At 39.5% G+C, this 101,649-nt stretch overlaps 7 protein-coding genes across 10 annotated transcripts; 2 read left to right on the plus strand and 5 right to left on the minus strand.

Moving 5' to 3' along the window:
- Window positions 1-476: 476 nt before the first annotated feature.
- plekhg7 (pleckstrin homology domain containing, family G (with RhoGef domain) member 7) lies at window positions 477-11,335 on the plus strand. Its single transcript, XM_062421423.1, is given in 17 exon segments — window positions 477-560; window positions 563-1,240; window positions 2,059-2,081; window positions 4,437-4,555; window positions 5,194-5,234; window positions 5,547-5,648; window positions 6,107-6,256; window positions 6,505-6,600; window positions 6,840-6,938; window positions 7,291-7,404; window positions 7,899-8,073; window positions 9,082-9,197; window positions 9,534-9,621; window positions 9,713-9,792; window positions 9,899-10,052; window positions 10,277-10,374; window positions 11,071-11,335. Coding segments are annotated over 17 exon segments (2,310 nt in total). The 5' UTR covers window positions 477-494; the 3' UTR covers window positions 11,182-11,335.
- Window positions 11,336-12,185: 850 nt separating this feature from the next.
- On the minus strand, window positions 12,186-32,344 carry eea1 (early endosome antigen 1). Of its 3 annotated transcripts, XM_062420250.1 has the most exons (30): window positions 32,228-32,344; window positions 31,769-31,947; window positions 29,230-29,307; window positions 29,028-29,140; window positions 28,837-28,891; window positions 28,676-28,741; window positions 28,502-28,532; window positions 28,315-28,419; window positions 27,916-28,037; window positions 26,715-26,870; window positions 25,451-25,567; window positions 23,837-24,175; window positions 23,546-23,695; window positions 23,167-23,286; window positions 22,696-22,899; window positions 22,352-22,552; window positions 22,059-22,172; window positions 21,739-21,894; window positions 21,449-21,588; window positions 20,939-21,269; window positions 20,699-20,800; window positions 20,412-20,606; window positions 20,110-20,292; window positions 19,607-19,792; window positions 19,394-19,525; window positions 18,778-18,963; window positions 18,428-18,666; window positions 15,462-15,582; window positions 15,220-15,318; window positions 12,186-15,122 (listed from the first exon to the last, which is right to left on the minus strand). In XM_062420250.1, exons 2-30 carry the CDS (start codon window positions 31,790-31,792, stop codon window positions 15,000-15,002), a joined length of 4,188 nt encoding a protein of 1,395 aa, XP_062276234.1. In that variant the 5' UTR covers window positions 31,793-31,947; window positions 32,228-32,344; the 3' UTR covers window positions 12,186-14,999. The 3 variants fall into 3 exon arrangements, with proteins under 3 accessions (XP_062276234.1, XP_062276235.1, XP_062276236.1); XM_062420251.1 differs by lacking the exons at window positions 31,769-31,947; window positions 32,228-32,344 and having other exon boundaries at window positions 28,837-28,886; window positions 29,230-29,306; XM_062420252.1 differs by lacking the exons at window positions 28,837-28,891; window positions 29,028-29,140; window positions 29,230-29,307; window positions 31,769-31,947; window positions 32,228-32,344 and having other exon boundaries at window positions 28,680-28,709.
- A 1,670-nt stretch (window positions 32,345-34,014) lies between these two features.
- nudt4a (nudix (nucleoside diphosphate linked moiety X)-type motif 4a) lies at window positions 34,015-46,405 on the minus strand. Its single transcript, XM_062420262.1, has 5 exons — window positions 45,961-46,405; window positions 41,210-41,320; window positions 38,492-38,536; window positions 37,910-37,997; window positions 34,015-34,241 (listed from the first exon to the last, which is right to left on the minus strand). The coding sequence occupies exons 1-5, from the start codon at window positions 46,198-46,200 to the stop codon at window positions 34,018-34,020; spliced, it is 708 nt and encodes a 235-aa protein (XP_062276246.1). The 5' UTR covers window positions 46,201-46,405; the 3' UTR covers window positions 34,015-34,017.
- A 12,434-nt stretch (window positions 46,406-58,839) lies between these two features.
- Window positions 58,840-65,127, minus strand: ube2na (ubiquitin-conjugating enzyme E2Na). Its single transcript, XM_062420263.1, has 4 exons — window positions 65,009-65,127; window positions 61,750-61,996; window positions 61,085-61,225; window positions 58,840-60,149 (listed from the first exon to the last, which is right to left on the minus strand). Exons 1-4 carry the CDS (start codon window positions 65,036-65,038, stop codon window positions 60,103-60,105), a joined length of 465 nt encoding a protein of 154 aa, XP_062276247.1. The 5' UTR covers window positions 65,039-65,127; the 3' UTR covers window positions 58,840-60,102.
- Window positions 65,128-66,544: 1,417 nt separating this feature from the next.
- c1qtnf13 (C1q and TNF related 13) lies at window positions 66,545-68,909 on the plus strand. Its single transcript, XM_062421221.1, has 2 exons — window positions 66,545-66,621; window positions 67,840-68,909. The coding sequence occupies exons 1-2, from the start codon at window positions 66,582-66,584 to the stop codon at window positions 68,907-68,909; spliced, it is 1,110 nt and encodes a 369-aa protein (XP_062277205.1). The 5' UTR covers window positions 66,545-66,581.
- Window positions 68,910-71,151: 2,242 nt separating this feature from the next.
- nr1h4 (nuclear receptor subfamily 1, group H, member 4) lies at window positions 71,152-85,177 on the minus strand. 2 transcript variants are annotated; one of them, XM_062420258.1, is made up of 10 exons: window positions 84,990-85,177; window positions 84,035-84,209; window positions 81,462-81,839; window positions 76,984-77,124; window positions 75,677-75,819; window positions 74,759-74,857; window positions 74,565-74,664; window positions 74,288-74,434; window positions 71,734-71,847; window positions 71,152-71,529 (listed from the first exon to the last, which is right to left on the minus strand). In XM_062420258.1, exons 2-10 carry the CDS (start codon window positions 84,129-84,131, stop codon window positions 71,291-71,293), a joined length of 1,458 nt encoding a protein of 485 aa, XP_062276242.1. In that variant the 5' UTR covers window positions 84,132-84,209; window positions 84,990-85,177; the 3' UTR covers window positions 71,152-71,290. The 2 variants fall into 2 exon arrangements, with proteins under 2 accessions (XP_062276242.1, XP_062276243.1); XM_062420259.1 differs by lacking the exon at window positions 84,990-85,177 and adding an exon at window positions 83,175-83,430 and having other exon boundaries at window positions 84,035-84,150.
- A 3,239-nt stretch (window positions 85,178-88,416) lies between these two features.
- On the minus strand, window positions 88,417-98,601 carry slc17a8 (solute carrier family 17 member 8). Its single transcript, XM_062420941.1, has 12 exons — window positions 98,501-98,601; window positions 96,527-96,782; window positions 96,228-96,346; window positions 94,025-94,139; window positions 93,821-93,908; window positions 93,063-93,149; window positions 91,749-91,891; window positions 91,466-91,615; window positions 91,224-91,356; window positions 89,679-89,789; window positions 89,129-89,256; window positions 88,417-88,746 (listed from the first exon to the last, which is right to left on the minus strand). Exons 1-12 carry the CDS (start codon window positions 98,599-98,601, stop codon window positions 88,417-88,419), a joined length of 1,761 nt encoding a protein of 586 aa, XP_062276925.1.
- Window positions 98,602-101,649: the final 3,048 nt, after the last annotated feature.

Consider the following 101,649-nt stretch of genomic DNA (forward strand, 5'->3'; position numbering starts at 1 on the left):
AGTGTAATACTGTATGGTTTTGTTGGCTATGTATTTCATTTAAGTTGATTGCAGCTGAGTATGGAGCTATTGGCCAAGTCAATAAAATATTTATCTGATTTATTTACCTAATCTTACACTGTAATACATAGTAAGTTCCGTAACATCTTTCTCTTGGTTATTATTAGGATCGGAAAGTCCACCTGTTTCCCTCCTACACACACACACACACACACACACACACACACACACACACACACACACACACACACACACACACACACACACACACACACACACACACACGTGTTCAGACTCACAGAATTGGACTATATCTTTGTAAGGCTACTTCACTGCCAACCAGCCATTTTCAACCCTGTTCAAATCCCCTTTTAGAAGATTAGGTGGTAAGTGTGTGCCCAGCCTGCTTCGTTTTGCTTGTGGGTTTTGACGCGTTTTCTACTCTTTTTTTCCCCTCAGAAGCTTGAGAGGTGAATGGTGTGATCAGTGTTGGAATGCAACAGGATTATCATCTGACCTTAACCCAGAAGAAGCAAAGCAACCACACCATTGAACCACACGTTTTCTGATCTTGCACTACAATGACTTTGAGTTTAAAATGTCTACATCACTGAAGCACGTTATTCTGCAGGACAAAGGCCAGGATGTTGAACAGAAGTTGGACTGGAGTTACATTGAATGGGTTGAAAATGAAGTTGTCACCACAGGTGTGGTGAACGCGCAGACACAAACGGATTTGGGGCCCTCTGAGCACAAGGAGTGTCAGACCAGCAACCCAGTCATAATGCACATAGATCTCACACGGACGCACTCTAAGTTGAGACATTCGTCCCTGGTGGACACTCATGGTTTGGTTGCACCTTTGTTCCAGTTTGACCGGCAGGCTCCTGGCCGCATCTCCACATCTCCCACCTTAAGGAGGATGAGGAGCACCCGACGTCCTCTAAATGATTCTGTCAGAATGGGGAGGACAAAGGAGGAGCCTTCCACTGCGAGCACGCCATCCACCATATCCCCCCTGTCCCCAGGACACAGAGTCAAGTCTCCTCTTGCAGCGAGCCCCCTCTCTGATGGAGAGATCTGTCATGATCATCAGTCCATTTCATCCTCTGGCCGACAGAGAACAAGATCACATAGATCAAAGACTTTTGACAACGGTTTTGCTTCCACGAGGCAAGAATGCCGCAGTGCTCATCCTACTCTTATGAAAGAATTTGGATTTCCTGATGGTGAAGTACAGGTGAGCTTTTAAATGTCTGTCAAAGCATTATTTTAACTGACGCATGTCTGCATTGCAAGGGAAACATGCAAACCGCTTCCCACCATCACCTAGAGCCATGTGCTGATTTTTTTTTAATCCAAAGCCTATAAATTAAATTGTTACACATTCTTTCCTTGCGGAAGCCCTCTCTCCCTCATTCCGCCTTGCCTCCTGTGGTGGTCATTCACAATGCAAGCTTTTGACAGCAAATGAATCAGCAGTTACATGCACTGACAGCTCTGACCATCCCACTGCCCGGAGAGCCCTGGGAAGTGTTCTCCTTGGGCCCCTATTCACCGCAGTCAGCAGTCACCCAATAATGGAGGGGTCAGTGAGCGATGGAAAAAGATAATGGGGAGATCTATTCATCAGCTCCTGGTATTCAAGCAGGCACATTCTTAATAAAGTCCCGACATTCTCCTCAGATATCGGAGGCTTTTGAATCCAAGCGACCACTTAAAGGACTGACTCAGATTTGAATGTCTTTGAAAGTGATATAGTGGTGTCGTTAGCAGTCGGAGGTCTGAGCATGTTCTGTTTAATGCACAGCGTACAGTCAGACACTGTTAATATGGCATGTAAATAGTATAATAGAGCATCAAAATCTACTGTATGACCATTCTTTTTTTTAGATTATAAAGTGATTTTACTTGTGGTTTCACCACCCAAAGCCGAAGAAGTTAATCATTTCAATGAATTTATGTTAGGTTATTATATAATTTCAGTGAATAGTGATGTATGAGTATTGAAATGTTAAAGTTTTACATGAACTGATGCAGTGTTTTCCTCTTTTACAGGAGAAAGGGCATTACCATAATAGGTAGGTCCACTTCATGTCTCCTTGCATGTTGTCAGAGTAGTTTGAAGTTTGTATATCAGGAATGTAGTCAAATGTTTTTCCTGTATGATAAGCTGGACTACAGAGCTCACCTTTGTTTTTGGGGGATTTTTTTCATCCCTTTGATTCATCTCTGATTTGCATAATGATCCATTGCTGCTTATGTCTCCTAAATGTCTGTCAAATCATCTCATTAACACAAAAACTTTAGCTTTAACATTTTGCCTTAACATGCAGAGCACCTTGCTGTATGTGCTTACTGGACACCCGTGAGTAAAGATGATTGGACCTTTCATTCAAGGAGCCCCATTGTGCATTCATTGTCAGTCATGTCGTTGTTAATGGAGCATAAGCTTGGTGGGTTAAGTTTTGAGAGTCCCATGGTTATGTATGGGCTAGACAAACCCTCATTAAGGCTGTTTTCTCTTACCGCCACCCACACCCCTCCTAATGGGCTGCTGGGCTCTTCCCCTCACTGGATAATTAGGCAGCTATTGTCCCTGTAATTACACCCTGGCACTGTGCCTCTTACAGTGACCGGGCCCTGCGAGCCATTGGTTGAGACAGTTTTGTTTTTGAGCATCATTATTTCTCTCGTTGTGCATGAACAAAGCGCCCATTTTTACAAGTGCTCTCGGTGGCAGAGAGGCTGACACAGAGAGAGCTTTCGGAGTTGCCACCAAGCAACAGGATGTCATTGTGAGGATGCTGTGAAATGAACTGCACGGAGGCACTGACCTGGTTTACAGCCATAATCGTGCCTTTATTTACTGTCCTATTAGCCACGCATCCTCTGCAGTACTCAGGTACGACTGCTGCGGACTACAATATGTTTTACTGTTGATTCAGCACTGCCCCCCTATACATTGATGTGGAGGGAGGGGGGTTTAAGTTTACCAGGAAGAACACAGTCATCGCCAGCGAGAGCAAGGAACAACTGGTTCTTTCACATTTCAACAAAGTAGTCCTGAAGGAAAACGTACCAGGTTACCACTGTTCAGCTGCAGACTAACTTATCCTCCAAGTGTACAGGTTGGCCTTTATGTGCACTCGAGTTAGTCGTAGTTGGCTGTTTGTCCAACTGAGCAGGCATCAGAAATGCAACTACTTGTATTTGTACTTTGTAGAGGAAGAAAATACAACGCATTACAAAGTTTTAACATACAATAATAGAAAAAAACAGTACCAGCATTGTTCCTCTTGCTTGTACTTCTGCTCGACTTTATTGTATTGTTAACATAAACAGAGACATTAGCCCTCATCCGTAAGCCAGTTTCCTCATGGCCTTTTCCAAACCTTCTTTCAAATGATGTGTAATTATTTCTCCTTCATTGGTTGCTTTTCTATCTACTCTAAACTGTTCTATTAACTCCAAGACCCTGAAAAATTTAGAAGTGAAACCACAGAGCATGGACTCAGATCACTGACCAGCGTCAGTTTGCTGAAAGTGAACCTTACCTTTTGTGAAACCAGCCTGTCTGGTTGCTGTGTACCTTATTTTGCTGACTGCAGCCATGCTAAAACACTAGAAGTCAGCTTGGCATTGTTTGGATTGTGATTATTGTGATTAAACAGCCACCATTCAAGTTTTACTACATTAAGAATCTTTTTATTCTTGTAACGAATGAAAACATTCACCTGATCATGCCTTTTCTAGATATTCAGTCCTAATACTTAATATCAATCTCTCTAAACTCTGTAATATCTTTGAATTACAACAGGCATGGAGTTAAAATTTAGATTTTCACACGTAAATGCTTATTTTTAATTTCAGCAATAATCCTTGAGGTACAACAGCAGAGGATAAGTCAAAACACTTGAGAACAGTAGCAGCTTGAGCTTTGCCTGAGGCTAAAAGGCAGGCCTGTGTTTTTCCAGCTTCAGCTATGGCTTGGTCACCAACTATGAAAGGAGACAAAGAGGATTATCATTGGCACACAATGACAGCTCACCTCCTTCCACACAAATAGGATGATCCATTAATCTGCAGCTATCCACATATAAGCCAGACACATAATACTTGTCCTTCATAAATTCTGCGACTTGTATTAATCGCCAATTTGCTGCACAATGCAGATGGTATTTCAGTGGTATTTCAACCATGTAAAATGACAAGAGGAATTCTGTTATTTCCTGTGACTTGCAGTAAGTCTTTTCTCTTGGCTGTACATTTACAATAGAATAATAACAATTCTTGTTGCACTGGATCTCAGATGCCCAATGGGGCTGTTTTTAAAATGTCAAGCACTGCTACCAGTTTACATTTTAGGGTGTTTCCAAAAGAAAAAGTTTCAAGTGGAGGGTCTCATGACGTTTACCTGCCTGCTGTGTCTTCAGGCTGCAGGAGAGGAGGCGGAGCTCTGTGGTTGTCAGCTTGCCAGGATTGGATGTTTCACCAGGAGACCTTTTTGTATCCAATGGAGTTGCTGACATATTGAACGGGTCCAACTTCTCTGGTAAAATGATGTATTGTGTAATATACTTAAATTATTGTATATGTTGTTTATCAATCGGTGAGCCAAGTCTCTATCAGTTCTGGCAGAACACCAGTGATCCGCCCGCTGTTAAGTGATGCATAAACTGATTTATCTTCCTTCAGTCAACATACCATTTGATGAGCAAAATGACCTATTAACAAAATGGGCCCTTAACAAACAAATCAGAGCAACATGTGCACATTGACGTTTGGTCGTGGCCCGCTCTCTGTAACAGAGGTTCACCAAATAGTAGTAGTAGTAGTTTTGACCCTTGACCCCCAGTCAGGAGAGTTAGTAGCTGCTGCAAGTTTTAGTTTTCATTCATGCTTTCATATTTGGCACTTTTAGAGTTTTAATAAGAAGCACATTGTTGCACAACTTTTTCCAGGCAAACCTAAATTGAATTTATATATAATCCATCATAAATCTTTAACCAGTCGTATGTGCAAAAATAACAGCATATTTCACTTTCTGTAAGTCGTGTTCTCAGGTCCACCACAGTTTTTATCCGAACACACTGTTCTGTTTGTTCGATTCTAATCCCATCTGTTGGACAGAATTCTGCCTTGTACCATTTTTTAGTAATCAGTAGTTTATGGTTGTAATTTTTTTTACAGATACTAAGAAGTTAAAGTGGCCTTTTTCAAGACGTAGTACGGTAGGTGGTTGTCTTTTGGTGGTTGCTGTGTGTGGCTTCATGCCACCAGAGTGCTTGTGGTTAGTTTTTATGTACTTTGTTTTAGGAGTTGGCAGTTGGTTTAGACATTGTTCTCTGACCCACTTCTCAAAGCAGATTAATTTGGTTCCTCTCATCTACAGGGTTTGTAATTGGTAAACACTTGTAATGCAAAACTTGAGCCAAACTTGTTAATTAAGATTTTGAGCATGCAAGACAGTTATGTGGACAAATATTTGAACAAAATCACAACTATGCACGCATATCTAATGTATCTATATTTTCACCTTTCAGACTAAAGGGAAGTCGCACATAGGCACTGTGTCAGATATCGAGAAATATCTCTCAACAGTACAGATTCCAGACTGGAGAAACCCTGACCTTCAGAAGTATAAGGTGAGAACTTAACACTGTCAGTAAAAACCCCTTAAGCATTGTGGTTTTTGTTGTGTCAATTGTGTTTGTTCTGACTGCATGGAATGACTTCTAATCCAAGCAAAGTCACGGCCTGAACAACTAAGAGATCCAGATTTCCAAACCAAACAGGATTCAATGTTTAACTTGTGGCTCAGAAATAACAGAACAGCAGTGAGAGGGAAGCTCCTGCAACGTTTAAATGACACAAGTTATGCAAGAACCAGAATTTCTAGGCAGTAACCTGTCAGCCACTGAACACATGTGCACAAACAAACTTGGCACATGCCTTACTGACATGCCTACAGTCAAAGAATATACAGTTATTATACAATATAAAGGAAGATAAATGTCTCATTCTTCCCCTTTATTCGTCTACCTTAGTAGTTTTTCCTTCCTGCCAATCAATGATTTTTCTGTTTCTATCCCTTTGTATGTAGGACTACTCTCTGTCAGAGTTCCTGCGGGACCAGTCTTCCCAGGTGAACGCCACCTCTGACCCTCAGGGCTTCAAGAGACAAGAGGCTATCTGGGAACTCTTCACTAGCGAGTGTGTTTACTTCCTGGATCAGCTCATGGTTCTCAAAGAGGTGACTCTGCACAATGCCCACGCACAGGCAAATATGCACAAACAAACAAACCACAGGACCACAAATAAAATGACCAAACCCAAATGAAACCCAACACCTGCTGCTTTGTGCTGTTTGTCTTGTCACTGATCCCTCGTGTAAAAGTCTTTTCAAGTTTTCCATTCTTTACAGCCATGGATTAGAAATTGTATGCCAGCACAACAGATTGTCTGAGCCCATTCTCTCTCTGACTTCTTTGTTGCATTCAGGTGTTTTTGGCAGCACTCACAAACCTGCATGAGAGGAACTGCCTGACTGATGTTGACTCGTGGAGGCTGTTTGCAAACCTCAACGAGCTTTGCCTGGTGAGACGTGATGCAAATAAGTAACAATAGGCCTGCTAACTTTGGATGCACTATGTAAATAATATAACAGCAGCCTTCATGCCATTGAAATAAGAGTCCATTGTGCAGCGTCATAAGCAAAATAAGAACATTAGGAATTTTTGTATCTTCATGTAGTATCTATAACACGATTCTGTTCTTATGTAATTATCTTACTGGTGTGGTGATACTTGACACTGATTGTTTTCTGCTTTCTGCAGGTGAGCTTTGGTTTCCTGAACAACCTCCTCCATGTCATCAAGGATGCGTTGGAGATTACCGAGGGTGGCAGGCCCACCCTGCTGGAGCTGCTTGGCAAGGCTAGTATGACTCATGTGCGAAGACACAGTGACGGTGACACACTGATTCTAATCTGCACGCAATTATTCATCCAACAGTTAAACTCAACTAATTAGACATCGGAGACAAAGGAAATCTCTTATTTTCAGTTAGAGACCGGTAAAGGCTGCTGGATATCCAGTATTTGTTAAACTAAAATGTTATTAGTAATCAAAGATTGTGATATTTAGAGTTATTTTATACTTTATTTGTGCACACTAAATATAAATGAATATATAATATTTTCTTCTTGCTTTTTATGATTTGTTTATCTGCAGCTTAGTAGCTGATGTGACCCAGCAGTGTTTGTATAACACTCCTATCTGTTGGCAGGCTTTCCAAGAGAGCATATGCCACTGCCTACAGAAGTACTGCCTCAATTACTCCACCGCTCTGCTTTATCTGGACAGCCTGAAGCCAAGAGAGGACTTTGGATCATATGTGAAGGTACAGTAGGAGAGTCACTGAAAGCAACTAAGTTGTGTGTGTGTGTGTGTGTGTGTGTGTGTGTGTGTGTGTGTGTGTGTGTGTGTGTGTGTGTGTGTGTGTGTGTGTGTGTGTGTGTGTGTGTGTGTGTGTGTGTGTGTGTGTGTGTGTGTGTGTGTGTGTGTGTGTGGGGCAAGGACACCGTGTACCTTGACAACACGGCAGGCAGTGCAGTGCCAAGTATGAGAGAGGACATGTAGCAACATCCCTGCCTAACAGCAAACAACCTGTTCAGTATCACTGAGGCCTGCCAAAGAGAGGAATGTGATCATTTATTCCCTGTGTAACCTTTCCTGTCATCCATGCTTATGAACCTGTTTGGAGTTTTGTTCTGGTTTGGTTTTAGATATCATTTTTCTTCTCACGCTTTTCACTGCCCATCCCCCCTGTCTTCTGTTCTAACAAACCCTGTGTCGACCCCTAACCTCCCTCTTTTTCGTTCCTCTTCTTCCCAGTGGTGTGAGAGGAATGAGCAGTGCAGGAGGCTGCAACTGCGTGACCTGCTGGTGGCACCACTGCAGAGACTCACCCGATATCCGCTCTTGCTGCGGAATATCGCAAAGAGATTTCAGACAGAGGAGGAAACCAGAGGCCTGCAGGCTGTAGCAGAGCAAGTGGACACATCTATATGTGAGCAGCACACACCGCTTTCCCGTTAATTACTTTGATTTAAAAACATTTTCAAACACATAACTTGAAGAGGCCCATATTTCCTCAAAACATGCTGTGATGCCGTAATGCTCTCTACCACCTTCCTCACCAGCAGACTGCTTTCGTTGATTAAGTGCGTATTGTTGCGTGGCGAGTTATGTGACTTAAAGCATTTCACACAGATCTTGTCAGCTGCTGATGACAAGCTTTCTTTTCCGCTTCATGTGACAACAATTCAGCGATGTCATTCAGCGGATCGTTTATTCCTCAGGGCTGTGGAAGTGGTTTACAAACATTTTATGATCTCGAGAACAATGTATACGCAAATGGAAATGAGGTTATCTCTGTCAACACAGAGAGACCCGTTTGTGTGTTTTACGGCAAACAGGTTACATGCCTTTGATGTCAGCCAGGAGCCCTGACCGGTCATTCTTCACTGCGTGTATCAGCCTGTAGACCTGTTGCGGCGGTTTACTCTGTAACTAGATGGACAGGCTGTGGGAAATGTGCTGCAGTTGCACACCATCACTGCCTATTTTTTGTACTGAATAAATAAACTTTCAGAGCCACACAGCGTTGGCTCACAAATCTCTAATTATATACTTTACCATAGCCATTAAACAGGTGCGGCAGAACTGGGGAGTTGGCGTGACAAAAATCGTTTCTCTGCTATGATGAGTAGGCCAATATCTCCTGGGTGTGGGGGATATTTACTGTAAAAGCTGAGTCTGTTGTAATCTCTCACGATACAGTCACACCCATGTTTTGTCAGGCAGCTATCACTACAAGACATGAGCCACGTTGTTACACTATGAAAACTTTTTTACCTGTTATTTGAAATAAAGATCTTACGAATGTGAGCAATTCGATCCCAAAGTTCAGTAATACTTCCTTAACAAATGAGCTTTTTAGCAATGCATTCCACTGAGCGTTTTTTGTCTGTTTTTTGTCCTTCTTGACTGAAACGGCATCTCTGTCTGTCTCCAGGTGATTTAGAGGGAAAGGTCAAATGGCTGGATAACTACCAGAAGGTGAAACAGCTGAGAGATGCCCTGGTTTGGCTGCCTGTTTGGGAGAGAGACAAACGTGCCTTCATCCCTGAGGTCTGTATGATTATGGGTGTTTGTTAATATATTAATAATAAAGCTTTTGCACGTGTGAGTGTTTGCGAGAGCCATGTTGACAAAGCAAAGGATGAAAGTCACAGCAGTGCACACATCTCTATTGTGCAGATGATCCAATCATTTACCTATTTGGGAGTGAAATCAGATATCAAAGTCCTCATGAAAAGAAAAGGATTTCCGATTATTTACATTTTACAAAGCTGTGTGTCATTTGCTGTTACTTTGGTCTCAGAAATGCAAATGTTGAAATATCAGCTTACTTGTCAAAAGGTTGAAAATTCTTCCTCCTCGCCTGATTGACTGCTTCTCTTTCAGAATCTGAAGCATCTTTTGAAGGCTGTCACCCTGGAGAATCTCATTTCTCACAGGAGCCTGCTTCACGAAGGGAAACTGGTGCTCATAGGTTTGTAAAGTTGGAACCGGTACAACAGACTTTACGTTACCGCTTAGTTTTGAGCACAATCTGACACTATCTCTCTTCGGTTCTTTACCAGAGAACACAAAGATGATCGATGTCTATCTGTTCCTGTTTGACGAATTCCTGCTGATCACAAAGATAAAGCGAAACAAGAAGGTATGTGCCTCTCTGGTGGATATTCAATACAGTATGAGGCGTCATCCCCGGAAAAAGGGTGTTGTAACTTCATTACACTCTGTCCCCTCTACCCTGTCTTGAGCAGCGGTCCATCGGCCCAGAACAAAATCCTCTTAGGACGCCGCAGCACCTGGAGCTGGATCAGCTGCTGAAGGAGGGATGCACCTTCACGGTTCTGGACCAGCCTGTCTCTCTGGACCGACTCCAGCTCAAGAACATTGATCAACTTAACGCCTCAAGTATTAAAAACATTAGTACTAGTATTTTATACCTTGTAAACCTTCAGAATGCTTATTTACTGTCAAATTTGACGCTGTGATGATCACCATATGGTTTATTTTTAGCATTTAGCATTTTAGTATCAGAGTGACTACACTGATTAGAATAAGCCAGACAAGGACAACCAGTATTGTTTGTTACAGTCATTTAATGGAAGAATTGTTATTTTCTGCTTCCTTCATAGCATCGGGGCTGCCTCATTCTTTCATAGTCATGCACCAGAACCGCTACCAGCAGTGCATAGGTGCATTCATCCTGCAAGCTGCGTCAGAGGCTGCCAAGGTAGATCACTTCAACTGTCAAGTTTCAGAAGACCTGCTGTCCAATAACAACTGGCCGTGCACCTTCATGAAAATAATGAATACATACCATACAGATGTGCAAAATGATATAGAGATATATTATTTATATATTCAAATTATATTCTGGCTGCACTGTTAACAGAGAATCCCAGCAATAAGGCTTTAGGGTTTTTATTCTCGATTATCTTTTTAAATATATATATCTCTCAATGTAGGTTTGAAAGATTATCAAATAAATCAATTCTTAACTTACACATTAGAGTACTTTGAACGCTCAGTTATTTATAGACATGTGCCTAAAGTTTCCTCTTCCTAAAATTTTCATGGTTTGTATCTGCAAGTAGTAACCTTTTAAAAATGTATGAGCTTTTTCATATTAGGTTAATTATTCTTGAATATAACAATATAATTTCCAGTAGAGTAGCGGTTCTGCCAGTCATTTATTTGAGTCTCTCTGTAAATGGAGGGAAATTGTTAAAAAGTCACTGAACAGGAGTGATTGTGCATATATGATGCTGTTTTTAAGTGCTATAGAAAAGTATTGCTAATGGCTCTTGTCAATACACTTTACAAATGAAGGGCGAAGCAAATTGAATAATCAGTATTGTCTGAGGAAACCATCCTAACAGTAAACCTGATATTTCTCTTTCTGAAAACTTTTGTGTGTGTTTTCTAGCGAGTGTGGATGTCAAAGATAGAGGGCGCCATGACGGCACTGCTGAAGCTGGACTCTCAGCAGCCGCGAGTCAAGGGCTACTCACTGTGGCTGGAGTCTTCACAGATATGACCCATCAGACAGCACTAGAAGCCATCTCAACCGTCCCTACTGTCAATGTGCACTTCACTGTCCCCCTGAAGTCTTTTAAATGACTGTTCTAGCACTAGGATTATTTTGTAAATTCATTGTTAGCCCTGAGAGGCAGCTGCTGCAGTAGTGTACAATAAATATCTGATTGTGTAGCACAAGTTGTTCTTGAGTGTTTTTCATTTTTAACCCTCACATACTGTTCATATTCTAACCCTTCATAGTATCACATAATGATTAAGTCTGAACCACAAATCTATTTTGCATTCATGAATATATCATTAATCACTAATAAATGGCTGATTAATCCATAATTAAGCTTTTAGAGAGCACACAGAGTATTTTTTAGATTTCATGTTATTTCTTTCTAGAGAAAACTGACAATCACTGTCCTAGGTTACCTAAAACAGGACATAATGACCTTTATTGAATGTGAAGAACGTAAACATTTTTGAACAAATCGAATTTAACCTGGAATACTCTTTATAGTAAGTATTAAAATGTGTCTAAGTTGCACTTTAAAAAAAAAAAAACATCTTAACATTTCAGGCTAAGAGAACAATGTTTAGGTTGTTTTAAGTGCTCCCAAATGTAAAAAAAAGTATACACATTGACCTCAACAGTAAGAGTTAATGATAATGATTTTAAAGAATATCACATGGTCCTCTTTAGCAGATAAATTTGCTCATTTGTCTCACAGAAAGTGCTCAGAATAATTAAAATTTGAACATCTGCAATTCCATACCCACTGAAAAAGCGCAGTATGCTAATGATCATGTGATATGATCAAAAGATTTAGAACAGCTACTAAATGGACCTAATAAACTGCTGTTTCCATGGTCAAGACTGAACTTCAAACCTCAAATTCAAAGTCTTACTTGATAAATCTCACAATTAAAATGTATTTATTCCAGAAAGATAAGGGTATTGATGAATGTGGCTGCTATATTTATTAAAACATACAATACAAATTAGGAGGACTTAAATTCATAAACTTTCCTGGGTGAGTCGTTTTTCATGTCTGTAAACAAAAATAACACCAAGAAAATAGAAACATACTGTCGGTTTTATTTAGGTTCGTCATGATGCTGAATTACAAAAAAAAAAATTTAAAAAAATAAAATCAACTGGTGCATGTGAACATAAATGCCATTTTTATGTCGTCCCTTCAGGTGGACTGAGGTCACCCTGACAGTGCATGGTGTGTGTCGCTGCTCGCTGCTAACAGTGAGCAGTGACTTACAAGCAAGACGTTGGCCTAAGGCACACCTTCACAACCACTGAATATGTCGAATGAAGAAAATGTGCAAGCCACATGCCGGTTGAGTCATCATGCACGATAACTGACAGCAACACGAAGCAAGCCACAATTCAGTGTGTACAGGTCTGTGGTGCCATTTTGTAAAAATGAATTAAGACCGATGAATCCACACACAGTTTCACTGTTGTCATGTTTCTACATCCACAAGTGTTATATATTTCCTTTTTCTTTCATTGCAAACATTTACAAAGATAATTATGACAGCCTTAGTATTAATGAGCAGTTTAGTACATCGGGGCTAGAAATGCTGAAGCCTGTATAAAGGTGGTGGTCCTACATTTGTGGCTGGGTTCTCGTATGGACAAGCCCAGAATACAATAAGGTGCAAATCATCTCTCTAGGTTTTAGGGTCTGTACAACTTGATAAATCACAAATCTTTAACCAAATCCAGGCAATGACACAACATATGTGATCTCTAAAGTTTAGAAATAGTGCTTTTCCTGTGCCAATCTGAGGTAGACATAACAAAACCAATGCAACGCAAAAAGAAACAGGTGGTGTCGAGAGCTTTTGCAACTGAGATGGACATTCTTTTGCAATGAGCATACAAGCATAAAGAGCTCATTTTATAAGTCTGAAAAAATAACTTCATGTTGCAAACGTTGTCTCCTGGCTTACAGTGTTATAGCCTGCTCCAGTCTTAAGACAATTGCACAAAAGATCTTTCCGATATCTGGCAACTTGACAGCAATTATAAATTATACAAAGGAGGAATTAAACTTTTACAGTGTTCTCAGCTGCAGACAGGTTGAACAGAGAACTGACAGCACCTGACATCAGCACCGTCATCCCCCAAATAACATGCCAGAGAGATACTGAGGTTCTGAGCAGCCAACATTCGTACAGTGCATCTCGGGCAGACAAACACAGCAGGCCGTACACACACTAAAACACACATTCTTGTTACAGCAACATCACACGCAGCCACAGTTATTGCTTCAAAGCAGAGCACACGCACAGCTCCAGCAGTAGTCAGTGCTGTTGAGTGGAGACAAGCAGCAGGAAAAAAAAATTTTTAAATTTAAAAAATGAACACACAGGCAACTTCAACGACTGCATCGCCAGTCTGCAGAAAGCACCACGATTTTGCAGAAATTAACACGTCAAGAAAAATGAGGCACAGCAAAAAACATCCGACTGTACATTTGAAATAAAAAGCCTCTCAGATCGTCGTACGTGCTGTGTTCAAGATTCAAATGTTGAACCCTGTGGTTTAAAAACTCAAAAGCCTTCCTTTCAAAAGGAGACGCTTCAAAAAACACTGAAATATGAAATAAAGTCGGGGCTTTCTCTCTCGCTTGTATTCCTGCTGCAGACATTCTTTGGTCATGAAATAGGCTGAATACATTAATTTCAACAGATACACAAAAACACTCTGCCGCACGAAGGCAACATGCAGTAACTGATTTGGCATCACACATTAATTTAAGACCTGTACAGAACATGGCTGGTGCACAAAACGGTTGCTGTATTGTTTTCATCAGTGTGATAATATTGGTAATTTATAATCCCCCCAAAAATTACGTCTGACCGTGTAAAATCTCAAGTTGTAGTTACTTCCTTTAGCTTTACACAGGGTCTAGTGCCCTTTTTACTCATGTGAAATTAAAATCTCTATTTTATATATCAACGAAATCCTGCCCACAAACTGAGACTGGCAGCCCAAATGAACTATTAACAGCATGAAATTCAGATTATGCACAGATAATGAGGCCAAGTTCCTCAAAAGTATACCCTAAACACACCTTAGTATTCATATGCAAAGACTGTATAACACTTATTAATCACAGTATGCCAGTTAAATTGATTATTTAAAAAATATGTTTGCATTTGCTGATCACTTGATTTTAACTTCCTTGCTACAAAAAATGTGTTGATTAACATTTACAGATTTTTTTTGAGAAAAGAGTTACTGGCATGTACCTTTGTGGGTCAGTAGTGATTTTCAACATCACTATTACAATATTTACTTCCCTCCCAGTTACTTTTGCAGTGTCACACTGACTTTACACCTCCTGACAACTGATGCCAAACAGTTTACAAACTCACAAAGCAGCCACCTTTGCCGTTGCCAATGATGACGAAACAACAACAACGCGGATGTGAATATGAACTTAAAAAGAGATGGATGGTGTTTAGTTCTCTCTGTCTCGCTCTCTGGCAGTCCACAGGAGTAGCAAAGGCACAAAAACAGATACAGACAATCCCCAACCAAACCCCACTCTATCCCATGACGTGGCTCTGCTGTCTCTTCAATAAAACCCTTTATGTAGCAGGGTGGCAAGCTTCATGTGAAACTCCTCCACGCCAGAGCCACAAGTCACATGCAGGTGGGGTGTCTTTGCACTGGGTCTGTCCTTTATAGTGCACGTTAAATGCGACAAAGACGCGCCTTCTTCTGTCCGCTGGAGTAGATACGGGGAGGGGAAGAGAGGGGTGAGGGGGTGTTAGGAGGGAGGTAAGGGAATGAGAGGGAAATCAGCCTTGGAGCTCCTCAAAGCACGTCTCACACACCCGGACTGGCTTTTTCGAGGACGGCGTGAAGGCGTTCTTCGCCGAACACTCGTTGCAGAAAATGTTTCCGCAATGTCTGCAATGGTGCTGGATATTCACAGAGGAGAAATAGAGACACTACGTTATTAAAAGGCAGACAAATAATGTGACCTGTTGTCTAGAAACATAAAACTTAATTTTTTACCTTCCTGACAGTGACAGTAAAGCCTTTCCCACAAGCCATACAGTTCTGCACCTCGTGATCCTCGGCCCACTTCCTGGTGAGAGACTGTGACTGCTTGATCTGAAAGCCGACAGCAAGAGACATTAGAGCCTTTTTGGCATGTGTGCATGCAAGAAAGGCTGTACTATTTTTTAACCCTCCACTGTTTCCTCATTGTACATTTCCAAAAATACACCCAGTGTATTTTTATTTTCAGGACTGACCTGGAGCGACTGGTTCTCTCTGCCCAGCTCCTGCATGGCTGCCGTCGTGTCATCGTGCTTCCGCCTCAGTTCCACCACCTTGGCCTGCAGTTTCTCTAGCTCACCTTCACCCTTTACACACCTGAAACACAACCACACAACACCGATGACTCTTGTGCACATTAATGAGAGGCTCAGGAGAATTTCTGTACTTGGCTGGCTGCTTAATTGTTTTGTTAATTAATATTTTGAGCGCACAGTGCTCACAGGAATAAAAATGATGTCCTCTGGGTGAATTTATTTATCACCACTCTGTGCTGCCAAAGAGTGCTCTGGTGTTAACAGGTATATTTGTCTCATTTGAATTCAATATTTTTGACTAAACACATTGCACCTCTTCACCTCAAACAACACTTAACTACACTTTCCCATTCCTTTCCTTTGATGTTAAATGAATGTGAGTGGAATCTTTACGCATGTTTTCAAGAGTTAATCATCTGTGGTGCTATTAAAGATTAGAGCACAGAAAGAATGAATACCAAAGCTGCACACACCTGTGCGCTGGCAGCTGTATGTGCAGGGTGTGTCAGTAGCTATCCATTAAAGTGCTCTTCTCCTTCACAGAATTCACTCAGACAAGTAGCTTTATTCAGTGCAGTGCTGCTGTATAATAGTTGTTCTAACTTATTTTCTCCTAAATTCATGTCTGCAGGCAATGTACCAAACATTTAAAAAAATAAATTTACAGATTTAATATTTAATTAAAGCCGCAAGCGGCGATGGCGGGCCCTCACTCACCCATGCCACCACGGGGCCTGAGGCATGGCGGGGCTGTGGCGTGAAGCAGAAAGTGAGAAAAAACCTGGAAGGAGGCCAAAAATGCAATGTTTCGTTCATCCAGTAGGGGGCAGTCACAGGTAGTTACACATATGGTCTGGTGTGGTCTGGTGTGTTCAGGGCGGCCACTCATCAGTCATGTGAAGTTTGGAGTAAATTGGACAAAGCATGAGGGAGTTATGAGCAGTTGATGGTTCATCCACCAGGGGGCAGTAATGGGATGCATGCAGGTGTGTTCAGGGTCAGTCCCTCATCACACATGTGAAGTTTCGTGGAAATCGGACAATGTTGATGCAAAAAATGGCACTTCCTGTTTCCATTAGGGGGCGACATGAGCGACACCCCTATCAGATGGAAGAGGTCTCCACCCTGGACCTGTGTATGAATTTTCATGATGATACGTGTTCAATAAAGCCATCAAAAAGCCAAACGTATTTTCATGGCGAGGAATTGATGGTAGCCACGCCCCCACAGGGACGCCATTACTCGTAGCTTCACAGTGTTCATAATGTAGCTTCACCAACTGGTTCTGCATGTTTTAGAAGTGGAATGAAGTTGATGGGGTCAACTATGTATTTTTCATGAATTTAAGTTCACTTCCTGTTACCACCGGGGGGCGCTATGAGTTACGTGGGAAGTTAATATATCGGGACGTTCAGGGCGGAGCCATCATCATGTCCAGCAAGTTTGAAGCTGATTGGATGAAGTATGTGGGCGTGAGAGCCACTCGAATGTACATGGCGAGCACACCAAAGTTAGTTGAGCCCTGGCAGACACGCCCTTTGACCTACGGATGCGCAGAGCACAACTTAAGCTCAGCTAGGTCTGGAGATGTTGCGTACCTAATTTGAACTTGATCAGGCAAACGCTGTGGGAGGAGTTCATTTTAGGCGGGAAAAATCAAAACCAAAATGGCCAACTTCCTGTTGGGTTGAGTTCATGACGTCAAGAGGCTTTTTTGCATATGTGGGTATAATACATGTGTGTACCGAATTTTGTGAGCATATGACAAAGTTAGCAAAATTCCCTATGGGCATTTTTGGACTTTGTAGGGGGCGCTATTCCGCCATTCTGCGTCGACCATGTGCGACCACCCAAAAATATCGAATTTCGGATGAGGCCGGACGTCCGTGCAAAAGTATAAGCATTTTCGCATTTGGGAAAGGGGCGAAATTGGGGCACGAAATGTCGGAAGAATAATAATAATAATAATAATAATAATAATAATAAACATTACAATTTCAATATAGCATTTTCCCAGGGGGTCTTCCATACCACATGATTACTTGATTACTTGATTACTTTGGGGTCACTTGCACTTTGGGGTCACTTGCACGTTGGGGCATTGACGAATTTCAATAGGGCTTTCGCCAGGCGACTTGCAGTCGCCGCTCGGGCCCTAATAATAATAATAATAATAAACATTACAATTTCAATAGGGCTTTCGCCAGGCGACTTGCAGTCGCCGCTCGGGCCCTAACTATTAATAGTGCAGAGCAGCGGCCTCCCCTACATGTGAAACATCACAGCAGGAATTTAACAAAGAAAATGGAAATTGGCCAAATAACACCCTTAAACCAGCTCACTCATACTGAAGTCAGTCTTTCCTGATGTGCTATTTATATCCTAATGAACGTCTTGTCGCTTATGTATTATCAGCGCATTCACACTCTGCCACTTCCTATTTTCCTTCTCTGTTGTGGTGGTGATTGGGGAAATGCAATAGCCTTTAATAAGCCGAGCATGATATCAGTTTGATATTTAATTTTCATTTGTTATGCATGAGGAAATGAAGTTTGTTAAAAATTAAGACTGTAAATGAGTGAATTTGGAGTTATATGGGCAAAATGTCCCTGAGGCAATGTTACTGACTAATCTGTCTGGAGGTAGACAGATATTCTATTTTCAGCTGTGATAAAGATTCAAGACAACCAAAAATTATAATGTAGTCCTGTTATACATTTCTGACTTGGAACTTAAGGCAAAGGGCTGTTTTAAAAGGATGTGTTAGACACTTTAGTAAAACCTTACTCTTAAAAAGCTCAACACAAGAAACTACTGGTGTTCTTGGAGAAACTGGATGTGGATCATTTCAATAATCTGTCTGTGGGAGGGTGAAATGTTGTCAAAGGGAAACAATATCAAAACACCTTTCCAAAAGAGCCCGTCTCTCGTCCTGGTTGTTCTGGACGGTGGCCTCCAGCACAGCGATCTCTCCTCTTAGCTCATCCGTCTGCTTCTCCAGTTCACTGACCCGCCGCTGGCTGCCCTGCCACTCTCTCTTCAGCGTGGCCACATTTTCATTCAGAGCCGTCACCTGAACGCTCATCTTAGCTTCCGCCTCCTCCCCGTGCTTCACTTGCTCTTCTCTGGCTCTCTTCTCTGCCGCCTTTAGAGGGAAGTATAGATCGTGTCACAAAAAGGATTCAAAAGGGGAGAGAATGATACTTAAAATGAAATTTTAAATAAATCTGGTGGGAATTTTTTTAGGATAGCCTACCAGCTGATCCTGGACATCCTTGGTTTGGGCATGGAGCTGCTCTTCTCTCTGCCTCCTGCTGTCCCTGGTGGCTTGGTGCTCCTTCTGTTCGTGCTCAAGGGCACCCTGGGCTGCCTCCACCTGACCCTGTAGCTCCAGTTTCTGCTGGATCAACAGCTGTTTAGCTTCCCGCAACTCAACCAGCTCCTGAAAATCAACAGATATATGAGGTTACGGATGGGGTTAAACCTTTGAAAAGCATCAGCGGGTTTAAGTTTAAGAAGTTATTGCTCCGTCAACAGCTTTAGATACATTTTATGACGGCTTTGAAGAACTGAAAAATCTAAGCTCATGTCAAATTGTTGACTTGAGCATGCTCAGTTATACCTTTGAAGTATGTGGACCTGCTGACCTGCAGTATCCCTGAACTAAGCTGTTTACATAAGGCACAAGCATGGGAAGCAGGTCATGGCGGGCAGAATGGGACATATAATGGCGGTCATTCTCTACATTATCCCAGACTCTTTACACATGCATGACTTTTATGAGGTACAGTTTGATTGTCAGCATCTCTCTTCCAATTTAAATGAAAAGAAAGACATGATGTATGTTTTGATTATCATGAAAACTAACTGACCTTGTCACTCCTTTCTGTTAGTTCCTTTAACTCAGAAGTCAGTCTGGTGTTGTTCTTTTCCAGGACACTCTTGGCTTTGTTCAGGTCCTCCACACTGGTCCTCTCCTTTTCCAGTTCCTCCTTAACTAGGCCCTGAGGGAGTAGCCACAATTTAGAATATTTGAACCTAATTACATCCAGTTCCGTATACCTGTGTTAATAATTTTATCTGACCTGTTGCTTCTGCAGCTCCTTCAGTGCTTTTTCCTGCTGTTGGAGCCTCTGATCCCGTTTGGTGAGCTCCTGCTCCAGAGAGCCCCGGCCTGCCTTCAGTTCCTGGATCTGAGCTTCCAAACCTGTCTGATGTGTCCGGTTAGCAGCCAGCTCCTCCTGGGTCAAACTTAACTTCTCCTCTGACACCTACAAACAGAGAACGGTCAAAAGGAAGGTCAGAAAGAATGAATTAAAATCTGTCTTATAGAAACTTCTCAAAAGGAGCTTGTGTTACAATTTTGTAGAAACATTAAATTTCAAAGTTAGGTTGTTTGTATACAAATCCAGCAAATACAGAGCAAGATTAGCCTTCATTTGGAGTCACGTTTCTAGCCACACTAAAACGTATCATAGAGATAAGAGGGCCCACATAGTAATGTTATAATTCTTTTCTCTATGCATTCATATAAAATACTGATTAAAGCAGCTTTAAATTAAAGCAGGTCCTCCTGGCATGAACCTACTTTCAGGTCTTGACGCAGGGCAGAGACCTCGGACTCCTTGCCGTAGAAGTCAGATTGTAGCTTGGTGAAGCTTTGCTGACTTTGCTCTAAGGTCTTCTGGAGCTCTGCTGTCCGGCTCCTCTCAGAGTCCATCTCCTGACCGAGCCCTGACACCTGCTCCCTCAGCTTGCTCTCATCCTCTGCCTGGAAATGAGAATCAAATATGAAATTCATATACATGCACATACACATGTGAGGTCTTAAGATGATTATCATTATAAATGTGTCCCCACTGGGGGAAAAAAATTGGGAATGCTGCTTACCTTCTTGACATTGACTTCCTGTAACTCTGCCACTTTGCCCCTCAGTTTCTTCATCTCTTCTTCAAAGGACCCCTGGGCCGTCTTAAGTTGTGCCTGCAGCTTCTCAAAGTCCTTCTCCTTTTCTTTCAGCACCTCTTGAGTCTTTGAATGCTGCTGTACCAGTAAGGCCAGCTGTGCTTTCAACTTTTTCTCTGCCTGACATTTGTAGACAGACAACATTTGTTCAGGTGTTGCATTGAAAACAATCATGCTTCATTGTGCAATCGCCTCTTCTTTAAGAAGCGTACCTCTCTCATCTGCTCCAACTGTTCTTTAGATTCGTTCATTGCCTTGGTGACGCCCTCATTATTCTTCAGAAGCTCCTGTTTGGCCTTTTCGTGTGACTTTTCCTGAGGATTAAAATAAGATTAATATTGTTTACACGACCTATAAAATACAGATTGATGTACTGTTGTTGTAATTAGGGGAGCTATTTGTTATGAAAAATTTCCCAAGGAAAGAAATTAGGTTTGTCGCTGACAACCTACCTTCTCCTCCATGGCTGACTTACGGCTCTTCTTCTCAGTGTCTAGTTGACTCTGACTCTCTTTCAGAGCCTTTCTCGTCTTGCCTAGATTCTCCTGAGTGGAGGCAAGCTCCTTCTTTTGAGTCTCCTTCTCCTGCTGGGCCTTTACTAATTCTGCAGCCAGGCTCTGAGCTTTCTTGTCCAGCTCTGCATGCTGTGCCTTCCCCTCCTGGGTCACCTTGTCGAGGTTCACCTTGAGAGCTGCTTTCTCCTGCTCGCAGCACTCCAGCTGCTGCTGGGTGTCGCTGAAAGCAGTTGCCTTCTGCTTTAATTCTTCTTGTAGTGTTGAAGTCCTAAACAGTGGAAAGACATGTATGCTCTATTAAGGGTACTGTTATATGTTAAAAAGTCATGGAACAAACAAGCAAACAAAATACTGGCATCTTGTGTCACCATTACAGGTGCCAAGTTACAGTTACTTTAAATTCTTAATCATATATTAAGTCCAATACACTAGTGTACTTTATCTCACCCTGCTTTCTCGGTCTCCAGTGAGCGCTGCAGCTCCTTGGCTTTTTGCTTAATCTTTGACCCTTCCTTCTGCAGCTTCTGCACTTCCTGCTGTGCCTGGTCCCGTGTGGCCTGCAACTCCCCTACCTGTGTCTCCAATTTCTGTCAAATTAAAACAGCAACTTCATTTATAAAAAAACCCAATTTATGCATACTCAGTGAACTCAAAAGACCACCCCTACAGATTGCTGTACATCAGTATTTAAACCTACGGTGTGGATTCAGCATTCAGAATAAAGACTAAACACAAACCTTACTGAGCCCCTCCAGCAGCTCTATACGCTGTTCTGAGGCCAGTAGTTTGTCCTTGCATTCCTTCAGACTGGCTTCCAGCTGAGTGCACTGCTCCTGCCTCTCCTTGAGCCTCTGAGCCTTCTCCTCCACTTTCTTCTGAACTTTATTCAGCTCCTACACAAGACAGTCGGAGAGGGTGCAACATAAAAAGAGATGAAATGGGAGAGAACGACACAGACAGGGAGTGAATTGTTGCACTCTTAAGGAATAGGATACATAATAAGACGATACATAATAATAGCCAAATTTCAACATTGTGATTCAAAGAATGAGCTAACCTGCTGCTTGTCCTGCAGTGCATGCTGGGCAGTCTCCAGGTTATTCTCCAGGTTGGCCTTCTGCGCTGCTTTAGCCGCCTCCGTAGACAGCAACATCTCAGTCTTTGCCTTCAGCTAAAGGAAAACAGACAAACAAAGACATTCTCATGATCAAAGAATATAATGTAGTCTGTACGACAAAATATGCTGTATTTAGATCAGTCAATACAAACAGTTGAACTTCATCAAATATCCTATTATGTTTGTCTAAATATACAGTATATAACACAGATATGATTGTGTATAGGCCCTACCTGAGAGTCCAGCTGGGCTACTTTCTCTTTGCTGTCTGCGAGCTGGGCAGTGAGTTCAGTGGCTGAAGTCTCCAGGGTGTGGGCTCGGTCCTGTGCTGAACGCAGCAAGGTTTTCTGCTCCTGGACCTGTTCGTGTAGGTTATCCTGGGCTTGCTTATTGCTCTCTGACTGGTTTTTCAGCTTGTCTGTCAACTGTGTTACCTTTAAATTTCACATAAACAGAAAAATGTTAAGAAAAAAAAAGCTGTCATCAACGCTGTGGTAAACAACTTGCCAGTCTTTAATTCACATTGCAGGTTTTAGCAGGTTGACAGCACTACAACAGTATGTGTGTGTTCATGCACCTGTTCTTGTAGCGCATGGTTTTTCTCTTTTAGCTGCTTGAGCACAGCCGTTTCTCCTTCCCCGGCCTGGATCTTGGCACACAAGTCCTCTCTCTCGGTTTCCAGCTGGCCAACAATGTCCTTGCTCTTCTGCAGCAGAGCCTCAAGGTTCTGGATCTTCTGGTCCTTATCTCCAATCTGACGCAACACCTGCTCCAAGTCGTTCTACAACACGAGGACAAGCCAGCAAAGCAAAAATATACAAGTCTTATGTTGTGTGTGCACATCTGACACATGGGGAATGGGCTAAAAGCAACATGTAGACTTCACCCGTTTATCTACACAAATGTTGTCATTATAATGATGTGTATGATGTGAGTATGCCTCGTCACGTGACAACTCTAGATGACTGTAAAGTCTCTCTTGGTTTTATCTTTACAAATGTCATTATCACTGCCTCAGATGTGAAGGTTTTTTTCTTGTGATCGGTACCTGCGCCTCACGGAGTTTGCCGTTGGTGTTCTGCTGCAGCGCCTGCAGCTCCTGGTGCTGCTGCTTGGCTTTCTCCAGTTGGTGCTGCAGGTCTGTGCTCTTACTGCCGCTCTCCTTCATCTAAAAAGGAACAAAACACAGATGAGTTTCAACTAATGTCTAACCTCTAGTAAATTTGTTATCATAAATGTAAATCAATTTTTCACTTTCTGTTTCCATATGATAAATGTAAATTATACACACATATCTTTAAGGATAAATGATATCTTAAAAAGCACAATTTAGCCTCATACACATTTGCACTGATGTTCTGTCTGTTCTATCACCCTATCAATTTAGTTTCCTTGCAGCAATCATTACATCTTCATCTGATGCCTACCTGTTCTTCAGCACGAGAGAGCTTGAGCTGCAGGTCGGCTGCTTGCTGCTCACGGTCTTTTAGTTTCTCCCCAGACAGTTGCCTCTGTTCTTTCAGACGACCTTGCACCTCGCCCAGCTGCCTCTCTGCCTCCAGCAGTTTGGCATGCAGCTACGAAAGAACGGAGAGAAAAGTGATGATTAAGATGGAGACAACTGCCCTTAATATACATTTCACACTGATAGAAAAAGTAATTACAGTCCATGATAAATGTCTGTATTCTGTATGTAATCTGTTTGGGGTCACACTCACCTGACTGATCTCAGTCTGCTGCTGAGCACCGTGGCTCTCTTTTTCTTCCCTCTGCTGCTCCAGCTGTTTCCTCTCAACCTTCAGCTCTGCATGCTTCACCTCCAGGTCCACAATGTCACTCTTCAGCTTGGCCACCTCCTCAGCCCTCTCTCCAAGCTCTGTCTGGGCCTTCTGCAGGGACACCTCGGCCCCGTTGGCCCGAGCTTGGAGCTCTTGGACCTCCTGCTCCCTCTCCCTCAGGTTGTCTTGGACTCCCTTCTTGGCAGCCTTCTCAGTCCCCAGATGCTCCTCCAGTTCTTGATATTCTTTCTCCTTACGTGCTAGCTTTTCAGACAGGTTCTGGAGAAAGCGGGAAGGACACGTTAACATGGGTCAGATGAACACTGGATACACAGAGGTTTGGGAATTACGAGGGCAGGGTAAAAAAAAAGTTTTTTGAAGATAAAAGGTCTCATGACTTATGCAGATTGACAGTAATTCAAAGGCTCATCAGTGAATGTATGAAGCATAAATTAACCCACACTGGAACGTGTCTTTTCTTAATTGTACAGTTAGAGTGATACGAGCTGCAACTAGGCACGAACACCCCATGTGATATAAGCAATGGTAAAAAGAACAGTTGACCCACTCTAGAGAAACACTCCACAGTAAAGTGTGGCATGGCATTTCTAAGGGAAAGTTTTACGACAGAGGACTTGGAATAACGTGGTATGTGTACAGCACTTGCCCTGGTGTAAGCTCTGGCAGTAAACTTGGCAACGGAGTGATAAAGAACAAAATGTTGTTAATAGCGGAACGTGATGCTAACTAGAGAGTGTGACAGAGTTCCTGGATATCACAGACCTCCAGTAAACCTCTGCTGGCTCCCGGTTCACCGCAGCAGCTGGCCAACAGTAACAACCCTCTCTAGAGACCCCCCCCCCCCCATCCCCCTCTCTGCTGCTCTTCTCTGATTATGAGGTTACAGACCAATGAAACTCTGTGTTGGCCATTCACCTGTCTTGGTCCTCGCTCTATTTATATCACTGTCTGCTCCATCACTTTTGTCTCCAGTCTCATGAGTATCTGTGTCAGGTCTATCAGAGTATCCTATTGCGAGTAGAAGGGTGGGGTGGAGGCTTCACACTGTAGATCCAATTCTGTAATCCTCTTCTTATCCGAAAACCTACTAGGCTTTGGGAGAGTGCCTGATGTGCTAGGATTTAATCACTGGCAGAAATCTTGTGTCCCTCGTCTCCTGTTCCTGTTGCACCAGTGCTACCTGTGATTGTGATTCACATCAACTAGGAGAGCTGGCATTGCAGAGATCCCCCCCTGTTGGTTCAATTATAGAGCTGCGTGTGATTTTTGTCAACATGTCTCGGTTGCCAAAAAAGGCTGGTGACAGCAGGGCATTGTGAACGGACCTGTATCTGATGCCGAGCAACAGAGGAAGGTTTACAGAAACTGAAACGCCGTGCTCTGTACTTGAGGGACAGCTGGCAAGGCTTGTTAACATTACTGAAGTAAACGTCAAACGGTTGAAATCTGTTCAGAATTATAAATCTTTCAAATGAGTATAATAACTGTAGTCGTTTTATTTTAGTGGTGTGTGTGTATGTGTGTGTGTGTTACCTGGCTTTGCTGTTGCAAATTATTCAGATTGCTCTGCAACTGGTGGATCTGTTGCGTATAGACAGCTGCTTCCTGCGGACCCTTCTCCAGCTCCGCTTTCAGTTGGGATATGGTCATCTAGAAAACAGTGTCAACAGACACATTAGGGTCACAGCATCTAGTGTGAAACCAAGAGCTCAAGCACACCATATAACAAAAAGAAAACAACACTGATTAATAACATCCATGCTTCAGTCGCACAAAAACATAAAGAGGTAGCAAATTGTTGAATAAAAGAAAAAAGATTTCTGAAAAAGTTTCAAACTTAAAAAAACTCAAAAAGACGAAACCGAGTTTAAGGCAAACTCAAAACGCGTTTTACCTCCAGTTTACGAATCTTGTAGAAATAGTGAATGTCAGAGAGGGATACAGTAAGTGAGAGGCAGAGGATGAAGAAGGGGAGGGAAAGAGAGAAACAGACAGAAGGTAAGTCACAATAAGACTGGAAGAGGCCAATCTGCATCACAGAGCAAAATGCTGCTGAGAGTATAAATAGTCAGATTTATCACAAATGTACTGCTATTAACACTAAACTTCTTTCTATGGGAGCATTAAACTGAGTATTTTTATACAAAAGATGGGCTGAAGTGGGGCTTTTTTGCTGTGTACATTTGGAAAGGCAGACAACGCACATAATGTTACCTGTTGCCTTATAAACAGGCATGTTCATACTGTGGAAATGAAACCTTAAAATATTATAACTATCTAAGACTTCTTATATCAGACTACCTGCAGACCAATTCAAATCCTGAGCTCCATCATGTAATAAAACACCAGACAATTTTAAAACACATTCATACTGTGGTTTCTCTGTTTATATGAATATGAATGGCCTGGAGCTGCCTGATGGAGCCCTATAAATACTCCTCCTTCTGGGATCCAAAATCCAGGAGATTAGGCTGAATTATTCACCATGCATTAATAGAAACAGGCAGAAATTCATTTGGTCTATGATGACTACAGTAAATAGGAACTAACTCATAAGTTATTTTTAGCAAATTTTGAGTAAGAATTCTGCTGTTCTATGCTGAAAAGTTCAGTGGGTGGCCTAAAAACTAAAATATACTGTATTTCACATTATCTTACAGATAATTCTGTCTTTTTAACAGTTTAAGGATGGGAGAGCTTATGTTAAAGGATGTCCAGAGAAAGTTTTATTGAGAATTAGCAGAGCAATATTTGGCACACGGGACGTAAAGATGTGTGTGCCCCCCCCTCACCTCACCTCTGAGGTAGTGTAATTAGCCTGCAGCTGCTCGTAGTGGTTCTTGAGGCTTTCAGTCTCCGCCTCCCTCTCACGCGTCATCTCGTCCATCAGTGTCTGCACCTGCACCAACTCCTTCTTCAGTACCTCCACATCCTCCACTCCCGGTCGCTGCAGCTAGGGGGCAGAAAAGAGCCATCCTCTCAGTTATGGCTGCAGCCCAATAATAATAATCAGCTTGTTTATCATAATGTAGTTCACCAAGCATCAACAAAAGCCTCACCATGTAGTTCAAGCACCAAACCTACATTTGTGTGAAACTGTACTTAAAAAAAAAAAAAGAAGGACTTATGATGTTCATTTCCAGCTCTATATTTTTATTCTGGGACTCAGCTGAAGTAGCATTGCATGATTCAGTTAAAAAGAACAACTCTTTATCTTATACTGGCTCTTTATGCAGCCCCTCAGTTCAGCCTCCATCTCTTAATAACAGGCTTAGCTCCTTAGCTCTTAGCTCCTGTTTCTTTAAGGCCCCCCATATGGATAAGACCACTCTGTTCCGAATGGCCAGTTTCAGACGGCTTGCCAGCGGGCAGCCGTGTAAAAGTTGTGTTAAGTTACTGCTGATGAAAACCCAACATTTCCTGCTTCACATTAAAGTTTGTTGTGAAGAACTTAAAAGAAAATTAAACTTGTTCATCCTGAATTAGCTAAAAACCGATCAACACAAAATGTGAAGATAGGAGGAATAGAACAAGCAGAAACAACTTAAGTGATGATGCTGATTGTTGAAGAGCTGCAGACGACTAACACCAACAGGTAAACTGCTTACTTTACTTTGCCCTACTGTTTAAAGGAAAAACACTCACAGTGTGCCAGCTCGACTTTAGAAATGGCTTGGGGTGACTACCCCCAAAACAATGGAAAATGCCATAACGTTGGCAGCGCCTAGCACTAAACTGGAGCAAATGATCATATAAAGAAATCCAATATACGTTATTTTGATGGTTCTGTTTCACATTTCTATAACAACAGTGAATGGATTGTCTGATTGGGAGCTGAGTCGATTCTTCCACCGCGCAGCTCAGAGCCAACCTGATTTCATGGTGTCTATTCAATGTTATTCTTTCTGACTCAAAAGCACAACACTGATGAAAGGTCTATAGAAAAAGTGTGTTTCAAGCCTGGTGAGAAGAGAATGGAAACTTAATGTGTGTCGTACAAGTTCTGTTTGGAGTCTCTCGTTCTCTTGCTTCCCTTTCTCCAGTTGTTCAGTCAATTTGGCAAGCCTCTGGTCAGCAGCCTCCTTTAAGCTTTTCTCCTCATCATAGCGGGACTTTAAGTCTGTAAGATTCAGCAAGTCAAAGTGTCCATTTAATAACATTCAAAACATACACAAGTACCTCACTTGTTCATATCAATCTGAATTTACAAAAAACTGACTTGAGGAAAAGACATCATCACAAAAAACTATAAAAAATTAACAATAACCTATGAAAGACTGGATACAACACAATGCATGGACTGAGCTTCACTGTGATCTAGTAAAAGAGTAGTTTAGTGACGCTGCCCCACAGACAGAGGCCTCCCAGTTTCCTGGGCTGCACAGTCCCACACTAACCTACTATCTCTGTGGCCAGCTGGGCAGCCTTCTGCTCAAACAGGTCTTTCATCTGCTTGATGTTGAACTTTTCTGTCTCCGATTCATTCAACTTCCTTTCTAGGGCTGAGAAAAGAGTGCAGCATTTTAGTGATTCATATTTTTGATATCCTTTACATGTGTATTTATAAATGTAATGTAGCCCTACCTGAATCGTCTGAGCTTGGCTGTCCATCGTTCTGTGGAATGGAGGGAAAAAGAGAAGCATGTACAGTAAGAGTAGGCATTACTATCATGTCTTAGCAAACTCTTCCATACATTCTTCCGTAATCAACTAAACTACTGTCACTATAATACATATTAAACATCTTGAAGGAATTACTTGCTTCAGTTGTCCTTGGACTTTATCTAACTCCTTCTTGAGCTCTCCGGAGAACCATCTCTCTTCCTAATGATGACAAAAACAAACAACACACAAGTCTTTGAATGAATTGATCATTTTACACACATCTGTAACAGCCAAAGTTCAAAACATGATCGTACCTTGAGAGAGGCATGCAGGTCCTGAACCTCCTGACGTAACATTGTGAGGTCTTCTCTACAAGGAGGAACGAATGCGTTAACACAAACAAACAATGTAATATTTTATGTGATGAGAGTGTATGTAAGCGTATGATGGGATCAGATTACTCTTTGTCACATTATAACTAATGTCATATTAATATTATTCAGACCTCGTTGGAGCCACATGAGCGGGAAGGTCTCCAGTATCATGGAACAGCTCATAGTGCTTGAAAAGCTCCTCCGCAGAGTTGTGAGACTTCATGCACTGAGGACAAATGAAGCCCTGAAAAGAAGAAGCGCATAATACAACCAAACACGTGGTAATAAACCGATCACACAGTTTCACTTCCACAGTGGGAAAAAAATCCTTACCTCAGAGGTTTGATCATGATTAAGATCTGTGCTGGGCTGCTCTGACTCTGCGTTCTGGGAGCCCCCTTTCCCAGGAGTCTAAGGAAGAGAAAATGGACTTTAGATTTAATAACTTATTTAGCTAAAACACAGCAGTTGTACAATGGTAGTGAAGGACCAGATTGTTAATTTTTTGTTTTGAAAAAAAGCCAAAACTGCACAGTAATTATTAAAAAACAAAAAGTTAATGTAAAAAAGTGGTTGAGTCAGAGTCAAGACCTCAGTCCAATCCAACACAAGATTTGTGGCAGGCCTTGAAAATTCATGTCCACTCACAGTTTCCATGCAACTTAAGAGAGCTTGAGCTGTTTTGTAAAAGCCGAATGAGGAAAAATTGTCCACTTTCCAGATGTGCAAAGCTGATACTGATCTATTCACATACATACATACCATTGCTGCCAGTGTTTTCCTGTTACTCAGTCAATGTCAGTAAAGCTCAGTTACATTAGGTGTGATTTAAAGTTGTGAAACCTTGAAAACATCCAAAGCGTATAAATAGTTTTTAGACAACATACAGGAGCTGGAGGAACTGGTACCACTGCATACTACAGTGGAGTTACTTTATAATACAGCTGTCTTAAATAAATACGCCCAAAAGGAGAACACAACAAAAGAAAAGCAGAAAACTGACAACAATGCGCAGCTATTCATTTACACAAAAATGTGTTTGAGTCTAATAAGTGTCACTCTGCAGTTGTTTTTGTAAGCCAGGATTCTCTTGAAAGCATCAAACTCTTCTCTGGCAAGCCTCACAATTTTTTCTGAAAAGTAATTATTGTTCACTTGATCCAACATTTACTCAGATGTGAGCAAGTAAAGAGCACAATGGTAAAATGTGGTTATATGTCAGGCAACTGGCCAGGTTACAATAAACAACAGACGCCGTAACTTCAGTAGAACAAGACTTTAAATCAGATCAGTTTGTCAGCCTGAAGCAAAAAGGATGGCTCACTCATTTTTAATTTAAAGAGAACCTGCAGCAAACTCTGCGCCACTAATGATCCATTCACTAAAAGGTTTTTTTTGGGCTGGTGATGCATGAATGAATGAGGTCAATATGTGGTTATTTGTGTGTGTGTCTGTGTGTGTGTAGGTACAGGCACTTTGAACAATGTCTATTGGAGGGTTGGATAAACCCCCCTTTGAGGGCGGGTTGAAGATTTGCATCATGAAATGCCCTTTGACCCCACACAAACATTAACCACTACACTGATTTTATCAAAGGAGGAAATAATATTTATATCCACAAAAATAAAAAAGTAAAAATGAATTTAACACAGCTCCATGCACACAAATGAGACGTCAGATCTTTTCTTTTAGAGATGTATTATACCATCATAAAATACATTAACATGCTGGTTAATCTTATTTGAGTCTGTACACAGTGCTGGTCAAAGGTGACGGAGTAGGTCTGGAAAGTAATAAAATACATTTGTAATCATTATCTTGGCAGCGGAGACTACAACAGACAAGACCATGATGAACAAGTCACTGTCAGTGTTTTGTTTTAGGTTTTTTTTACATGGACGACAGATGTTTATTAAATCCAGAGTCCTCTTAAATCCGATTGTTTCCTGAGAAAACCCTCGGCCCGTTGTAATATTGTGATACAATGTTAGCAACATTGGGGTGAATAATTAACACTGTGGTTAGGTGATCGGCGATGGAAAAAGGGCAATAGTTCAATTTCGTTTGTTTTCCAAGAAGTCTGTATATCTTACAGGTCCCACTTTCAATTACCCCTGACCTGAATGCACGGTGTTTAAAGATGGATCTCTGAGTTAATAGGCCGAGACTTCAAAGTGTACACAATGATGCATTCAGCAGTGCCTTGTGGGAAATGTAGTCCTTTATTAAAAGCTAGCTAGGCAGCTAACCTCTGTTGCTCACAATTGTAACTTCTGTGACAAGCTGGTAATTTATCCAAACAACCATGTTACCATTAACAATATGATAAAGCCCGTGTTTATCTGTCATGTTGTGGTCAGCCAGCTCACACGGGACGTCAGCGTTAGCATGTGTGCAGTGGACGATGAATTAACCCCCAGCTATGACATTGATAGCTAACGGAAATCATGGAAATAAAATTATTCAGTGACCAACTATGTTAACTAAGGATGTGTTCCTCACCAACTAAACGTGACAGTGTGGATACGTTTGCGAATTAGTTTGCTACTGCGTTATAAAGATAGGTACTAGCTTGCTACATCCCTGTCTAGAGTAGCATCAGTCAATCGAATCGAGTTAGCACTAACGGCTAGCTGTGTGGAGCGCTTGATATGGCCACTTCGACCTCCCGAAATAGTGGGTTTTTTCCATTCCAGCATTTCCGTCAGCTCGAAACACAAAGCCCCGCCCACCCACAGCACACACGTATTTTAAAACGCGCGTCCCCACCATTAAAAACAGAAAGGATAGGCCTGTGTCTTCCAAGCGAAAAACGGACTCTGTTTGACCAGACAAAGGCGATACGGCACACTTTATTGACCCAGAAGCTTACCATTTGTAGTATCCGTCTGAGCATGGTCTTGATTGTGTTTGTCTGGACACGAAAATCCAATCAGTTCTCCAAAAAGCAAAAGTTGAGGTGGCTGTACCACGAACACCTGACCAGGCTCCGGCAGTAGCAGCGGATGGGCGGGTCATGGAGGGGATGGTAGAGCAGGACAGACAGCCTGGCTATTTCAAGATTATACACATGACATAAAAATAAAAACACTGGCACTGTGGTCAGTAGTGGTCCACATGACATGCAATATTGAAAACAAATAATAATATTATTATTTTTTAATTATTTTTAATAATATTATTTGAGAAAGAAGACATTTTAAAAGTACTAATATTCAATATGATTATATTGGATATTAGTACTTTGTGGGGAATGTGGTTAGACACTGGGTCATATAGCTGAAAGGTATTGAAAAAATACATTGAGAAATTACCAATATCAAATACAAACCGGTGCAGCCTTTGTGGGCAATGTGATTAGACACTTCAGGATATATTTTGAACCATTTGCTCAGATGACATGGAAGCTACTGAAAAACATACTTCAGTTAAAATAGACACAATAATTCCATACCAGTAATTATTCATTCACAAAAAAAACTGTAACTTCCGTGTATATATGTATTTATGTAACTAAACAGAAGAATTTTAACCTAATGGTGTTGGGAAAATAGGCAATATTTCAGTCGGAAAGTAATTTACAGATGGTCTCTTAACTTAACTTAATTTAATTTAATGTGCTGTGTAGGTGAGGTTTTGTTGCCACATTTAGATAAAGAAACTGGATCTTTTGAATTGAATGTCTGTTGAATATTCAATTTCAAACTGATTGCACTGCCATATTTTTTTTGTACCGAAATGTTATATTTATTGTAATACAACATGGTGGTGCACAGCAGAATATTCCAGTCATACATGCACAAATAGAAAGAAAAGAGTTGTTCACTGATCTTTCCAATGCTGCTGAATTACAGGACCCTATGACAGTCAATAATCTGAAATTATCACATTATTTGCACTTCATCTTTCTGGTCTATGCTCACACAACAGACCACGCCTAACCACATGACCATGACTTCCTGTCATAGTTTCCTCTTCATGATGGGAGGGGTTAATTTTTTACTATGAAACATAAATAAATAGAATATGTCGATGAACTCTAAAAGTTGTACATTCAAATGTAATAACAAATCCAAGGTTCTTTATACATTGTATTGTCCAAATCTAACAAGAGCAGAGAAAACAGTATAATACAGTATATCTGTGGTGTGTAAGGCTTGTACTGCTTCCAGTCAATGCTGTTTGGTGTTCGGTGTTCACAGATGAACACAATTTACTTTGTGTTTGTGAAGGCACTTTGAAGAATCAGACTAAAGCACAACACACTGGAACCCTACTACAAAACCCATGGCTGCCTTATTGTCCTTTTACAGGACTTCACATTTGTCAAAAGTACTTAATAGTTTCTTCAGATTATATGCATCTTTTCTTATATGTGTTGCTCAATTAAACAATAAGTGTTGGAGCATTGATTGTCTGGACAAATAAAAATATGTTCGAGGCAGCATCACTGTGGCTCCAAATCCTAAGTAGTGTTTTCAAATACTAGTGAATAGAGATGATACTGTGTGTACTTGTAACTTGGTAATTACATCTAAGTAAACTTTGCCCCAGCTCTCTTCAGCATAAATACTTCACACAACTTGAGTTATGATGAGATGATATTAGTTTTACTCCGCACACCCAGAAAGTGTCACAGCGATTCATAAAAAACTTCATGCTAATAAAATATCCATACATGTGGAGCTCCTCAACACATCTTGCAGGTGGACATTGTTTGGCACTGAGTGACTGTAAGGATGCCAAGACTTCTTAGTACTGGTCTCAAGGACAACCATCCAAACACTGCCAATCACAAAAATACTCAGCATGTAAGACTAGAAAGGACCTTTCCACTGCACAAGCAGCCACTGGGAAAAAATCCATCTAAAGCAAAGCACTTTAAAAGGGACACATTTGCTTTATCAGCTGCTTGTTAAAAAATATACATATAAAACCGTAAAATATACTTGGAAAACATTTTGGCACTCTTCAAGCCCACTAAAATCAGGTTTAAAATCAACTTCAAGGGGTCCGCACATATTAAGAGTTTTTGTTAGTATTGTACTTAATGCAGATGTTCATTTCAGGTGATCCATCCTGGAGTCCTCTTAGAAGAACTGCTTCCTACCGGTGATGATCCTATCTGTTGACTAGATCTGATGCCTGTGTGGAGCAAACATAATGAGGTGCGTTGTTGTCCGTCACTTGGGAGCCCAGGGTGTTGCCATTCGTCGAGCTACAAACCGGACCACAGGAGGGGTTACAGGTGTTCTTGAGTCTGCGCAGGTATTCTGCATGGACAGGTTTGTGGCTCTGCAGCACCCTGATGGCTTCGTCAACTTTGAACCACTTACGCTTCCTTCCTGTGGATGAATAAAAAATAAATATCAGCGAAAAGACAAGAGCAAGTGGTTATACATCTGGCTTTCACTGATTAACACGTAGATGTTGTTAAATCACACTTCAGTTGAATGTCACGCTATGATGGTTGTCTTTTCCTATCGAATCTGTCGGGCGATAAAGATGGGTCTAATCTAATATGAGCTTCTCAGAGATAGATGTAGAGGGGTAAAAATACAGACACAAGAAAGTTGGCATTGAGTCATTGAGATCGTGATGGATAGTGAATGATGACTTTCATCCCTGAAGTATTTGGTTTCTGCCTGTATTTATATGTAAAACTAAATCAGCCGACAACGCATTGTTAGCATTCCCAAAGGACAGCGAGGTCAGCATCCACCACCCAAGTTGAGGAAATCTACACTGCAAGAGACAAGTTGAAGTTGCTAGGTTCGAGGTGAGGTTCACATCCTGTGTGTGGGTTCGGCAACTGATGAAACTCAGTCTGTGCTCGTAAAGCTGCAAGGCTAAACGCAACTAATCATTTCTTACACACTCTTGTCCAAATTTACAAAAAGATTATATTCTATCAATTTGCTTTGCAAATGTTTCATAAAGAAGGACACACACACACACACACACACACACACACACACACACACACACACACACACACACACACACACACACACACACACACACACACACACACACACACACACACACACACACACACACACACACACACACACACACACACACACACACACACACACACACACACACACAGAGTGCCTTTAGGTAAGAAATGCTGACTATAAACATACACCAATTATTTTCTTTTACACTGTTTGTGTAAAATAAAACTATATATAATTTGTAATTTGTTTTGTACCCAGACTGGACCTATAAAAGTGAGATGTTAGAGGAAAACAGTGTGTGGGATTAAGGCTGGACCAAATAGAGGCACAGGGGTGTGGATTTATCAGACTCCGATGATCTGAAGCACATCAGGGTAAAGATGCACCAATACCAGTTTCGGTCTGATAATGACTAAAACAGCTGTACTGGGTATTGGTGACAATTGGACAATCTGGTATCGTATACCATTATTTTAATCAATAACATAGCATATCATTTTACAGGCCTGGAGGGCCGCCAGACCAACGAAAGACCCCGCCAGGCCAAAAGATCTTTTTTGTAATGCCAAAAAATAACGCCAAATATTCATTCATTCAGAAATCAATAGCGTTTGGGAGCCCCTGGTCTGAAACAGGAGTCAACCTCTGTTTCGTTGCCTGGAAAACTCTCTGTAGCATAACTCCTTTAAGGAATAGAGCAGTGCACAATGCGTGTGCATAGAAACAGAGAGAATAAAGGAAATGTGTGGCTGCTGAGTCATCCCCCCCTTCTCCTCTCTAAGCAGTCAACCTATATGTGAAGCACTGTAATAACAAAGTCAATTTATATATATATGTATTTATTTGTTACATTTTGTTTTACAAAGTTAGGAATGCGATGTTTAAGTCAAGCCTGATTTTGTCTGACACATAAAAGAATGATCCCAGTCTCTTCCACACAGTGAGGCATACAGCTTATTAATAAAACACCAGTATAGGCTCAGTACTCAGTATAAGCAGATGCCCAAAGCACAGGTATCAGTATCAGAACTGATAATGTTTGATCGGTGCATCCCTACACTGTGGCCCCAACCTGCTGCTCCCTCCAACATGGTCTTTCCACAGTGAGCCTAAACTGATACATGGCTTTGCCAGTCTGGTTCAGCATTCAAGTTTTATTATCTTCTCTTAAATCTCTTCTCCAGAGTAAGTGAGAACCAAAAGAAAAAAAACAAGGCATCTGAATAATGAGGAGAAATCAGACACGATGCCCATTCATCAGCCGATGTTAAGGCCACTTCTCATCATCTCCTAATGCTCCCAGCCACACTTAAACCCAACCCCCCGAATTCAGTCCAATTGAATGAAAATCATGTGAGGTAGTGTGAGCAGGGACTGTACATATACATGTTGCTCACTCAAAACATGTTATACAACAGATGAAAGGTAATTTATTAGGGTCACTTCCCTGTCACACAAATCATTTGATTCTCAGGCCCCCAATATGCTTTACTAAAGCTCTTGTTCCATGCTGTCTGAGCTGTGAGTGATATTGCTCAACATGCAAAAAAAAGCCGGAATTTGCTGAACCACAATATAATACAACATATTCAGGAATAAACTGTGCAGTACTAAAGTTAGAGTGGAAACTAGCATTCCTGACCTACTTCAGTTAGTGTTTTATGGAGTCTTCATGTCACCAATCTTTCCAATTACAGCATCTTCCATAAAAATGATCTGTCCAGTAAACTGACAGCTGTGAGTTATTTATATTTTACTTCCAACCCATTATATCCTCGGTGCTAAATCCCAAAGTAGTTGGTAAAGGATTTCAACATGGCCTGTGATAATAAGAGGTTGGTGTGAGAGAGGAAGATTCACCACTGAAGCACACCACTGCTGGCCTTTCAAGAGAGTATGTGGGGGGGGGGGGGGGGGGGGGGGGGGGTATTGCCAAGCCTCTTTTACTCAGTCGCAGCCCTCATGCAGAGCAAGAGAGGACAAGTATGGAAGGGGGCAGTGGTGAGTGATGATAACTGGAAAACAACTGGGCACAGCAAACATTCCTCCCCGTTTGTGAACAGGCTGAACTCCATTACTGTTGGTAAAGGGAGTAAATGTTTACGAAACTTTTTTCCAGACCAGTTAGAAATAGTTAAAGATTTGGATTACACAATCCATTAGGCAATTTTTACTAAACACATTCAAACCTTACTACTCGTAATTCTTCTTTGGCATGCCTATAAATACTGCACCTCAAAAGGCAACAATAGGCAAAATAGTAATTATACTAAAGAAGCTATGATCCACACTTTTTAATCTTTTATGCAACATTAATCAAATAACTGGAGAAACTAATGGTTTATGTAACGGATTTTTCACTGACACTACAGCACGATATTCTGAGCTTTGAGCCACAAATGAAAAACCTTAAATAACCCAAATTAAAATGCAAATTAAAATACTCATTTGAGAATTCCTGCATGCCCTTAAAATTGCACAGATATATTATGATCTGTGTAAATGTATGTTTTATTGTATGTGTAAATGCTTTAATTTGCCAACAATGCTGACCTTTCTTACACTGCAGGTTGAGGGTCCTGAATTACTAACTTAAAAGGAGGAAACTGGACTTGGAGCACTGCTGTTTACCCTCAGGGTCTAGGATCAACACATGAAAATCAAAATGTCTGTGTTTTCTTGTAAAATACTGAATACTTCTTCCTTTTCAGCCTATAAAAAATCTTCAAAACAATCTATCAGAGAAGGAGAATGCAGGGAAATTACACTGTGTATGAACTGCAAGGCAATAGTTTGTGATGAGTTGTCACATGTTGATATGGCTCCATTTTAATGGCTAGAACGGCAAAAATATTTGGAACCACCGACTTGGAGGACCAAATCTTTATAACTTAAACAAAGGCCGTCTTGCTCCTGAAAAAGTATAATGAATTATTTGTGTGATATCTGACATCTCTGTTTGAAATGTGTGCATTTATTGTAAAAGGCTTTTTTCATGCAAACCTATCAGCAACATGGTGACAGTGGGAATAAAAATATAAAAGGCATACCGATGTTGACAGAGTCCTCCCAGTCTTCCAGTGTCTCCGTCACTATGAGGATATACACATAGGTCCTGTGCTTTCTGTCTTGATTGTGCTGCAAAGGTTTAGATTAAGACTGATTTATATTACAGCTATAAAATGCATGCTTGTAAATCTGTCATATAAAGAATTGTTTAAACTGTGATTAACTACATGAGCAAAACAATGTAGTGCTTTAACAGTCTCTGAAGACTGGCAAATAAAAGTGTCCTCAGTATATTAATATGATTGATATACGATTGTTAAATAATGTATTATACATCATGTCATTGCTTTTGGGCAGAAACCTCATATCTCCATATTTTGTCATTTTTATTTCTTTTCATAAGTCAGTGCTATTAGTCAAGATTTACATTGGTGTGTTTTACAAATATTTAACCAAGGAAAAGTACTAAAAAGAACCTGTGACTAAATCTCGTCACTCCATTGGATATATTGGATCTTTTAATTACCTGGAAAGTAATGGTTTTGGACATACAAGGTTTGCCCGACAACAGCAACAATGTGAGAATTCATTACAATTTTTCCATGACAGTTTGACAAGCTTACCTCAAAAATCCCAAGTAGTCTGCCAAGCTTTCCCTTCACACCAGCCTGTGCACACAGGAAGAAAACTAATCAAGAGTCATTCAATATTTTTTACATCTGAGTTAACACAAAGCTCTGTACATCACACGTTAAGTTCATGATGGACTGATAAATTTGTGCTTCCGACACTAACAAAGCTGCATGATATTGTCATAGAGCTGCAACTTGATGAGAATGCATGACCTGGTATGAGGAACAGTATGTTCAAATGTTCAAATGTGTATGCATGTTGAACATTTGTCTCATGTAGAATGGGAAACCCAGCGGCTGGGTGACATCCTTGCTTTGCCACGTGCCTGTGAGAGCAGACATGACCAGGTAGATCTGAACTTAGTCTGAACGACAGGACGGCACAAAGTCAAGATCCTTTTCTGCTTACGCACAGTTGGTTACAAATTTACTTTGGAGGAGGGTGGCCACTGAATATAGCTATGACAACAACTCATATTTTCTAGGGCAGTGGTTTCTAACCTGGGGTTTGGGACCCACAGGGAAGGAAATAAGTTAAAAATACACCAGCTACACAAAATTATGTTTCATTGTCATTCATCTTTAATTCAGGCCACAAAAATTGTTCAAATTAAACAGTCTGTTCACATAGACATGCACACTGGAATTAGTAAAACATTTTGTATCAAGGGTCCTTTTTTTTTTTTTTTTTTTAAGTTTGGGAAATGCAGCATTAGAGAGTGTCAATGCATCTATGCAGCTTGTGGACCATGCTCCAATTCAGAGGACGTTGGTGGTATGTACAACTAACTTTTCAAATCAAAATTATCCCTGCTGCTCGCTGGGAGACAAACAGAAGCATTTTAAGAGTTCAGGGCTTTGTTTAGCACTTTTGACTCCTGGTATGCAGCACATTCCAAACATTTCATTTTAGAGCCGCTATAGGATCAGTAAGGGTGTCTGGAGCCCCACAAGACACAGAGATTATTGCTGTGTCCCAATTCCATAATACATACTCCAATCTTGATATATAATGTTTTTTGCAATTACTATACAAGATAGTGAACAGGAAATGATAAAAATCCATGTGTCATTGCACAGTAATCAAACTGCAACTTTTGAATGTCGCTGCCAGTTAAGAGAGCGTCAAATATCTATGTAAATAGTTGTTTTGTTTTCCATAATTTTTCTGAAGCTGTTTCACCACACTTTATGATTTATTTTTGGGCAGCTGTAGACAGCTCCTGCATTCACTTTGTGTATTACATTGTGGCACATCAGCGTACATTAACAGCACATTCAAAAGTCAAGAGCTTTTCAGTAGTCATACTGTACTGGCTTTTTTGAGCATACTTCTCATGTGAATACACAACATACTCAATACCTGCTTAGACTTAGTATTAATAGTATGGAATTGGTAAACTACTGTATGTCAAATTTCTCTTCAGCAATTTTCCCTCCAAAATTTTGTCAAGACATTATTTATAATGGCTGCAGTGATTATAATCATACTGTAGGACATATTGATATATTGAAACAGAGATATTTATGTGAGGAAAATTTCACATTTTCACTAATTAAAACGATCACCTGGATCCATGATATTGATGTGATGACCTCGACAGCAGGGTATTGAAACATGGCGATTTGAATTGTTAGTTCACAGTAGTTGGTTTGCAGCTCATCTATATTCAGGTACATGTCTGGTCTGGGAGGCACAGGATGTGGGTAACTGGAGACCCTTCCCAAATGTCACTGCCATACTTCAAAGCTGTCAGCACACTACTATCCAGGGCAGAAACTCACAGCTCACTCCCCTTGCAACACCCTGGCCAACTACCAGCAACCCCGCCACTTAACCACAGAACAATTAACTGGCTATTTATGCGTCACTGCCAAATATTTCAAACCCTCATCTGGACCCTGCTTGTAAAAATGTGGGAGCACCTCATGCTGTGAACACTTTTAACACCACAATCCAAGAATTGCTGCTGTACTTATTTTCTGTTCATGATGATAATTACTTGTTGTGCCTCTAGCCTTTCACAATGAATAGTTATATGCATCAATATTTTTAGAATTTGCAAAAAAAAAACTCCTGTAAGATTAGTAGTTCATACCTGTGGTTTTGTCTGTTTGTACTCATAAACTGCATATATTTTGTATGTAGGTTTTCCATAACATGCCATAACATTTCAGATTTCCGTTTTTCAAGATTGCTTTTGGTTTCAGTTTAAGAATCTAATTTTAATACACTTGAGCAAGGTTGCCAATTACAGTGAATTCCTGCTTTGTTTTTTGGCAAAGCTATCACTACATAACTGCGCAGGGCTGGTCAGAGGCTTTTAAAAACTTGTTATGTTGATATGCTCACGTGGCTTTGGTAAATACCATCACCTGAAACTTCAGGAGTTGATTTCCATACCAAAGACCTTTTGAACACATGAATTTGACCTCGTTCACAATCCTTCAATGTTCACGTTTGCTTAGTTTTGTTTTGGGACAACATAGCTTGTAAATGCAATGTTCTTCATCAGCTGATTCTCACAACTCAACTGTGTGGAATTCTCACAACCAACAATGAAGTCCCTACTTTCACTAATACTGCAAAAGAGTACATACAGTATACTTTGGAAAAGTACATACCACAAAAGGTAAAAGACAAACAGTTACATAGTATATTAACCTTTATCTGTGTGTGTAAGTGTGTTTCTACAGTGAGAAGCTCACCTCTTCATACACCTCTCTTACAGCAGCCCCACAGGGCTCCTCCTCAGGCTCCATTCCTCCTCCTGGCACAATCCATTGGTCTGGATGTCGACTGCTGCTCACCAGTAGCACCTGCCGAGGAGAGAGAGAGAAGTCTTCATCGGGTCTCTGCTGCCAGATTAAGATAGATCATGATTTCAGGATGACAAAAACATGGCAATGGCATGCCCACGTTTAGAGCTTGTCACCACTACAGGTGTCTGGTGGCAGCTCAGTGTGGAGCTATTCATTCAGCATGAAGCTTATAGAACAACTTACATGTCATGCCATACTTTCACTTAGTTTATTTAATGCAACGTGAGTGTGGTGTCGATTGGTCACACTTGCCACATAATTAATATTAGTGAATGGACTAGTTTTCCACTCATCAGCCTCTTGCCTGTTTATAGATGTTCCCACATTACAACCTCTGATAAATATAATAAAATGTGTTATTTTTTATGAAACATTCAAACTTGAGAAGTGATAAAACCTAATGATCAGCAGACAAATCTGAAAGGCTAGAACTAGAGTCACATACTATGTTTAACTGACCTCAAACACATGCAGTTTGGTCTTTTCTGAGTAGGGTACTCCTCTGGAGATGAAGTCACTTGACCTTACACCCTATCTGGCATCACACTGACCAAGCTAATGCAACCGTTCAACAGAAGTTTCCAAACATCAAAATGTGCCTGCATTCCTGTGGAGACACGATAGTGGAAGCATGGTAGATTTGTGAGGAGCACTAATGATAACATCTTCAGTGCCGTCGAAGCTGGTCTCGATTGCACAGAAATAACTGTGATGAGTGAAACTTCATGCTGACATTTGGCGGTAACTCATTCTGTAACCAGGTCAAGTGTAAAATAAAACCTTTAAAAAAAAACAGGGCTCCATCAGATTCAGAAACAAATTCATGCAAACAATATTTTGACAGCATTAACGTTAACTGAGCTTAATCCGTCACCAACACCAAGCTCATTAAGTATTAGCCACCATTAGTGAAACGACCACTGGAAAGAGCTGCTGTCCACCTGTTTACTTGCTTTGGATATAAATGTTTTAAATGCTTGTGGGTTTGACAAAACTCTCTGTTTCTGTTCCTGCATTTACAAACTCTCTGGAGACCATATGGCTGGTTTCAAACACTGGCAACTCTGTCAATATTTATATATGGAAAACAGGCTGAGTCAGAGGGTACAAGTGATTTCACATTCCATGACTTGGACCCTGAACATGGGTAACTACCTACTATTCTTTACAGTACCATACAAAATGATGGAAGACATAAAAAGAATGGGAAAAGTGGATGCCAAAAGATGCCAAATAATGCATCCCTTGAAGCAATTTTGCACCTTTCTACATGAATTGCTAACCTAGCATGCTAACTTATTTAGTATCCACCAGGACTGTTACACTGTATGTAACAAGAATGTGTTGCAAAGCGTTCGCTGTGTGATGAATGATGATGAATTGGCGAATGAACAGCTGCAGAGGAAGAGGGCAGCTTTGAATCTCGGCCCCTTGGACTACCTGTGCAGGACTCTGGGGACTGCAGAGACACTGGCAGCTGTCTTACTGACACAAATGCACACAACACACACACACACATGCATGCGCAATTTCACACAAATGCCATCTGAAAAACGTAGGAACTTGCACGTACGCAGCTACTTGCATACGCACACACTCGCAGCCAAACGGCTTTTCAAAAACCACTGGATCAGCAGTTGTCTTTCGGCATGAAAACAAAAGAGCTTAGCAGAGGAGGTTAATGACCCCGACGGACACAACACACACCTCTGTGTGAGCTTAGTGAGGAAGAGCTCCACATCAGCTATATAGTGATAAACACCTGATCACAATCCAGCTAAAGCACTGCAGACAGATATTAAAAGTCACACCAAGCAAAAGCAAAAACATAAATGGAAGTTCAATTTCATTTAGACTTTTTAAATTTTGTCTAGTTCTTATAGATGTGTGACATGTTTTGTCTGTTGTAATGCAGAACAGTGGAGCACGGTTAATTGCACTGAACATCCATTAACTTATTTAATTTACTCTGCAACCTGTGATGCTGTTTTCACCATATTGCCCAGCTGTAGTCAGATCACAGGTGAAAGGATCAGTCAAATCAATGATCAACAGAAAGTTACTCTGCAACTACTCTGATAATATATTCATCTTTTCTGTGATTTTTGAAGCAAAAATACAAAACATTGGCCTCAAAAGTATAAAGATGTTGATGTTTTTCTCTCATGAAAAGGCAGTAAACATATGCATATCTTTTGGACTGTTAGTTGGACCAAACAAGGAATCTGAATATGTCACCTGAGGCTCTGGGTCATTGTTAAGGAGCAATTTTAAATCATTTGAATGAACAATTAAATAAAAAGGAAAGATTCATATTTTCTTTCCTAATTTTATTACTATTTTGGAAACAGTTGTGATGTTGAATTCTATTGTAAGATGTTGTTGACCGGAAACATTTTTTACAAGATTGAACGTAGCATATTTAGTTGCAGAATTTACATGATTTTTCAAGAACAAAAGTTGCAAATCATCTTGTCCAGCACTTCTGCAGACCTGTGTCAGTGCACGGTGCACCTAATCTCAAGCTGACAGTGGAGGATGTGATTGTAAACCTGGCATGCAGACTGGATGGATAGTTTACCACATAAACTGTGATGCATGGAGTCAAAGCAAAGACAGTAGGAGTGAAGGACAAGATCAGCGTGGCATGTAATTTGAGATGACTGCCTCATCCTCCAGTGTAATCATCAATAATCAAAGTGATATTAGCATATGTCAGCACTCTGACAGGGGAGGGAGAGACTGTAAGAGGGATCAACAGAGAGAGAGAGATGAGAAAGGGGAGAGGGTGGGAGCACGAGGAGCAGGAAAGCAAATCTGTCAGGGGACAGCAAGTGCCTGCACCTTGTTTCTATAAATTGCAGCTGATAGGTCACTTCGTGGTTTAGTACGCAGTGTAACACTCCACCCCCTCCCCACCCCTCAGCCCCCTACGACCCCACTCCCCCTATCGCATGCAGTCCTGAGATGGGCTGCCGTCACTAGGCAGACATGTTGTGATCTAGGACACCCCTGCCCTCTCCCCCACTGTGTCACCACTTCCATAATGGCCCACTCTTAACTTTTACCAAAGCCTCCTTTAATTCAGCAGCATAAAATTAAAAATTCTGTGCTCTTTACATGTGGATTTTATGAGCTCATATTAGGACCAGAAGGAGTCTAATAGGAGGCAGATTCACACTTTCAACTGTACTGGCAGCGTTTTCATTCTGTAAAGCTCCAAATTGTCCACATGCCTGTAAGGTGGTATGTAACACTTGATATTTGTATATAAAAAGGTACCATTTCACATTTGATATTTTATTCAGCATTATGCATTCTTGAGTGTGTGTGAAGTCTTACCAATGTTACTGCTGCAACTAATGATTATTTTCATTATCGATTAGTCTGTCGATTATTATATTAGTTAATGAAAATGAAAGTTTGGTCCATAAAATTATGAAAACAGTCAATCACTGTTTCCCAAAGCCCAACAAATGTCTTGTTTTTTTCCTGAACAGCAGTCCACAACCAAAAGATATTCAGTTTACCGTCATAGAGGAGTAAAGAAACCAGAACATTTGAGACGCTGAAAATAGACAATTTGGTAATTTTCTTCTTAAAAATGACTCAAAAGGATTAATCGATCATACAATATTATCAAAATAGTTGGTAATTAATTTAAAAGTAGGCAACTTATTGAGTAATCCACTAATCATTGCAGCTGTAGTAATATTGATGTAAAGCACTTTAAGTTGTACTTGTTGTATGAATTGTATTATACATAAAATGTATTATTATAATGCTAATTTTGCATTACGGTCTATGACTTAATACAGACTAACAACAAGTTGAGGTGGCAAATGTTGCAGAACTCTACTATTGTACTAATGTGACAAACAACAAAACTCAACTGAAAACAGTCACAAAATGCAGCAGAAACAGAACGCAGGTTTTACAGGACACAGTGGCATATGTTTATATGGAAATGCTCCTGTACAGAGACCACATCAGCTGATGACAGTATAACTTGTGAGTGAATGTGGATGTGAGATTTTATAATGACAAGTGGTATTTAAAGGCTGAGGTGTTTCACATATAACTGGTGGCACTACAGTCTATAATCACATGCAACATTTAGACCTATGAAGTGTGTTTGTGAAAGCAACATATCATTTCATACATTCTCCTCATTGAGCGTGCACGGCTGTCACTGGAAATAGACACACTGAGGTTGCCTCCTCCTTATGAATTATGCTCGAATAGATTTACAGTGGCACAACTCCTGAGGCAGTTATCTGGACTTCCTCTTGGACAGGAAATGAAAATGATGGTCTCCTGTTGGGTGCCAGCTTGTAAGACCTGTGGTTTAATGGGTCAAATATTTGGCCCAGAAGCCACGTTAATGTTCATCTACAGACCTAAAGACACCACACACGTGCGCGCAGGGATAACCTGAAAAGGTTTATTAACTTCAACAGTTAAAGCAGGCTATACTGCAGCCTATTTCATATAGTGTATGATAATTAGCAGGAGTTCAGGGGGTGAAATGGGACTATAGGTATGTTAAAAAATACAGCTTGTTCAAGAGTCCCAACGACGGCCACTGCAAACACTGCAGACAGTTGAACGACTAGCCGTCGACATACACGTCTTACCTCGTCCTCTTTCTCGTTTTTGAAGCACAAACACGCCGCTCTTCTTTTGAACCCTTCGCCGTCGTACGTCCTGGTCTGGTTGGGCTTAAACTTCATCATATATACACCCCAATAGTCGAGAGGCAGGAAACGTAAAAAAACCCCAAAAAAAACGTGTTGTTGGAAAAGCAAAAACCAGGCTTCAACCAGACACTGTAAGTCCGAGAGATATCTAGAGTTGGGAGAAGCAGAGCAGCGCATGCCCTGTAAGAGTTACTGTCTTCAAATAGGCTAGTCCCAGTTACACAGTGGGTTTTCGGTTCATTCATTCCCGGGATACGAGACAATGTCAGGCTGCATCTGTACGGTCCTGTGTTGTACCCACCATGGTGGTTTAGTGGCCGCTGTCAACACGCATGATTCAACAAAGTGAGCTGCTACCAGCTGACCCGAGAGCTGCCCAACAGGCTGCCTGTGTTGTATCGAGCTCTGTTTCCCCGTCGAGATGTGTTTCCCCTAGTCCCGCCCCCGTCCGAAATGACCCGAAAGGCGAAGGAAGCGCGCGTTCACAAAAAGCTCGCCCACGAGCTGCTGTGCTCGTACCACAGAGGCACTTTGGAGAGAGCTAAGGTTCAAAACTGACTTTTTTAGCAAGTTTTGTCTGAAGAAGTTGTATTGTAGAAGTGAAATCCAACTTGCATGACTGTCTAGTTATATTGTTAAACTGCACATATGTTTGCGTTTTTATGTCTTTATTAACACAACCAACGACTGTCATTTCTATCAATAAAAAATATTATTTTTGTGAGAGACTTTTCATTTGGAATGTTATGGACTTTTGGAAGGAAGTGTGCTCATTCATTTATAGCCTAAATTTAAATAGCTATTCTATCATATTTGTCTTAAATGCAGCTCCATATAACAGGTAAAGCACATCCTGACAGCTTGGAATATTACTGTCAGATAATGTTCCCCCTCTGTTCCATATGAAAGGAGGCTCACACATCTTTCAAATTAATACTGCTGACTCATTTCCCCACAACAGATAAGACCTGTGATTTTCAGGCTGATATCATTAAATTTGACCATTTAAAACAGGGGGAACGCATCCTGACAGCTTGGAATAATACTATCAGATACTGTTCCCCCTCTGTTCCATAGGAAAGGAGGCTCACACATCTTTCAAATTCATACTGCTGACTCAATTCCCCACAACAGATAAGACCTGTGATTTTCAGGCTGATATCATTAAATTTGACCATTTAAAACAGGGGGAACGCATCCTGACAGCTTGGAATAATACTATCAGATACTGTTCCCCCTCTGTTCCATAGGAAAGGAGGCTCACACATCTTTCAAATTCATACTGCTGACTCAATTCCCCACAACAGATAAGACCTGTGATTTTCAGGCTGATATCATTAAATTTGACCATTTAAAACAGGGGGAACGCATCCTGACAGCTTGGAATAATACTATCAGATACTGTTCCCCCTCTGTTCCATAGGAAAGGAGGCTCACACATCTTTCAAATTCATACTGCTGACTCAATTCCCCACAACAGATAAGACCTGTGATTTTCAGGCTGATATCATTAAATTTGACCATTTAAAACAGGGGGAACGCATCCTGACAGCTTGGAATAATACTATCAGATACTGTTCCCCCTCTGTTCCATAGGAAAGGAGGCTCACACATCTTTCAAATTCATACTGCTGACTCAATTCCCCACAACAGATAAGACCTGTGATTTTCAGGCTGATATCATTAAATTTGACCATTTAAAACAGGGGGAACGCATCCTGACAGCTTGGAATAATACTGTCAGATAATGTTCCCCCTCTGTTCCATATGAAAGGAGGCTCACACATCTTTCAAATTAATACTGCTGACTCATTTCCCCACAACAGATAAGACCTGTGATTTTCAGGCTGATATCATTAAATTTGACCATTTAAAACAGGGGGAACGCATCCTGACAGCTTGGAATAATACTATCAGATACTGTTCCCCCTCTGTTCCATAGGAAAGGAGGCTCACACATCTTTCAAATTCATACTGCTGACTCAATTCCCCACAACAGATAAGACCTGTGATTTTCAGGCTGATATCATTAAATTTGACCATTTAAAACAGGGGGAACGTATCCTGACAGCTTGGAATAATACTATCAGATACTGTTCCCCCTCTGTTCCATAGGAAAGGAGGCTCACACATCTTTCAAATTCATACTGCTGACTTATTTCCTCACAACAGATAAGTCCTGTGATTTTCAGGCTGATATCATTAAATTTGACCATTTAAAACAGGGGGAACGCATCCTGACAGCTTGAAATATTACTGTAAGATACTGTTCCCCCTCTGTTCAATATTAAAGGAGGCTCAGACAAGCATTAAAGACTTTAATAACATTAAACAAAAAATAAATAGTGTATACTAACTTTTTAGAACAAACTATTATTATTCAAATGCAATAAACACAAAATGAAATGGCAACATTGGCAATATTACTGTCAGATACTGTTTTAATCATTTTAAATGAGGAACATGTTTAATGCTACTGTAATATTAATACTTACTACTACTTAAAATAATCAAATAGAGACAATATTCACTGTTCACTTCACAGAGCATATTTATTCGAATTAGCTGTAAACCAAACAAAATTGCATCCATCAACAACTTACTGCCTCAGAAAACTGGCACTTCAAACTAAAAAATTAAATGACAGTGTTTTCTACACCATTTGACACTTCTTGTCATACACTGTAGAATATATTCTGTATATCTGAATGATTTAAATGGTGTTAATAAAAAAATTGATCTTTAAAAAAAAATTAAATGACAGTGCATTAAATTAACCCTCACATACTGTTCATATTCTGACTCAGAATTAGTCTCTACACAAATTCACATTCATACATTCCCGATCAGTTATTAATAAATGTTGAATAAATCTTGCAGGGATTAATCACAAAGTTCTGTAGCCCAGGGGCCTCCATTGATGTTAATGCCCCTGAACATAGTGATTCATAAAATGTAACCATAAATTAAACTTTTAAATTTGCAATTTTTCTTATCTTTTTATCTTAAATCTGTGGATACTGAAAATATGAAAATAGCATTTCATGATAGCATTTCTTTTTTACGACTGAATACAAATTCAGTATACTCAAACGCAAGGTAGGCAGTGAGGCTGCGCAGGTGGTAGCGCGTAGCTTTGCAGGACAGGTCAAAGAGTTTCTGGAAGGAAGTCTGAGCGCGCCACACCCCAATTAAGGCTCAATTTCATTAGCCAATTTGCACAGGAGAACCACGACTGAAACATCGCTCATCGAGTTGAAAAACTATAAAAAAGGTATGTAAATTGTGTTGTGGACTTAAAAAATAATGAAACGATCTAACTACTAGCCTACATTAAGTTTCCAAATTCTCAATTAACTCCATGTTGTCTCTTGTCCTGCAAGGAAAATGAATCCAGAAATTTACGAAGAAATTGTTAATTATAAATCATGTGGTAGCTACCCAGAGGGTGCTACAAAATCTGAGAAATTTGTAATTCGAAGAAGGGCGTCGGAATTCATAATTGATGGTAAGTGAAAAGACATTAAACGTTCTTGATACTTTAATTACTGAGTTGAAAATAGGCTTTTGCAAAATGCGTCAGATTATTACAAATGCATGTGTTATAATGAAGTGAACATGTATTTTAAAATTTTGTTATGCAATATTACATAACCATTTAGACTATAATGCACTATATAGATCAAAGCTCATTTTAATTTAATGAAATCTATTTAAAACATATTCATGACCTGCAATGAAGGACTTAATTTTTTCTATATTCTACACAGAAGGAACATTGTATAAGAGAGGGAAGACACAAAACAGAAAGGTTGTCTATGACAAAGAAGAGGCCAACCAAATATTCAGGGAATGCCATGCAAGTGCCTTTGGAGCCCACTGTGGTATCATCAAAACAAGAGACACAGTGTGTAAAAGGTTCTACTGGCCTGGCATGACAGCTGATATTGATAAGTGGGTGAGTATATTTTTTGATTAATCTAAAGGATAAAATGATTCTGCAAACAATTCAATGGTACAGTTCTTCACAACTATACCCAGAGACCAAAGGAACTCCCCATGCTTACACCTGGCCTCTGCAGATAATAAGCTCCTGCATATTGGAAAAAGTTTCTCGATAGAATTATTTCAGTGAGGGACAACAGAAATTCATTCTGTGGTAATACCTCAGTAGGGCGTGTTTCAAAATAATGCAACAGTGCTTCAATTCCTACATCATCAGGGATACAGGTGTACAGACTTTTGACTTTTGAGTTTCATGTAACAAGAATGAAATCTTTGTCACTCTTAAAAGAATCCTATACCTTCAAAATATCGATGGTAATAATATCAGTGGTAATTATGATGCTACTGATGAAATGACAGTGTTATTGTTATTAATAGTAGTATTATATAGTAATAATAATAATATTAATGTATGATGACAGCATAGTAATAATCATAATAATAGGGCAGCATAATAATATAAGAGTAGTAGTAGTAGTACCGCCCAATACGTATTTATGTGTAATGTAATGTTGTTATATATAATATAATATAATATAATATAATATAATATAATATAATATGATATAATACAATAATTATAGTATAATATAAAACAATATAATACAAAATAATATAATGTAACATGAAATGTATGTATAATATATACTTGGCTATGCAAGACATACATACATGCACAAAGATCTAATATAAAAATATATGTTATGAGTAATTAATACTTGACTATGCAAGATATGAATATACACACGTAAATATGATATAGCAATGTTATGATATATAATATCAATATAGTGTAGCTATATTATCAGGTTATATATATGGTGGTGAGTATGTATCTGTTGTCCAGAGACCAGTCATGCCACATAAAACTTAATGACAACAGAATCCATATCCCTTCCTTGTAATAATACTGAAGTTCACTGTTAACATATTGTCTTCCAGGTTGGAGAATGTATGGAATGCCAGGCCAGTGCGTCAACAATAAAGCAGGGGACAGAGTTCATCCCCATACAAGTAATAGACAATATTTTACTTTACTCTTTTAATCTTATATTTTGAGATGGAGAATGCTTAATAGTAATTCAAATTTAATATTGTATTTGTTATTGTGCTCTCCATTTTTAAGGTGAGCCAACCCTTTGAACTTGTGGGGATGGACATCATTGGAAAAGTGGCCGAGACAGAGGCAGGCAACACATATATCTTGGTAATGGTGGATTACTTCACCAAGTGGCCTGAGGCTTTTGCCCTACCATCAAAAACAGCTGCAAATGTGGCAGAATGTATCGTTAAGTTCTTTTACCGTTTTGGGGCCCCAAAAAGGATCCTAACTGACCAGGGACGAGAGTTCGTTAATGAGGTTTGTTGAATGTTAAGTACGTTGTTACATAAATGTTGATGTATTTTTGGACATTTATTTGCATATCAAGTAATATTTTTTGCAATGAATCATTAGGCTAAATTTTATTTGATTCAAACAAATGATAATGTGCTTATTATTGTTTGCCAACAGCTAAACAATGAGGTTTGCAAAGGTCTGGGGATTGAGCGCAGCCTTTGTGCGCCCTATCATCCACAAACAAATGGGCTTGTGGAAAAGTTAAACGGGACAATACAGAGGTAACAGTGCTGTAATTATATTACTTTTACTCTGTATATCTTTGTTGATACATGTATTGTTGAATATATTTATGATATTGTGAACTAAAAATGTATTTGAAACAAGGTGGCTTACCTATTTATATGAAAATACTTTTCAGGGCACTGTGCAAACTTGTCAACCAACGTCCAGAGAGTTGGGACCAATATCTGGATGCTGTGATGTTTGGGCTGAGGACCAAAAAACACATAACAACAAAGTTCTCCCCATTCTTCCTCCTGTTTGGGACAGAGGCCCGCCTCCCGAGTGAGGTTACGGAGGATTACAAGGTTGGCTCAGTGTAGGACATCTACAGTTAATTCTTAGTTTGAATAACAAATTGAAAAAATATAGTTAATTGAGAATCAGTGTCAATGTTTATTCCACGCTATACAATAAATAAGTAATATGCTCAGTACATCAATATTTTGTGACCAAGGAAAAGTCTATAGTTTTTAGTAGAAGGCAAGTGTCCATTTAAATCCTTTAAGGGGACCTAATCTATTTTGTTGACATAGTTGGAAATATGTCATTTACATTTTTTTCCCACATATAGTCTAATAACTGTAACAGCGAAGCAATAACAATGACAAAATTAAAATTAAAGTTCTCTTTTACAGATTGACATAGGCATGGAGAATGGCATTGACCAGGAGGTGGTGTCGGAGGCCATTAAAAGGCAGGATGCAATTTATAATCTAGTGCGGGAAAACATAGCCACAGCCCAAAACAAATATAAATTGCCAAAATCCTCAAAACAGGCATGTTTTCAGGTGGGGGACAAGGTGCTGCGCAAAAACATTCGTAGTCAGCAAAGGAAAGGTGGGAAGCTGGACAAAAACTGGCTTGGTCCCTTTGTAGTAGTTGCTATCGATAAAAAGAGCGCAGACCTGCAGTCTGACAGCCAGTTTTTACCGAAGGTGAATATCGATCACCTTCGAATTTACAAAACACCACAGCCAATAATACCACATAATCTGTTGGCACAACCATCAGCCCATGCACCACCAACAGCCCTGGCACCACCAACTGCCCCGGCACCACCAACAGCCCCGGCACCACCATCAGCCCATGCACCACCAACTGCCCCAGCACCACCAACTGCCCCAGCACCACCAACTGCCCCGGCACCACCAACAGCCCCGGCACCACCATCAGCCCATGCACCACCAACTGCCCCAGCACCACCAACTGCCCCGGCACCACCATCAGCCCATGCACCACCATCAGCCCATGCACCACCAACTGCCCCGGCACCACCAACTGCCCCGGCACCACCAACAGCCCCGGCACCACCAACAGCCCCGGCACCACCATCAGCCCATGCACCACCAACTGCCCCAGCACCACCAACAGCCCCGGCACCACCATCAGCCCATGCACCACCATCAGCCCATGCACCACCAACTGCCCCGGCACCACCAACAGCCCCGGCACCACCATCAGCCCATGCACCACCAACTGCCCCAGCACCACCAACTGCCCCAGCACCACCAACTGCCCCGGCACCACCAACAGCCCCGGCACCACCATCAGCCCATGCACCACCAACTGCCCCAGCACCACCAACTGCCCCGGCACCACCATCAGCCCATGCACCACCATCAGCCCATGCACCACCAACTGCCCCAGCACCACCAACTGCCCCAGCACCACCAACTACCCCGGCACCACCATCAGCCCATGCACCACCATCAGCCCATGCACCACCAACTGCCCCAGCACCACCAACTGCCCCAGCACCACCAACTACCCCGGCACCACCATCAGCCCATGCACCACCATCAGCCCATGCACCACCAACTGCCCCGGCACCACCAACAGGCCAAGCAGCAGCCCCAGTGTCAGGCTCTGCTGCAGTCACACTCAATATAGGCAATATAGAAAAATGTAAGTTTCAGAATATTTAATTCTGTTTTAATGTAAAAAAACACAGTTCATAACATACTAGATTTTTATGTAGTCATCCCTGCACTGTACATGACAAGAACCTATGGAAGAGACAGTGTTAAATGTTTGTTTATGTGGTCTGGAAAATTATGTTTTTACTATTATTGGTTTTTGTTTTTTTTTCAATTTACATGTTTTTTATGTTTTATGCTGTTAAATGTTTGTTTTTATGTAAAGCACAATGAGGTGCCCCTTCGCATGAAATGCGCTATATAAATGAAGCTGCCTTGCCTTGCCTAGGTGTGAAGGATGCCTGGGACGGTCTGAAGGCCAATGTCCTGCTGTCTAAAATTGGATCGTACAAGGTGTTTTACTGGGACATTGGCCGAACAGCACCTGGATTGGAGCTTGAAAGTGAGGTAAAATATAATTTTGGTGAAATATAATTGCCAAAATACATTTGAAAAGTAATTCCTATTACTGTTAATTAATATGTGGATTATGTCTAACTAAAATAATTTTAACTGTTCATTTTAAGCAATGTTAACAATTGCAAATCAATGTTACTAGGTCATAAATGCTTACTTGGCCATGCTGGCGCGTCGACACAATGCCACATCTAAGGGGAAGGCGCTTCATATTGACACATTTGGAATGACCTCATTATGGAACGGAAATATTCCACGATTCAGGGTTAGTTGCGGACTGTCTTGTCACATATTCTGGTAACAGTAATTTGATGTTGATGGCTTGCAAGTCAAAGCTTTTGTATTTAAACTTTTTCAGTGGAATCCCGCACATTATGAAGTGCTGTTTGGTGTTGTGCATGAACACCATCACTGGTTCCTGGTTGTAAGTTTTGACTTTTCAGCTATTGAGAGCACATATTGACATGTTACATACAGTATACCATACAGTAACAGATCATGTGATGTGTTCTTTTAGACTTATGTTCAGCTCTGTAAACTCTTCATCTTGCACCTTGATACCAAAGTAGTTCTTGTTTAATACCACATACAGTAGAGCTCTTTTGTATTTTTGAAGACCATGCCCAGCAGCGTTTTTTTTAATGTCAATATAGTGGACAAACGTATTGTATGTACAATAATCTTAGGTCTTTATGTTGCATACAGGTAATATATCCATCTGAAAAAAAGACACTCCTGTTGGATTCACTTGGAGAAACTGCTGCCAAGCTGAAAAGGTGCCAGGATGTAACAAGGTACACTTTAATTATGGCTTCAGATTTAATATGACCCACTTGTCACATATTACAATAGATGTAGCATGTATGTGAAGTATCTCGTGAATATCAGCCAGAAGAATAGAATAAGTACTGCTGGTGGGCAGGAGAGCAATTGCAGACATGATATGACTAAAGGACTAAATGCAGATGTATGTCAAACATGTACAATGCCAAGTTGTCCTCGCTTGCAACATTATAGATGAATATTACACAAGTGCATAGGCACAAAATTAGTGTAATTCTTTTCTTTGAAAAATCCGGTTGTTGGGGAAGGACAATAGTAGTTTTTACCTGGAACAACTTTCTTCTATTTCTTCTATTTTGATGACTGAGGAATTGGTAATAGTATTTTCTTGTGCTCCTCTATTAGCACTTGACATCTTATAGCAAATATAATGTGATGCTTGAATGAAATTTAAGTCAATAATCCAAGTTACTATATTTAAACATATTTTTGGTTTTTAGAGCATTCATGAGGAAGAAAGGGATACATGTGTCCAGATGGAAATGCGACACAGTGCCTCATCCACACCAACCGGACAGCACCTCTTGTGGGGTTTTTGCCATCAAGGTATGAAAAAAATTGCCCTTTCTACTCCATGATGTGCAGATATAAAGTGGTGCTTCCCAGATAAACTATATATTTAGATTTGTATGTGTAGGTAAATGATAACTTGTTTTTTAATATCAGTTCATAGAGAAAATCTTGAACGGCGAAGAGCTAAAATTCCCTGTTGGCCGAAAAGATGTGACAGAGTTACGTCGGCAGATTGCCACAACTCTTCTTCGGGAATCTGGTAAGTTATATGTTAAACCCTACCCAACAAGTTGTAAATGAAAACATCTTTGACTACTCAGGTTATTATCTCTGAAAATTACAAAAAATACAATTGCCGGGGACTCAAAAGAAATCATCTTGTCCTCACAAATGTTGCCCTCTTTCAAATACTTGTGACAGATGATCTGGCAAACCTCTGCTTCAACTGTGGAGAGGAAAATGCAGATGACAGTGAAGAGGCAGAGCTGACATGGGTATTTTATGTATAGAATGTGGTCCTGTGTTTGCATCTATTTTACTCATTTACTCATGCAAGTGCCAGTATTTCACCTGCCATTAAGAAGATATTTCCAAAAACATTCCATCATGGGCAGCAAACAAAAAAATGTTATTTTGCACGTTTTGCCAATATTCATTTGTCTTTCCAAGTTTTCTTTAAATATTTCATGCAGTGTTAAAATGTTTTTGCACTACAGATATCCTGTGATGCGTGTGGACGGTGGTTTCACCATGCATGTGTTGGAAGGCCGAAGACAGAAGACACATTTAAATGTGCAGCATGCTAAAGCAAAGGAAAGGAAGTTCATGTATATATATAAAATAAGACATTTTCTATTGACAGTTTATTTTTCATTTTTTAAATTATTTGGATGTTTTTGTTGATGTGTTAAATATTGCCAATGTTGCCATTTCATTTTGTGTTTATTGCATTTGAATAATAATAGTTTGTTCTAAAAAGTTAGTATACACTATTTATTTTTTGTTTAATGTTATTAAAGTCTTTAATGCTTGTCTGAGCCTCCTTTAATATTGAACAGAGGGGGAACAGTATCTTACAGTAATATTTCAAGCTGTCAGGATGCGTTCCCCCTGTTTTAAATGGTCAAATTTAATGATATCAGCCTGAAAATCACAGGACTTATCTGTTGTGAGGAAATAAGTCAGCAGTATGAATTCGAAAGATGTGTGAGCCTCCTTTCCTATGGAACAGAGGGGGAACAGTATCTGATAGTATTATTCCAAGCTGTCAGGATACGTTCCCCCTGTTTTAAATGGTCAAATTTAATGATATCAGCCTGAAAATCACAGGTCTTATCTGTTGTGGGGAATTGAGTCAGCAGTATGAATTTGAAAGATGTGTGAGCCTCCTTTCCTATGGAACAGAGGGGGAACAGTATCTGATAGTATTATTCCAAGCTGTCAGGATGCGTTCCCCCTGTTTTAAATGGTCAAATTTAATGATATCAGCCTGAAAATCACAGGTCTTATCTGTTGTGGGGAAATGAGTCAGCAGTATTAATTTGAAAGATGTGTGAGCCTCCTTTCATATGGAACAGAGGGGGAACATTATCTGACAGTAATATTCCAAGCTGTCAGGATGTGCTTTACCTGTTATATGGAGCTGCATTTAAGACAAATATGATAGAATAGCTATTTAAATTTAGGCTATAAATGAATGAGCACACTTCCTTCCAAAAGTCCATAACATTCCAAATGAAAAGTCTCTCACAAAAATAATATTTTTTATTGATAGAAATGACAGTCGTTGGTTGTGTTAATAAAGACATAAAAACGCAAACATATGTGCAGTTTAACAATATAACTAGACAGTCATGCAAGTTGGATTTCACTTCTACAATACAACTTCTTCAGACAAAACTTGCTAAAAAAGTCAGTTTTGAACCTTAGCTCTCTCCAAAGTGCCTCTGTGGTACGAGCACAGCAGCTCGTGGGCGAGCTTTTTGTGAACGCGCGCTTCCTTCGCCTTTCGGGTCATTTCGGACGGGGGCGGGACTAGGGGAAACACATCTCGACGGGGAAACAGAGCTCGATACAACACCTGCACACCGAGGCTCGTGCTCATCATTAACGACGAGATCGATGAGCCAAATCGTCACGAGCATAGTGTGCACGAGCGCTTTTCGTGTAATTAAGCGCTCTGCTCTCAAGCGCTTCTGAGAAAATGATTCAGAGAAGACTTTTCGCTTGGGATAGCCTGCTAAATAAGTTCATTTTAAACTTGTTTGAGCTTAAGTTTTACTTTAGAAATTACTTTTTAAAGATTTTTTTTGGATCAGTTTTCCAGCAAACACGCCATATAGACGCATAACATACCTTAAATTAGCATTAGCCCTTCCATTGTCCTTTATTTCTATTCTTCCCATTTAAATCTCATGTTGAAATGGAAAAAGTGAGTAAACAATGCTCATCTACAGACAACAAACACACTACCCCAAACAAATAAATAAATAAACTGTAACTTAAACCCTTGCAGTTCATTTGTATTATTGTAGCCACAGAAACTTTAAAAGTGGAGTGAATGGAGTAAAGGTGCTTCTTGTGTAGGTGTTAAAATTATTTCATTGGCAATTGGTTGTTGTTGCATAAGCCTTGTTTTTGCCTTAACCCAGTTTGAAAAAAAATATTTACTTCACCAGTTGCATTTGGATTTTCATGATTGCCCAATATCCCATGAAAGCATGAGGCCGTTTCCTGATGTTTAAAGGTCAAATAAACAAAACAGGACAATTTTGACACACGTCCAGTGTAATGAAGAAACAGTGTGGTTACGGCAGTGTAAGTGAGGTAAGTAGTGAGTGTGAAAGTTAGAAAGCTCAGGGTCACCCTCTAGTGGATGACCCATAGGACAGGTGTTCAACAGTATGTTACCATTTTTCTACTATATATTTTTTACTATTATTGTCTTGTTATTGCTTGTGTAGTTCTTTATTCTTTCTTATTGATGCTTTCTATTTACTATCCACTTACTGCTGCAATAAATGTCCCTACTGTGGGACTAATAAAGGAATATCTTATTTTATAGATACTTTCAGAGCTGAAACATTGTGGCGATCAACAGAAAATTAAATCAATTAATCATAAGTGATTTTTTTACAGCAAAAATGCCAAACATTACTTGGTTAGCTACAGCTTTTCCAATATGAGGATTTGTTGCTTTGTCTTATATGATGGTAAATTGATTATCTTTGGGGGGTTTTTTGGACTGTTGGTCTACAAAACAAGCAGGCAAACACTGCTAGCAACTAGCTATTATTTTAATCATCAATTCGTCATCAGATTATTTTCGCAATTCATTGTTTGTTCTTAAAATGCAATGTCTTTGGTCATGAGCATTATCATAGACTGTATCTGACTACCCAACTGGTACAAATATATTTAATGATTTTCTCTTAGCATACAGTACATCAACAGTACTGTCATATGTATCCCATCAAAAATGACACCCAAGAAACAATGTATTAATCAACAAATTTTATTTACAGAACAAAAAAGTATGCAGGTGGACTGTTTCATAGCATTCTGGGAGCAGGTAAACATTTCCTCCCCCACATTATTAGAAAGAATGAATTTACAACAGCGAACTGAATACAGACTTTTCAGCCAAAGACACACTGACAGTAAAGAGTCAAAGCCTTCATTGACCTTTTGGGGTTTGATTTGATCCTGCCCAAAACCCAGCACCTTCTCACGCATATATCCATCAATCCCCTCCTCCCACCCTCCACCCCCTACCCCCTCACATCATTAAATAACCAACAGCTCATATGTAACCTTTGCTATGTGGAATAAATGCAAATGGAGGAAGGTAAACCAATGTAGCATCAGACTGTGACAGGGAAAAAGCACAGTGGTTAGTATGACAATAGTAGGAAAGATTCACATATAGGAGGCTGGATATGGTAATAAAAAAGGTAAGTGCTAAAACCAAGGACAGGTCCACGATGTCCACTTTAACCTCACACTTTCTCTCCGAGTTCCACACCATCAACAGGTCTACCTCAAGTCTACATTGGCAGTGGTTGAAAAAGTTAATGTAACAGTAACAGGCTCAGTTTGTGTTTTAGTCGTATTATCTTTTAACAAAGCCAGATGTGACTTACAGTAAAGAGGAAGTAGGGCTTTGATTGTTTATGCGTCTTCTGTTTGACCATCTAACATGGGACAAAACTCTGGTCCTTCTCCAGGTGACTGTCTACATACAGTGAGCTAATAGTAGTTAGCTGCTTTTAAGAAACAACCAGCGACAAGAGGAAGTTAAAAGAAACATAAAAAAATATACCATATTAACCACATCTAGCCACTTTCCTCCCCATCCCTTCCACTGCTCTGCCTCCCTCCCCAAAATACACATCCCCCCAAAAAATGTGGGACGTAAGACCTCTATCCCCCTCAACACGCTTGTTAAAGTAGCAGTTGGCAAAAAAATCTATTTACAAAGAAAGCCAGGTGAGTGGATCTAAAACCTCAGCCCATGCATCTGAACAGCAGTGAATTAGGACAAAGACGAGTCATTTCATTACTAGTGTGCATTTAAATGCAGCAATTGTCATCAATTGTCAGCATTTTCTTTTTCCTTTACAATATATTCATGTTTATTTTATAATATATATATGAGACAGTGTCCTTTAAATGCAAATAAGGTAGGAAGAGGTCTTGGCAGAACATGAGGATTTGTGTTCACACTTGACTTCCACTTGTGTCGCCACTTGTTAGGCTGCTCTACACTTCATTTTTGTTTCCAGCATAAAGCCTGGTCCATGACTTGGCTGTAGAGAGAAAAGAAAGAAGCACCATTTATCAATATGGCTCTTGTCTGCAGTTAGCATGAAGCAAAAATGACCCCCGTCCCCAAATTATAACTGCATAAGTGATCAATCAACACAAAATGAATCAGCAACTCTTCTGATAATCGAGTAATTGCCATTTTTTAAGCAAAAACACCAAACATTTCCTGGTTTTAGCTTCTCATATGTGACAATATGCTGTTTTTCTTTGCCATATATGACAGTGATATGAATATCTGTTTTGGACTGTTAGACCAAGCAAGCAAATTGAAGACATTGCTGTGGCCTCTTAAGAAACTGTGAATGCAATTTTGTTTTGTTTTTCAATTTCATACAATAAATTAAGAATTGATTAATCAATAAAATATTCAGCAGATTAGTGTGTAGGGAAAATAATTATTAGTTTCAGCCCTACATGCCACCTCACCTCCAGCAACTATCTTTATCAAAAATGGTTATGTGAAAATGAAATTTGAACTCCTGTCTATCTTGAACAAATGCCAGAATTTATAAATCACTTTTCTTTCACTTCATGAAAAAATGGGAGACACAATCTCACAAACTTGCCTTATTACTGCATGTAGCTTTAGTTTAGTTTAATTATCATAATCATGACAATAACCACCAATGGCCACAAGGGACCCCTCTTACATGCCTCAGAAAGAACACTTCACATTGGAAGAACTCAATTGGTAATTGACTTTTTTTTAAACAATGAAAACAATGTTCTGAGTAAAGCTTCATTATCTTCCAGTAATTCAAATATACAGTATGCAAGAAGGATATGCTATAGATAATTCTGGTCAAGACAGATAAATAAAGATACAGTAACAAATTTAAAAATGCTAAATACTTTGTAAACAGTGATTAGTTGTTGTATAGTGTGTGTGTTTAGAGTGGATATTCCTTGCTCTCACCTGTCTCTATGGCTTCAGCTTCACTGGACTTCCACTTCTCTGCAACATCATTCGCTAGAGGATCATCAGGGTTTGGTGCACTTAGTAACGCCTGGATTGATAGCAGCACAGTACGAATCTGCAGAGCTGGTGACCATTTATCTGAAACAAGGGGGAAAAAAGACAGAGGGTGCTAAGAAAATTTAAAAAAGGAGGCCAACAAAAGAAAAAGGATGACAGAGTGAAAAAGGTGGTAAAAAGAGAAAGAAAAAAGAGTGAGGAAGGAATAGATAGAATGGTGTATCTGTTCTGAGCTGCAGGGGCAGTGAGGAGACAGTGGTGATAGGTCACAAGTGAAACGCAAGAGGCCCTTGATCTTTTGAGCAAGATTAAATTGGCAAATCCCTCCCTTCATTCACAGGCCAAATGTCACAGGACACAGTACACATGAGGCTTTCCTACAGTAACAAGTCTGACTCAACAGACCGAAGACAGAACAGGTGCAAACTGGCCAGTAAAGCTGCTTGGGAAAGGACACTTTTTCTGTCAGTTGTCCCTTTGAGCTATCAGAAGAAGAATACGTCTTAAAACACACTGTATATACAGTATATATAAAATAACACCTGGACACAATCTTGTACGTGCTCAAGCATCGATTGTGACAGAGTCCTGCAGTGCCCACTTACCTTTCAAGATGTCTAGACATATTCTTCCCAGCTTGTCTACATTGGGATGATATATTTTGGTCATGAAGCGTACTTTAGGAGCTGCCATGGGATATTCCTCTGGTAAAAAGAGTTCAAGTTTAAAAGTGCCCCCCTCAAAAGGAGAGTCCTGAGGTCCGGCGATGACCACGTGGAAGTAGCGGGCATTGCCCTCATCTGGCTCTGCGCTGATGCCTGGGACAGGCTCTGCAAGCAAACGCTGAGTTTCCTGGTAAATAAAGGAGAGAAAAAAGAAAGAAATTACCTACTGATGCCACAAACTGCACAAACTGTCTCTACCATTAAGGCCCCATTCAGAGATGTGTGTGTTGGAAAAAAAATGCTTTTAGTATTTCAGTGGAAGGATGTGTTCTGGCAGGGCTAAGATAAAACTGCATACGGTTTACTTTTAGAGAGGATGCAGCACAGAGCACCTGTCATACAACACAAAGCAACTAATGACCTCCACGGGATCCAGGGGCAACCGATCTGCCATCCTATCTACTGCTTCATGGTAGCTGGATGTAGGATGTGATGGATCTCTCTCTCACCTTTCAAAACAAAATCAACGTTTTTTCCAGTACGTTGCACATTGGTAAATGACAAGTGCACAAAGTTGTATTTCTATGTGACGACTACTAACCAATTGTTTAAAAGATAAAGACTTTTTTTTCTTAGTCTGTCTGAAAACTTTTGTGATGATTGAAAGCAGCAGACTTATTTCTTTTGCTATTTAAAATGTTATTTTTTTTCCCATTTGAGGCGACTGTGACAGCCAGAATCTTACAAGCAAATGTTATATGTATATATATATATATATATATAAAACACGTTCTCTCTTTTTTAAATTCAATATTGACAGCTGTCACCTACACCTCATGGCTGTAAAAAGCTGTGAGTTATTATCACTCCAACAACAGAGACGATAGCCAGAAGATGGACTGCAGTCTGCTCTGATTTATCCTTTCACACAGAGCTCCTCTGCGTGGGCGGCTTTGACTGCAACAGTGGCTCAGTGCTGTGAATCTGAAGACTTTCTGTGCGGTATGTCACTGTCTTTTAGAGGTGACACTGACTCAGCTGCCGCACCACAGGAGACTATTACGTCCATACCCGCCGGCCACTGCAGCAAGGCTACTCCCAGCTTGTGGTGACAGCCGAATGACCTACAGAAACACGAACACACCTTTACTGAGGAAGAGGAGCAGGGATCAGATATAGCTTGTGGTACGCAGAAGCGATACACCTGACAGACTCTATTAAAGCTCAATGCTACACAAGCATTAAAAACTGCAGTCTTTGCTTCATTCTACAGTAACCAGGCTGTAATACTGATGTTCAACAAACAGTAGGCATTTTGGTTCTAATGTCAATCTGTTAAAAACCAAGCTTTTCCCTGTGCCTGTGTGAATGCACTGCACATGAGCCTCATGTACAGTAGTATATCCATCATGGCTGACTACAACAGAACAATAAAAACAACATAACCAACTATGACAAAAAAATAGCATCAAATAAAGCTTGTAAAGCCTCCACTCTTGTTTTTGACGCTCTTTTCCTGAATGCAACTGCGAGAGAAATTCCTGAAATGTTTCAGATAACCCACAGACAAAACCATGCAGTGAAAACACAGACGGGAGAGGGGCTCCCAGTCCCAGTCACACGCTCTGAGGGCTCAAGGGCTCGGTCCGCTATGTACTGTTCCCAGAGCTCCCACCTTTTCCCATCAACACCAGTCTGGGGTCTGCTTACTCACTCACCTGTGCAACTCCTCTTTCTGTTCATTTTCCTTGATGCTTTCATTATAAAACTCAACACAGACCTAGCCCTTCACAAATCAGATCCACTGGAATAGTGGAATTAGTAGAATTAATTCAATATTTAGGGGTTAGTGGCTGTGGTTTGAGCTTCACTGTGCAGACCTTGACGCTATGAGACTGTTCTTACATATTCCTATATATAATACATCCACATATGCAGTGATTTTGGAGTTTTTAATGAGAAAGAAAGAATAGATCCCATCTTAAGGATTTTACCAACACTAACACTTTTTATTGTGGAAAAACCAAATCAGACATAAATTATTAGGGTCCGACTGATACTGGATTTTTGGAGCGGATGCCGACACAGATATTAGGGAGTAAAACAATTCCGATATCGATATATTGTCCGATAATCCTATATATACAGAATAAGTACATATACACATATTATTTGTAATGATCCCTCAATGCCGTTACTAAGATATGTAATGTAGGCCATATTTAATTGTTTAGCAGTAAAATTTATCTTAAAAAATGACATTGGTGAACTAAAATAGTTAACTTCACTGGGAATGTAATAATACAATAAAACAACCAAAAAACATCTGTCCGCATATATATTAACTAAACTGTATGCAGTGTATTTTATACATATCTTAAAACATGTGTGAAGGGGATCTTTAAGTAATGTGACTTTGGGTTTGCATTTGAGTGGAGAAGAGATCATAAAAGCAAAAAGACTGACATGAGTGTCAAACATATCGACAATAAACCCCATTGTTGAAAGGGAGTGGATGAAAAACAGCATCTTTAGCAGACCCTCTTTAACCTGCTGACACCTCCTGCTGATACTGCCAGAGAGAGTCTGGGGCACTGAGGTGAAATCTGTACTGGGAATGACTGGAAACAAACCAGTCTGCTTTGCTGGTTAAGTGACTCTACGTCACCACGTTACGTATAAACTATGATGCTAACCTTTAAGTCCCAGCTACTTAACGCTAGTAACTTAAAACAGTGACATCAAAATGCTACAAAATGGAAACATCACATCATATGTTCAATTAGCAGAAACGTGTAACCCTGGGAGTTTCCGGCTTGTGTTCCTGTTTTCATCTTTCAAATAAAACAGAGCTAACAAACTAGCACAGGCTAGCATCGTCAGTCAGGTTAGCCAGCCATTCACAGTCAGATTTAGACAATTTAGGACCACTCGTGTTGTTTTTAAGTATATTTGGAATAAAAGATCCCTTCTTTATACAGCTTTTGTGTATTATATCCCGCCGTGTCTCGGTGAATCTGGGCACAGGAATGAAACGGAAGTTACTTCAGCGTTAGCGAGCTGGATGCTAACGTTAGCAAACAAAACAGTGAACCGGGGCGGACCAGCGGAGCATTTGGGAGGTTTAGAGAGACCGTGTTGAGTTTTAGCCGTCATGGAAAAGTCACACATGCTGCTGTTTGAAGGGTGAACTGATTACCTTAATGATCCTGCGGGGAAGTCCTGCCATCTTGTCTTAAATGTGGGCTTAAGGCTCTCAGTGCCTGCTTTCTGTCGTTGGCATTGACAGCGCACACACACACACACACACACATTTTCCCGGACTGTCTGCGTCATGACAGCTGACAACAATATGATCATTTTTGTAATAATGAAGACACAACCTAACATCTATTTTATGAATGTCAGAACACATCAGGGTTGACTAGTTTAACACCGTCAATTTATTAGTTTCACTGGGAACAATTAACATTAAGTTATTTTTCAATGTATTCATTGGCTTAATTTGTCCTGGACTTTACCTTTAGACTTTTCGGTATGATTTTATTCTTTTTTTAAACAGAAAATTACATACTTAATTCAAACTCAAGATTAAATTAATTTTATTTGGGTTTGTTTGTTTTTGTTTTCTCTAATGACAATGCCTGTCAAGAAAATGTATGTCATTAAGCTTCTATCTGTATTTGCAAAATTCAATATATTTGCCAACAAATTTGCAAAACCAAAACCCAAAACTTAAAACTAAAACTTAAAATCCTACCCGGACACACTAAAATACTACACAAACTCTAACTAGAGTCTTGTGTAATTCATTTAATTCAATTATGTGTATGTTTTTTTTCTTTTCTTTTTTCTTTCTTGATTTATTGTTTGCACTTTTACTGTTTCTGGAAGGGTGAATCTGTTATAAGCTCCATTGTGTAACTAAAGTTTGTTGTTTCGTTTTTTTAAGACAACAATGTTATCAAGATTCAGATCAGTTTCAAAGAGTAGCAAGTCTGTGCAGATTTATGCTTTGTAGTTCTGCAGTTTCTCTGTAAGCACTATTTGAATACCATTGGTACAATGTAACTAATGTACTTGTACTTTACTTGAGTATTTCCATTTTATGCTACTTAGTACTTCTATTCCACTACATTTCTTCTTATTTTAGATTTTTTCTAATTTTCCAGATACAAACAAATCAACAACAACATGCATCAGTCAACATCCTCTGCACCACTGCACAAGCACAAACAAAAACAAACAAATACAATTAAAACAAACAAATGTCACTACATTTATATGCCACTTATAGTTACTAGTACATTTTCTGATGAAGATTTTTCCAAATTGAATGCAGGACTTAATGGAGTATTTTTTACATTGTGGCAAGTACCATCAACTCAGCAGATACCATAAACAATCATTATTTGGCTATTTAATACACCCTCCACATTTCAGATCCTGTTTATCTAAATCGACAGCTAAACTGGTTTGGTAGAAAGTATTCTTCTGAGGCTGCCAAAATGTGTCCCACAGCTATACCTTTTAGACAAAACAAAGCATGAATTAGACTTAACATTTGCACAGACCAACACATTTTCACTTCTTTTTTTTTCCACTGCAGGCCCAATGAGAGCTATATATTTGAGGGTGTTTGGAGCTCCTCCTCCTGACATACGCATACAGACAAAAGCATTGTCCCTGCAAGTGTCAGGCCTGCTATGTGGACATTAGCAGTGCAGCAAACTCACTGGAACTTCATTTTTTAAAAATTGACTCAGACGAGAATGTCCAGCATGCAATTTCTGCCCCAACAGAGCCAAACAGGTGAGTCTGACATTGATTTTGTTTTTGAGCACACATTTATTGAGTGGAAACAGAGACAGAAATGAATGTATGATCCGTTATTTTATTTGTTTTTGCAGGAAAAAGTTATCAAAAAAGATCATTTTGAATTTTGTGATTGTTATAGTTGAATCTCTGATCTAGTTCAATGTTCTCAAGCTTTTTTCGACATAGTTGTGACACAAACATGCATTAAAATCAATAAGAATTCAGCATGCTACACCATAGATTTTTTTTTTTTTGAAATGTTGGATTTTAAGTTTATTTAAACCTAAACGTGAGAGTATCTAACTCTTATAAAGCTACATTTCTGCCAGCTCACTCATTTCCGAACTCTGACTGCTTTGTTCCGGGCAAAATATCTATTATTAGTCTTTTATAATATACATATTACAGGAAACAGGAGGAAAAGCCAGGTGTACAATCTGAGCCTGTAATTACTCCTCATGTTGGTTGAAGGTTTACAGGTTCAAGGTTTCCACTAGTTTAATGATGATAGTGAACACTTTTCTGACAAATCTGACCATGACTCATTTTAAAATACTGTGCACATTTCCAAACATTTAAAAGAAACACTGTTAAACCCCCTGAAGTAATAAGACAGATATTGGTTTTCTACTTGAATGTATCACACTCTCAGTCCTTTTACATTAATATGTTTAAAAGTTAAAACAGCAGAATTTCTGGAATGTAAAACAATTAATTCCTTGAGAAATAATGAAAAAGCTACGGTTTCATGGAGCTGATTTGCTGCGACCTATCCATACTTCCAACTAATGTTTCATTTACACTTTGCAGTGATGTCTTTTAGCTTTCTGCCCTGCCCCACCTCACTAACCCTCCAACATTTTCCATTGTTCACCACACACAGGAACAGATGAACCAGCACCTAATCTAGTCCCTTCTCTCAGTGCACAGAGAGAACAGACAATATCAGCCACATTATACAGGGGCAGCTGCTCACACTGGGTGCTTGATTTGAGATCTATCTTGACAGGGCTTAGTCAGACTTCTTTATCAACTTGGAGTATTTTGCAGGCATTATGTATTTAACTCAGTCTGTTACACAAGACTCAATCTAACAAAAGTATATCTTTCTTTAAAATTGACTAGACAGCACAGCAACACCTCAAATATTACAGTTTCTTTCTGTCATTTTTAAATATAATTTATTTGATTTTCTTTGTTGTTTTCTTTTAGCTCAGTGGAGCACTCACTGCTACCTGGCATGTTTCTTCATCATGATCGCCTGCTCAAGACCAGTTTCACCCCTTTATGCCCCTCCAGTGACAACAGGGATCCGCTCTGCTTTCTCCGCCACACAAACAAACAGTGTGGTAGGAGGCAAGCAGAAGTCAGTGACCTTCAACAGGCTTACGGTCAACATTGGAGGGGATTTCAATCCGGACACCGGTCACTTCCGCTGTCGCATCCCCGGAGCTTACTATTTCTCCTTCTCTGTGGGGAAATTTCCAAAGAAAATGCTTTCTGTCATACTGGTGAAGAATGAGGAGGAGGTGCAGGCTATAGCGTACGATGACTACCGCAAGAAAGGAAGGAAAGTTCAAAGCCAAAGCATAATGATCACCTTGAAGGAAATGGACACAGTGTGGTTACTGTTACAGCAGAGTCCCCAGTACGCTTTGTACAGCAATGCCGGCCCTTACATCACCTTCTCTGGTTACCTCGTCTATCCCGACACCTCCACTAGCAGCTACATCAGCAACCACCTGTCCCAACCAGGGCTGTACCACCCAAACTGTCCCCCCCAGGCTGATCCATGGGTTAGTCAGATGTCAGAGCAGCCACGGTCTGCCTTCTCAGTGGCACGGACATCCACATTCATGGGTCAGAGTGGCAGGCAGCAGGACAAACCACCTCTGACCTTTGATGTGGAATATGTCAACATTGGGGGCAGTTTCAACAAAACCTCAGGCCTGTTCACCTGCCACTTCCCGGGGGCCTATTACTTTGCTTTCACTGTGGGGAAACACCCCCGCAAGGCTGTTTCTGTAAAGCTGATGACCGGGAAGGGTGAGGTGCAGGCCATGGTGTTCGATGAGGACACATCAAAGAGGCGAGAGATGCAGAGTCAGAGCTTGCTGCTGTCTCTCCGTCAAGGCGACAGCGTGTGGCTGTACAGTCAGCAGGATGAGCGCTATGCCGTGTACAGCAACCAGGGAAGGTACACCACCTTCTCTGGCTTTCTGGTGTATCCCGAAGCAGAACCAGTCCCCTCTCCCACAAACCAGGACAGAACTCATCTCTAAACTTCTTCAACCTTCACAGTGTCATGTGTAAACTTATTTTGTTTGATTTGTAGAAACTATAGCTTATTTCTGTATCCATAAAGCAGAAATAAAACAATAATTGTTTTCATCTTTTTTCAGTATAGTGCAAGTATGTTTACTGTTTTGTTTGTGCTTGTTAAAAAATATAATGTAATAACAGGGATAAAGTTTGTTGCCAAATTTCTCCACAAGATGGTGCTGTATTACAATTATACAGCATGCAAGATGGTTATTTTTGTCATAAAAGGTCAATTACCTGTAAGACATCACAAAAAAACTATGTATTATTTGAGTTTGTATAATAAATTCTTGATCAACTAATAAAATTGGGCTTTGGATCACTGATATATATTTTTTAGAAGTCTTTGTATTTAGAAATTTTAAAAGCATTTAATGTAAAAATGATCATTGTATGGCTTAAGAACGATTTTGTAAATTATGTATAGTTTATTTGCTGTATAATGTTGGTTAAAATGTACTCACTGTAAAAATGAGATTTTTAGATACATCATGGTGAGTAGTGTCACATAGGGAACTTTTATATTGTGGATGTATCTATATTAATGTTTTGTGTGCATTTTAGGTTAAACGTAATAAATTCATACATTTGAATGAATTAAACAGTTCTCATTTAATACACTATGTCACACTGAGTATAAGGCAAAGTTACTGTCAGATTAAGTTTATGTTGACTACTCTGAAAGAAGAGATAGCTACTGTTAATTCATACTTACTACTTCATACTTCATACAGTACTCACAATGTTGTAAATGTCTGTTGCCCTACTATTACTCTCCAGGTAGTGATGTAGCTGCTGCAAACTTGAAACTCACTAGTTCCACAACGACTACAATTAATATCAACTAAAGCAATAATCGTAATACACCAAGTACCATGAAATCTAAGAATAAGCTTTACAAAAGGGAAAAATGGAGGGACCAAACATCAACATCAGTGAAATGGAATGCATTAAAAACAGCACTGGTAAATATTATTTAATTATAGAAAATTGATACACAAAAAGTAAATAAGTTATAAAATAATTGTTATTCATACAGTATTTGGTGTTCCAGTTCTGTAAAGTGACAGATCATATTTTTAAAAAAACGTGTGGATTTATATTATAATATTTAGTCAATGTTTTTTCAGTAATTCCAACATATTTTTGTTTCATTTATTAAGATAATGTTTCAGGAAGAAGAAAAAAATGATACGAGAAACAAGGAACCAGATGTAGCAGATGTTACATCTGTATGTGTAGCTTAAAAGTTTAAACATTTATAAATGTAAACATTTTCCTATTAATCTGGTTATTCATTGAGGAAGAATATACAACTTGTACGTATTTACAGCCAGTACATGAAGCTGTAGTTTTACAAATAAAAAATAAATGAACCCATCATTAAATTCAATGTAATTTAAACTAATGAGCACCATCTCTGCTTTACATATGTTCCAGTGTTTCTACTTGTCTAACTGATCCCCCTGGGCTTTCAATATGTTTTACATGATGTCCGCAAAAGAAGTTTGCCAAACTTTGAACAGTTGCCTCTTTGTGCTCAAAACCTTGCTGTGCTTAAAGGACAGGTTCACAATTGTCAAGTCTGTCCTAAAACAAAATTCAAGTAACTAAAAAAAACATTGACATATGTTTTTCTTGCGGTAATCATTCATCCTGTTCATGCTGGACATTAAGAGATCCATAGATCCCAAAAAGCACAGACATTTTTGTGTGCAATAATGTACTTAAAAGGGTTTTGAATGTAGTATGATGTGTCAACTGACCAAATTAGTCAAATCAAGTCCATATCTTTCAAAGTTACTGTCAGTGCCAGATCCACACATTTTGTCACGATCCTTCGACTGCAGCTGAACAGTAAAGAAGCAAAAAAATTAAAAAAAAAGATAGACACTTTATTTGACTAACTTAGATGGCTGAAGCCAATTCAGATAAACTTTTAAACCTATTTCTGCTCAAAATGAGGACTGGATTTTGTAGCCCATCACTTACATTGTAAGCACATTTGTAGTGGGTCTTCTAATGGCCAGTATGAACAGTAGGGATGATTACAGTAAAAACTGTTTCAATGTTCATATGGGCACCTGACTGTTGTTTAAAGACAGATTTGAAAAATTGTGAATCTGTGTAATATAATGTTCCTGTCTGAGTTGATGTCTGAGTTATATCTGTCATTAAGGTCAGGCAACACAGAGGCAAACAGGTTGTGCAGCAATTTAATTCCACATCTTTACATCATCTAGTATAAATATGCACTGCGGCTGGACCACAATTTTGTCTTGCAAGTTGAAATGTCCATGTCATCATCCCCAAACTACCACTCGTCACCTTCTCCTGTTTATCACTGTACATCCCAGATCTCACAGAGCAGTGGGGTAAACTTGTGGTCGTTCACCCTCCAGGATGTGAGCATCTCTGCGTGGTAGTGGTTGAGTGTCCTCAGCTCCGTCAGCCTGCCCAGGAGACGAGCAAAGTATTGCTGTTCCTGTGGATGCTGCAGGACACAAAGCTTCCTCAGCATATCCAGCATGGGCTCCTGAAGTCTCTCAACAGCCTGCTGATTCTTCACATAAGGCCTGTCTGGAGAGGAAAAGAGTGAACCAGAGACTCAGGCAGGCAAAACTCTGAGCACGCTCTAAAGCGAGGCTCTGATGCCTGTTTATATAGACACCTCACAAAAAACAGCGATGATATTTTTGTCTTTTAAGGTAAATATTGATTTAGGAAACACAATGTACATTTGACACAGCACGTTGGCACAACAAAATATCAATACTGACTCACCTGGTGTCAGAATGGTTATGGCGGTGAGGAGGGCCTGTTCCTCCTGCGCCATGTGGAGTTCACCGATGCTTTTATAAAAGTTGAACATTGGTGTGATAAATTCCTCTGATATACCTGCAGAAAAAAAGTCCCAAATTCTTGGCATTGAAATACATGTAGTCATAAAACATATGGTTGTGGGCACAAGCAACTGTACTATACAGTCAAATCAAGTACAAACTGTAAGTTTTAGATCCTGACTACTGAGGTCAATTCTTACAGTTTTTAATCAATTTTGTCCTTCCTGTATATATATGACAGGTCTTAAAAAGCTTTTTTATTTAACGGGAATGTTTCTGATACCAAAGTTTAACCTTGGACACTGGTTTATTAACTTTTTAAATAGATAATACTAGTCTAGGTCAAGGTCAGTGCAGCACAAGAAACACTGTCAAACATCGTCATGGTCATGTGGTAATATTCACTATAGAGTCTTACATAACAGTCTGCACTTTGAGCCAGGACGTTCAATCAACAGTCGTCCCTAAGCTGCATTATTGTTCACATTCACTTTGAATGAGAAAGTGTGTCTAAGTGTAGCGACTGCTACTGTATATGATCGAGCTCCTCATGTTCTCACGGTAAATATTCTGGTGTTATGTTACTTGAAAACATGCACCTTTCAAACCAAACACTGTACTAAAATTCATAATTCATAGTTAGTTTCAGTACTAGTTTTTTGATTGATTACTGATTAAGGGTTAGGGTTAGGGTTTTACAGCAGGATTCTTTGCCACTGACTTAAAAACAACCAAACAGACAAAAAAAAAGATGCTTACACACAGTCTCATAATTTTGAAAATTATTTTTAAAAAAGGAAATAAAATCTTAGAATCCTGAAATCCTGTCACACAGTTCCATGCATTTGAAACAATCTTCCACTTTCAAATGGCTTAAAGAGGGTTTTAAAATGTAACACCACAATGACCACTTATGCCCCAGAGGCTAACAAACTGTTAAACTCTTCAATTACAAATCAGAGCAGAGCAAAGGTGACTTGTGCTGTATCTTATTCAGATAAATGTGATTATGAATGAGTGAAACAAGAAAAAAATAAATGAATGTGCAGCAGAATATTCATGACTACAATCATGAAGTATTTCTTTATACCTAAGGTAGAATCATAATTAATGAAACAAAGGCAGCACATTTGAGAGAGATAAAAGTAATTTTAACTGTAACATCTTTTCTATAAAAAGGAATCATTACTGTAAAATGAGGCATTGGATATTTGTGTCAATGATTCCACATCTGAAATACTTAATGACATGTCATAATACTTCTTTGTACAAATTAAAATAATAGCAGCAGTAACAGTAAGATTTGCACATGGATTACTTTCATTCTCCTTTCAAGAATAAACATTTCTTGGTGAGCATAAAAATATAAAGGAAATATGAACTTTCATAATGTCCTTTTTAAAATAACGTTTAAATGATAAATAGGTTGAATATTACAGATGCACTGCTACCAAACTGCATGTAGCCCTGTGTATAATGTTTGCATTCACTTGGCTCTTGCGCACTGGCAACACTTCCTACCTTTGGCTCTCTTCAAACTAGCAGAGGGTGTCTGTCTGCTTGGACACATCATCAAGCACTCAGAAATGCCAGTGGGGCTCAGAGGGAGAGAAGTAGACAATAGCACTCTTGATGTTTTGATAAGGAACAATGGTCTCTTCAGACAGCTTTGCTCCCTTATTCTCCCAGACTGGCATTTAGTGTGAATATCTCTTATCCCCACCATTCACACCAGAGCAGCGCTGAGGGACCCAGTGACGCGCGCACACACACACACACACACACACACACACACACACACACACACACACACACACACACACACACACACACACACTCGACTATCACTGCCACTGTCTGTCTAACTGTCCAACTTGGCTGACATGATGACACCTCACAAACATATTTCTAAAAAATGGTTAGAAATCACCAGGCAGTAAACTGAGGCTAACTGGGACACACACACACACACACACACACACACACACACACACACACACACACACACACACACACACACACACACACACACACACACACACACACACACACACACACACACACACGCACATGCCCAAATTGAATGAAACTGTACCCAGCAAGGGTGTTGGTTGGTGTGTAACCTACACCCATCCAGAGATCAACAGGTCAGCACACATTTCTCAGCTGCATCACACAGATCAGGGAGATTAATTATTGATGGAGGATCTGACTAGACTTGGCTGCTTGACTGCAATTGGAACTACAAATGTCAATATGTTGCCTGTGGTGGCGCAAAGGATCAAGACTCTTGAAGGTCATATTGCAGTTTCATACTTACAATTTCACAGATTACTATATTTTGAGTGACTTAAGCTTAGTTTTCATTGTAACCACATGTATCAGAGTAGTTGCACCATCAGAATTTGGATGGAGCTCTTGAAATTTCAATAACAAGAGTACATCATATTGTATTAGACAGTGTCTTACATTCATAGATGTACCGCTTCACTCACCACTCTTGCGTATTCTCTCTTCCAAAACTTCTGTGTGTCCGGTGGGCATCTTTCTGCTGAAAACCTGAGCAGAGCGCAGAAACATGGCTTCCACAGCCGAACCTTTCAGCAGAGCGATTTGATCTTCATGATCCAGAGACAGAAAGCCTGCGAGAGGCATCACAGCATACATTACATCCAGTAAGGAACACATTTTGTAATCGTATTGGCACAGCATCAGTGTGGTGAGGACTGTAAAGGTATATTTTCTATGTAATTTCATACTAAGAAACAATACCTGGAATATTTTTTGTAAACTCCACCAGGACTTGGACTTGATTTGTTGCCATTTCTGTCAATAGGAGGAAGTTTTCCTCTGCGCTGTACTGTTCTTGTAGCTTGTGTGTGTGTGGGGAGGGATAACAACAGTAAACAGCACTGAAACAGACTGAAAAACAAGTGAAATTTGAAGTGATTTGAAGTGTAATATACCAGTTTTTTGGCCATATCTTGAGGAATTTGATGTCTATTGTAAGCCTCTACAATGACTTTCATGAGCGCCCGCTGCTCTTTTGTAATTTCAACTTTTTCCTGAATAAAAAGAGAAAACATAAACACATTAGTAGAAACACATTTCGTTAAACTAACATCCAGCTGTCAGAAAGGTTCTTTACACGTTGAATTGCTTTGTCATGCACAACTCTTGAAACTAACTACACCCAACCTTAGAATCTAAGGTGAGTCCTGTCAATGTACAACATCACAAAGCCACAATATGTACGTTTTGATAAACAGAGCGTTATGTCATTTTTCTGGCGCACATCAGGATTTACTGCTATTTTATTACTTATATGTCTAGCCCTTCACAGCAGTACACACAGATAAATTGATTAATGCCACACCTGAAATTGATATAACATGCATGAGGGTATTTCCCAGTTGTAATTTTTCCTCAAGTAAAAGTAAATGCAGCAGAAGTTTGGTTTGTGAATGTGTAATGACGATTTGTAGCTGCAGAAATACTTTGTGCATGTGTAATTAAAATTTGTGCAGGAATTTTTTCAACAGTGACGTTTCACAAAGTCTGAGAGATGGAAATACAATTCCAAAATTCCAAATTCCTAAATGTCTGCTCGCGTTACCAAATTAGCAGCATCAAGACCGGGAAGAAACTTTTCAAGTCGAAGGCAAACCAATCAATCTGCTGTAATACACACTATTGCTATTACGTCTTTGTGCACAAAACTTTTTCACACATGCACAAAATATTTTTTCAGCTGCAAAACCTAATTACACATTCACAAACCCTTTCACAAGCTCAGAATATTACCCTTATTTACCCTTATTTGATTGCACACGTAGCACATCAATCAGTCAGTACACACACTGTATGAGTGTGTCTGTGATTACCTTTGACAGTTTGGTAGTTGAGGTGACCTGTTTGTTGTCTGTGTGGTCTGCCCCCTCTGTTTCGTCTCCAGTTGACTGTCCTGGGGAGGCCTTGGTGTTCTTGCGCAGCCTTTTAGATTTACACTGGATCTCTGTCAGCAGACCTTCCGACAGTGATGAAGGCTTTACTTTGTGTGTTAAATGCCTCACAGCTCTTTATTCAGCAGCAGTTGTAAATCTTTATTTTCATTTATGGGACCTTTGATATATTTAATATTGGTAACCATTTTTTCTAGAGCAATTGGAGAACTTGGTGAGTGATGTTTTGTTGTTGTTTTTTTCTTGAGCAATTTATATTTTAACATCATATCCACTTTATGCTGCTATAAACTGAATCACATATTAGATAATGTGCTGGACTAAGGATCACTGACTTTTATGGATTTAATTAAATATACATTATTACACATGATATATTGTTTTTGTTCCCAATAACAGTAAATACATTTTAATTTTTGAGGTCTTGTACTATCATATCTTAATAGTGTTGCATGAATGTAAAAATTCATTCCTTCACATTTTTTCTGATGTTGTAATTTCAGTAAAACAAACAGTGAAATAATTTCCCTCTTTAAACAGGAGAGGCAATTTCCTGAGAGGACAGTGAGGAGACCATCTGTCTTTTCACATTATGACAAAAAAGAAGGTCTAATTTGTTGAGTCCCTGTTGCACCAGCAGTCACAGTCATCAGAGCCTGCTGCCCTGCAATATTCATCACAACTTCACTGCACTATTTATGAGCAACAGGAGTCTAGTCCATCCTGCTGCTCTTTTCAGTTGACAGCTTCTAATAGACCCGATAACTAATAATCCTCCAGAGACTCCAGAGAAAGTATAGGTTCACATTTGAAATGTCTCTCTTCTCGTGTTATACTCAGTATTTAAAAATCCTAGCCAAAGGTGTTAAAATAACTTTTAGGACTCCACATCAAATTTTGTTTAATGATGGTGTTAATTTCTCCTAAATGGAGTTTAAGGTGTCTGTTTAACTGCTTCTATTTCTGCAGCAGTAACAAAAGCTGGGCCTTTCTTTTGTCTGATATGTGACATTCAATCCCTCAGTAAAAATCAACAAGCCATATCAGAATATAAATGAGGGCTCATCACGGCAGCCTCTGACTGTCTTTCTTGACTCTACTGAAATTACAATATAGTGTGTGCCATACAGGAATATGTCAACCTCCCTTCACATTATTGATTAAGATTGCTTCAGTGTCCAGCCAACATTAAAAGGTGTCAAAGTCTTTTAATGAACAGTGATACTCACATTCTGCCAGCATGCCCATCTCCTTGCACTTTCTTAGTCGGCACTCCTGGCATTTCCTGCGCATATACATATCCATCTCACAGTTTCCGCCACTCTTGCATTTGTACACAGCATTCTTTGTTATACTCCGTCTGAAGAAACCTGAACATGGAGGGCAAAACATAACATGAACCTGCTACAGAGGATACTGATACATTTTGTATTTTGATATAGACAATGATGGACAATTGTGCAGTTTTAAGGTACTCAAATATTTTCTTTTTGATGCTACTTTACGCTTCTACTCTATTACAATATAGATTGTACTTTTTACTCCTCTGAAATTATTTGACAGTAATGGTTACTAGTTCATTTGCACATTAAGATTCTACATTTATCTATCGTATCTATATCTATTGATATCTTACAAATGTGATGCATTCTTATAAACTACTCAACATTAAAGTAGTGTAAAATATCTCCACATTGACTAACAGCAAGAATGAATTATACATTATTTGTTAACATATAAAAAGGATCATTAAAATGTATATATACTGTATATATTGTGAAACAACAGTGTGAAAGAGTCTATTCTGCATATTGAATTATAGTGATACTGATACTGATGATTGATTTTGTGGATGCTCTGAGGCAGTGAAAACAAACTGTCAATACGACACTGATGTAATATTTCCCTGCCACTTGAGGAATGTTAGCCCAATATTCACTCTCCATTTAATTCTTTTTTTTTCTCCACCAACTCCTGAGGGAAATATCTGGATATTTAGCTGCTTAATGTTCCAGTATGCTCACCAGCTGCTAACTTTGTCTGCTGTTGGGTGCTGGGTAGGGAGTTTATAGTGAGTTCAGAACTGAACCAAAACAGCAAAGTTGTGGGACGGAAAACCAAAACAAGTGAGCTGAAACAGCAACAATAGCTAGGTCTAGCTGCGGGGAACTGCAGAAATGGCTGATAATTAAAATCAAATCAAAAATATGAATTAACTGGGTCCTTAAAGCATTCAAATACCAAAGGAAACAATGTCAATGTAACCCCTATCAATTTAACATTTATTTATGGGGTTTGATAGTTGAGGGTTTAATCAAATTAAATGGTGGGTTGGTGGTTTGCAGAATCTTCTTATAGAGGGCTACATGTGCCTGCAGAGTCTGTAATCAACAGAGGCCAAAGAAAAGAGTGGATCAAGATGAGAATACAATAAGATGAATCCGGTTTACTCAACACTTACTTAAAGTGCAGAACTTTACATATATATAAACATCGGTTTCATTCAAGCCCTTGCCAAATGAGTTCTCACAGCCAGGTAAACCTCTCTGCATTTTACAGTACACGAGTTTTTAAAGCTGGTGTTGGTTGCCACATTGCCAGATAACTGCATACTGGGAGACTACTGCTGGCCAAGCAGCTAACTTCCAGTTAGCCTTCTGTTAACTTCAATGGGTTGAGGTTAATAAAAATGTTTTTAACTACACAGCTCTTCTAGACTTTCTAAAGTTGTGTGACGCTCAAAACAATTTTACAGTTACAACAGTACAGTGACATAGTAGGCTACGGAGGGGTCCATGATGTAAGTATGTGTCAACAGTGTTTTTGTAATTACACTCACTGTCAGAATGGGTAAGACAAATGTCCAGCAGTCCAGCCATAAACCGCAAAAAGGGAAAGTGGATTTTACCACAAAAAAATTTGCTGTTAAAGTTATCTGAGTTGTGTTTCAGGATTCTGGTGTTCACAAGAAAATTAGTTAACACTGCTGTGTTTATAATAACATGTTAACGAGGGACACTATAGTTTATAAAGTGTCTCTTCTCGGTGAAATAAATGTAAAATGACATTAATATAAATAAAATAACTGCTTCTTCTTAGGTTTCATCTTGTTCTAATAATGTCACAGAGAGAATCCTGTGAGCCCAGCTGGCAATGTCCCGGACACACACACACACACACACACACACACACACACACACACACACACACACACACACACACACACACACACACACACACACACACACACACAGAGAGAATAACTGGAACAGTTATTAGACATTCTGACATAGAAGATTAAGCACAATGACATGCATTAACGTAACTGAGCTCAGGTTGCTCCTGCATTGTACAGCAGAAAGCTGAGAGGGAACCCAATCTGGCAGCAGTACCAGGTAGAGGCCAGGTAGACCTGAACCTATTCTCTGTCAAATAGCAGGCTAGCTGCTGCCCTCCTGGCATTGTCTGACATCACAGTGTGGAATTACACTCTGATGTGTTCACCCTGTAGTTTGGCAGGAATCACAGCAAATTCACGGTGTCATTAAAAACAATAGGGAGGAGTCACTAAAGGCCATGACTTCACTCACCCTGCTAGTGACATGGCTCTAGGCACGGCGATCAATCTGTCGGTTCAACACTTTGGTCTGGACTAAAATATCTTGACAACAAAAACATTTTGTAGACATCCATGGTCTCCAGAGGATGAATCCTACTGACTTATCACACCAAGAGGTTGACATTTGAGGTTCTGAGTATAATATCTTAATAATTATTGGATAGATTGGCCTGAAATTTACAACAGACCTCCAGCGCCACTAACAGGTTGATGTTTTAGTTTTTCATCATAATATCTTGACTATTCTATTATACTTAACTATTGAATGGATTGGTAGACACTTTCAAGGTCCCCAGAGGCTGAATTATAATATATATATATATATATATATATATATATATATATATATATATATATATATATATATATATATTTGACTTGGGTGGCATCATCTGGTCAAAATTACATTTTGTCCAATACTTTGGTTAAAGGGGACATATTATACTTGTGAGTTTCCTCTATGTATTATCTATGTAAATATGCTCCCTGCAAGTCAAAAGACCAGGCTTCAACCTGCCCTGAACAATTTTTTTGAAGTTTTGTCTACCTTGCTGACAAGCTGATATCAGGGCAGGGATCCTAAAAGAGACAGTAGTTAAAACAGCCTGTTTCAGGCAAATGCCAAACCCTTGGGCTGCATAAAGAAAAACTATAAATCATGAAAGAATATTCCATTAGAGCCCCAGATTAAAATATTTAGACCTGTAAAACTACATGATATGTCCCCTTTAATGACCAAATGTCTGTGAAACTAATTCCCATCAGCTTTAGCTATGCAGCATATAACATATAGCATAGCCTATGCTATATGTTTAGTACTAATCAGCAAATGTTTGCATGCTAACACGCTAAACCCACAGAGTGAATGTGGTCAATATTAAACCTATTAAACATCAACATGCTAGCATTATCACTGTGACGTCAAGGACAGCCTCACAGAGCTTGTTACTTGATGAAGGGTTGTAAAGTTATAGTTGCTCTCACTTACTGTATATCCTTTGTTCTCTTGAAACTAGTCTCATGCTGTTCTTTAGATTCAAGAGGTTTTTCATCAGACCTGAACTTGATAAGATTGCATGATTTTACTGCCCTGTCCTTGGCATTGAATTAGATATGGAGTCAACATCATTGTGCCGCAGTGAACAGCAGTAGTAATAGTTGTTTAGCATGATTAAATAATCCTTAATGTATAATGATCAGATACAGCACCAGCGTCTATTCCTGTGGAAAACTGCCACAGCTGCTTTAATAAGTCCCAATGAGCACAAATGGCACAAGTGCTCTGAAAGTTTTAATGTGCATGTTTTATGTCTTCACCAGCTGCTAGAGCTGCAACTAAAGCTTATTTTCATTATAAATTAATCTCAGATTATTTTCATGATTAATCAATGAACTGTTTAATCTATAAAACATCTGAAGAGAGTAAAAGGTTTACATCATAATTTCCTTAAGTCCAAGTCAACATCAAATTGCCTGGTTTGTTCAACCAACTATCCATAATGCATAGGTATTCAGTTTGCTGTCACGAAAGACTGGTATGACCAGTGGAACTGGGAAATATTTGACATTTTTGCTTAAAAATGACCAAGATAATTAATTAATTACTCGACTAATAGTTGCAGCTATACTTTAGACTGCAAATATGAACATCCCATTTGAGTGGCCCCTAAAGTCAACAGGTAAAGGCAATAACATGATGTTTGGTATTTGGGTCAAATGTCATCTTGACTGCTTTAGGCTTCTTCTGTTTGTAAATGTACTTTAAAAAGTACAACCACAGCCTGGCTCAACCAGTTATATATTGCATGTCTCAAAGGTGGATGATAAAAAACATAAAGGTTAAATGCCAGCATAGATTGATCTTAGATTTTGCATTGCGCCTGAAAAGGTGATCATAAACACAACATCTGACTGGAAGTATCTTTACAGGACTCATTTGCCTTGTATGTGTGAGTATTTCCTTGTGTTTTGGGCTTTGTATTAAAAGAAGTTAATTGACCGTATGAATAAAATCCTATGTAGCAAACACTGGAAATAGAAACAAGCTTCTGATTTCAAATCCAATGTAGCCATGCACCCTTGTCTCACCTTTACATCCCTCACAGGTGAGAGCATTATAGTGGTATCCAGAGGCCTTGTCTCCACACACAACACACAGTTCCTCTCCTTTGACCCTTCCAGCCTGCGGGATGTGCCGGTTCCTCTTGCACACAGCAGGGACCACAGTGGACACATCCTCCCTCTCTGCATCATAATTGACCTCAAGGGGTCCTTTCCTCAGTTCATATATCCCTGTGTGTGAGTACCACTCATCTCCATTGTATTGAGGGTAGTAGTTCTGACTGGAGTAGTATGGTGTGGAAGACATGGTTGGCTCCATGGACGGGTATTGCATGCTAGGGTAGCTGCTGAAGGGTAATATGTCGGGATCCTGCAGTAGAGGACTGCCCTGATCTGCCAGAATATCTACAAGGAGAAGAGAAGTATTATAAAACAGCATAAGAACAGCATCTACAGAAGTCGACATTTTAATACATATTCATTGATTATTATTTAAGAAGTACAACAAAGTGTAAACACAACATGTCATATTGGTTTCCAACAATCCCGTGAAGGAAATATTTTAACCTCTAGCTACTAAATGCTCAAACCAAAACACTGTAGAGTTGAGGGGAACTGCAGAGTAGGATGATACCTCTCTGTGGGATTATCACGACAGGTGACATCTTCAGTATTACAATGAAAATATTGTTTACTTGAATATATTGACTGGTTCCTTGCAGAAGAATGGTGAAGCTTATGTGCCAGATGCAGTCAAATGTCAAAGGAAATCCACTTGGATTGATGCCAAGTCAAGTCACTTCCATTTTTTTACCCATTTCCTGTTTGTCTTAAGATTTTATAATCTGCTCAACATATATCACTAATTCTGATAAGGAAAAACTCCTTTATATTTCAAGTTCTTCCCTGAAGAAATATAAACTGGCCCAGCAGTAGTTGGTAACCCACACAACACATACTATAAAACCATAAATGATTAACAACTGGCTTGCACAGAGCACACTGTGTCTCTTAGAATCACATGTCAGTCCACACCAAACAAGTTGGCCATTTAAAACAGATACAGGAATGTTAACAGGATCACAATATTGTGTTATCACTGCCGATTTCCAAAAGCAAGCATGTCGTATTGATGACATCTTTAAAACCAGCAGAGGGACGATGAACACCATTTCAGAGTTGATGTCTGCTTCACATGAATCATCTCTCATCTGTATTGAAACATTCTCAGGAATCACAGAAAACTGACCCACAACACTGATATGATACCTGTTCATTACAAAGTAACACTGACCTTTTGAAGACTTGTTCTGGACCATGGCCATCTCTGTGATACCAAACAAGCAGACTATTCGGAGAGTTTACGCTCTGATCCAGACATTGCGGCTCTGTTTGGTAGTTTAGGTTTTCCTTTAACCTCAACTAAAAATGATCTTCTATTTAGTTCTGTCATTTAAAGACGTGAGAACAGCAGACATGAGACCAGGCACTGAACTTGGCAATTGCTTGAGAAATCCTAAGCGGCACAAAGGTTGCCACAGCTAACCATTAACTAGACAGTCACATTTCTTTACATCATTAAAAGTAGCCGGCTGATGTGTGAAGGCTTATCCTTATTTTGGCAATGCTACCAGCAGACTGCTACTGTGTGGCTTTGAGCTGGTTCATGCATCATCAAGAAGAACATGTGTCTCTGTAAATATTGCAGGTGCTGGGTAAAAATAAACCGTTTTTACTCACTCTCAATCAGCAGCACATGATGTTAAGGTGTTACAGCTCACTCGTATTGATTGGAGGCTGTGCTGTCACCCTATCATAGCTGGTAATGGATTGGCTGTTGTGACGCTCCAGTCTCCAGCACATAACTGACAACCGCAGGATCGCTCATCCGGGATGCCTGTTATTGTATTTCTTTTCTTTCCCCTTTGTGCCTTGTGTGATAAGGTAGCTAAGCAAATACATACACATACAAGTTTGCTTGCATGCTCACCTTCACCTGAGAAAAAAAATATTTTGGTTGAAACATTATGTCTATGTAGAAGAAGTCTGTCAGTCGGTCCATCACTTTGGTCCACACTGAAGTATCTCATCAATTAATGGATGGATTGCCATTTAATCTTGAACAGACATTTGTTCTCAGAAGGTGAATCATTATGATTTTTGGTGGTCCACTAACTTTTCCTGTAGCTCCAATATTAGGTTGGCATTTGTGGTTTTGACTGAAATGTCTCAACAACTATTGGATTGATAGCCATGAAATTGTGTTCATATATTTATGTCTGCCTTATGATGCACTGCAAATAACCTTTTGCGATACCTTTATTTCCCCTGTAGCACCGTTATCAGGTCAAAATTAAAATGTGTTCAATACCTAAGCTGTGCTTTGGTGTTCAGTGTTAATTACCAAATGTTACCATGCTACTCTAAACTGAATCTAAAAGTTTCAAACAACATGCAACATCAGCATTGTCACCGACATTAGCATTTAGCTAAAAGCACTCCTGTGCCTAAGTATAGTGTCACTGAGTCATTGGTGGGGCTGAAGGCTCTTAGATGTGTTTTTTCCCCTCTGTGAAGTAGTTCATAGCAAATAGACTTACCAAACAAGTGGGAGCCCTCTGAGATTGAGAATTCATCGCTGGGTGGGATTTGCAGTGGTCCCACCACATTGATGTCGGGGCCCACCCACTCATTCATTCAGGAGGGTTGGCAAGCAGCAACTCAGAAAACGCTGTTGAAGTGGGCAGCGCAGAAGTTGTACGTCTCTGATTGATTCTGTAACAACCATGAAATATTGTGACTTGTAAAGCATGATAAAAATCTGTTGGACAGTCTACAGGATGATCTGAAACTTCTACCACAAAGTAATTAAGCATCAGCTACCGAGTCTCTACTTCAACACGCCTGACAGGTCCTCGCTCCCACACAGGGATGATATGTTTAGTAGCTGCACGCAGGGAGGTGGGGGATGAAAGTCAGGCCCCAACAAGGCATTGCTGACAGCGAGTGAGTCAAGCACCTACCTTCAGTCAGAGTAATCTTTATATGTCCCTTCCCATCGCATATTCTAGTATATGTTGTATGGTTACGGCTCTCCCGACAGGCTATATCATAAGATCAGTGTTTTATTATCCCCAGCAATGTAATTTTATTAAACATAATATGTGTAAGCTTTCAGTATAAGTCATGTACAACTCATTTAATACAATAGTAAAAACCTGAATTTTTAATGAGCTTACAGGCATCTCAGGAATGACACTTCTTTAAACTTCTCCATGGCCTTACTGGTGTCAAGGCCAGAAAATAGTCACATGTGAAATTATTACTTTTATAGATTTTATCTGCTACATTGTTTTTTAATTAACTCAGTGTAATTTCCCCTGAGATTTAAAAGCAACCCACATGGATACATAAACCTCAAGTCCATGTTCACAGCCCACACAACAGCCAAACATACCTCTCTCCCAATCAGACATAGTGGCACACTGAGGGCTCATAAGAAGTTATGTGTTCACCAGTGAACATGAAATATGTTCATACCTTCGTAGTTCTTACCTTGTCCCTGTCAGATGATTTCTCCTGATTAAATTTTCCTGCCTTGTAACTTTGGTCTTCCTCTGCCTTGTTTCTGATATCCACGCCGTGAGCTACAGCTCCATCAATATTTGCTGATGCACATTAAGCTACTTGTGTCTGGAATCCAGCGAGAACATGTGTAACCAGTTGAGGTCAGGGAGAAATGGATGGTGGTTATTAATTAAACTGTCTGTCCCTGTCCATGTCAAACCCCCTCCCTCCCCTCCCTCCAAACACACTCTCTAAAAAAATCCCTCTTTATCTCACTAAGACAAGAGGCTGCCACATGAATCCCCAAGATTACAAATCCCACCCACATACACAAACATCACACACATGGAACATATACATCCAGTGATTAGCACGACACAAACATGGTATGACAGCAAGCTGGGCAGAAATTCAGCTATTAGTCCAGTAGTTTATTGGACTTTGAATCAAACAACTGTGTGTGTCTTCTGTCACTGTAACAGCTTGGCTACACTAAAATGTTATATTTTCCCAAGGATAAAATTAAATGTACGTTACCACAGAAAAACACAGAAGGAGACTATGTGGCAATCATCTGTCCTTGAACTGATCAAAGCCATTTGATCATGTTACTGCAATGTGCAGTGCCAGTCTATAACACATGTGTTTATATTGGTACATATGGTACCTCAGGTAACCTGTTATTTTTGTTAACTCTAATATGGACACATAAAATCTAATTCTTCTTGTCTTTTTCTTTTCTTTAATTAGTCCAAAAACAATAGTTTAATCATTGATGGGTTGTTGCTCCATCAGAAGAGGCCCTTCTGAGTCAACAGACAGTCTCTTTGAAATAAACAGAACCTTTGCCATTGGCTGCCGTCTGTTTGTGGACTATCTGGTCTGTGTTTGAGAGCATGTGAGGAATGAGTTGGCAGTGGTGGACTCTGGGAAGGGGCCGACACAACTCAATTGTACATATTTATAAGTTACATGTGCAGCATTCAGGACTCTCACAAGTATAGATGAGGTTAATTTACAACCATTTTAAGTTTCCCTGTCCATTTTGTATGATGCGGTTTATAGCAGATATTGGGTGTTAGTTTGGGATTTTGTGTTTCCTTTTACCTTTGAGTGTTACTCATCCCAAACAGTGTGCATCACAAGTGACACACACATTAAATAACAGAAACACACCCTGAAAAGTGGCTGTGAGGAGTTCTAACCACAACCTCTGTTACCTTGAAACCTGTCATCAACATGTGACAAGACTCTTCATAGATTCAATGATTCAGAATCAAATGCAGACAAAGTATTATTTAACTTAGGTAAGTTACCTTTCAAAGTAAAAGGCGCCTCTAACTGTCATTTTTTTCAGTGGTAGAAGTTTGGAAAAGCAAGTTTGACACTGGTGACAAATATCCTGTCCAGTAATTAGCTTCTGTAGTGAAAATAATGCAGTGGCGGATAAAGTCTGATAAGACAAAGGATGTTTACCACAGTGTGACAGGAAACAGCTGTCTTTGTAATATTTAAAGATGGAGACATCTAATTTGAGCCCACTAACATAAACAAGCAGCGTTAGGGACAGTCTAAGATAATGAGAATTTAACTTGACTAGATTGTGCCTCTATGAAGGTTTTATATGAATAATTTAAGTGTAAAATGCAAATGGATGGAAACAAATTGAACCAAATCAGTGTTCTAGTGTGTATTAATAGCCTTTAAATCTATTTTCTTTCATTTTAGCCATGCTAGCAACATGGCTCTTAGGATGGCTGTCAGTCTTCGTCCAGACTTAAATATCTCAACAACTGTTAGATTTATTGCCATGAAAGTGTGCACACAGTACACATTGTGTACTGAACCAAGGAAACCAAATGACTTTTCCTGTTGTGCCACCATACCACTGATGTCTTTGGTTTTAAGTGAAATGGATTATTGGATAGATCAGTAAGAAATGTGGTGTACACATTCCTGCCCACAATGGTGATCCCCTGACTTTTGATTTAGTGCCAACACTAGGTCATGGTCCAATACTTTGTTTTATGATGAAATACCTGCAAACTGACCCATAAGTCCAAGCTGTACTTTAGCTGTAGCTGTAACTGTAGACTTTGTTTGTTTGTTTGTTTAGTTTGTTCATCATTTAATTTATTAGAAAGAACATCCTGCAGTTGTGTTCTTCTCATTGTTCTGTTTTGTTTTTTGCTTTTTTTTGTAATATGTAAGTAACATGCAATGTCGAAAAACTCATGCACATTACTCAATAATCCAGAATATTGAAGTTCTTTATGGAATTTATGTTTCTAAACAATCTCAATACAGAATACAAATGTAGTATATTTAATCTCTGGTGTGTTCAAGTAAAGTGCAAATCAAACAAGATCATTTACTGTACAAAACTGATTTTCTGTTCTTTCACAGTAATGATAAACAGTAAGTGAAAATGTCTCATATTTTTTATGACTAAAGTGATGCATTGTATGTTATTTTTAGAAACAAACTGGGTCTCTGTGTATTAAACACAGAGAAACTGCAAAAAAGACACTAGAAGAATAAATTATTACGCCGGTCACGTGTTACAGTAAATGCTTCATGGAGTGACGTCAGCACTGAACTCTGCATCCATTTCATCCCGTTATGAGCTCACAGCACTATAAATAATGAAACTGAAGAAATGCATTACAAATGGAGGGTGAACTTAGATCTAGCCCAGAAGAGAAGAGCGAGCGAAGCAGTGCAGTCATTCAGCAACAGCAAGTACATACAAGCAAAAAAAAAAAAAAAACCCCAACTTTAACACTGTGGTTTGCTGTCAAACCCATTTTTACATTCCAGAAGCATGTCTCTTTTCACGTTGCATAGCTGACACAAAACATTTCAAAATCTGTCCACATGGTTCCAAGTAAGCGACATCAAGTTCAATCAACGTTAGCTCACACAGACAAAGTATGATCAACAGAGTCAGGTTTGAAAATTGGTATGTGTTTCTGATGTTTGTTTGTTTTTTAACACTAGTCGGCTCATGAATGTTGGTTTGTGGTTTAGTTGCCATTATACCGAGCATACTACTCTATAGTCAGTGTAGATTACATTATTGTCCAAGTGTCTCATCCATCATCATAATTTCTGCTTCTATCATGTATTTGTAGATGTTTCTTTCATTCTTGTTGACAGTTTGATTCCAAATAAAAATAAGTATTAGCATTTGGACTTCCTAAATGTAATGTTTCATTATGAATTCCTTCCAAAGACAAGTTATCACAGTAAAACTGGATGTATCAACCAAAATGAGATCAGGCTGTCTTGAGGTACATATGATGTTGCTGCTCCGGACACCTCTCTGATGTTTTTGACATTTCCACAGGTGTGAAACTGAAGCTTCAGCCTTGACCAAGTTTGAGAGTTTTGGAAGTCCTTGGCCCCACAGGGCTCACTGGTACTGATCCTGGTAATCCCCATTCCCATAATGTTCCTCCTCCTCTTGCATGGTCACCCCTCTCTTCTTTTTCCAACCTTGTTTCCGACCAGATGAATTGTCTGTGGTTCCGTAACTCTTTTTTGGTGCTATCATGTTCTCAGTGTTGAGCTCTGTCTCTTCAGCTAGCTCATCCTCATCAATAATGCCACATTTATCCTCACTTGTGGCCTCAGGGTTGGCCCATTCTTGCTGCTCTCCTGAAGCGAAGATAGCGTAGAAGATTACCCCTGTGTAATGCACCATGGATGCAATAACAAAGACATTCTGCCACTCCAGACGAGTCTGTGGAAAGATGAATAGAGGCAATGAATATCCTGTCAGAAGCAGACTTACTGATCTTTCAATGATGTACCTCTGAGGTAAAACAGTATTTCCACTGCCTTACTCATAGCATTGGAAAAACTAGTTATAAAGTGCATAATAAATTTTACAGCACTATAAATTATTAATAACCGCCTTTGATAGGTGCAAGATTATTGCAGTGATTCTGTGTTTCACAAAAAACAAGCCTAATATATGTTATACATGCACTGAGGGAAACCTCAAACCTTTAAATCAGAAATGAACAGAAAATATTGAGTAACAGTCAAGATAAGAGCAAAATATGATGAAACAGGTGACTGATATACTGTAGAAAACAGTGTTACAAATTAGCAAGTTTTACCTTGTGTTTTGTCAGGGCTCCAACAATAAGGGGACACACCATTCCAGACAGTGTTCCCACACCGTTAGAAATTCCCATCAGGATGCTGGCGTAGCGAGGAGCGATGTCCAGATGATTGACATTAAAACCTAATGACACAGTATAAATAAGAATGTTTGATAATACATTCTATTGACTTCTTTTTTACATTTTATTTTTTTGTGAAAGTGAACATGGTTTAGGTCCACATACAAATTTAGATTTTTTTAGTTTCCTTGACAACAGTTATGAAATATTCAGGAGCAGCGCTTGTGTGAAGGCTTGGCAGGCTAATGCATGTATACTGCATCACACCCAAAGGAAGAGAAAGTAGTATACAGCATTACACTTTCTAGTCAAGTCTTTCATAACCCAAAAGACAGAGCTCTAACACAGAAAAGGGCACAAAAAAGCAGATCTGCAACATCCTATGCAGCATGTTTTCAACTCAAAATCTTTACATTTTAGGTTTAGCTGAGAGTCTTCAATTTAAGGTGAACCAAACATGTTGTTGGTACTAAGGTGGTAATACCTGAGATGGCAAATCCACTGAAGCCTACAGCCAGCACCAAGAAGGAGATAGCCACCCCACGAGTGTGAGAAAACCCAACTACCAGCAGAAGAGTAGCCTCCATACCAAATCCTGCAAAGATTAAGTATTTGTGTATAATTAGTTCATGCGAGAAACACCATACTAAATCATCAATGAACAACCAAGTATCTGTAAGGAATGCATCAATAAGCCCCAACCAAAAGACCAAATGGAAACACGTGGTACTGGGAGTGGGAGTCAATGGTTCAAGCATGAGTTACTGAAAATTACAGAAACATGCTCTGGGGAGGGGAAAGGAAGGTCTACATGATGTATAAATAACAGTCAAAAATCGGTAATTATTTTTAATTAAGTCACCATTACACCTAACTTACACACCATCACACCTAACCTGCCATTACAACGAAGGGACCTCATTTGTAATCTTGCATATAACACAGTAATCTATGTAGAAGGATATCATTGTTTGGACAATTTCACTAAGAAAATATGTATATAATATATAATAGATCTTGTAAAAAGCAGTTATATATTGAAAATATAGTCATCTTTTGCTATTAAAGTACAGGTTTTGATCAACTAAACTTAACTTTTCAAAGAAAAGTTTTAATGTTTAAAGTTTTTGACTGTGCACTGCTGTCATTATCAGCTGCTCAACAAAGGTAGAAAACAAAACTCAGTGTTTCATAAATCTTATTAATTAAATGAAATCCTCATGCTTCAATGGCTTTCAGGCCAACCAGAGTGATCTACCGCCACAGGGCTGATACCCCAGTAACATCTTGTTAGCTTACGTTTCCAAGCTAAAATTCCACCTTGACAGTATTTTTTTTATTATCTTACATTATGCTGTTATTCAGATGATGATTAAAATGAAAGAAATAATGGAATTTGATGATTTAAATTATAAGGTAGCAAGTCCTTCCTGCTGGGTCAAATTAGCATTACTCCTAACAAAACTTTAACATCCAGACATTGGAAGTCGGACAGGAGCCGTACATTAACATTATTGTTTCGAAAAGCCTGCATCCTAAATAATTAGGTGTTTAGAGATTGAATAACTTACACTTTCACCCAGAATACCTTCATCTGTTGACTGTGATTAACCCAAACATCTTTTCTTTTACTGCAAAGTAACTCAAAGACAATGACTAACAGTGATCTGAAGCCTATGAAAATGCTTTTGTCATATAAATGTTGCTGTTGAAATACTCAACAACACCTAAACAATGATTATTATTTCCATATTAATTATAACAGTTAACAAGTATTAAATAAATGTTACATTATATTCATAATGAACAGGCTAAAGGCTAATATGGGAATGATTAAAAACAGTCCAAACTGTTAAAGCAGAAAACCGGACTGACAACATTCGCAGTACTGTCAGAAGGTGCAATAGTACCACAAAAATACAGCTGCTGTTTTGAAATAAAGTATCAACAGAGGAAATTTATGATTTGCGGGCCGTGTAATTTGGGGGCGTGTGTCAATTTTCAATATTGAAAAAAGACAATGTCATACCTCCGCAGTTCATGAGTTTCCTCACGTTTGTGGTAGACATGATTTTGTTACTGCGTAAAAAGTCAGCCAGCTGCCCTCCAATAGGTACTACAATTGTCATCACCATATGGGGGAAAGCAGACAGGAGCCCCACCTGCAGGGAGATCATATATTCAGAGAGTCATAATGAAAAGCATTCCTATGATTTAAAACGTCTGTCTTTATGGATATTGTAATTTATCTGTTGAGACTATGAAACCAACCTTGCTGATGGGGAAGCCGAAGACTTCCTCAAAATATGCCGGCTGGCTTATGAGGAGTAAGTAGAATGTCCAACTACGGCAAAAGTTAGCCACGATGATGGCATAGACGGGCATGGAGGTAAAGAAACGACGCCATGGAGTCTTGAATTTCTGTAATTGGGAGACAGCAATCAATGTACAGTTAGCAATTTGTGCTGTGTATGCGTTTGGATTTTAGTGAGATGATAACAAATAGCACTGTGATACCCTGAAATTTAGAGCATACAGTGTTACACATACACACCTCAGTCGCACTCAGCTGGTGCATTGTTTCACCAATGGTGGTCTCAATATATGTCCTCTCCTCATCTGTGATTGTGGGATGATCAGCAGGACTTCCATATGCCAGCAATAGCCATAGGACATACCATAGGATCCCAAAAACACCTTATCAGGAAACAGCAACAAAGAGAGTGAATGTACAGTACCGTTCCCTTGAATGAGAACTTGTGTCCACATTTTTAATGGTAGGGCCTACAGTAGATGTAAATTTAAAGATGTTTGTCTGTGCAGACCGGTAATTAAAACAACCCAGACCTTCTCTAGGTCTTAATAATGAAACAAGAAGTTTAGTTTCATTATTAAAAAGAAATGATCATGGTATGAGTCACAGAGCCCAGACAGGAAAATGCTAATTTACACCAATAAATCACGAGATCATATCACAGCAGAACCAAAGTAGATTTTTATTAAAACACATTTGGCAAGTATGAATTTTATGTCAGTGTTAATCATTTTAATCAAACTCAAAACCAATTCAGATAAGGTTTATTGTGGAAAGCATACAAAGTACATCTGCTAATGAGAAACGTACCAGTCTATGATAATGAAAACCACTCTGCATGTCACCCAGCTGACACCTAGTGTATTCTAAATCACCCCGTACAAATGGTTCACTTAAATATTGGTAATCTGTTAATAACTATTGTAATAATCCATCAATTTTGCTGATAAATTGGAATGGATTTCAGTCTCTATAGTTTATTGTAGAAGTTTTAAGTGAACCATTACAGTGTCTGATGAATTAATGAGCTAAAAAGGCACATGTCCTGCTGTATGACAACCCACAGCCCAAAGAAATTGTTTCACAACTTGGCAACCCAGAAGCTGTTCTTACTAAGAGCTTACACATGATTTATATAGCATTAGTAAATTGTTTATTAATTAAAACCATACATGAAGGGGGACTTACTAGAAAGTTACATTGTTTGTTAAAATTACATGAACAAAGTGCAAGTAGTTGATAACCTAAATTATTCACAAAATACAGAGTCCCTTGCACAGCTTAATGTTAAGCAAGTCCTCTAAAAAGGTAGTTATTATTGTCTGCATGTAAAACAAGTACAGTACGTTTGGTCTTCCAAAAGCCATAAAACAGCTACAGTAAAAATCAGCAACAGATTGGCCCCTGCCTTTAACATTTTTTGTATTTGCTTTAATTGTATTTTATCTTAACATGAACATCCATTTCATACCATAACATTGCTTCTTATTTGTGTGAATGAACCACTGCGCTATAATTTTACATTTGTGATGTTCGTGCAAATATCAGTCTTACCATATACATAAAAGACTGAAGACCACCCGACATACTGAACCATCACTCCAGCTAAAGGCATGGCAATCACCGCTCCTGCGTAGGACCCTGGGAACAATGGGTGTCACATTGCAATGTCAAGGTATTATTATGCCATTATACAGTAACCATCAGATATATGTGATAATTATCAAAAAAAAAAGTATCTTGTTTATATTTTCCTTTTCTCAAGTTTGAACATAAACTACTTAAACCTGTAACTGACTCTAATGCAATAAAAATCACACTGTACAGTGAAAATGTGTCTAAAAAACAAACACATCAAAGAAACATATTAGTTTCATTGAATAAACATCATCACAATGAGTAATTGGCACAGCCGTCACAGAGAGGTTGTTTTAATGTGTTTCCTATTATCTGACAGATTCATGAACACTGTTGTTTTGAATAGAGCAGGCAGCATGAGAGTGCTTTCGAACAGTGAGTGATGCGACACTTCATTTAGGTGAATAGAAGGAAAAGCTCCTTCAGAGTATGCAGGTGAGCTGTGTTCATTGACAGCTAATGTCAAGAGGGTTTTGATGCATAGGTTGTCATGGTACCAGTTTAAAGCGTAACACGGTAATTTTAGAAGCGCCAGACCATATCTGAAAAACAAGCATCCATTTCCTGACCAGTCCCACATTCAGTTGTAAGGCTCTGTAAACTGGACAAACAGGTTTGTATCAGCTTTGTGTTGTGATCAGTTTGGGAATATTGTCAAGAAAAGCATCGCTCACCACAGAATGAAGTGGTGGCCAGTCGACTCCGTTCAAGAGGTGGCGCCCATTTGGACCACATCCCATGGCATGCTGGGTAGGTAACACCCTGGCAGGGACATGGCAATGTTAATGAGCAATATTAACTTGAAAGGGAACTTGGGATTCATTTATATAGTAGAATAATCGTTTGTATTTTTTAACCATCACTATTTTTTGTCTTACTTCCACTAAGCCCTGCAGAATGCGAACAAACATGACACAACCGTAGTGTACCCTCGCTGCTGATGGGATGAACATATTCAGCACTGACGTCAGGAAGATGGCAGCTCCAAACACCCTGTAGAAAAACTGGCATGTTATCCCTGCAAAGGTATCATCACTGTCCACCTGATTTGCTTGTTATCTTGCTGAGAGCTGGATGAGAAGATCAATACCGCTCTCATCCATGTCCGATGCATTTTATGTTGCAGCCAGTTAGCTTAGCACAAAGACAAACCTTAGCAAACCTTGTAGCAAAGGTAACATAATGCAACTAGAAGCAATACTAAAGCTCATTAATTATGTTTAGTTTATTTTGTACAAAAAACAAAGCGCAACAACAACAATTTTACAGGGGGTGATGTGCTGGACTATTTCTTAATTCACTCCAGTTGCCAGGCAACCACTGAAGACTTAAGAAACAGCTCCCAGGCAAGAATTCTTCCAGCAAATATTGTCCTGTAAAATGGTGAATTGTTCTTTTTTAGCCTTAATTCTTGTATGAATTAAACAAATGGGACATAACATGTTTACTAATGAGCTATAGAGGTGCTGGAAGACAGATTTTGTTAACCTTCGGAAAAAGAACAGGCTAGCTGTTTTCCCCTCTTTGATATCTTTGTGCTAAGCTAACTGGCCGCTGGCTTTATATTTACCATACAGATATGCAAATGATATCCTGTCATCTAACTCTCAGCAAAAAGGCAAACTTCAAACGTATTTCCCAAAATGTTTAACTCTTTCTTAAAGCCTTTTCCTGAAAAAAAGGTGTAAGTTGATATTACTTTATATTGCGAGTACTTTCCACTAATAAATGAATGATGACATTTACTTGGGCTTAAATGGAGCAATAATTTCGATGAAATTCTTGTTTTCCCTATAATTGATTACAAATTATACAGTTCTTGTCAGCACACTATAGCAAACTGGTAAGCTCATTAGGAAGTTATAACCTTGACTATTGAATGTTGTGATATTGTTCAGATATTTTTGTAACACAACAAACATGCTGAAAGCTACCCTAGATGTGTAATATTGGCAGGTAGTATATCGCCAGATATCTCACGGTCAAAGCATGTCAGTCAGCCTTATAATGAGACAGATCTCACGCCTCTGCCTTTCATGGACTGAGATAAAGACATCCCATTCAATTCACAAGTTTCTGCTTCATCACAGCAGCACAGCTCCCTTCTCGTTCCTCCTTCAACCCCCCCCCCCTTCCTTCTCTTTTTCCAAAACAGTGTGTAAGTGACACTTGTAATATTCCAGTGGCTGCTGTTTCAGAAAGAAATCAGACGCAGGATCTTTCATTATTAACTCTGTCAGTGGCGTGTCCTCTTTTCCTGTGAAGCTTTTATTACAGGACTGCTATCTGCTCCATCAGCACCGCTCACCACACCGTGCAGCTTTAACCCTTTAACCACACAACGACGAGGAGGCTCTCCACGTTAAACATTTTTTTCAGTCTTTCCTGTGACCCTCTGTTAATGTTCATGTTCAGTTCTGCAGCTACCATGACTTCATCCTCAAAAAAGTGAAGGCACTCCCCTTTGAGATAGTGATAGGCAGGGAATTTGCTCCTTTTGGGAAAACAGGAGGCATTCTGATAATGTTGCTCTACCAGCCGAGGTCAGATATGTGTTTGCCTGTTTCTCTGAACGGAGTAGAGGTAACTGTAGTCAGAGGTTGGATATTGTGAACCCTGTTGGAGGGAGGACAAAGGCCCTGAGTGGCGTCTAAGCAATGCTTTTATCTGTAGACCAGTAGACTAAATTCTGTATGCTGTAAATGTGTTGGATCTGTCTATATTTGGGCATGGCATTGTCTGTGTGGTTTAAAGACTATCCCTGGAGGACAGAAACTTCAGAATTGAAGGGAGCATCAGAACATAACGTGTACTGATTATTCATTCACTTCTCCTTGGCCAAGAGAATAAATCTTTTCAACGCAATACATCCTGGACTCCTGTCTACTCTCTCCACGTATGGGCTACATAATTAAAAATCTCTAACAACAAGTACCCAAGTCCAAAGCAATATTATCAAAATGCTTATTTTGTCTAACCAAAAACCTAAAAACCATATACATTAATTCATGGTCATATAAAACTTAGATCATAGTGTTACAGGTGAACTATTCAGTTATGAAGTCATTGAGCGCATGTGACCTGTTGGCAGACAGCTTGTTTGAGATGAAACCTCCGGGGATTTGAGTGACAATGTAGCCCCAGAAGAAGGAGCCGTGGATCAGCCCCACTGTCTCTGGGTCCCAGTTAAACTGAGCTTTCTGGAAAGTGAGAACAAAAAGCTTTGAGGGGATGCTCTGTGTGGAACAGAAGGACACTAAAATGTTGTAATAACCATACAGTTGACTAAAATTAAAGAAGTTTTTAATTTACAAAAACAGCTGTTAAATTACTATTTGGTCTGCTTTGTCAGGGTCCAAAAAGATCAAAGCTCCAGCTACCTGAAGCACTGGAGTCCCATTGATATAAACCGTGTTGTTGTTCACCATCTCCACAATGGCCACACCAAGGTTGCAGCGGATGCCAAAAGAGATGCAGAAACCCAGCCCACTGAGGATGGCAATGATGTAGCGCTTGGGCAGACCACCACAGCTACAGTCCAGCAGTGGGACAGGACGTTTTTCTGATGCCACTGGACGCCCATCCTCTGTCAGTTCAATGTTGTCCTCTTCCTCTACATTGCTACCATCTATTTTCCTGAGGATCAAATAGCAGGAAACAAATTAAACTTTGCCATAAATGTATGTGATAATCAGCAGGTATTATCTGTTCAGTTTAAAGTAGAGACATTTGTCTTCATCCAAATTCTTCTTGCACTCATAACTCCCCATGTGTTAAATTATGTGATTTTTTAAAGCTCAGTTCAGCTGCAAGCGGTATATGTACAGTTCTAAATATAGTTTGGTGCACAATGATTATCATATTACAGTCCTTTCATTTTGTCTATAACTTCTGGGAAATATGGCAACAAAAACAGCACAATAACACAAATCTTTCTGCTCTTTTGCAAAGGGTAGCAAGTGAAGCCACGTCACACAACTAAAAAGGTCATGGCAGCTCTGTTATCAGATTGCATTCAGGTGCATCACTGTCTAGCTTGTTCCACTACCCTGAGTCCATCTCTTTCACTATCAGAGTAACAGATACAGAAAAAACATCCAATATCAAGGGCCACACACACAACACAAACAGCACACACATGAACAGTTTTCATCTCCCACACATTTACAGGAAACTTGGTTTAGGTAGTCTATATCTTTTCACAGCCCTCAGTGACATCAATTAGGCAACAGCACAGAGTAACAGATACAGAAAAACATCCCGGATACCAATTTCAAGGGCCTGAATAAGATTGATGACAGCCTCATCTGTTTCAAATTCCCATGATTGATTGAACATTGTGTACAATCTGCATTTAAGTAAAAAAGAAAACATAATTTCAGTATTAACATAAAATGCAACCTAAATAAATTGAATTCATATGTTTTTCTAAAATCTGTTACGAGATGATATTTTAAAAACTAGGGTTAAAAGTTCCTCGCCTCATCACAAACTTCATGTGCTCAGTTTTTCAAATGTAGTGAATCATGGCCATTGTTGCATTCAATTGGCCAAATTTAAAACAGAAATGTCTGTGTTTGAGGTAACACAAGGATCAATGTCAAGCTGTTCACATCATACATTAACTGCCTGATTCGAAGCTTAACATATATTTGCAGAGAAACAACAGAACTAATTTATTAATTTAACTGATCATTTTTACTTTCGATTAGACAACATCAAATAGATGAATTTCTTTACTTAGTCAACTTTTCTCCAATGTTTCCATTCAATAAAAATCACCTTTCCGTTCAATAATAATTGATTTTGTAATTTTGAAGTCAGTACATTTGTTACATGACAAAAGTAGGCAAAATTAATTTTCCAAGACATTTCATACTTAGCCTTAGTACTTCATCACTGAAAATGACAAAAATCTTCCATATATATGGATGTTCCCTATTACCCCTACCACACACACACACACACACACACACACACACACACACACACACACACACACACACACACACACACACACACACACACACACACACACACACACACACACACACAGCTCCCTCTGTGAAATATGTATCTGATATGAAATATGCATTAATGTCTTAAAATTATATTTATAGAATTGCAGGGAAAGCACAAGAATCAAATATTTATTTATCATCAAGATCTTGTTCTAAAAATTATATCTCTACCATTAATACAATATATGGATAATAAGTGAAAAGAGTGTTTTGCTTATTCCATGCAATCCCACGACTTCTAAAATACATTTGAGTGAGTAGATCAAAATGTGGATAAAACATCCTACACATACTCAGCCTTCTTGCTTCATTCCCACCCATACAAACTCTCACCTTTGCAGTTTTCCTAGAGAGTCCCCCACTGTGTTCTTCACTTCCTCCTTCCCCGGCTTAAGCACCTGTTCCTTCAAACCTGCTAACCCACCAAAAGGCATTTTCTCTGTCTTTGCTTTTTCTACTCCTTTATCTCAAAACAGTATCTTGATAGCTCACTAGCACACTTTTTCTGAGAAATAAAAAAATCCACTAGATGTTCTTCATCCTCTTCAGTTTGTGGCACTGGGGGTTGGCTCCACCTTTCAGTAGTGCCAATGGTCCCTCAGAGGTAACACAGACTTTACCTTTCCACCCGTCTCGGATGTGAGGAGAGGAATTAGTGCAGAGGTGGAGGAAAGGATGATGTTGTATTCCTCAATGCACAAGGCACCATGCAGCCTCTGGAACGTGTTTTATCTCCAAAAGATCCAGTTTAAAGAAAGACTTATAAATATCGGGAAGGGAGCAAATTAAGTGTAGAATCCAGTTTTTAGTCTCTAGGCATTGTGAGCCTCTTTTGTCAGCAGCTGAACTGAACGAGTCGCACAGATCTCCTCTCCATCTCATAACTCATCCATTCCTGATGAGGAGGGGCAGGTGTAGCTGGTCTTCCAAAACCCAACCCCTTGCTTTACACATTATCATCATCTTCATCGTCATCATCATCATCTCCACAGCACCACCCCTTTAGCTAGTTAGGTTCATCTGATCTTAGCCAGTGAACGAACAATTAAATATGCATGAGCTTGACTAGTTGCATTGAGAAGAAATGAGAGTAGCTGGACTGCTGTGGTGTAAAAAGGGAGCGGTTGAAATCTAAGACACAGCCATCAAGTTCCACATTTACACTCCCAGCTATTCCAAGTCAGCTATTTACAGTTGTTACAGCTACAAGGGGGCAGCAGAAACCATAACTGTATTTGACACTAATGTGCATTTTCCTGAAATGCTTATTTTGTAAGCATGCGGCAACTCGTGATTTTCTGGAGTGAGTGTATGGGTTTCCTTCCTTTCAGATCATGAAATGTGCAACATTTTAATAATGTAGAAATTGAGATTTGAAAATTTAAGCAGTAGACTGGATGGTGTGGGCCTGAGCCCAGATAGTCTGTTTTGCCAAAAAGCTTGTAGAGCGACAGGGGTGGTGCTGGTACTCCAGCTGTTTATGCATTCAGAATGCTCCATTCCCAATGGACCCTCTATCAATAAATAAGGTTCATCATACCAGAAATATTACAGCTCCATTACAAGAAAATCCAAATGTAATGTGTTTTTTGGGTACTGCATGACATGAAAATGAGACACTACCTCAGAAATTAGATTAATCATTAAAGTAGAATTGTAAAATGAGATTGGATTAAATGGATATTGCTTTTTTTGATTGATTGATGTTTGCTCATATAGTAACAGTCCTTGCTAATTATTCACAAAAATGATGAAGTTTGCAGATTAACAAAAATATCAAATTAAACCAGTATTACCAAAGCATGTTACTAAGAATTCTTCTGACTGTACAGTATGACTGTTCTCTGCTTATTGGGAACTGTATAATTGGCCTAAAATACAGCAATGCAAATGTTATATTTAGCAGTTGTTTTAAACAAATCATTGACTTGTGATGAAAAATAATTTCTAAATCTAATACCTGAATATGAAGCCATGTGCTTTTTTTTCCATAAAAACGGTAGCTTCATGAAGTCCTATCATTTCTGAATAAGTCATGCCTACCATCTAGTGGTTGGGATTAGGAAGTGACAGTGAAAGTGTTGATCGGGTGTTTCTGAAGAGACATTTGCAAAAAAAAATACTGTTCAAAAAGGCTGCATTAGGGCCTTTAAATAATACCAGAGATCCTTTTTGTAGACAAATAGGCCTGTTTCAGTGGGTTCATTTGTGTGCCACACCTGTTCAGCTCAGAATCATGAACCTTTAAGTACCATTTAAGGTCTTGACCAGTCAGGGAAAGAAAACCAGTAACTGCTGTATCCAGGCTCAATCACTGAGAGTATCTTTTTATCTCTATTCTAATTATTCCATTCTGGATTCCTTTAATTTAGAGATTTTTGTGAACTGACAGATCCTGTGTGTCCATGAGACAAACTCTGTTGAGAAGTTTAAAAATGTTTATTGTTATTGTTGTTGGATCTGGTAGGAGCGTGTTTGGTTATTATCAATAGTTAATTTTCAGAGATATTATTAATAATACGGGGCACCACCCAGAAACCAGGACCAATAAACAAACAATAAGGTAGTCTCACATACTGAATGGTTCACTTTTAGCTGCTAATATCTGGGATGACAGCACCCACAAGTGTGCTGTGTAGGCTTAAGTCTGAGCTCTGACTGTCTCAATCAGCCACCCACCACAATAAGTAATTAATCAATCAATCTTTATTTATATAGCGCAAATATCACAATAAAAGTCATTTGCCTTGACCTGTTGGGGTTGAAGGAGAGATAGAAAGGGAAAGGGAGAGGAGAAAGGAGATATAAAGGACGAGAAGGAGATAGGGAGAAGAGGGAGAGAGAAGAGAGCGACACAGTGACAATTGATTTCAAAGAAGGAGTGTCACTTTGCTATTGGTTAGATGTGACCAGGTGATGTGAACAGCTGACATCTTAATTGATGCACAAGAAATGACAGCAAGGAAATTATGAGTTTTGAAAAAAGATTAGTATGAGCTGTGAGAAGGACCAGAATGACAGAGGGGTGAGAAATAAAACTAAAGATGTGAGTATGCAAAAAGATGGTCTTCTGTCTGAACTTTCACTAAACTTCATTTGAATCACTAGAGACCAGAAAAATGAAGTAAAAAGAGTTGATTATTATACGGATGATGATGATTAGATACTGTCAAAAGTCTTGGGAGATTTTGAATCAAAGGTCGTCAGTCCTGAGGAGCAGCAAGACCCCCCAAAAGAAGGGTGCAAGCCCCAGAGAAAACACAGCCTAAAATTCTCCCCAAAGAAGGAAAAGAATGTTTACTTACCAAACAGCCTAGGTTAAATCACACAAAAGCTGCAAAACACAGTTGCTAAGAGATTAAACACAATGAGCAAAGCAGATGCAATGGATTAAAAGCATTTAACCAGTAATGGCTAGAGGTCAGCAATTACCTGACAAATGCAGATGCGAGATATGATGAGCATGTAGCCAACTATGGCTA

The sequence above is a fragment of the Scomber scombrus genome, chromosome 6, assembly GCF_963691925.1.
Source record: "Scomber scombrus chromosome 6, fScoSco1.1, whole genome shotgun sequence".
NCBI classification, from domain to species: domain Eukaryota; kingdom Metazoa; phylum Chordata; class Actinopteri; order Scombriformes; family Scombridae; genus Scomber; species Scomber scombrus.

What these genes read in the sequence shown, in the direction of transcription:
- eea1 (XM_062420250.1), bottom strand. Translation starts at nt 31,792, where the DNA reads ATGCTCAGACGGATACTACAAATG. An exon ending in ATTTGCAACAGCAAAGCCAG is followed by an intron (nt 24,176 to 25,450) that starts GTAACACACACA and finishes CGCTTTCTCCAG; the next exon opens with AACCTGTCTGAAAAGCTAGC. An exon ending in AGCAGACTGAGATCAGTCAG is followed by an intron (nt 23,696 to 23,836) that starts GTGAGTGTGACC and finishes GTTCTTTCGTAG; the next exon opens with CTGCATGCCAAACTGCTGGA.
- nudt4a (XM_062420262.1), bottom strand. Translation starts at nt 46,200, where the DNA reads ATGCGCTGCTCTGCTTCTCCCAACTCTAGATATCTCTCGGACTTACAG. An exon ending in TAAGAGAGGTGTATGAAGAG is followed by an intron (nt 38,537 to 41,209) that starts GTGAGCTTCTCA and finishes CTGTGTGCACAG; the next exon opens with GCTGGTGTGAAGGGAAAGCT. An exon ending in GACTACTTGGGATTTTTGAG is followed by an intron (nt 37,998 to 38,491) that starts GTAAGCTTGTCA and finishes AAACCTTTGCAG; the next exon opens with CACAATCAAGACAGAAAGCA.
- ube2na (XM_062420263.1), bottom strand. Translation starts at nt 65,038, where the DNA reads ATGGCAGGACTTCCCCGCAGGATCATTAAG. An exon ending in TTCCCCGCAGGATCATTAAG is followed by an intron (nt 61,997 to 65,008) that starts GTAATCAGTTCA and finishes TTTATTTACCAG; the next exon opens with GAAACTCAGCGTTTGCTTGC. An exon ending in AGCTGAAGCCATAGAGACAG is followed by an intron (nt 60,150 to 61,084) that starts GTGAGAGCAAGG and finishes TTCTCTCTACAG; the next exon opens with CCAAGTCATGGACCAGGCTT.
- c1qtnf13 (XM_062421221.1), top strand. Translation starts at nt 66,582, where the DNA reads ATGTCCAGCATGCAATTTCTGCCCCAACAGAGCCAAACAG. An exon ending in GCCCCAACAGAGCCAAACAG is followed by an intron (nt 66,622 to 67,839) that starts GTGAGTCTGACA and finishes GTTTTCTTTTAG; the next exon opens with CTCAGTGGAGCACTCACTGC.
- nr1h4 (XM_062420258.1), bottom strand. Translation starts at nt 84,131, where the DNA reads ATGAATGAGTGGGTGGGCCCCGACATCAATGTGGTGGGACCACTGCAA. An exon ending in GATGGGCATGCTGGCAGAAT is followed by an intron (nt 75,820 to 76,983) that starts GTGAGTATCACT and finishes CACTGTCGGAAG; the next exon opens with GTCTGCTGACAGAGATCCAG. An exon ending in CATAACCATTCTGACACCAG is followed by an intron (nt 71,530 to 71,733) that starts GTGAGTCAGTAT and finishes TTTCCTCTCCAG; the next exon opens with ACAGGCCTTATGTGAAGAAT.
- slc17a8 (XM_062420941.1), bottom strand. Translation starts at nt 98,601, where the DNA reads ATGCCTTTTGGTGGGTTAGCAGGTTTGAAGGAACAGGTGCTTAAGCCG. An exon ending in TTCAGTCTTTTATGTATATG is followed by an intron (nt 91,892 to 93,062) that starts GTAAGACTGATA and finishes TTTCCTGATAAG; the next exon opens with GTGTTTTTGGGATCCTATGG. An exon ending in CAGTGGATTTGCCATCTCAG is followed by an intron (nt 89,257 to 89,678) that starts GTATTACCACCT and finishes CTGTGTCATTAG; the next exon opens with GTTTTAATGTCAATCATCTG.